The sequence below is a fragment of the Platichthys flesus genome, chromosome 10, assembly GCF_949316205.1.
Source record: "Platichthys flesus chromosome 10, fPlaFle2.1, whole genome shotgun sequence".
Lineage (NCBI taxonomy): Eukaryota > Metazoa > Chordata > Actinopteri > Pleuronectiformes > Pleuronectidae > Platichthys > Platichthys flesus.
The window spans coordinates 14,722,940-14,842,450 of record NC_084954.1 but is presented as its reverse complement, the minus strand read 5'-3'; the positions used below and the strand labels follow the sequence as shown (position 1 = coordinate 14,842,450).

Below are 119,511 nucleotides of genomic sequence, written 5' to 3'. Positions count from 1 at the left end.
AACATCCTGCCTCCTCCATGTCACTCTCCGGGCCCAATGAATCAGCCTCTTGGGGCAACACTCCAAGACTCTCTTCCATTCTCAATACACCGTTTACAGTCTGACTAGTTTATTTTAGCATTTAAATCGAACAACGATACTTTTTGTTGTGTTAAAAGCAGAGAGCCGATGTATATTAGTCGATTTGGGCACATTTTTGCTGAAAGTTTGTTTTTTATTTGGTGATTTTAAGAAAGGGGTACGAAAGTTCATGGTTAACAGCTGAAACAGAATTGACTCCATCCCCCAGATCGTTATTGCATAGAGTCTTGCTCTAAATGTGCAAGGAGACCAACAGAATGAATCACCAAGTGTGGCTGCAGATGGCGCAGTCGCTAAGTAAAAGCTACTTAGTGTTGCTTAAGTACATTTCACAATCATCTGCATTAAGGTTTTCTAATCTAAATCAAATCATATTGTCTGAAAAATGTATTAAGTTTACACATGGTCACTTGGACATTTTACTGAGGCTAAATGGAAAATGTCTGAGATCTGTTTCCTCTTGTAGATGTCTAAAACATTTTGGTTTGTTCAGTCTGCAGAACAGGAAAGGGTGGACCTTCCTCCAGAGATAGCAGAGGATGCGCTTATGGGCTCCACTCAATGAGGGGTATTAGATTATTGTACTGTAGTGGTCCAGAGAAGATGTTGATGTCCTTACGACGTCTGCTGCTTCTTATCACACTGGTGCGGATGGAGGACCGAGCTCTGTGATAAGGATACAGTCTTATCTGGAATACATGGGAGCAACAAACAATTTAATATGTTAAACACATAGCGGACATTAAAAAATAACGAATTGAGTGATTCATAATTTTTTTCAATGCCCAGGGCTTGGAAGTTGACTCTGGTGTGAGTGAAATTCTATTATTTGGATGTTTTTTCTCCCTTTTCTGCCTAAATATATATATCATATTTATATGTATATCATATTTATATAATTTAAAATAATGTAATATTTTTCTATCCTTAATGTGCAAGAAGTTCTTCTCAATTCTCAACTGCAGATGGATAATATGAACTTCCCCATCCCAAACAATTATATAAAATATCCAATTATAAAAACAGTAGAGGAAGAAATTAAGAGAATTGATTTTGTGAATGAAAATGAATAAATTAGCTCTGCTTACTATTGTGTTTAACCATTTCAAATAGAATTTAACTGAGAAAATCTCAGTAGGAGAAATTCACAGAGTAGACAAAGCTAATAAGGTGCATTCAGACAGTGATAAGATCTGAGACATCTCAGCGCCTCCTGCAGCTGAGAGCATCCTCTCTTTGATTAGGAGCCTCCCTGTGAGCAGATGTTTGGATTTGTGCGTTTCCACTGGGCCGAGCAAAAGCATAAGAATGTGTGTTAGCAGCTGTATGGCTACTCCTGATAAGATAACATGGAAGTTCCCTTTTCTGCTGCTATCAGACCAGACAGCTCTGCCGTAAGCCTGCCCCCATGTGGCTCAACACACATTTGAAAAGAGATTTTGTCACGATATTGAGCCCAACGCTATCAGAAATGAACTGCTCAAATAATAAACATTATGTAAAGGCCACCTTGTGAATTTTTATTTTCAAGGAGTGCGTGTAGTAGCAGACGTTACTGTGTGGACTTTGTGTTATGGTGGGTGTGACCATTGCCTCTTTAGTGAGTCACAACCAACAAACAAAATCCTGATAAGCGAGAACTGAAATATGACCTCATCTCACACAAAAGGGATGTAATTCTACTTAAGGAGAAGCTTCAAATCTAAGCTTGGCCAGGGCCTTTCTCTCTGGAGTTTGTAATATTGCCTGACCCTGACCCCCAAAGGATATGTGGTATACATAATGGGTGGATGGATGCATGGATGGATGGATTTCTTCATCTTCATAGGCTTTTGATCTTTAAATGACCCTTGGAAAGTTTCAGAAAATAAAACATGATCCAGAATGACGCAGCAACAAACACACTGAGAGAAGTTATAGGTCTAATTAATGTATTGTCAGAGAATCAGCCTCCTCCCTGTGAGCTTTTAATATATAGGAAGAGAATTAAAAGGTTTGAATCGCAGGAAGCGTTTCGTTTTCAAGTACTATAAATGCTGACTACAATTATGCAGGTATATAAAAAAATTAAAAATTCCTTTGCATCTGACACAAATATTCACAATCCCCAGTTTAAATTAAAAGTATGACTAGTGTTTTCTCTGAAATATACATGGAAATGTTCACACTTTCTAAAGCGGATTTAAATTAAGAGACTTATTTCCTTCAAATGTGACAGACATGGGACCAAGGGACAAACACATTTAGTGCAGATAACCCCCTGCTGGATATTCTGAGCTATTGCCTGACCACCTGGGAAACACATAGTGGCCTTATTTAGTTATTGTGAATTATCAAATGAATTGATATGTAGATTGTGTATTTAGTGTAAAAGATCTTGTTGCTGCTCCACCACCACTCCACTGAGCAGTATTAGAAAAAAGCAGGTGTTGAAGAAAGAAATCTGAGAACAGTGCCTATTGTTAAAAAAAAAGGTTTGACACACTTAAAATACTATTTTTAATCTGACAATAATTTGACTTTTAGCTTGATTACCTCACTGTCATAATAAAACTTACTTACTTACTATAAGTCTTAATAACTATCTTACTTATAGTAAGTGTATTGAAAACAATAACCTATATGACCTCCTGCTCCCATCAGCATGGATTCATGAAAATATCACATATGTTACTCTCCTGCTGGTGACCAAAGTCAGACATTTACAAATGATTTTCTAAATACTTTTGCAAGTAAACATTACTTACTTATATTTGTAAGTAATTTTTATGTAGCAGAAGATGCATTTATGATATTTAATCGGTCAGGTCAGCGGGGTACTATAGGCCAAGTCTGAAATTAACGGAGAGTTTGTGAACGCATCATTACACCGGTGGTTTAGCTTGATGACAGGTGGCTAAGGTGGCTAAGCTAACTTGCTAAGTGCTAAGTTGTACACCCAGTTCGTCGTCACTGTAGCTGACAGTGAAAAGGCGCTGAAAGGCTTTGTGTCGGGTTCGTTGTGTTTTTAAAAGCCCGAGTTAACTTGAGATTGACATCGTTTATCAAAAATGGTTGTGGACGACATCCAGTTCATGAGCATCCTCCAGGGGAAACGCGTCAAGCTGACCCTGAAGACCTCGTCCTACCTCGGCGTCGTCCAGAGGATAAATCCCAACAAAACGCTGGTTCTGGCTGACGGTCAGATACATTGATTAATTTTGTTTAGTTAGCCTTTTTGTGTGCTAAACATGAGCTAACGTCTTTAAATGATTGTATTGCCTGTAGGCCGATAACATTTCTCAGTTTTTTCTAAAGTTAGCCAAATGCTAATATACTTCTATTTGTTTCAGTGGTTAGTGTCAGTAATGGCTGCAGATATCCTGGCTCCAAAATATTCTTTGGGCGTGAGATTCTCAATGGTGAGTGAACTCCTGACACGTGAGGGTTCAGACACGTGTGGCTGGATAGTAATAACCAGGCACGTGCACAGACATGTTGGGGGGCAGTTGCTCAAACCAAAAAAAAGGGCACCCATCGCCAAAATTATTCATGAAATTAAAAAAAATAATACTGAATAAATAATGAATGGCTCCCCTGGACCAGGTAGGGTTACTGTTTCTCCCTCATCTGTTTTACTAGTTGATGGCCTGATCCAAGATACAAGAGAGCTGCTACCCTGAGCTGCTTGCTGCAGTTCCCTGTCCTTCTGCTTTGAAATCTCTCTTGTCTTGGCATTATGCTGCAAATTTTGTAAATGAGATGAATCAATGTTGTGCATAATAATCAAGAGTGACTAACATAATCTCTATAAAGCAGACAACACAGTACACACACATTTTTACTGTTTTCTGACAGAGTTGAAGCATAAGCAGCATTACACTAGTAATATAGCACAATTTACCTCACCAGACTGTCATGTAGCTCAACTTAAGACCTACCTTTCATTTCAATAATTACGATTTTAAATGAAACAAAACTAGTGAACTTGTCTAATTTGTAGAACAGTAAAACTGCCTTTAAAATCTCTGTCTGTCTGTCTGTCTGTCTGTCTGCATCTCTCCCTCTTTCTCTTCATTAAACATGACAAACGTCAGTAAACAGCTGGATAAGGCTTTGAAATCACGGATTTCGTGAGTTTTTTGTTTGTTTATCTTTTAGGAAACGTCGTACCAGTTGCGACGTAATGTTTTCAGCGGAGCCAATGTTGTGGTTCATTTATCACCAAACAATGTCGAGGATTGCACAAACACCGTCATGGCCTGTTTGTCTGATGCTGCGGGTCAGAGGAGAAGTGGCTGCAGCCGTTTGGCGCTCGGCTGGTTGAGGAGGAGGAGGAGGGGGAGGGAGGGAGTGGCGCAGCGGGGGCTGGTGAGCGCCGCGGAGCATATCGGGGCGACATACTCACAAGAACTCAAATAAATGCCCTGTCAGATATCAAAACACATTTGGGTGGAATGTATGACCGAGAGAGTAATTTGTATTCTTAAATATTGATGAATGAGGAAAAAATTGGGCTCCAGCAGAAGGGCACTTTTCATCCAGGGCAAAAGGGCAGGTGCTTGAGCACCACTAGGGGTCTATCTGTGCACGTGCCTGGTTATAAAGGTTGCAAAGATTTGATATCTGAAATGTATTATCATCATCATATCAACAGTGGAGTTTCACAACGAAACCAACGGGGACAGTGGGTAAGTAAACAACACACAACGTGTCACTGCTGGCGACAACATACAGGCCCCACAAGCTGTAACATGCGATGTGTTGCTCAGAAGTACCACTGAGAGCAGACTGGAGGACCAGTTGAATGTGGAGGAGTTCCAGCCGTACAGGAAGACAATGATCATGGGTGAGTTTCATGTACGTTTGTACATTTAAACATCTATTCCCTAAATCTACATTCAAACACAGACAACTAGTGTTTTTTGAGGGAGAAATCCTTCATCCCGTTAAAGAGGACTTTCCTTTTCTTGCAGATCGCGATGAGGAAGAGGAGGAGCACATCAACTTCGTAGTCATCGACGAGCTCCATGAGAAGTTTGGGCCTGCTGTAAGCTGATTTAAGTGCTTTTAACATGTATTCTTCAGGATGCTAATTTGCACGGATGTTTAATAATAATGGTGGCATGTGTATTTTGCTACCTGTCATGACTTATCATCCTTTAGGTGATGCACATCAAGAAGCAGAATGTGATCAGTGTGGGGTCTGATGGACTCGAGGTGCTTCAGAATGGGAGACTGTCTTGGCTGCAGGTGAGACATCCTGTGAAACCTTTAACCTCTGCTGTCTAGATTTCCTCCGTCCTTCTTTGGAAAATATAACTTGTCTCATTTTCATTTCTGCAGATTGCCACTAAAAACAAGGTATACTTGTTTGACATTCTGTTACTTGGAGCCCGAGCCTTTAAGAACGGCCTGTCTATGATCCTGGAAAATAAACAAATATTAAAGGTAAGCACTGTAGATGTTCTTGTTCAATCACAGTTTATTGATTATTATCATAACATTTACAGTTTGTTGATTCTGGTGCAGGTGATTCACGACTGCCGAGCCATCGCTGGATGTCTGATTGCACAGTTTGGAGTGAAGCTGACCAACGTCTTTGACACACAAGTAAATACAAATTGCAGTAGCATCCACTTTTCAGAAGTCAACATGACGATAATGATGATCATGGCTTGCCTTCACTTTATTTTTTATTTTTTTATCTACATGTGTCAAGGTGGCCGATGTCATGTGCTTCTACTCAGAGACAGGCGGGTTTCTTCCTGAGAGAGTCAGTAAGCTGCAGGAGGTGGTGAGTCTTCATCTGAAGGTACCGTCCTCCCAGCTCTTGTCCCTTCAGATGAAGTCACAGCTCACCAAGGTACCACACACACACACACACACACACACACACACACACATACATATTTAGACAACCTCCTAGCAAAGCAGCAAAAGAGATGTGTGTGTTTTTAACAGGTAGAAAGAGAGATGTGGTTCAAGCGCCCGTGTCCTGTGACCCTGCTGAAGGTGATGGCTCTGTCAGTGATCCACCTGCAGCCTCTCAGACTGGTGTTGCTGGATACTCTGATGATTGACTACATGACGCTGGTGGATTCATACCTTCACAGTTGCCACTATGAACCTGATGGTTTGGAGATGGTCAGAATGGTGGGTAATTCACAAACTGGCAGTTTCTTTTTTGCCCCCAAGATGAGTTAGATTTATTTTAAATTCTTCATTAATTTCATTAAACACAGATATTTATGTAAGTATAGAATTTTTTGGTTAGCACCTCATTATTGAATTTAAATGTTTCACGATATCAGAACCATTTGTTTTCTAATGCACAGTGACACACATGCATCAAGGTGAGTGAGTAATATATAACTATTTACCTGTTTACCTCCACAGGAGAGTGTGTTGGAGTTGCCCACAGAACTCAGGCAGCTGCAGCAAATGCATCAGGAGCGACACAAGTGGGCTGCGGACCACTACCCCATCACAGAGCAGGGTCTGCTGGCTCGCTTCAAACGCCAAACCAAGATCCCATCCCAGACCCCACCTGCACCAGAAGAGGTGAGTCAGACACAGACAGGCTCCTGTGAACCTGCAACTGTGGAGTCACCATCAGCAGCACAACTGGACCTTCTCTCTAACCAAAAACCCACACCTCCCCCAAGTGTTTCCTCTCTTGATGTCCATGCCTCTCCTGACCTGCCAGCACAAGTGTCCCCTGTCAGTCCCCTGACTGTGGCTATAGGCAGAGGCTGCACAGACCTACTGATGAACACAATAGGTAGAGGAAGGCCTGTTGGAAAAGAGCAGTCGGCCCAATATGTCTTACCTGCCATAGGGAGAGGTCTTTCCTTCCAGATGCCATCAGCCCAGATCCCCGGAGCGAGCGCTGGGGACATCAAAAGTCCAGGCAGGGTGGAGACGACTCCTTCATGGCCAGGCTTCACACCCTCCCAGTGGGTGACGCCGGCTGGCACCGGTGCTACTGAAATCCCTAAGGATACTTCTGGAATGAGAGGCGACATTTCCCCGGCGATTCCCAAGTCCCTCTCACCCCCCGTGGCTCAGCTGTTCAGATCCTTCACAGGCTAAAGGAGGTGTCACGAAACACGTATGACCACCTGCCTTAAAGATGTTTGACGTTCCAGTTGCTGTGTTTTCTTAGAGTGAACAGTAGATGGCAGTAAATATCCTGTGTTCCTCAGAGGTTGGTTTGAAATCAGGTGTTCATGAGAATAATTTCAGTTAGAAGAAAGAAGAGGCGATTGTAGTGTACATTGCATAACAATTCACTTCAAATATATTTCTATCATTTGTGACAAAATGCTTCCTTGTCTATAATTTGACTTGTATTATTCTTTCAAAGCCTGTGAACCTATCTCACTTTAACAATTCATATTGATTCAAGGTAATTGATTGCACTCTTAACAGTAACATCTAGATTATTGATATCGATAGGACTTGAAGTTATTAGAACAGATTATTTTTCACATTTACTGTGTTTTGATAGTGGATCACAGTGTCACGAAATAATAGCTTTGGCTGGTGGAACACAAACTAAAACCAACAGCAGCAACACATGCCCATTAGAGCATAATGTGCTAAGCTCAGCGTGATTGATTACCCGTGCAGCTTGGCTTCTGTGTTGCAGTTAATTGATAGTGAAAAGCTGAGGCGGCCATTGATGGATCTGCTGTTAATTGAGCAAAAACCTTGCTAGCAGACACTTCTTTTGATTACGGGCAACAAAAAAAAACATTAGACTTGGCACCAGCTGAGCAGTGGTGCAGACTCTCCGTGGTTTCAGTCGTCGCCGCAGTTCAGATGCACGTGACCACAGGTGGCCAGCACCTGTCATGTCCTACAAAAGCCGATCTCATCCATGTAATTTGCTGCTTTGCGCGGACTTTGCAGGGAGGCACTGCTCAGCCATTTCAGTCTGATCAGAGGTTGGTGCCTGCGTTTAAACCAACAGCAGGGCATTGCTGCAACCTGCAGTGCAACTGCACCCCCCCTTTTATTAATCACATCTTATTGCTATGGTTATCTACATGCAGAGGCTTGGGCCCTTTCCAGAGCTTTCTGATTGAAAGCATGAAACAGATAAAGTAGGATTTTAATTAACTGGGAGGGAGCACGGCACAAAGCCTTGCATCTCTCTTAGCAACCGGCTCCCCCTCAGCTTCTGCTAAACACAAGCAGGGTGGATCCTTCCCATATGCCTGTGTTAACCCTTAGAAACGCTTTTGTTGCTCAATCTCTGTGTGGGTGGGTTTAAGCATGGAACAAAAGGTTTAACGCATCATCTTAAATCTGATTCACTTGTCTTTATCTTTGAGCTGCTGAGTTCACATCCTCCAGAAGTTAGTGGTGTAGGTGAGAGCACAAAGCTTGCACGTATTTTGACAAGGTGGTCATCACACATGGAAGTGGAAGCTTGTTTTATATATCTTCTTAACTCAACAATGAAGCACTGAGAGGGACGGGGGGGGGGGTAGATGTGTCAGGGGCCTTCGGGTCTCTGTGGGGCCGTGGAGGACTGGCTCCTGTCATTGACAACCAGATCTGGGCTCTTATTATAGAGGACCTTGCATTTCCTCTCCGTCACAATAATGCCTTATGTGCAGCACTTCCTGTTTCTCAGGCCTGGGAGGAAGGAACAGGGCGCTTGTCACACGGTAGTCACCGCTTCCTCCCTCCCTCCCATCCACCCCCCTCCTCCAGCTCCCTCCCCCCCTCCCGCTCCCAAACTTCAGACAGTGTTGTGTCCTTCGGAGAGGAAAGATGACTGCACCTTCAGCATCACAGCAGGATGCTGCCGACCTATTTTTAGACCCAAGTCGGAAAGGTAGCGCACAGACATAAACACAAACTTTAGGATGTCCAGCTGTGTTGATTTAGCATCCGAAAATGGAGGCTCAACCGCGTAAAGCAAGTTATTGTTTTGACTAAGCAGTGGGAACCAGGAGGCCTGGTCTTTGCTAAAGGTGTAATGGAAATGGGTCGCACAAAAATACAATTGGCACTTGTTTACTTTTTCTTTTTTTTCAGAATTATTGCATTATATTCCTAGACCACTATTTAACCATATTAGCTGCTTTCAGATATGCACTGAAGCCTTATCGTTTTCCAGAGGGTCTCAACCTGAGAACGCAATTGTCTGAGTTAATTGCTCCTGACATTTCAAAACCTTTTTCTGCCAGCCCATGTGAGAATTCAGCAGGGATGTGTCAGGGAAGAGTGAGCGAGTGGCAGCATTGATGAAAGATGCACAACTGAAAAAAAGAAAATATACCAAATGTCTCAGGAAGAAATAGAGGTTCCATACATGAAGTACACAAAGATGAAAAATATCGACTTGCAAAAGATTCTAGAGCTTTAGGTGATATGGGCCTGCGTCACTGTTGATGTGCTGTAAACAAAAACATGATTCCCACAATGTCCTGCCTCCTGTGTGCTCTTCCAAGACGCCACCCCTCACCTGAATCTTCCGGACATCCTCCTGTTATTGTATATGCGTCAGACCGGGACAATCTCCTTCTGATTTTCCAGAGTCCATGTCTGAAAACAGCTACAGTGTCCTAAGTGCACTAAGCCACACAGACTTATGCCAGACTTCAATATTGATCACCCAGGACTCCGGCCCCCAGGTATTTTCCCCGACCCTCTGCACCACCATCTTATTTACTCCCCACTATGTTACCGTCATACTGCAGAAACTCCAGGTCCCAACAACAGAAAAACAACAAGGTGTTCAGAGGAGGCCAGTGCTCCTAGGCAACCCTTCCTACTCTAGTTGAGTGTTAGGCTACTGATTTGTTCATAATTTATAGGCTGTCGTTAATTATTAAGGAGGGAAGGATAATTTTACAAAATAAACCCCCCACTCCCCCTAAATGGCCTCTTGTTAGCATTGTCATGTTGGTTTGCACTTCTAAGCACATCATTAAAATTCATTGCTGAGTTTGCTGACTAAGTGCACGATCAGATCACGGTGCATTTCTCCGGTAACGCTGAAGGAAGGGGAAAAGTTGATCACCGAGCTGCTTGGACCACTGGGCCGTCAGTAATCAGATTGTTTGTGACCTTTTTTTTATTTGTGCTTGTGGTCACGTAGACATTTTTAATTAACAGCCAGTTATTTCAAGCGAGAGCTGCGTTTAGCCATAGGCGGCAGAAAGTGTCTTTGATTGGCTTGTTGGAAGAACTCGATCTGTTGCTTGCGCCTGAGCAGTGCAGCGGTACAAAGGGTCGGATTGACGGCAGTGTTTCCCCCAGTAAATCTGTCAGTCAAGGTGGTAAGCAGGTGGCGGTGCTGTTGGCGCGGCGCGTAGCGGCGCGGCGAAAATTTTTGGGGGTATTTTGCTCAAAGATGCCAGTACGCATGAATGAAATAAACAACTGTTTATTTCAATATAAATAAACAACAGTAGGTACAAATGTTGTGGAAAACATGCAGACACTACAAAATAGGGTTTAAGCCGGTTTTTAAGAAAAATCAAGCTGCCTCTGAAGATGACAGTTTGTGATGTCGGATTCCGTTCAAATTAACCGCCTATTCATTGTGGACGGCAAGAAAAAAAAAGTTTTCGCGCATGCGCACCTGATTCTGTATGATTTAACATGTACGCAAATAAGCATCATTCTTTGTGCCTTTTTTACGTAAATGGTATGCCACATAAGCCTTTACGTTACATATCATTCATGGACCAATTAAAATCGAGATATTACTAGACATTTACGCAGCTTAAGGCCAATGTATGCTACTCCGAGTCCGTTGCGGACTGACGGACGGACGGAGCGGACGGACCCTTTTTGATTTATAGTTCTACGAGCCTTTTTGTTGTGAAAACAATTCACCGCCATAACAGTAGATGGCGCAACTGAAGTCGAGCTTAGAGAAGCCTACCTCATGAGGTATATAGAAGAAGTCCACGCTGGTTTATTTACGTCCTCCCGGCTCCTCACACACAGTGAACGATGGCAGCTAACAGAAAAAGGATGTTGATGACGCGACAGTTTTTGCTGAATAAAGTGACACCCAGCGGGTCATAATGCTTATGTTATCGTGTCTTAACGCAGCGGTTCCCCGGTCTTGTTTCCAAACTGCGTTGCTAATTCAACAGCTGCAACAGCTTGAAGCTACACGGAGGCAGCTAGCTTCCCCCCAGCTTCCACACACAGTCAGCAGGGACACCCGATACTAACTACTACCGTTAGTTAGTATCGATCTAAAGTGTTTGCTTCTAACCTGACGGTGTTTGAGAAAGAGTGTCATGAGCCGTGGGATTAAAGTCAGCGGGTTTTTGCGCTGTTCCCACCGCAGTTAGCATGGTGGTTAGCCCGCTAGCCACGTTATGAAAGTTCGTTATAACAGTATGTGACCGTACACACGTGCCGTAAGTGCTCTAACCAGCCACCGTCAGCCGGACAACGCTGCTGGCTTAACACACTTGTCACACGAATTATAGAGTCGTAGTTGAGATTTTGGTTTATTGTGATGTAGGGAATGGAACAGGAAGTTTCCATTCCGAAATGCTGGCGTTAGCGGACCAATCACCAATACTTTTTTTCAGTACATTGGTAGTCAAGGCGGGGCCCTAGTCTTGTTAAGGCGGCCGCCTTAACAAGATAGTGCTGGGGGAAACCCTGGACGGGGCATGTCAGCAGTTCGCTACTGTGGCGCTACAAATTAGACGCATGTCACTGAAACGATCACATTTTCATTATTCATGTAACCGCATGTAATCCGTTTGTGTTTTTGGAGGGAGAGAGGAGTATAACCAGATATCCGGTTCCACTGTGACACTGAACTATATCCCTGCAACCAGCCTTCCATCTGTTGAGAGAAAACCCTATTGTTGAATTCAGATCCCCCCTCAAAACCACAACCACCAGCAGCACCTCTACCTTTCTTCCTCTCATAATGGCCCTCTTTCTCTGTCCCCTGGTCATATTCAGTGGGAGGATGAATATTTCACGTGAGAAAGGCTGACCTGTCCAGATGTTCCTCTAAAGTACAGCAACAATTTTTTTACAAAACACAGCATCTATATTTTAGCCGGTCTTACCAATGGTATGTACGGAACCCTGCGGTGAGGAAACCCAGCACAGGAAGACCCCCTGAATATACACACGTTCATTCAAACGCACACACAAGCAGATGCAGGCACACAATATGCATCTTTATGAACTGCTGTGCCGTGTTTACTCAAGCAGCTTGGAGCCTCGGGACCTTCGGGGCCTCTCCAAAGGAATCAGCCATATTGTGACCTTCAGCTGGGACAGACGAGCTCCGATAGGGGCTGAGTGACAGGTGAGGGAGCAGATGACACTGGGTTTGAGTGGTGTTGGTAATGTCGGCCTTCAGCTGTACTAAATAAGACCATTTTAATTCCAGGAATCTCTGTCTGTGGCTCACATATCTCGAAAACACTTGGCGTGTGTTTTGTTCCGGGCCCCAGGGAGTGCAGTATTGAATTTGGTGACCAGCGTGGCGTGTTCAAGACAATGGCAACAACAGATTTTTCTGTGTTCTGCGTACTGAGTCAAGCTTCACTCAATTTCTGCAGGTCACTTTTACAGTTTCAAAAAGAAAGCTGCAACCACTACACCACAGGTCAAACAAACAGCAGAGGGGCTGAGAACGGGCACTGCACTAGTGTTCAACTAAACTAGACGATCACTGGGAGCAGGATGTAAGGATATTGGTTGGCGTGTAACAAAGATCCAATCAAAATGTTGAGCAATTCTTCAGCCCCCAGAAAACTCATCAATTGGCTCTTTGCAAACACAGCGGTCACTCTGCAGGATTTAACCACAGAAACTCCCATCAGAGGAGCTAATTCTACTTTTTGTGCTGGTTTTAGTAAACAATTTTGGGGATTAAAATCATTGTCGATGTGATACCTTGGCCACATTCATGACGGAGCTGTGATCAGTGGGAATCAAAAGGAAATAGTGTGCTCCAGATTTCCCTGCATCGCTGGCTTTTGAAAGATTTTCAGGCTTTGCTCGATGGTGAGAGGCCCCCGACGGTCAAAGGAAACCAGTATTTCTGGTAATTCGTCATTCGAATATTAGCAACCCCCTTAGCTACTCTTGTCTTTGATAGAAAAAGATGGAAGATTAGCTGTTGGCAGGTTTGTCATAATTAAACTCTGCGTGCGTGTGTGGGTAGTTGTAGCCACAGGGACGGCCTGGAAGAAGAAGGGGTGCAGGGGAGGGGGATCCTGTGGTTGTCTGAATTAGCGCCTGCTGGTTTGGCCTGGCAGCTGCGCCCTGAGCCTGGCACGTTGACAGCCTGGCACTGTGGCGTTGTGTTGTCAGGGCCAACACGTGAACTGGCGGGGGGGGGGGGGGGGGCAGTGCCAGGCCCACCGAACACCAAAACTCTCACCATCATACACCGTCGTACTTGCGTTTAGTTGTTATAGCAATATAATTGGATTCGTGTGAGATTAAGACGGGTAATTAAAAAGGGCAAATTGAAATCATATCATCTGGGAAAAGGCAGCACTAACCCGGTTGTTTCCATTATTTTTATTGAGGAAATATTGATTCAGGTTTAAACTTTACTGTGAGTGGTTAAGTAAAGTGAATTCTATCATGTTTCAAATGCTTTTTCACTCGTGCTCAGCTAAAACACAAATATTAAGTTAAGTGCTGTGTTGCCATCTGTTTCAACACCTGGTATTGACTGCACTAATATGACATAACATATGCACTCAGTCAAATAGTAAAACTCTATTAGACTTACACAGTAAATCTGATTTCTCCTGGAATCTAACACAGCATGAACACAGGGCAGCCTGTCATATCTGCTGCTGTACATCCCAGATATTTCTATCACCATAACAGAGACATACTTAACGCGTCATCACGAATCTGCTACATGCTGCTAACACAGTTTATTGAGTGTTTGACCACCCTTGGGTAGCAGAGGGTGGTTTTGGGACCCTGGGTCTGGGTGGTTCCTGCCACTGCTGGCCGGGCCACGACTTGGCCCAGATGCATTAGCTTCAGTCCAGGCATGGCACCGGGATATCTGTGGGGCCCGAGCTCACCAGCTGCTATCTCTGTGTCACAGACAGCTGTATCTGAATATTCATACAAAGTGCAGATTAATGCGTTTTTGTTTGGCCCCACATGGTGTGACACTGCCCAAAGGAGTCGGTTGTAAAAGAACTATTGACACATCCCCACTTATACATTTTCATTTTAAAATGCCATTTCAAAACTAAAATGATCTCAGTCCACGTGAGTTTTAGGGGTCCAGACCCAGCAACAGTTTTAAAACTAAAATGAAACTTTTCCATTTTGGGCAAATAGAATTTCCAGAGTAGTTATGTCAACTGTAAAGTCCAACAATTTGTAAATCAAACATCTGCCTGAAGAGGGCGGGACCTCACAGAGGCCTTCGGTGCTTGAAGCATCCAGCGAAAAAGACAATGACTTGTTTACTACTGAAAAATAAATTACTGAAAAAAGCTTTTGATTTGGAACTGAATTTATTCAATTTGTATATTTATATTTGTAAATATTTCATAGTTTGTTTATGCTTACACAATGACGTTGTTTTTTTCTTTTTTTGGTTTCATTTTCTTTACTTTACCAGAGGCTGTAATGCCTGGCCTCGTTCTCTGTCCAAACTTTTCGTTTGGTTTCCATTCATCTTTGTAAAGTCTCACGCGTTCACATTGAAAGCAGTGGCCTCCGTCCACAGTCTTCTTTGAGATGTGTTCTGGTGGGTGTTTGGTCAAATAATCTGCCGGCCGGTGCCAACACGGCCAGTGAATATGCATCAGTGAGTGTTTTGGAGTTCTTTTAAAAAAAATGAGCAGATGGTCTTTACTTCTTTGCTTGAATGAGAGGAGAGAACCAGTGGGCACACAGAGGGAAATTTGTGGGTAAACTGTTTTTACCGCCCAACTCTTTGTGTTGTAATGGGGAGGGCAAAATGGTTGCTAACTGCTGACGGACAATGGCGCGGCCCTAATGAGAGCAAAGTGTTTTGGTGCTGCCTGTATAATGAGGATGAAGTGGGGAAGCTAATTATTGCAACCATCTGAAGGTATCAGAGCCAGATGCGTCACTATTTGGTTTCTACTATAATGTTATACAATTGTAATATTGTTCAGTGTTTTAGATGTTACAAGATGTTGTTGTTAAGCTTAGTGAAACAGAAAACAGTTGCCATCACATTCAGCATCCAGCATAGTGCATCACAGTGTATTTGTTCAGGCAGGTGTGCTGTAGCTCTTATCTCTTGTCGGGTCCCTCTTTAACCCTGAGAACGTGTCCGGCTGACACAATGCCACTAACACCAGTCGTAAACCACCCACAGATCGGGACAGCCTTCACGCTTCCTGGTGAACATCTCCGGCAGCCATATTTGTCTGGTGGGCGTCCGGGTGATTTATGGAGGAAACGGTGTGTGGGTGTTCCTCCTTTGTTCTAACCAGTGTCCCTTACTCATCCACAGCTGGATCCCCATCTGCCAGGTTTCATCAGAAATCTGTTTTTGTTATTTGTTATTTCATTATGTTTTCGGGTTGTCTGCCCAACTGTACCATTCTCGTGAACATGATTTTTCAAGAATGCCTTAAGGAAGTTTCTTCAAATTCAGTACAAATACAGCTCAGGAATAAACTGATTATATTTTGGTGGTCAAGGATCGTTGCTATTACCTTAAAAGACATAATTTTTCCTTGTGTCCTTGTGAACATGATATCAAAGGAACACCTTGAGGGAGTTTCTTCAGCTTTGGTACAACTGTTCACTTGGATGTACTGATTAAAACTATCTGGTCAAAGGTCACTGTGACCTTAGAAAACATGTACTTTGTCCCAATGAAACAGTCAGGAACTCGGGAGTGATCTTTGATCCTGATTTGTCCTTTAATGACGAGAACCAAGAGAAGAGAGCACATTTCTCCAGTATTAGCATCGCTACACTGGCTTCCGGTTAAATCTAGAATAGAATTAAAAATTCTCCTCCTCACCTTCAAGCCACTAATAATATAGCGCCTTTTTACCTTAAAGAGCTGTTAGTACCTTATCAACCAACTACAGCACTACGCTCCCAGAATTCAGGCCTATTTGTTATCCCTAAAGTCTCTAAACGTAGAGTAGGAGCCAGAGCTTTTAGCCATCAAGCTCCTCTCCTGTGGAATAATCTACCACTTTCAGTTCTGTTCGTTTAAGAGTAGGCTCAAAACCTTCCTTTTTGACAAAGCCTTTAGTTAGAGCTAATAAGTGCGGCAGGCATAAAAAGGCATAGAGGTATTGATGGCTGATCTACTGAGTGGGCCACATGGTTGTCATCGTACTACCATACAAACCAGTAGCCAGTCAGATTTACCTTGAGCCTCAATGTACCCTCAAGTTCAGCCTTTGTCATTTATTACAAGGCCAAAACCCCTGATGACATTAAAGGCCGGCGCATGCTTCTGCGTTTTCACGGGCCCGCAAGCGCAAGAGCCCTTCCAGGCCCCTTACGTGCTTAGATATCTCTTCTTACGGGCTTACGTGCGTCACCCAATTTTTCTAATTACACGACAAAACGACGCGAGCCTCACGCAGCCCGCAAGGCTTGTGATTGGTCTGCTTACCACATCCCGTCCGGAGTCTAGTTTCCGGTTTCATGCCCCATAATACTGGCAGAAATCATGGAAGATTTAGAAGAACGAATATGGACCAAATAGAAGAGCAATTGGCAGAAGAGACCCGATAGTATGATCACTTTTATAACCCGTAACTGACAGGCGGATTTGTCCGCCAGAAAGAGGCTACGAGGAGCCGCAGTGGCTATGTACATAAACAATCGACGAAGAAGAAAGAAGGCGTCTCTAAGGTAGTCTTTGACAAAAAACATTACTCCGCCTAGTGTTCTAGCGGGGAATTGCTTTGTAAGAGGCGCAAAGCTTGGGGAAGCATGAATGACAAAGAGTCCTGCGACACAGCTGCGTGAAAAGCCGCCGACGCAGTTGCAGAAGCATGCTCCGGCCTTTAGATGCGAAGGGAATTTATGACACGACACACGAAGCTTCTCTTTCCAGCTTCTCCTTCCTCTTCTTCATCCCTATCACGTCTCATCATTACATGTTCCTGAGTTGACCCCTTCCCCGGAGTCCCTTTGCTTTATCGCCTGCAGATCCGGGCCTGCTGTGGCCGCACCATGGATTAAGATTGTGGATCGCGCATCAGAGGTCGCAATGGTTGATCCAGTACGGTGGATTCTATATCGTGCGGGCTGATCGTAGTGGTAATGGCGGATCCTGTGTCGCGTTGGTATCATATAATGGTGGTGGACCACGACCGAAGTCGGCAGCTGAATATGGATCCTAATAAGCAGCAGTGGACAATGACTGTGGACTATAGTGGATCCGATCTGGATGGAGGATCATGATCTTGCTGGCTGCTGACCATAGACTATGATTGCAGCAGGACTGCTTGACGTATAGTATTGAAGTTATCCTTCAAAATGTTTACCCTCATCAATGCTGCTAAAAACTTTAATCTTGATGATGTTTTCCTACACTAGGCATCTTTTGCACTTCTCTCTGTCCTGGGAGAGGGATACCTCACGTGGCTCTCTATGAGGTGTCATAGTAATTTTTCCTTAGTCTTGCTCAGGGTTAAGGACAGAGGATGTCTCACCATGTTAAAGCCCTATGAGATGAATTGTGAATATGGGCTATCCAAACAAAATTTGATTGAACATTTTATTGATTGATTGATTATAACACGTTGGGGGATTTTTTTTCTGCACATTTGATACATTTACTTGGACACAGGGAGGAAGTGTTTTGATTTTGGTGGTCCAATGACAAAAGACAATATTGTGACCTCGCATAATACTTTTTTGCCTCATGAATGTGGTGTTTAAAGAGCACCTTGAGATAATCCTTTAAAATTTGGCTCAAATATTCACTGAGACCCATGGATAAACTATTTAAATTTGTATGGTCAACGGCCAAAGGGTACAGCAGCCTCACAAGATATGGCTTCAGAGAATTTCCTTTAATTTTGATCAGTTGTCACTTGGATTTCAAGATTCGCTGTTTGAATTTCAAACAGAGGCATACAACCCCAGGCTGGTAATTCTAGGTTTATCATGTTGTCCCTGGCAATTGTGGATCATATTAGTTTGAAATGAGTGTCATCCAATAAAACTTTATTTTCTTTTCCATCTGTAATATTTTACATAATTCCACTGTAATCACGGCATAATGATCTCTGATAATGAGTTGGATTTGGCGTCCAGGAAATAATTGGCTATTGGTTGATTACAGAGTGGGTTGTATCCTTGGATAAGCAGTGCATACTCTCCTGATCAGTAACAAGCTTGCAATGATTGCTGTGCCTGTGCCCTTGCACATTTAAACTGGATGGTGATTGCCCTCGTAGAGTGGTACATGTTAACAGCTCATTTGTTGACAAAATAAACTAATTTGAATAGTCGATTCACAGACACAGAGCAAAATAACATTTTATCCATCAAATTTACATCAATATACAATTTTACAATAACGGCTTAATATTTTTTTAAATAAACTTACAGTTTATTTCCTCCATGAGAAGTACAGGCCCTCCAGTCTCTAGATGTCTTATTTTGTACTCCCCCTTTACGTAGAAAAAAATATTTATATTGTGTAAATAAAGATAAGAGCCAGATGCTATTTCATCATTTGACATTTTTGATTGCTGCCTGTGTATGGAACAGAGCTCGTAGAGCCCTAAAAGGAGCCATTTTTGCGAAGGCTCACAGTTTCCCATCAAGCCAGTGCCTCTACTCTCTGTGGCAGCAGGGCCAGAGCACTTTCCTGTCATTATGAGGGATTCAGAGGAAAAAGAGACTCAAAATGGTTTCCAGGTTTCACTTTAATCTGGTGAGGGAGGGGGCTTAGAGGAGTGGGTGGTTGTGTGTGTTGGGGGGGGGGGGGGGGGGTTCTCGGTCACAGGTAGTTGTGTCAAAAGTAAAGAGAATAAGGGGTGTGGGAACCAGTTCACAGTGGTAGTGGGTCATCACATGATGAAAATACATCTTTCCTGCATCGTCTAATAAACACACACGCATGCAAAAACTATGTGCAGACCCAAATGCACACTTTACTGAGTCGTTTATCAGTCTTTCATGCATAATTCTCAGGCTGTCAACCCCAGGCAGCCATTAGAACAATGAGCATTGTGATGTCTGACAGCGACAAACCCATGCAATTCTCTGACTTACACCGGGGGATGACACCCATATGTGGGGGGGAAATGGGTGTAGATTAGGAAGGGAAATGACACAATTTCCAAATGTCTTTGTGCTGCAGACTAAACGACAGCAGGGGTCCTGAGTTTCAGTCAAGTTCATGTCAGCAGGATTTCACTGCAACATGACACGATTCAATTTCTTAGTTCAAAGTGCGGTTTTCTGTTCTTATGTGCTTTACTCTTTGGGGTTTTTCACACTGAACAATAGAGATTAGATTGGATAATGGTCATATCAAATGTTAAACACTTGTAAAAGGCTTTGTATTTAACACTGAATGAGTGAAACTCATTTCAGCATACTCAGCAGACAAGGTGGGCCCTTTCGTGGGATTCCCACGTTGTCCCCTGTCCTGAGGAGAGCCTCATTGTCTGAGGAGGAGCCATATTGTCTACAGAGGGTCCCATTCTCCTTTGTGCCCTGATAGGTTTACCAGCAGCGGCATGGAATAAGGAGCCACTCTCTCCCTTAGGACAAACAGGAACCGACATGAGTGCTAATCTTTTTCTCCCATGATGATTTGAGGCCACTTACTCAGACCATGTATAGCAAGAAAAGATTTCATGAATAGTTTGATGTTATATTTAATATATATTTGTATGCATTTTCTCCTGAGTTAGCTTATGCCTGTTTATGACATATTATAGATATAAAGATCGACAATGCGTCTCCACTTCTTCCCACTTTCCAGAAATGAAGCCAAAATATCCCATTTCATTTTCATCTTTCACCCTCTTTCTATAGCGTCAGATAACTAATGAAGACCAAACTTACCTGGGAATGGGCACTTGAACATCAGTCTGATAGGAACTTCCTTAAACTGACAATTTGACAGGAACTTTGACTCTTTAGTTGGTACATGTCCCATCTACTAACATGGAGGAGACAGGTATTTTTTGTACCTATACTGCAGCCAGCCACCAGGGGCCGATCAAAACACTTGGCAAGCGGTCATGTCGGACTGCTTTAGTTAGGGGTAAATATTAAGCTGTTGCCAGGAGACAATAGCTTTCTAACACAAACGCCATAGAAACCACATTCCCTGTTGGCTCTGTACTCTTTATTTTTTTTATTTAACACATTGTTTATGGTTACTTAGCTTTAGCTGTTAAGTTCTATGACCTAATTTCCTGAGCTAGGCCAGCTGTTTCCATCATTTCCAGTCTGCAAAGTTAAGATGATATAAGCGTTAGTGTCATGTTTACCATACAGACATGACGTATCAATCTCATCGTGTCTGACATCTGTCCAAATCCGTCCACTTCACACATCTGGGAGGTCCAAAAAGTTCTCAGCCAAACTATTAATCGCCTTTCAAGTGAATGTGTTTAGGCTATCTCCAATAGACACACTTAGAGCGAAGATGAGTCAACAAATACACTGTGGTAAAAAAATAACGTATCACCAGGTTGCATTTTTTCTTTTACTTAAGATCAAAACAAAGACAAATAAAACACTACAATATGTTGAAAAGATTAATTAATAGAGCCAAAACCAACTGGATACACAAAAACTAAATGTCAGTTGTTGTGGTGATGAGCTTAAAATTGTAGTGTTATCCATGTTCCCTAGGGTTACTCTTTGCCGATAATGAAATCAAGAGATGAAGAGCTAAACAAATGCACACTCATTCCAAATGTGATGCTATTTTTGTTCCTGTACAAAACAAGATGCACTCCAGTGATACATTGTGACATAATTTAAAGAAAATATGCTTAGCTTTGCATAAACAAGCAAAGCCGGAGAACAATCCTCTCTCCTATAAGGAAGGAACTTCCTTCTGATTTCCCCTACACTTGCAGGAATACTGTTATTTTACAGAGCTGGAAGTTGTTTTCATACTGAATCACAGTCATTTTTCATGCCCCTGATGACTGCCAGGGTCCCTTTTCCCTCGCCTTGCAACATTTCCTTATCAAAGCAATTTCGCAAAACGGTTACTTATTTGGCTTGATATCAGAAGCTGTGTGAGGTTCTGCGTGGCTAATCTCAAGGTTGTGCGCTCAGTCGGTTCCCAGCATAACTCAGCCTGGCATGAGGTAGCAGGGAGTGACCCAGCGGCCTCCATGTGTGACCTGCCCTCACTGTCCAGGGGGGGAATGACTACAGGCATAGTTTAGGGTGGGGGGTTCCCATGTCACAGCTGAGGCCGGGCTGATGTTAAGGGCTTTACTTTACAGCACGTTTTTATTTTTTTGCTCCTCTCACAAGCCTCTTGACTCTTCTGAGACTTCTAATTCCAGGTCCCTCTCTGCTCACTGTCAATCTCCGCATCCCCGGGGGTCATTTTCCTCCATGGGAACATTGGTTGTGACAGCATGGATCCCCCGAGGAGATGGTATAGGGAAGAACTATGAAACACATAGTTTCACAAATCCTCTGCGGCAGCCGAACTAAGGCGATTTGAGTTGCCAGCCTGCGGCTTTCTGCACGGACAGAACATGTGCCCCTTCCGGAGAGACTTAGGGAGTAGAAGGATGTGTCACCTCTCCCTAGAATAGGGCACTGCAGCGCAACCTCGATGATCTAGGTGAGAGCATGGCGGCTGATTAAGGGCCAGGATGTGCGTGAGACATCCTCTGATGTTCAGGAATTGCCTCATTAAAGAGGGTCATTTTGATGTTCGGTAGGAATCAGCGTGCGGAATAAACAGGGGTGGTTCTTCCAACAATTTAAAAATAAACACACTTCATTAACTCAACATGGAAATGGTCCTTACAAATGAATTGTGCCATTCCCTTCGGATAAGGCCACAAAACGTATGTTCCCTTTGACTCATTGGTTGAAATACCAGTTTCTGCCTTTGCATGAAATAATGCTTTTATTTATTTATATTTGTACCGCACTGTAAGACAACCTCCCATGTTCTATTAACTTGTCACAAAAAGTGATGAATATGGAAAAGTCATGAAACTGAAATAGCCTCAAGCATTCCGAGTGAAGCGTATAAATTAGAAAATGTCTTCCAGTTAGCCGATAGCCGAGCGATCTGGATAATATTTGTCTTAATGGCCTGAATTGCAGCAGTTAGAGAGACCATTAACTTATCTGTTCAGTGTATGGTTCAGTGCCTGGGGCCACATCAGGGCCCTGATTTTGTTGTTGTTTTTTCCCCTTTCCTGCCCCCTCCCCCTTCTCATGTCTGACAAATCGTTTCCAGCCAATTTACGATGGTAAAACTGTGGGAGAACAATACCCCATGGATGCAACATAGCGCAAGCTCTACCACATGTCCCAGAGAGGAGCGAAGTGCTTGCAGGAAACACTTGCTGAGATAACAAGATAGTACGGAAAGCAGGGCCACTGAAAGGCCATTCAGAGGGCTGCAAAGGTGGGGGGGCCTGGCTTTATGCTGACCACTATAAGGCTGAGAATCACGAGCGCATGTATGCACAACGTCAATCTGGATGCATACGTCTCGACTTTCTTCATAAGAATGTTCAAGAGCGAAACAGTAACCAGCCACTTTTAGAGCGACTCTGGTTTCTTAAGTAAATTTCTCAATATCCACTGTCCATTGATGTTTCAGAAAATATTGATTTAAAAAGTTTTAAGGATGAAACCAAGTCGACAAGCAACAAAATGAAAAACTAAGAACATTTGATTCAAAGCAACAACAACAATTTGTATACCCCAAACAATTTACAAGAATGTGTACAGAATTTTTGGGTATATTCAGAAATACTGGTAACACACTGCTGAGCCCTAATAACTGTAGTACTTAGTACAGGACCGTTTTACATATCACAGCTGGTTGACATGAAATTATGAATATTGTTCTAATGTCTGATTCACTCAGCTGACCATCCATCTGTGATGTGGGAATCTAAAGCCTTGCCAGGACAAACCGATCTTGACTGACATGATGGGGCGTCTTGGGTACGACCCCTGCAACCAAGGAGGGAGCAACTGGTGTTCGTACGGTTGTTTTCATACTAACGCTCACTTCACTGCTCCCTCCCCTGCAGACCCCAAAACACACAATGCTCAGCTCTGCCTCCTGGTGAGAAAAACCATTTTATAAAACCATGTGCATTGGGTAAAGGCTGATTTTAAGTATTTAGCCGTAGATAATCATTTCTCAATCTCGTGCACGCCATTGAGTAATTACAGACAGCACCTGTGCCTGGCCCACCTGCAGGTATCACCCTTAGTGCTGAGCAGCTAATTTAACTATATTTAAATCAACTGGGGGAAAAAGGAAACATTCACTATCCAAAAATGCAGCTGCATTTTAATCATGAGAGGAAAATGCTGTTCCAGTTGGATTAATGGAATAACAAACTACAAGACACCAGTGCTTGAAAACATTTCAATACCCCGATAACCCCCCAGGGTAGATCAGTAGTTAAATCTTGCCAGCTGGGTTGTAGGGTTGAGCAATACAGGTGACACGCAGGACAACGGGATCAAGGCTATCAGTCAGGCTAATTGATGAGCCCACTTGTTTTCCAAGTATAGGCACGAGGAGGAAAAGGAAGGTAGTCGTCAAGGCTGCAGTGTTTTTGTTGTAAGGACTGAGGTGAGGGGTCAGGTGGCGCATGGTGGTTTCAGCTTATTGACTTCGCGGAGGGCGAGTTTACTTCTTTCCGCACTCATTCTGGTGGGAAAGGAGAAACGGGGAAGTGACAAGCCTTCTTAAGATCAATGGATGCGGTGAAAAAGGAGTGGCCAGGGGCAGCCAATAGGGGCTGGGCCACAGGGAGCTAAGCGGGGTGATAACGTAAACAAGGAAACCACCTGATGTGAGCGGGGTTCAGATAAAAGCTGGGCCCTCCACGCAGGCAGGTGCTTCCTGAGTCCTGCTCGCTCAATCAGTCGAGCCTTGCTGCCCTCTCCTCCTTTGCTCTCCTCCTCCTTTCTCTGTTTTCTCATTCAGTCTCAAAGAGCTTTCCTAAAAGTATAATTCACAGCATGATGGCAAAGGTTTTAGGATCAACCCACAATCACTGCCCGTGGGGCCTGTGCTCGCAGGCAAACACTGAGGGACAGTAAAACGCTGAGAGGACTGAGACTCACTAAAGACTGTCCTACAGGCAGTAAAGATGAGACCAGCTGGCTGTTTGTTGCTAAGATAACAGTGCACAATAATAATGAATTGTCTGCAGGGGCCTGTGTGTGCAGATTAAGCACCTTTGTACCTTTTTCAGGGACAGACAGGTGAATGCTGAAGATTCCAGCCTCAGACACACAACCCGCACAGAGTGAGAATACCCAACCGCACGTCTCCTACTCTTTCGCCTTCTCGCTCTTTCCTTTTCGCTTTGCTGGTTGGTCTGGGATTGTTTTGTGCTGTCCAATGAGGAAGGAAGTCGGTGTGAGAAAGTGCCTGTTTTTTTGGGACCAACAGGAATTGGCCTCATCACAAGCGGTTCCTTTTTTTGCCGCTGGAACAATGCACTGGCGTCACACCCCTCGACTGGACCTCTGCATTTCACATGGAAAAATGTTCCCAGAATTCCGCTCCCAGGCTTCGGGGTAAGGCCGAGGATGGGGTGAGGGTGAGAGGGCGGGAGGTGGAGGGCGGAGGGTGACGGCTGTTAGCGGAGCGGGTGACTCAAAGTGACCGATGGACACTCGTCACCACCGCAACCAGGGAAAGTAGAGTTCCAATTCATGGCACGTCAACAAAAACAAAACAACAAAATGGATACTAAAGTATAGCAGAGTTGCTGATGAAGACTTCACAAGACAAATTCTCTATTGTCCTTCACACAAACTGGTGCACATAGTTCCAGCAGCAGCTTTTCAAATGAAACCTTTAAAAATTAAAAGCCAATCCCTTCCACTGGCAGAACTTCTTTCACTCCACTTTCCTCCCTGAGTGACACTGCACCACATCAGACCTCACCACGTAGCGTCGAGCCATGTCCGACTTCACGGATGAAAAGGCTCAGTGAGTTGTATTGTGTGACAGGTCAGCTGAATGCTCCTCAGGGGTTACATAAGCTTCTCATAGCACCGTGTTTGTAATTACCGTGAGAGGGTACATGCTGCTGCTCTCTCAGAGCCTTATCAGCCCCAACGCATTATACAGCATTTGTGAGAATTGCACTGCATACAAAAAAATACTGTTGAAAATAGGATCTAATTCATAAAAGTTGGAAACTGATGAATAAACACTTATAATTTAGTAGCTGTTTTCTTGGTCAATCTGTTAGACGTTCGTCTTTCATGCTTGCAGTGATCACAGAGTAGCACTGACTTGCAAACCAGACTAGTACGACTCATTATGCTCCATTTTTCCCAGGAAATCAGGATTATGAGCCATTTTCTCCCCTGAAAACATTATTTTGAAATGACGCTAGACGTTTATGTTGCGACTTGCAGACAGAAGAAACCTATGTAATTTGGCTGGCATCAGTCTTTAGTTCATCTCCTATACAGCACATGGCTGCTATATAAACAAATTACTGCTGCTTAAATGTGCTAGGTCTGCACTTATATTATCAGTGTCATTCATCATCCCAACTAATAAATCAAAGTCGAGTGTGTGAGAACACAAACTCTGAACAGAAAGATTAATTTTTGTCATCTAAATCCATAAGAAATGTTCCAGCAAGAGAAAAAAATCTAAAATGTTTGCGTCTGAAAGCAGCATAGCAGGCATCGTCATGTCGCTCCGCCACTGAATGGCGATGAGGAATCGCTTCTCTCACTCACTCGTTGTGCACAGTTATGCCACATAAGGAAGAAATGTGCTGTTTAAAATGCGATGTTTGCACATTTTTACAATGATGGAATATTAAAAGTATGACTATGGTCTGGAGAGTTCTAGAGAGATGTCAAATATTGGACAGAGACATGAAAATTGCCCATGAGAGCCAAGTCAAAGGATAAAGAACTGAGGCAACTGGGGACTGGTGGGGTCAAGCTGGAACAACACGCCACAGCCATTAGGCCTGGCAGCGAGGGATCTCCCTCTGCGCTACAGACCCGACTTCAGAAATTAGGCCGAACGCCTCCCTGCTGCGGACTGCTAGTTAGGCCCTGTGAGAACACATTCATCACTATAAACATAAAGCCCCTCTACATGAAGATCCAGCCTCAATGAGCCTTCACTAGACAAACAGGCTGCACCCAGACTCCTCACCACTGGGAGAATCAATCAAACGGCACCCAGGCAGCCCCTGTTGTCTCAGCGCGAGGCTTGGTAAGCATGGACAGAGGCTTGAATGATGTCAAACATGGCGTGAAGCCCACCAACTCATTAGCCACAGGAACACAAACTGGCAGTGGAAACGTATACATCTTCCATCTGTGCAGCACACTCCTGTTAACATCATGTCCAGGCCCTAAGTCGACTTGCATAACAATCACTCTGCACAAAAGGGTTTATATCTGTTTGTCCTGTAGAGTGGAGTTGGGCCTGTGTGTGTTTGTACACAATCAGCAGTTGTTAGGTCGGCGACAGTTCAGCTAAGTACATGGAATTCCAACAAATGGTCACATTTCACTCCGATTGCTGCTGAAAGCTTCTGGTGACTCCTTGGTGGGACGATGAAGAGAAAAGTGGATTTTGGACAGTCTTTGCACTTCCAGATCCACGTGCATAGTCCTAAAACCTTACTCTCCTACACCACAAGAAAAATTCACAACAATCTCATGAAATTGGATTCTTAGTTAGGAAACTGCATGTGAATAAATTAAATCATTCGATTTTCAAAAGGTTTTAGGAAGAAATCATAGGCCTTCTTAAAATTGGTTTATCCATTTATATAAGTAAGACTAGAAAAGCGTTTTTTTTTTGGCCTATGTCCCATCCTTTCAAGTTTCATGAAATTCAAGTCAGTAGTTTTTGTGCAATCATGCTGACAAGCCAACCAATCAGCCAAAGAACCGACCAACCTGTACAACCAACCAACAAATCCGCTGACCAATAACCAACCAACAAACTACCAAACTGACAGGGGTGAAAACAAAGCCTCTTTGGTGCTGGTAATAATATAGTATTATGTGCTCTGGGTCATGTGCCTCTGGTCAGGAAGTGGAGGAGGAACAGCGGATAAGAGAACATGAAGTCTCTGGATAATTTAAGCAGAATCACAGGCTCTTATCAAACCAAATCACAGCATCTAACAGTGGGGCATACCGAGGTGAAATTACTAGATGCTAATCAGGCTGATGGTGTTCAGTGATATGTTGAATTTCCCCTGTGGTGACACTGAGGCCAAAACCCTTTGCAACTTTGAAGATTAATATTGGCGATTACTTTGAAAGAGTCCCTGTGATTCACAAAGCCGGGTAACTTCAATAAAAGACAAAGAGGAGCTATTTAGAAAAACTCCGGCTGCGGCCCATCTGTGCTGCCTGATCCACTTGAAGACAGCAAGACACTCAGGGTGCAGCACTTAAAGGGCATGCACCTGTTCACACCTCATATTAGCAGGTAGATTAGTGTGTGAATTACTGTGCCAGTGAGGCCTGAGGATCTCAGGATGTTCCTCCTGATTGGCTGGCTGGAGGGCTCTTCACACCAGCACGCCCCTCCCCGTCCACCATTTATCTCTTTTCCTTTTTCCTGCTGTGAGGTTTTGTCTTGCGTAAACCAATGATGCTTTGACTCTGCTGAGGGAGGATTTCCTCAAGGCTACAGTCGGACACTCACGCACACACACACACACACAATTAGCCTTGCACTGGTAATCACTCAAGAACTGCTCAGACACAAAAACATGTTTGGCTTTTGTGCTGGGAGTGCCCGTTATGTGTTTATTCTCTGTCCAAGTGCAAAACAAACGGCAATATCAGAAGGACAACGACATTGAGTAACTCTGGATACAGTGACAGATGTGGTGAGGCCTTTGGTCCCTGCTGTTAGTACATGTGTCAAAGGTGGAGCTGCCCCGTTAGGATCAATACCGAGTATTGAACAAGCAGTTGTTTCTTGCTGTCCACCACAGTCCCTGAATGGTGGGAGGGAGCAATGTACTGCTGAATCCTGGCACACTGGCACACAGACAGCCATTGCACACATGGCCTCAGATCACCCTCAACATGATTTACGCACTACACATGTGTTGTGGAGCTGTAAATTACCCCCCCCCCCCCTCCAGAAGCAGATGAAGTCATGATGCAACCCTCCATCACACATCTTTATTCTGCTGTAGTGACACCTTGCAGGCATCACAGCATGATGCCGGTAACCAAAGTGTGTTGTTGGTTCTTTCGTAAGGGTAGAGGCGCGCTGACATGGCTGTGTTGTGCCAACAGTGCGGCACGAGGGCAGCTGGAAAGTTCCACAACAGACCACAGGCTCTTATTACCCTGACAACCGTAACGGCAGGAGCCCGAAATCCAAACTAATGTCAGCTGAAGTTAGGGAGGTCGAAACTGAGTGAAGACAGACGTCCAGGGCAATTTTCTACACTAGATAATATGTGACATATGTTTGAGAGCTTGAGCACAAGTCAGTTTTAATTTTAGGAAGAAAAGTGACACATGAACTTATATTAACTGAACTTTCTGTTTCATACAGATGTGCTCACACTTTTAACTGCACCCAACTATGAACATACAGGCAACATTTAATCCTCGAGTGCATTAATTCTCTCAGGACGTATTGGTAGAAAATGTCCCAAAAATAAAAGCTCCCATTTACATATGTTCTAGAAACAGTATTTCTGGATGACATGCTTAGATGCCTCCGATCTACTGCAAGCCCACATCAAAAGACCCATTGATTGGCCGGGACAGATTGAGGCATAGAGATCAACTGCGCTGTAAAGAAGAGTTAAACTGCCACGCATTTAACGGGGCAGCTTTCTGGACCAAAAGGTGCCATCTGTTTGCATTGTGGCTGAGTTCCTATTGCACTTGCCCATATTCAGGCCACACAACCCACTGACACTGGAGGCCAGAGACAGAGGAGCATGTGGTCTGATCAATCTCAGTGCCTCTAAACAGACTCATACAGCTTCTCCACCAGGGCAGTTCAAGGGCCGGCTGGGAGCCAGTGCTTTCTATCTCGAACCAGATTTTTTTCTGTCTTTCGGACAGTAATGGTGGCTCCGGAGTGGCACTTACTCGTTGGTGGTCTAGAAGAAGGCCTTACATAATGGCTGGGGAGCGGGATATTGTGAACAACTAGACCAACCAAAACTTTGTTGTACCCGTCATTTATTTAAAGAACCTTGAGCTTTTGCTACATACAGATTTTCTGCAGAGAACTACGTATAAAATTATGGATGCCAAAGCTGAGCAGCAGTTCTCCTTGTAGGAGATGCCCCCGACTCCTTATTGTGTGGTCATCCACTGAGGTCCAGCGTTCGAGCTTGTAAAGAGCCAGATGGCGACAGCAGGAGATGAATTGACTTAAGGGCAATTCATCGGATGTCACGTTACCTTTCCCAAATTTTTACTCCAAATCATCCTAAGTAAGCGAGGGAGCGAGTAAAACTCTCTCTTACGATGACAAGCGAATCTGGAATGCGACTTCACGTGGAATTAAACTTTGGTCAACTTTGACCCACAACATTCACCTGCATTCGAGTATATGTGGCTGTGCCCTTTGACCGATATCGAGCCAACAGTGTATGAGAAAAGGCAAAATAGTACAGGGAAGAAAAATAGAATAAAGGATCTATCTAGATGTGACAGTATAAAGCTCTTTGATATTTCTGTTTCAGGTTAATCATGTGATCTGGGTCACTGTTTAATCAAGTTAGTGTCCACCATATAAATGAACAGTAAATACATATTGACATTTAACAGGGAACAGTTTAATTACATGGTCTTTGATGCCCGGTACATTGATGAGGGACACAGATAATTCGCATGTGTTTTGGAAATGATTAGTATCAACAACGTGTGGACTGTATTTTGAGTAAATATGTAGTGAGTCAGTAGCTTACAAGTCCAGGATCAAACATAGACAAAACAGCAACAGCATTTTTAATGGATTAAATCAATAGTATGGAATTAATCGTATTTATCTAGCATTTTTGAAAAAAGTGTGATACATTTTATCTAGAGAACAAGCAAACAATTCCAAGTAGCCTCATATGAATAGCAACTTGCTTTATATTTCAGAGTCACTTTCATAGGCACTTTCGTACCTATGATGTCCTACGCAAGACTGCAGATGAAACTGTGGTGGGTCTGTTTCCAAGGCCGTGTTTATCCAAGAGCAAAAGAGCGCGTTATATTATTGTTTGCACGAGCCAAGAGCAGCTAACTCATACAGCTAAAATTAATTCAGGCTGTGGTTTCTGTGTATTTATATACACAAACATAACAGGAGCAATAAAATCAGGAGATAAACATTAAAGCTGCAGTTGCTTCTCCACGTTCCAGTCCAAGCATCGCTGCTGGTTTAGCTCAGTCCAGGGCTTTACAAGGACTTGCAACCTGAGCTGCAGTCGGAAACCTAAACCACGGCCCATCAAATATTAAAGTGTATGGATGTTTTGATGTGTATCAAGGAAAGGTTCAATACACTTCTCTCCACAAAGCAGATTGATGAGACTCTGAATATCAGATAAACCAGTAAGATGCCTTATATAAGTGAATTAATGTAATTTCTAATATGTGATCAGAGCAGGAATAATAGGGTTGAGTCACTGTACGAGGCTTCACTGATCCGCCACCATATCGGTGCGATTTCAATGGTGGGAACTCCGAATTGGATACAGCAGAGCCGTGAGATGTCTGGGCCTCTTACTCACACTGCTCCAGACTCAATGGTCTATTGTCTCTGCCCTAATGTGGAACCTCAAACCTATAAGTCAAAGGTAGGGGGTTAGAGATGAAGTCATCTCTGCAGGAGAGCCCTTCAGCCAGACACCTTCGCGGCCAGGGAACGGCTCCTGAATCCTGTTCCCTCACTGTAAATCCTCCCAGACATGTTGGCCTGCTGCAGCGGCGATAAAGGTAACAATGCCTGTGCCCAGCATATGGCTTTTGAATTTATTTGCACAGCAGCCTTTATATACTGCTTTGAGTTCATTTTTCTTTTCCCTCTTTGGAACAATTATACATGCACTTGAAAGGAGGAGAGAGTTTTCTCAACTGGCCCGGGTGGAAGTTAGTTCAACAAACACTGTTCCGCTACATGTGGGATACAATCTGCACTTTAATTTATACAAATGCGCTTTCAATTGAGGGTATTATGAGTTGTGATTTTAAATGAAGGGCCTGAACAGCTGGGTGCTTGCACTTGTTATGGTATTTCACTCAAGAATAATAAACAGTAATGTAAAGTGAAATAATGGTCCCTTTTCCTCCCTGTGTGTAACGTGAATGAATCTCTACATGTGTGTGTATGTTTATGTGTCAAAACTCACAAGCATTCCTAATGATAACATCCAATAAGTGTTTGTGAATATGAAAGAGATATGTAAAAATGATCTTTGGAAACACAATAACTTAAATATTTATTTCAAATCTTCACACTAAAAGACTTGGATGATCTTTTTAGGAAAAGGCGGGCTCCTCAGCTGATTTATGAGTAACACCATGTGTTTGCAACAATGTGACTCCATTATCATACAGCTGTGGAGTTATCTTTCCATCCTTTCTTTATCTAAAATAAACACAAGTAACAAGAGAGAAGGATGTAAAACCAGAAGCGTAAAAGGAGCACGGTGCGTCCTGGCGCGTAGAGACCCGCCGAGAAACTGTGATCCCTGATTTTCTTATTGTCCTAATTGATTTTATATTATTTTGATATTTAATGTCTATGGTAGCCAACAGCGAATTTACCAGCACGCGCCTCCTGTACGTATCAATTTATAATATTACAATAAATTGCTCTGCAGTTATAAATTAGTCAAGGAGTCATCTCTCCATTTATGTCTTTATCAAAATTAACACAAGAAACCAGAAAGAAGGTTGTAAAACCGGAAGAGTAAAAGGCGCACGATGCATCCAGGCGCGTAAAGACGCACTTGACTTTCCTACTCGTAGAATGTTTCCCTTACTGTTATAATCGATAATATTACAACGAATGAATGAATATCGTTTTACAGTATACTTTAGTTTTAGGGATTAACAAGCGCAGCAAATTGCGTTTTTTCTTCCGGACCAGTTGAATTAAAAACACGTTCTCCCCCAAACGTTATAATGACTGTTTATGCATGCTTCAAGCAAAAGGAAGGTGGAGAGGAGGGTGGGCGGTGTTTGCTGACCGACAGTGTCCGTACAATGACACCACACCGCGGTATATAAACTGGGAGGGACGTCAGACACCCTTCACTGCAGTCGCTATGCGCTGATGCTCCGCCACGCTCTCGCATCACCGTCGGCAGCACGAGCCTCGCATCGGCACATCAGCAAACTCAGAGCACGTCTGAGCGCCACGATGGATGGGCAACGTAAAGACCGCAGAATGACTCACTTGTGGATATTGACGTTACTGATACTTGTCTAACCTCTGAGCACTGGATAACTCAACTTTTTTTTTTTGCTGGATACGGATCGTGGAGCTGGCTCTTGTCCCGCAGGCTTTTGGAGGATTATATTTATTTTGCCATCACTCCGTTTTACGCCGTCACATTTGGAATAGGAGCGTTTTGTTTTTGTGGGAGGACTCACTGATTTTTTAGGATACGCACATCATACTCTAAAGGATGGCCGTTTGGTTCACCTCTATCCTCACAATAGTTTTATCATTATTTACTCAGGTATTATTTTATATTTATAACTTAATATGAATTATTTCGGAATATGATAAATGCTGCATTGCTTTAGTTTTGCTCACAATCCATATCTTTGTATAGGTTCTGGGATCAGGTGTGTTCGAGCTGGATCTCCATCACTTTCAGAATACTAAAGGTTTGCTGGCAAACGGACTCAGCTGCAGCATGAGCGGCTGCAGGACTTATTTCAGGGTTTGCTTGAAGAACTTTCAGAAGCCGGTGTCAACCGGACGCTACATATTCGGCCAAGCTGCCACACCTGTCCTGGGCACCGACTCCTTCAGCATCCGGCCGGACGCCAGGCTGCGTCTACCGCTCAACTTCACCTGGCCGGTAAGAGAGCACCAGCCCAGGCGCAGGGACGCATGGCTTCACACACAGAGACAAACATATGGAGATTAATCATAGCATAATATAAATGATAATGATAATATAAAAATTAATGATTAAGCAATAAGCTGAAGGAAATAACAATACGTCCTCGCAAGGTGAAGAAGTTCCACTGAAAACTCCTTATTCGACTAAAATACTGGATAGTCTATTTTTTCAAATTAACAAAAAACAACATGAGCCACAATTAATCTCAACGTCTATGTGTTACATCTCATAGAAATACATACTTATCAAAGCCAAATGTTGTATAGCAGACGAAACGTGGTTTATTGTGCTCCGGTGTTGTGCGTAAAAATCAGATGGCAGATTTAATTCTCATATATTCAAGTATTCAGTAATCAACTAACTTATTAATAACTTTTTAACTACGAATACAACTTATCTATATTTGTAAATATATATTAATTTAGGTTGATGTTTATTTCTTGACTTTTTCCCCGCAGGGTGCGTTCTCCCTAGTTATTGAAGCCTGGTATTCTCCTGCAGCGGACCAACCTGGAGGTGAGGACTAGTTGCACAACTCTCAGTCCACCAGTAGAGGGAGATATGCAGGATAAAGCCTATAGATTGCCTATCACACATTTTAATCTGTAGCCCTCAGTCAACGCATTTAAGTGCTGGCAAGTGCATCTGGCGTGTTCAGCGTCATGGATCCGTGTTTGTTAGGATGCTTTATGAGTCACACGACAATTCCTCCCAGTCACATCTGTCCAACACAATCACACTTCCCTTGTTTTATTTTTGGCCTGCATGGGAAAGTGTGCAGGCCCTAGTGAGAATGTGAAGCCCTGCCAAAAAATCCCATTGATAGCCCTTTCCTGGATCTTACACCTTTTTTTGTTTGGATGCTTCAGTGGGGGGGAAGTAATGGTCACAAGTGAAGAGAAGAGGACATTTCATGAGTTCCCACGCTGTTAGATTAATGAACTACAGCACTGATTTGAATTTATAACAGCATCTTCTTCCTATAATCATAACCTTTCTGTTGTTTTTCTTCTGAAGACCCCACCAACCCTGATTTCTTGATTGGCTCTTATGCCATCCAAAGACAGTTGGGAATAGGGCATGAGTGGTCCCAGGATGTGACCACTCACGGGTTGCAGACGGAGCTAAGGTACTCATACCGGTTCATCTGCAATGAACATTACTACGGGGACACTTGTTCCAAAATATGCACACCGAGAGACGACCATTTTGGCCACTACACCTGCAACCCTGACGGGCAAAAAGCCTGTCTGCCGGGATGGAAGGGAGCATACTGCCAAGAACGTAAGCAAGAGTCAAGACACACTTTGACCACTTTCTTTTCTTTTTTTGTGATAAAGAAGTTCAAGAGTCATGTTTTAGTCAAAGAGTCCACACTGCTGCTTCATGAAGTGAATTAGGCCTAAAATGAAACTGAAACACAATGACATCAATATAAATTACATTTTTTGTGCCTCTGATTCACATCAAAGCGACATATTTTGTAAATAAATTGTAAGCATCACATGTTAAGCTTCCTTTACAGTTTTATTGTCGTGACCTCAGGTGTTTGTCTTTAGAGCGGGCGTTCAATTGAAACACGCACGCGGAAGTGCACAGCTTTTGGCGCACTTTCTCTGCGGGCGCGCGCAGATTTAATCCGGGGCGGTGGTCGCGCAGCAGCACGCGCCGAGGTTAATCGCGGCATTATCGGTCGCCACGCGCCACTAAATTGCGGCCCTCCATTGTTGAGGCGGTGCAGAGTGGCAGCTGCACGCGGGGCTCGGACAGCCCATCGATAACAATGGGGCAGCTGTCCTGCTTTTTTGTATTTATCTGAAAACAAGCATCTGCTCCACAACCGAGCTGCCGTTTTAACACTAGATATGAACCCATGCAAAATCACTGGCACCTAAACACAGCGCAGAGCAGTAAATTATATTTGTCCAGTGATAAGGTCAGGTAACAGCAGGGTTTTATTTTATTGTGCAAAGACAAACATCACCAGGTGATAAAATCCTTATCGACTGCCTGTTGTAAAAGCAAAGTTCAAAATCTCCAGGTTTAAATAGCCATGTTGTTTTTTCCAGCAATCTGTCTTGATGGCTGCAATGAGAGGAGTGGAAACTGTACATTACCCGGAGAGTGCAAGTGAGTATTCTACTTTTTTTAATTAAGATTATTGAATATTCTGTCATGGAGGGATCCTCAACCATAACAACCAAAGATCAACATTTAAAATTACTAGGTCTTGAGAATATACTAAGAACATATAAACAAATATATAATATATTAATATTATTAATATTAGTTTATTGTTATTGGAGTTTACCTGTTTATCTGGTATGATTGCTGACAAAAAAACTTTAGTTTTACAGAATAAATTATGCATAAAAGATACATATTTATTTTATTATATTATAAGTTATATAAAATGTTTTTTTTCTTACTTTAAATTCCATATGCTTATTTTTCTTTCTTTTTATTTACAGTTATCGAAATAAAGCTTAGAATTAAACAAGCCTCACTTATACTTTTCTAATGAGTATTGCATATCATTTCCTTATTTTGTATTGAGTATTTATCGGTATTAACCAGTAAGAGCCTATGTTATCATGGATAAAATATACAACATGACCATGGGTGTGAGTCAGTGTATGTGTGTGTGTGTGAGCCTTCAGTCATGTTGAACTGTTTAATGTGTGAACAGGTGCAGAGAGGGCTGGCAGGGACTCTTTTGTGATGTGTGTAAACTCCATCCATCCTGTAAACATGGTACCTGTAAAGAACCGTGGCAGTGCACCTGCAAAGAAGGCTGGGGAGGCATCTTTTGTGACCAAGGTGGGTAACTATACTTTCTCTGAGCTGAAAAAAATGAAAGAAAGCTAACTAAGGAAACGGCGTGAAATGTTTGCACTCTAAATAAAAGCCTCATTATAGCCCCTCTGGTTCCTTCAGTGATGTTTCCACACATTTGTTTTCAGATCTGAACTACTGCACCCATCACAAACCCTGTGCCAACGGGGCCACGTGCATGAACACGGGCCATGGCAGCTACACCTGCACCTGCTTGCCAGGCTTCAACGGGGTCAACTGTGATTTCGAGGTCAGGGAGTGTCACGGCCAGCCCTGTCACAACGGAGGCCACTGCCTGGTGAGTGCGGATATCTCTCTCTCCTTTCCCACAACACAGGCTTTCCTGTTTTTGTTTTCGCTCCAGTATATCTGCTTGTCCAGGAGGATGCTATCGATTGTCAAGTCACTGGTTGACCCAGTTCACAGAGCGTGTTCTGAAAATAGATTACAGACTGAGGATAATGGGGTTTGTTTGGGGCAGTCTGGAACAGGATGCGATTAATAAAACATCTGAAAGGGAGCATTTTGATAAACTTTATATCCTTCTCCCTGCAGGACTCTGAGGACGGCTATAGGTGTGAATGCCAGCCGGGATTTGAAGGGACTCGTTGTGAGAACAAGATGCTGACCTGTGCCGACGCACCCTGCTTCCATAGTGGCAGGTGCAAAGAGAGGGATCATGGGAATAGCTACATTTGTGAGTGTCAAGCAGGATACACTGGACTCAACTGTGAGATGAAGGTGGATAAATGTACCGCACTGCAATGCGCCAACGGTAATACATCATTCCCTCTTCATGACAATTTTTTCTTGTCTCTATGATTATTTGTGTTAGAAATAATATATACGAGTATGGCGTCTACAATAACGTTTTGTTTTCAATAGGTGGACATTGTGTGACCCAAGGTAACCTCCGACTGTGCAGCTGCCGCTCAGGCTTCACAGGACCCCGCTGTGAGATCAACATCAACGATTGCGCCCGAAACCCCTGTGCAAACGGGTCCACCTGCATCGACCGCATTAACGACTACACCTGCAACTGCCCCCCGGGGTACACGGGCCGCCACTGCGACAAGCCCACAGACCGCTGTGCCTCTTGGCCCTGCTTGAATGGAGGGACCTGCACCACGGGAGCCACAGGCCCGCCAGCCTGCATCTGCCCTGTCCATTACAGCGGACCCCAGTGCCAGTCCAGCGATGTGCCTTTAGCCAACACCCCCAGCCCAAACATAGGCTGGAAGTCCAATGACAAGCTGAGCCTGGCAGCCATCAGTTTAGGAGCAGGCCTGGTGGCTGTTCTGGTGCTCGTCTGCATGGTCGTGGTGCTCATACGTCACATCAAGAAGCAGAGAACCAACGAGCGGAACTCAGAGACTATGAACAACCTCTCCAAGGTGGACTTTCAGAAAGACAACGTCATCTCTTCTCTAGACCTCAAGAATACTAATAAAATGATAGATCAGGAGGTGGACTGTCCCAGGGAAAAGTCGAATCACAAACACATCAACCACTACCACCTGGACTATAAAACCTCTATGGGGTACAAGGAAGAAATGTCCCTTCTGGACAAAGATGAAAACTGTGAAAAGACGAGAGAAGACAAAAAGCATCGGAGTAGAATGTACATGTGAGTGGAGACTCATTTTCATTTCAGTTGTGTTTTCTGGAATATGTATTTGTCATTGAATAGTAACGAAGTAACCGACACAAAGATTTGAAAATGTTGATGAAAGGAAAATCAATGTTCAGTGTAAGACACATACTCAATAACTGCTCTGATGTATCTTTACTTTACAGTGAAAGACCAGAGTGTAGAGTATCGACAATATCTTCTTCCAGAGACTCGATGTACCAGTCCGTCTTTGTAATAGCAGAGGAGAAAAACGAATGCATCATTGCAACTGAGGTAAGTTTTTTTTTCATAATTCATGTCATTCAGCTTGTGACCTGCATTGTTTTTGCTTGAGTGATTTTCACCTTTCATCTCATTTGTCTATCATCTCCTCTCTCAGGTATAATACATGGAAGACATTATATTATCATCCACGTTTGGAGTTCCTTTGGACTGTTTACACGTGTGGAGAGACTGGGATTTATTTAAATGAAAGTTGCTGCTCTTGAAAAAACTTGATAACTGGATGGAGCCGGTGTGCTCGTCGAATGCAATAGTACTAAAAGCCTCTAAGCTTTGTGAGAATGTAAAGACTGAAAAAAAAAAGACGACTGCAGGAAATAATCAGCAAATCTGACTTTTGGATGCGCCTTTGATGCGCCTTTGATGTTTTTCCACTCAAACCCTTGTCGGCTCCGTCCAAGTTTGTCCGAGGGCAACACACCGAGACGTTCATGCCTGCGTGTTGATTGAGAAGAAAAGGACTATATCTTCACGTGCTCCTCCCCACCTTGTTGCAGTAATCAGCAATCAATAAATCAACTTACTGCCAACGAGCCTGAGGAGGTAGCCAGCCTTTTCCATGTTTCTGTGGCCTGCAATGCGCTATGCAAACAAACTGGGGGGGGGGAGGGGGGGGGGGAATCAGCATTGTGCTAAATGAAAAAAGGGAAAAACAACTACTGAAAACGGTTCATTTTTGAAGAATAAGGTTATCAGTTTTCATTTTTTGTAAATCAAATCTCTTTTTTAAAAATAAAGATTGTATGAAGCCTAGATCAGAACGCCTTATACACATGTTGAAACAAAACATTGTGCCCCGCCTTATCTTGATTCCTTTGCACAGCAACGTGGAGATAAATGGAAGATCAAAAGATGCAATACGCTAAAGCGCCATGCAGAGAAAGTCATGATAGGGCCTTGTTTAACCTTATGCAAGATCACCCTTAGATAAAGACAAAGAAATACATGAAGTGACTATCGTACCAAGGACGCCTTCAGAGGAAATTACTGAACTAATAATGTTGTTTTGTAAGATTAGTATTCCATGAGTAATTTAAGATTATGAAGCACTGATCTCTCTCTATGTTTTATAAGATTGTTTTGTATATACTGTATATTTATATGTGGAGATTAGAAGTATGATTTGTACATCTGTTTTTAAGTGGATGTCCCCAAAAAGGTGAATTTATTTTTAAAGCGTCTGTTGGTGTTTTATTTTATTGTTATTATTTTTTGGTTTTGTTATATAAAAGAAGAAAACAATGAATACATATCTGGTACACTGCTTGTTTGTTGGTCTTCGGTGGTTGAGTGTACATGTGGTCAGATAGCTATCCTAATTTCAATGTTGGAATCATCTAGAAACCGTACATGTGTGTCAGCTGGTGTGGAAGTGGCTTCCACAGCGTCTATAGATGCAGTCGTATATACTGTATTCGGCCCGGTGGCAGTTCTAATGACTCCGTGCCTACTGCATGTCCTGTGTCAGTGTGATGTGAAATCAAATGTGCTAACAATCATTCAGTGGACAGTGTTGTAATTGGCCTGGAAATGTAAGGAAATACACACAAAAAAAAAAAGATATATATTTAAAAACAATCTGTATGTGAAAATGAAGAGTCTGTGTGATCTTTCTATTTTAAACTGCTTCTCGGAACATCTTTGAGTAACCGTAGTTTTTTCATACGCCAGAGAGGATGAGATATAATGTCTGGCGATAAGTGATCTGCCTTTTGGGGAATGGAGGGGGGGGGAGGGCATCTAGAGTTTTAACCAGTGAGAAAATCTGTGTATGCCCTTAAGATAAAGCATGAATGAGAGAGTCATAACAAACCAGCCAATCCCTGTCACTTTGAACACTGTGTTCTTTATTCACTTGACCCCTTCCAACTAATGTCCCGGGAAGAACGGAGCTATGTCTCTACCCTCCACATGGGGGCGGTGAGCTTTGGGTGGAAGTACTCCACTGTAAAATCTTAGCTCATCAAATATCAATGCACAGTGACTGTTCGACCGTCGCGGTCACACAGGTGGACTGGACACATCCATGCAGAACACAGACACCTAATGAGCTTACGGGAGAACAGATATAACAGTCCCTGCTATTAATAGGTAATGTGATTATACCTGCTGGACTATCACCGACTGTTTGACCCGAGGGATATAATATGTGCTCCCGCATTAATAAAAAGGAATAAGATGGTAATGAACTGGAAAATGAATGTTTGTTATGAGCTGGGCAGTAACTACTGTGCAATCTGCTGACTAAGGCATTTGATATTCATTTGTTTGGATCTACAGTGGGTTGCTTTCACTGCATGAAATAAGATAAGACAGGACTTTACCTGATTTCAAGATTATTGATTTTGCTCCAAAGTTTGAGTAACATAGGACAATTTATTTTAATTTTAAACATCAAAATACCTTTTTTAATGCTGAGTAAGAGGAAACCAGTGCCTGGATAAATAACAACACAGGTAAGTTCTTAAAAAATATACAAGAATAAAGTAAAACTACACTAAAATAGTAATGGAAAAAGTACTGCACAAGATAGTAAGTAATTATGGCAAATGGAAATTAATGTAAAGTTACGCATGCTATAAGATAATCCTTTAAATATCCCACAACCAGGAAATTTACTAGAATACTATACATAATTGTAGAAGTGATATTGCACATGAAATAAAACTGTAATATTGCACATGACAATTTATGAATTTCTTCGTTAAAACTTCTGTGAAACTTTTATGCACTAGAAGAAAGAAAGAAAGAAAGAAAGAAAGAAAGAAAGAAAGAAAGAAAGAAAGAAAGAAAGAAATAGAGCTGGTAAAAAGGGAGTTCAACATGAAATCTCTCCTCTACTTTCCCCCCCAAAAATTCCCAGCTTCATATGCTAATAATACCTCCCACTACTAAAACAACACTGATTGGTTCATCCGTTGTCTGAGCCCGCCTTTTGCGCAATTTCATTGGTCGAGACCGCCTCGCTCTGACGTCGTCTGAACAACAAATACACGTGTTATTGTAGCAGAAGGTACAGTCAGGAGAGAAACTCCTCTTATCCCTGCAGCTTTTGAACGGATCTGTGTCCGGTAACCGACTCTACCCTCTCTAAGAAACACTAAGAAAGGTGATTACAGACTGTGTGATGTGCTGGAATGTGTAGGGCAGTAGAAAGAAGAGTGGAAACACCAGAGAGCTGCTGTCTGTAATACACAGCCCACAATGAAGCCTCGGGACATCATGAAGGAGAAGAGCAGCCTGTGGATATTTGGATACGGATCCTTAGTGTGGAAACCTGGGTTTGCTTATAAAAGGAGCAGCATTGGTCACATTAAAGGATACAAGAGACGATTCTGGCATGGAGATGATTTCTACAGAGGGGACAAGACAAAGGTGAGATACATACTTCATTACCATTAAGTAATTATTTTCTGATTCAATGTGATTTTCCTTATTAGTTTTCTACTTGTCGTGTGTTGTTATGAAGTGAATCACTTGTTGCTGTTGTGTGATTTTCACTGTGTGTTTCCTTGTTGTCCACAGCCAGGCAGAGTGGTCACACTGGTGGAGGATGAGGAGGTAAGCATGAAGCTCTCAGTCTATTTTAATACCATGCACACGACATCAGGGCGTAGAAGTGAATTCTATCCATGTATATCCCGTCTGTAGCCTACTACATACTATTCTATTTATATTACCTTCTATACCATTATTCTTCTATGAAAAACCCCAGAGAAAGGGGATATTTCTTTAACCCCAGTCACTGGAGCTGATGAAGTTTTTGTTTTGAAAACTTCCTCGGTTCAAGAATGTCTATTTACTATAATAGCAAAGAGTTCCTTCATGAAAGCCAGTTTTTACTTTGGTGTGCCACATTAAGATTCTAGATCTAGATAGATAGATTAGATAGATCAGATGGATTAGACTGACACATCAGTGGAAAATTGGTTTCTGAAGAAACATACAAAATGTTTGATATACAATAGAGCTGGTCACCACGATTTACAAAAAGAGGGAATCGGTACCATTGAAATGATCACTTAGGTCATGAAACATTTTAGTCAAACCATAGCTATAAAAATTAATAATCAGTTTCGTTGAGTCTCAGTGATTCATCCATGCCTCTTTTATTTGTCGTTTTTTCTACAAGTGGTTGTTTGCTAAATATCTGCCTGAGGTGTTTGCAGAATACTCCGATGAGTTGTCCTACATTTTACTGTACACGCCTCCACTATTACCATTTCATCATTGTGTGCTCTCTATTGATCTCCTCTCTGTCTGTTCTCCCTGCAGGCTTGCACATGGGGCGTGGCCTACGAAGTCACTGACTCCCAGATTGAAGAATCCCTTCAGTACCTGAAAATGAGAGAGGTGGTGTTTGGCGGCTATGTAACACAGATGGTGGAGTTCATCCCCAAGGACAAAGGCCAGGCTCCACTGCTGGCCCTCGTCTACATCGCCACCTCCAACAACCCCATCTACCTGGGGCCGGCCTCGGACAAGGAGATCGCTGCCCAGATCACCGTCTGCAGGGGCAACACGGGCCACAACATCGAGTACCTGGTCCGGCTGGCCGAGTTCATGAGGCTGTCCTGCCCCGAGGTGGAGGATGAGCACCTCTTCTCCATCGAGGCAGCGGCTCTGAACATTTTCAGTGACTGTGGGGGGATCAAGCCCCCAGAACAGAAACCAATATTGTTGGGAGCCACATAGAAGAACTCCACAAGGCACTCCACAGTGTAAGAAATGGTTTCATACTGGGTTAAAGGGAAATTAGGTCCCACCAAACATGTTGAAGGGTGATCGGCGCTTGAAAACGGGAAACACCTGATTTGACATTTATATTCTCACTTTCAAATTTTTCTGCAGATAATTAAAAAATTTAAGTTACAAAGGTTAAATACACTACTGCATACTGTACACAGACTCCCATGTGATGCTTTTAAAAGTAAAAGATTACGTTCTAGGATTTACACCTTTGTTGTAAAAGGGCCTCTAATGCAATTTTGTGCATTATGTATGTGTATTTAAAATAAACGTTTTAATAAAAACTACCAAGAAATCTACTTGACGAATACGTGGTCTTGAATTTCCTTGGCTTGCACGTGAGCCTGAAGGAGTCTCTCGTACATCAGTGTTTGCAGCTGAACGCTCGATCGCATACGGACACACACTCGTCACATGTGAGTGATGTTCAGCTGGTTAATGGAAAACGCTCACTTTACCTATTAGATCTGTAAACTGAGCAGGCTGAGCAGCGTTGAGACGTCTTCTTTTGCACTTTCACTTTTCTAACACATATTTATTCTGGAGTCGCTGTTATTGAGTTCATGTCAGAACAGGGGAGAAATCCTTGCTTTGTGTGCTGACTGTCAACTGTAGAGTACAACCAGAGGCCTTGGAGGACTGCCCGCTCTACAGAGTCTATAGGGGCTTATAGCTGGGAGGTGGGGGTGCAGATAGCATTTCTTTTCGCCGTCTGAACTCCGATCACGTGGCAATAACATGCCCACATGCGTTTCCTCAGTGGATAAACAAGCCCACTTTTTTTATTAGCTGTACAGCTCTGTGCTCTAATTTCCTAGAAATCCGCTGAAAACTGGGTCAAAGGTATGTGGGAGCTGTAGAGCAGCAGAGAGGTGGAGGAACAAACAGTTCACATGTGCAGAGCATGTAATGCGGAGGGACGCACACAGAACTGTAACCTGTCATGATACAACTTAACAGAACAGTTTCCAGAGGTTCTTTGCTCACAGGCAGAAGACAAGCTGCCAACAGTGAGTCAACAACAAGGTTGGAAGTCTATGGCCTCTTGCAACACAGAAAGGTAACATGTGGTAAAGTGGCGTCACAAACACTCAGGTATTTTGATGACTCAGAACTCAGTGTGCTTTCTGCTTCCCAGTCCACAACCTGTCATCTGTTCTCTCCTTTCCTTTTGAACTGCTGACGTTGAATTCGCAATAAAGTACAATAGCACTCAGGAGAGCACATATCAACAGTCTTTCCTTAATTCAATCAAGCTGCGACTAATTTCTTGTGCACAAAAGGGAAAAAAAAAGTCATATCTCGCAATCTCAAAGACAGTGAAAAACTATTTCTGGATCCAACCTCTGATCTGGATATGCACCAAAGTTTAATGATTTCTTTCCTGATCCAATCCACGTCCTTCCTTCACGTTTCGTTGAAATCTTTCCAGTAGCTTTTGTGTAAATCAACAACAAACTAACAGACAGAGGTGACGACTTCTCCTGATGGCTATTTTTGATATATGACAGAGAAAGTGCTGCACATAGACCCCGTGCACACTTGGTATTAACGTGTGTTTTTTGTGATCTAATCTCAACGGCCCTGAGATCGAACAGGGAACCGATCATGCCATACCACATTCGGAGGTGGTGTGGGCCACATGTATCCACATTCTTTTAAATGTCCTGGCAATGTCCTGGAAGAACCTCCTCCTCAGCTGACGTCCTTTGCAATCTGAAATATGTGAACATGCCGTCATTCAAACTGTAGCACCAAGCAACAGCAACAGAAGCGATTTGCTCTGCCCTGAGTGCGTCGTCTGTGGTTTATTTATTTCTTCTTCTTCAACTTGCTCCTTCCCATCATGCATTGCATCTTTGTGAGCGGAAAAGATTAACTTGTATATTTGTATATAGTTCGGGGGAAGTGAGATCCTATAAAAATACGGAGCATTTATATTTTTAGGTAGTTTAATTGATCTTCTGTTCATTTAATCAGCCTTTATTCTGCCCCCATACTTCACCGTCACATACCAACCACACCAAAGCTCAAATTATTGGTATAAGTCAACGTGATATAAAGACACAAATTCAGGGCCTTACTAAATGTTGTCAAACAAAGTCAAAAGTCCCACGGTCTGGAGGAAACCCCATCTGCTGCTCTATAAAAAGCCTCTTCTCATGTGTTAATGGGGTTGCTATTAGCATTTATCTCTTCATCTATTTTGAGGGAACTCTTTATGATCTACATCTCACTCTGGCACCTCTCATTAGGGCTCTAACAATAAAGGCAAGTCAATCAATACATGCCCCTTACCTCACTGTTGGGATCCTTGTGGGGGATGCAGAGAGGGTATGAGACCCCTGGGTCTACCAAGAAAGATACTTTCTCACAACGCATGTGTCTGATTTTGTGTCTGAATTTATGTGCATCCTCACCAAATATGCTATAAAACCCGTCCAAAATCATATGTAGAACCATGTGAAATCTAATATAAAATCTCATTATGTTTGCTAACAACACATAGACATGGATAGACTGTGATCCCTGTGCACTTTGAACCCCTAATCAATATCTATACCGCTCCTGAGGCCCCTTGCACTCCAGGAAAAGATGTCAGTCATTACCTTCTCAACAGGAACACAGATTATGAGGAACACACACTACATGCCGCAAAGTGGGGGCGGAGGTCATGTCCTCAGGATGTGGGATTGCCCTATCAGCACCCAGAGCAGTGGCCACACACTCCAGAAACAATAACGCTGATAATGCATTTCGAAGCCCCCACGCACCTACATGCTAATGCGTACCCGGCCCGAACCCTGACCCTTGACCGTGGCTAGGCCAGTGCGGGGCTGAAGGTCACCCTGGAAGTGTGTTAAAGAGAAAGTGATTGGGCCGCTGATGGAGGCCGTCCACTTTAAAGCCCTAAAGCCCCCTCAGAGAGAGGGAACAGCTCCGTCCGCAGAGGGTCACCTCACCCCTCTCTGTGGACATGAGTGCTGTGCGGTCATGGAGGCCACTTACACTGCTCATTAATGAGGCACAAACAATGGCTAAAGATTTGGCAGTAAAGCACATGCTTTCTTTCTTTCAAGCCTCTATCAATCCACGAAGCAGAAACTGAAAGTAAAGCTCCAGATGTTTTATATTTTATTAAAGGAACAGGTTTCAGAGGAGTCAGATCAAAAGACTGAATCTGGTTTCTTGCTGAGACATGAGATGCTCGTCTTGTTTCAGTGATGCAGAAGGGAAATCACACAGCTCTGACTCCATCATCTTAAATGACAAACACTATTCTTTAATCAATTCATCATCAACTGTGGCTAATGTGAAAACTGTTTCTTCTCGTCCAAACAGAAACATGACTCACGTCCACTGGATCTTTTAATTCAATCTGTTCGGAGCTGAAACCAGGCCTGACAAAATTACAGCTCCAGCCAGAGAGCTGCCTCCTGCTTCATTTACATCTTCTATCCCTGAGGAATGACACTTTGGCTGCTCTTAATTTCATTTCCCTAATCTCATTTACACTCCAACCCACCGCAGCTGCCCCAGCCTGGTGGAGGGGTGTCAGGCTCTTGTGAGATCATCTGTGGCTGAACTATTTTCACCTCCACCAACTTGAAACGCTACAAGCTCGAGTGTCATTTAATGTAAAGCCTGAAGGTGCAGTAGTGATCAAGTAGTGGCATCAGAGAGACATTTGTAACTGTCATTAACAAGCCAGGTGCAGGTTCAGTTTAACTTCTCTGTGTAAACCACCCGACAGATGTAAGTAAGGATATAAATTGATTATCATCACAGCAGAACAGGCAAAAAAAAAAATCCCACCCCTGTTCGCTGGCATCAGTTCATCATGCTGAGACTACTGCAGCTCAGGGATTCTTTCATTCCACTTCAGTCAGGACAGAGTTCGCCAAAAAGTATTTGATTTCACGGCATCTATTGCACTTCGGTCCATCCTGGGGAGAGAGGTCCCTCACATGTGCCTCTCTCTGAGGTTCCCAAGAAGTGTTTCCCCTGTTAAAAGTTTTTTTTGGGGTAGTTTATCTTTACTCTTGAAGGTTAAGAGAGGATGTCGCACCTTTCTAAGCTCTATGAGACAAATAATGTGAATATGGGCTTTACAAATAACTGCTCTGGAACCTACCTGCCCTTCCACGAGCCTTCATGGAAAGTGAGGCAGGGGGAGCAGCAGCTGAAAAACCGGGCACAGAACAGATCAGGGACCAGTGTCAACACATGACAATGGTAAGGTTGGTTTCCGGATGAAAAGGAGGTGCAGGGTGGAGGTGGGTTGTGAAGTGACTTGCAGCGGAGGCAAGAAGAGTTGACAGGGTTCTAACACTGTGCTCAATTAAAACCTTTGCTGTAATGCATGGATGAAAATTATAATGACATTCACAAAGTAACAGCATTTTTTTAATTAAGGCTATAATGCAAGATTAATGGTTATGTCTGGAATAAATTATCAATACCTACTTGTAAGCATAAACCTATTACTTTGAGTCTTGCAGGTAATAGGAATTCATGATATAAACAAAGTTTACCTTAAAAAACTGTTATGATACATGCAAAAGCAAAAAAAACAGAGCAAACACTGATGGTATATTGATAAATGTATTCTGTGTTGTTTGGACATGACCTGATTGTTGTCATCATGGAAATTGTTAGTAGCCATGTATCGTACGGTGTGACATACACTAATAAGACGGGAATTCCCGGTTGCATGCTTTCTGCTTTGTTTGCTGAAGAGTCGTCTCACTCTGGAGGATCTTCCTGTTGTGACAGATTTAACCTGGGTGTTGAAATCTTCCCAGGCGGCTGTTGTGTTGTTTGAAATTAATATGTGACACAATATGAACCAAACCTGTAATTAAAATCATATACGTTTTTGACAGTGGAGACGGTGGAAGGAGTGGTGACATGGTGTGGAGATGGCGAGCGCCTTTTTTCGTGTTGGCTACATGATTATCACATGTTGTTGAGCCAAATCAACCTGATGTGGTGTTAACTTTGTGACAGTCGGGGGAAGCAGGTGTCAGTGCCAGTGGCAACACCTGAGGATTTTAACCATTTTTCAACATCCCTAAACACGTTTAGGTCCATTTTGTTAATCTACTGTGTGTCCTTCACCTCTTTCAGTTTAGCCAACAACCCACAAGAAAAGCTTGTTGATTTTAGTCCATTTGGATTTCCTCCTGTGTCACATGTATAAATCAAAGGTAAACAGTCAAACACAGTAGCTCAGCCGCACTGCTACACTGGGGGCAGGGTGTGTGTGTATTTGTGGTGTTAAGGGTATCGGTGGCAGTGTGTTGTAATCACACTGTGCTGAGTGGAGCGTGCGCTTGTTTTGGTCAAAAACAACACACTGAGTTTGTGTAGCACAATGAACCGCACCATGATTCGACGGCTCACTGAGTACATCTTTAACATATGTACTGCTCACTGTTTTTTTGAAAACATGCAAAAAAAATAAAATCATTGCACAATATCCCCCCGCCCCCCACTCAGGCCCACACCAGAACTGGCGTGAGACATAGACAGCTGCTGAACATATGAGAGTGAACGCTGGCGAGCAACTGGGACGTCATGAAACCAAACTGGAACAAGAAGAGGTGGGTGTTATTAAGGTGTTTTCTCATTATTTGGGTTCACACTGACCGATATGAAGTACATCTAGAAATAATGATTCCAACGTCAGTTTTTTACTTTAAATATCTTAATGTCTGACCACATTAAAAGTGTGGAAAAATATATAAGTGGAAATATTTTCCTCAGCCACTAGTTCTGCTTGCAATTTTAAGGATGTGAAAATCCTTTTGTTTAAAAAGCAAGTACCATTATGGATGGATATATGTGAGCTAATAATCAACAAATGTATCTAGTACTACATAAATGTATATAATATACGATCCAAGTACATTAATGTACATTGTGTACATGTACATCTCTGAGCTCCAGAGGTCCTTTGAAAATCTGTCGTATTTGATCACAACTGAGTCTGGAGCGTCTCAGAAGAAAAGTATTGAAGCGTGGTTTTCTGTGGCAGACAAAAAAAAACCCATCTGTTTCAAATCATGGTTTTGAGCAAAATCAAGAAAAGTCACCAGGTGTGAAGGTGATCAAAACAAGCATGTTTACTGGGCTACTAGAGGGAACTCGGTGTTCCAGTTTTTAACCCATTAGAGCATTGAGGTTAATGGTTCAGTGTGTAGGATTTAGTGGCATCTAGTGGTTAGGTTACTTGCTGTAAATATGTGAATACCTACAACCTCCCCCTCCCACTCTAAGTGTATAGGAGAGTGTTCATTGGTCTTCAGGTAATATAAAAAGTCAAAAGGTCCTCTCTAGACCCAGTGTTTGGTTTGTCTGCTATGGGCTACTGTAGAAACATGGTGTTCTGATGTGGAGGGCTATGTAGACACTGGTCTAAATATAAAGGGCTCATTCTAAGGTAACAAAAACACAACGTCCCTTTGTTCCAAGTGATTAAACACTGATTAAAAATATCATTACGAATATTATAGTCCATTTCTGATAATAGATCCCAGTAAATCCTGCACACTGGACCTTTAAGATGATTAATTTCACTCACCGATTATTTTATTTTCTGTGATAATATGGACCTTTGGCCTCTTACATCTGCTCTCAGTGAAATCTGGGCCTGTGGGGAGGTAGCGCTGATGATGGATATGGCTCCAGCCCCCCCTGTTGGCAGACACGAGCTACATTAGAGCAGCACACACAACTTAGATGTTAAAATTGGGTATACTTGAACAATCACGTCCACTGGATCTTAACAAGACCTTCTGCTCCGTGAGTCCTTTTCTTACTTGACACCATGGGAACTCCAGGCTCTCAGGTACTCTGATTGACTTTCTTAGCCTGAATCAAAAGACCCTGGAGGTTTCCTGCCATTTTTCTCTGGAGTGTTTTCTCTCAAGGAACAGGAAAGCCAGCTCTGTTTCCCACACACTCACAGAGGTTCAATATCAATGACGTTTTATTGCGGCCCACAATCGAGCAGCTGCACAGGCATTGTGACGGCGACACACTAACAAAGCTGCGGTCTTCAGAGGAGCCTTCTCATCACTGATGCAATTTACCAGAAACAGTTTTTTATCTACCCACTCCCGTTCTCTGGGACTTCTCTGTTTCAATCAGGCTCCATAATCCATTAATCAACAATCGCATCGACATGACTGTGTAGGCGTTCCTCTAAAATGTTGGTCAACAAACAAACTCCACACAACATCTTTAACAGCCAGCATGAGTCAAATGTTGTGGAATGATGTTTTGTGCTTGTTTGGATAGTTTTATCCCTTTGAAAAGATCAGGTTCTCATGTTAATCAGCCAATTGCGAGAGAGTTTCCTGTTTGAAGAGATTCTAATCGTGCTCTGCGAGTACATAAGCTGCTGTGTGGATTGATGTGGAGCCAATTGAAACTAAAACGAGAAGAAAACACAGATGCTTCAAAGGCCCAAGGGTGAGATGCCTGTTGATATTGTTATCAGCTCCCTGTAATGCAACGGATCAAACATTCAGATGTTGAGTTTCTGATGTCTCCACGGGAATATTATTTTGTCTTCAACAGCTTCTACAGTTGTTGTTATTTGTTGTAAATTTTTCACGCAAATCTAATTTAACCTATTATCTGTGCGATCACACCTGATCCACTTAGAAACAACGGACATCAGATTTTTGGGTCATAAACTCTAGTGTGTAACAAACCTGTGAAATTCGAGACTTCATCAGCCACAGGTGACAGTCCTGATGATAAAAGGTGTTTGAGTTCACTTTGCCCTGCTCTTGAGCTCAACAGAAAACTTAAACACAGATTCAGTGATGTTATTACTGCAAACATAGTCATGCAGGTTACACTGGGTTAGATATGGAAATATATACAAATTCACCCATAACATCTTAAACAATAGATTCCCTAACATTTGACCTACTGTGGGAATTGAGCTTTGCAAGATGACTTTCACACTTTGCTGATTATTATTCAGTTGTTTAATTTAACTGTGATCATTGTAAGGTTATTGATAAAAGATTCTTTTTTTCTCCTTTTGTTGAGAGCTATAGGAGAAGATAGATAACCATGTCGTTCTTGTACAGTAACGAAGCTGAAGAAGTTTAGATTAAACCAGAGGATTTAACAAGTCTGTTATGCTTTAGTCTTGCAAATAGGTGGTTTCTTTTTAGATCCTCAGACAAAGACACGCTAGTTATTTCCCCATTTCCATTCCTTATCGTATGCTAACCTCATTTGCCCCTGGCTGTCACATCGTATTTACAGTAAAAAACACCTGTATATAAAGATGGACGATATGATGGCTCCAAAAGAAAGTGAAGCCTAAACATCTCAATCGCCCCCTGGTGGCTGGCTGCAAAATGAAGGCAAACGTTTTCTCAAAGAGGGTTTTTGTCATTTTAGGTAGTTTTTATCACACTGATGTAGGTTCAGTTGTTAATTCATCTGGTAAATTTGGTTTCCTGCATAGACTCCAAAAGACCAGTTCAAGATGGGAGCAGCAATATCCCAGGATATTTGTGCTTAATTTTGTATAAAGAGAGGAGGAGGAGATGCGTTCTTCATCCTTATTTACAATCTACGTGAGAGTAGTATTAATTCTCCTCTAATTCAAATTGTCTCAAATTATTCCCTGAAATACAAATGAAGTTTGATGCAATTGCCTGAATATCATTTTGTTCATGTCAATGCTATATATAACCATCTTTTGTATCACTATTACGCAAAAAACATACAATACAATTTCATTGTCATACAGCTACATTCTGTAACTACGTGTGCAAAATAACAAAAAGAGCCAATGACAACAAGGTGCTTTTTAATCATAGTAATAATTATCAAATAATACAAATTATTAATTTGTATTATAATGTTCAATGTGTCGTAAGTCTATGGTTAAATCAAACAATTATATATTCAAATGTGAATTCCTGTTCTCAGCACCAAGCAGAAGTGTTCCTGTCCGGCAGTTTTGGAGCGAGGGTGACGTGGATCCCATTAGAAGGACTGACCTCCTGCGACGCGCATCGGAGGGTATGGGGAGATAAGCGCGTCGCTCCTGGACCCCTGCCAGGGTTTAATGGAGCAGTAGTAAATGAATTGACGGAGATGCTTGATGACCAACAACGACCCAAAACACTCAGGCTTTACTTAAAAACTGGGACAGGCTGATTTACCCTAAGCTGTTTCAGATCCAAACGATTCTATACCGGTTATGAAATTAATTCAGATTAACTGCAAATGCACTGATCAAAACAAAATAAAAAGGCAAGGAAGCATATCCTGATTCACACATCGCAATGTATTCACAGTCTCAGTTTATGCTTTCCTGCAATAAGCGCTGGCTACAAGTCAAGAATGTGAACAACAGGGGTCCGATAAGAGGTAGGGCAGAGGGGTGGGGGGTGAGCCACAGATCTGAATTCCCATGAATCACTTGGTGCAGTGACCATTAGGTGCTAGAATTCGAGTTGACCCGGGAAGAGGCTGTATCCTGGCACTAATGAATCGGAGAGCGACATGGATGACCCTCACATCGCCAAATCCAACAACACAAGCTAGTTCTCTCTGTAAAGTGAGTATCATGAGGGTGAATAGGAATCGAGTCCCGGACTGAAAAAGCTAAACAGATATTGGAGGGATTACAGACATTCATGTTCCTCGGAGGATGATCCCCTGACTCGACCTACACAACTATTGGTAGTTGTGGGTGTTTTACTAATGCTACAGCCTCAGATCCGCTATCTTTGCTGTACACATTGTTAAACATGAAATTGTTAAAGAATAAATATGTTACATTTCCTAAATGATGTGTCTAAAATTCACTAGACCTATGTTTTATATTATGTGGACTTGTGTACTAACATTATCCAAATTCTCGTTATCGCCCCAGTTTTATTTAGGGTCATTATTTACTTTCGTCATATCTGCTTCTGCTAAAGAAATTAAAGGACTTAAAACACAAATTTCAAACAACATAAGACAAAGGAAAAATCCACTGCTAGCCAGTTAGCCGCTACTAGCCAGTTAGCCAGTCAGCTTATTTCTCCTTCTGCTGTTTGTATTAGTCGTGTGTAAGGATCACGATTGTTCAGTGCAACAAGCTCTGTCACTGAAGCTCTCGTAATAAATAAACCCAAGAAGATTATGTGACAAGAAATGTTGGGGAAGACAACAACTCCCATGATTTCACTCCACTTCACAACATCATCAAACTAGGTGACCACTAGAGGCTTGAGTCACATATTGTACATTCAATTTTGTGGCACATGTGCCCCATAAATAAAGAGGTTAAAAATGTTATTCTGTGCCTCAAAGGCAACAGCAGAACGGCATCGATGAACACAAGGCTTCGAGTTAATCCATCGTTGTCTATGATTTGTGTCAAAATCAGGCAAGCAGGTCAGAACCTCTGACCCCGGGTTCCAAACAGTGTCGGAAAGATTATGTTCAGTATACTGTATGAACAGCAAGTGACCCAGCGTGACCCTGCCATGACACTCAAGTAACATCTAGGAACTAAAGGAGAGGGAGAGCTTTTCCATTATGTGGGGTCTCAGTTCATCACACTGCAGCCGAACCCAGTCTAATCCGCACCACTTAAGAGCCTCTGCAGTATCTACTTAAAGGGACATTATGCAGGAAATGTTATGCAAATGGATGTTGATCGCCTCATCCCTGCGTCAGCCACTTGTTTTGTGGCCTGTCTGCAGTGTGCCTTGCTGATCGCTGGCTTAGGGAGGAGCATAATCTTTTAACACCTATCTGACAGATTTGTCTATTGTTGTCAGATTAGACATGAGCCTGAAACTTCAGTCGGCTGCTGCATATTTTCTTTCTAACAAGCAGAGCAATGCTTCAGGGAGACACGGGGGGGCTGCGATGTTTGAGTTTACCATAGTGCATCTTTGCATAAATTAGTAGGAGTCAGTCCAGATGAGTGGGGTGATTTCTTTGTTGGTACATTGGGGGGTCTCCTAATCTGTACACATTGAGAGACCCTTACTAAGCAGATTACCTCTATAAATCTATGTCAGGATGCATTTCTGCATGTCTAGTCATGCCAAGAGGGACAGCGTGAGAATGCAGGCCCAAAACATGTTTACAGCACGAGATACACATCCTGATCTACTGTAAGCACCGTGCCACAATTAAAGTCGTCGTCGCGGCGCTGACATCTGCTGCACAGGTTGAGGTACATGCAGATAAGTTAAAAGCATTGGCTTTCAATGCCTGTATCTTCATTTGTGTCACAGAAGAGAAGTTTGCTGCTTGATCTTTGCTGATAAAAGAAGCCATTTCAGGAAAAGAATCGCTGCGTGTTGAGATATTTAGAGACCGTTTCCTGTGTTTGACATTTACCTTGGATTAAGGAACAGCATTGTGACTCACAGCTGTCAGAGGTGCAGCATGGGAGCAGAGCTGGCAACACGACGTGTGTTTGTGGGTAGGGTAGGGTGGTGGGGACCAGATGTTGCCCCCCCCCCCCCCCCCCCCCCCACGATTGGGAATAAATTCTATCACTCACACTGCAGGTGGTGGGAAAAAAGGAGGGAGGAGAAAGAGGAGAAAGAGGAGAAGAGAAGGAGTGAGTGAGAAATAACGGCAAACAGGAAGCAGGGACCTTACAACACAATGCTCGCAGAGTTTCCTGCAGGCTCAGACAGATAAGGACCAACACTTTGTTTAAAGCTGCGTTTTCACCAGCAAATGTTTCCCACTCTCTAAAAGCACTTCTTAAGATGCTTGAACAATTCTTCTGTACCACAGCTGGGACATTGTGAGTTATTGAATTTGGACAAATAATAACAAAATCCTTCACGATGCCTCAACATTTTATAAGCAGACCAGTTTGATAAAAGGAAAATACACTAAGAAAGACCACGGCCGTTATCACAATGTGGGGCCCTCTTCATAGGAGACGTGGCCTGGGAGAAACACACTGTGATGAAGGTGTGAAGGCTCGATCACAAACAATTATCACCTCCAGTATCGTCACTTGCACATTTCTTAACACTAAACATGAATCCTGGAGATGTGCATCTGAAACTATTTCATTAAAAGAGACAGTACAACATGAGGTGTTGGAACTTGGATCAAAACTTTTGATGCTGCTATTATTTCTATAACTATATTGCTTTAGTTCTTAGTGCTCGTATTAATAATGGCATTGCAGTGCAATCTGTCTGAAAAGATAGGATGAGACTAAATAAATAAGATAAATAACTCTTACAGTCCTACAATAGGGAATAGGAAAGCAAAACATCAGTAAATGTAAAAAACAAGTAAATATGGGATGTAAACATTAAAAATAATTAAAAAACAGCAATAATGTAAACTATAAATACAATGTAAATGGGATATATATACAGTGTAACCATGACTGCATAGAGAAGAAACTGAAATTGCACAGATAAATGGGTGTTAGTTGTGTATTTATGAACCCGGTCACCCTGTGAGAGACAGGATGAAACATGGCACATGAAGTTTCTGCTGGTGACAGCCTAACAATGCCCCCCTCAGCTGTGCCCTTTGCCCTTTCACCCAGGAGAGTAGAGCTGCACTTTATGTGCGCAACACGTGGCAACCATGTACGGAAAAATCGAATATTTCTGTGACAATAAGTTAATTAAATGTGAAGCTTATGGAGCATGAACCAGAAAACTGGAAACTAACTTTGTGTCTGAACGACAGTGACGTCTCGACCACTTCCTGCCTGTTTCACTCCTCAAACGTGCACAAGAAGAAACTTGGAGCAGGGACCGGATGAAGCACAAGGTGGAAACAACCTGCAAATGTAGATGCTGGAGCAATACTCACATCTACTGGTCAACTGCGGCACTGCATACAAATGTGACAATTCCGTGCAGGTCTGAATAGTGCTGGGCAATAAAACAATATCAACGATGGTCACAATTAAATAAATATAATAATATAAATACAACAAAAATACAATTTATAGTGAAATAAATGATGTTTTTATGTTTTGTTTTATGGTTTTCACTGAAATGAACGAAATAAAAATAATTCAAACTGATATGATTCTTTCAAATTGTGTAAGCCCAGTGAGGAGGTACAACACATACTTGATCTACCTTAGGTTTGTCATTCTCTGCTCTTAAAGTTTAAATAGTTTAAAACAACTTCACTCAGTAGCAAAAAACAGTCTTGGCCATATTGCCTATAACAATATCTTAAAGATTGGAAATTCACAAAGATTGTTAAACTGGGCTGTACTTCGTGAGATTATATTATTTGGGCTCCAGACGGAATCATCGCTTCATACAATATCCTAATGTGGGATATATATTTTTAAGAAAACCACACTTTCAGCTCTCATTTGTGGTTTATTCATGTAAAGTTACAGTTATACACTTACACACTGTCAATGTAGGCTGTGAATGTTGGGCCTATAAAGAAAATCCACAGTATCCTTCATGATACTGAACTGTTTTGTGAGGTCAGAGGAGCTGACTTCCACCAGTGGTCAGCTCCTCTCGGTGGGAGTGACCATGTAAATCTGCATCAAAGGGAAACAGTCACAGAGCTGGGTGGGGGGGGACCCCTCATCTGATTGGACGCCATTGTTCTTTCAAATCGAGGTGTCCTCCAGCCTTTATTGTCACCAACAGATCCTTGGGGGGTAGAAGACATCTTTTACAGTAACAGTGCACTGCCGCATGGAGCTGCTGGGGTAATGGAGGAATAACACGGGGGAAACATGGCAGAGGCCTGTCAGAGACGTGATAAACCCACCAAGCTGAGGGAAGAGCTGAGCTGCATGCTGGTCGGTGATGGAGCTGTGGGGAAGACCAGCATGATCATCAGCTACATCTTCAATGGATACCGCAGCGAGTACAGGCAAACCGCCTTTGATGTTTTTACTGGTAAGTCAATGTTATTTTTTTCTATTAAGGACATCACCAAATACTTGTCATACTTCTTATACTTATTTCTGTTTGACCTCCAGGTTTGGTTCATGTGAACGGCCTCCCAACTCGGATCAAACTGATAGATACAGCAGGACAGGTACATGCTCCACTCCACATCATGATTTATTTGCCACTTAGGTTTTACCACACTTATCCTCCTCTCCCATCATTTGAATTGCCAGGAGGAGTTTGGACATCTACGTTCTCTGTGCTACGCCCATGTGGACGTCTTCATCCTCTGCTTCAGCCTGGTCAACCCCGTCTCCTTCGAAAACATCACATCCAAATGGATCCCGCAGATCCGGGCCGGCAACCCAACCTCTCCTATAGTCCTGGTTGGAACTCAGTCCGACCTCAGCCACAATGTGGACGTACTTATTCATCTGCACCAGCGGAGCACCAAACCAGTGCACTGCAGCCGGGCCAGAAGGCTGGCACGCAGGATCAGAGCTCACGACTACGTGGAGTGTTCAGCTCTGACACAAAACAACCTCAAACATGTGTTTGACTGTGCTGTATCTGCTGCCATTCAGCACAAGCACACTGGCACTATACCTAAAAAGATCAGCCTAATTAAACGTTCAAAGCTTTTTTCTGTTTGGAGGAAGATCTTTGGATACTTCTGAATCAAAGAGTGATTTGAATTTTCTCAGTGTCTTTTCAGTCATGACAAACTATGCTTTTTTTCTGATGATAATTATATTTCTTTGCAAAAAGAGGATTCTGCACTAAAAGAAAAGGACTTAAACTGTGCACTGACACCCATGCTTCGGGTCCTGCAAGAAATGTGATTATCAGTGGGCTCTTTCCCCCTTGACTCTTTGTGTTTTGTCTATGTTGTTCATATTTTTGTGTGAGTATGTGAGTTTTGTATTAAATGCACTACAGTGTTACAACAATTTCCTCTTCAGTTTCTGTTTTTTTCAATCAGAGTTTTAAAAGTGTCTGTAGATTTAAAACACTTTGTCTGGAGATCCTTCTGTAGCGGATACTGTCAGTGAGGAAATGGAGGGAAAACACAACGTGAGATTTGGGACAAATGGTCACCTGCTGCTGCTTTGAAGTGCTACTTTGCAAAACAAAAGCCGCTTAAATCTGGCCTCTGATTGAAAGCTCATGCTGAGGCATGCTTCCAACAATTACTTTCAAAACACCCACCCACGTGGAAAGTCCTATTTAGGCACAACTGTGATAAAATACTTTTAATAATTACAGTAATTAAGGTTTGCTCAAGATGATTGTGATTCCAGAGAAACTGTATCACACAACTCACACCACAAGAGGTAGCTAGAATAGGTTTCTCGTTTTTATATTTTCTGTGGATTCATGTTTACAGCTTTTCAATAAAGAAATATGAAATCCTGACAAAAATCATAAAGACAATAAGGAAGTAATGACAAAGGGTAAAGTAATCTTGACTTAATATGGCACTGACTATGTGCAGCACACAATATGCATTATATCATATAAAATGTTAACTTTTGAAGTTAATTTAAATATGCAATACAATTTCTAAAATGATATCCTGTCACACTGTATTTTTTACATTTCCTTGTGTTTATAGAAATTGATAGATGGATGTAGTTTATTGCTCCCTGGAAAAGGGTTAGGGTTATTCATTTAATCTATGTTTCTTTACTGTCCTCTTTTCTGCTGTAACACTGCAAATTTCACAAAAGTGATTAATGACATTGTAATTGTCAAGGTTTTATTGTGGATCAGTCAAGCACCTTTTTTTTTTCAGCATCACTTTAACATTGAGGTGTTCTTTGACCATCTTGGTTTTCATTTACAAATAAGCATGAGAGTGAGATTCCTCTTAAGTTTTATTAATTTTATTTTAAATAGATATTTATACTATTTTTAAAATCATTTGTAGATAGAAGCTTGTTGAGTACATTTGTATTTTTCTTTTATAAATCTTGATTTGTCTGTGTTGAAAATTAAGTATTTCCATTTTGTGCTTCAGATATTTATTCATTATACTATATTACTTTTATTGATTCAATAGGGGCAATGTACTTAACAAACAAGGGAAGTGTGATGTTCGTTTCTGCGCAGGAAGTTAATAAAAAAAAAATATGAAAAGTAAATATTCACCACTTTCAAATTTTCTCCAAATTTTGGTTAGAATTTAAGCACGTTAAAGCCCTCAAAAAGCCAATTAATTTGCCTGAAAGATATTAATAATTATCCCTACAATTTCAATAGGGCCTCACTGTCTGTCAGTGCTTGGGCCCTAAATATTATAAAGATAGAAAGACTACAGTTTTCAGAATACATGTCTGCAGATGCACGGGAAAACAAACAGGTCTTCGAAGGACTACGCTTCCCATCATGCAGCAGCCCGTTACCCTCCTCTGACCCTGTGACTGAAAATAATCTGATCAGCTGATCTGACCTGGCAACAAAATAACGTAGCTAGAGAGAAGCTCTGCCAGGGAGGGGGCTGAAGAACAAAACAATGACACTGCTCGGACGGATCCAAACCCAGTGACACTTTTTAAAAAGAATAAAGACATTGAAACGGATCCCCGCGGGTTCAGCTCCCGGTTTGAAGAGTCCTCAGCTGTTCGCAGCTCTTTGCCGTCGTGTGCTGTGTTTGTTGATGTGTTGTTCCAGCTCAGTTGACAGACAAGGAGGCTAACTGCTGCTGCTGCTGCTGCTGTGGACGGCTGCGCTCTGCCAGGACTCGCTGCCCTTGTAATAACAGACTTTATCTGGGTAATAACACTTGAATCTGTGCGTCAGGACCAGCCAGCTGTGAGCCCAGTCTTCCTGTGCGGATGCCACTTTATTTATCGAGTTTTCTAGCTAGCTACTGAGGGCGAGTTTGCTAGCCAACTAGCTAGCTAGCCTGTTGTTGTTAGCGTCAACGTTTGCACATTCATCTCTTCAGGGAGAGATTATCGCCTCGCTCGGTCTGCACAGGTGTCTGTTTTACTCTAATACTTTTATATCTGATAGACCGGGATATGTTTTAGCTAACGAGGCAGCTAAATGCTAACTTCAACAAGCTAGGTGATAGTTGTAATACTGATCTGTTGTTACCTAGGGAGACGCCTTTCCCCCACTTTATTCTAGTTGCACTACATTATATTATCAAAGCTGTTTTTGTAATTCATGATGCTAAGAGGGATTTTATAAATTGCACCCATTGTAGTTACTGTCAGCAGCTCTTTTAAGTAGGTTTTTGTATTTTGGAAACTTCAGTTGCCAGTATTAGTTATATGTGGTGCTTTTTGCAATAATAGCAATTGGAAATAGCTGGTACTGCTGTCAAAGCTGTTCCAACAAGCACTGCTCTGTGTTCAAGTTTACCTTGTAGGAAACGATGAGCGGGCATGGCTCATCTTTAGAGAAAGGAGTAAACACCAGTCTAATATGTCAAGAAAGTTATGTCTGTGGTGGCTCCGAGGAGGCCGCCTTCGAGTGTAATGAGTGCAAAAGCCTGCAGTGTGTTCGCTGTGAGCTGGAGCTCCACAGTCAGGAGCGTTTGAAGAACCATGAGAGGGTTCAGATCGTCCCCGGGCATGTCCCGTACTGTGACAACTGTAAAGGAGGTAATGGAGACAATGGCAAGCGCCACAGGTCTGTGGTCCGCTGCCAGAATTGCAAAGTTAACCTGTGCCAGGACTGTCAGAAACGCACCCACAGTGGAGGCAACAAGAAGAAACACCAGCTCACATCTTATCCTCCACCCCCCAAACCTGCAGAGGTCATTACTGTCCAAACACCTGTTCCGCCCGCTGTTCAAATAGCAGACGAGATCAACTCCCAGAGGTCCAGACTCCTGGAGAAGGTTTCCAGCTTTCTATTGGTTGATGAGAATGAGGAAATGCAGGTGAGTTGTAGAACTGTTGTTATCACAACACCAAATATTTGTATCTTTGTGTACATTCAAGTGATTTTTTTTCACTTGTAAATTTCTATCTTGTTCATCCAAAGATAAAAGATGAAGCTTCCTTCATGAAGAGCCTGAGCTGCTTCCCTGACCAGCTCCTGAAGGTGGTGGCAATCTTCGGTAACACTGGAGAGGGCAAGTCTCACACCCTGAACCACACATTCTTCATGGGAAGAGAAGTGTTCAAGACCTCTCCCACACAGGAGTCGTGCACGGTGGGCGTGTGGGCAGCGTTTGACCCCATCCACAAAGTCGTGGTCATCGATACAGAGGGTCTGCTTGGAAACAGTTCAAAACAGGGCCAGAGAACCCGTCTCTTGCTCAAGGTGCTCGCTATCTCCGACCTTATCATTTACCGTACCCACACCGACCGTCTCCACGATGACCTCTTCAAGTTCCTCGGGGATGCCTCGGATGCCTACTTGAAGCATTTCACCAAGGAGCTGAAGGCCACGACAGCCCGCTGTGGCCTGGATGTCCCGCTGTCCACCCTGGGCCCGGCGGTGGTTATCTTCCATGAAACCGTTCACACTAAGTTGCTTGGCTCAGGTAAAATATCTCAACAACACAAAACTTTAAAAGAATTCAAAAGTTTCAATAAGAGCAATGCATTGAGAAGATTGTAGGTCTTCATCACCATAAGGGAAGAGAGGTGGTGTCTTTAAAGTAAAATACAGGTTAACACTGTGGTTAATTACAGAGATCTCAAATATAAGCCTGTAGTGTCTCTCTCTCTATCTTTTTCGGCACCGGAGGCTGCATATGGAATTCCAACTTCTTTTGAAATGTGTAAACACCGAAAAATGACACATTCTAAAAACCTTTGTAACACACTTGAAAGATTTCAGCTTTTCATGTTTTAGTCCAGTTTCTGCAGCCTTAACATCTCTGTGACCCCGTGTCTGTAGTTAACCACAAATTAAAAGGAATTTTTAAAACTTTAATGCAAGCACTGGTTTCTAGTTATGTCGCGATGATGTGAAAACCTGCAGAGGCGTGCACTTTGCCTCAATTAGGTAAATCCCCCTGAAAAGCATTGTTTCTGCTTGTTGTCAGATATGTAGTATGATTGAATGCTGCAATAAAACAACTGACAGAAGTAAAAAAAAAAAAAAGGCCGGATATTCAATGTGGAGCATTTTGTCACTCAAATAGAGTGCAGCTCTGTAGACATTTATGAAAATTTATTTAAGATATGGTCTGCTTTGCTATATAAAGTATAATTTGTAGAAAACGTGCTAATCCCTGAAGGAACACTGGTGTAAACCTTAAAGAACTGGCACAACAAATAACAAGTAACTAGCTCCATCTGTTTGCTGACTGCACAAACATGTGGTGATAGAATGTCTGCTATGTAATTGTAATATACTTTCCACCTTTGTTTCATGTTTAGATAAGTCATCTGAGTCTGTAGACCGGCTGCTGTCGGAGCGCTTCAGGAAGCTTTCCCGTTTCCCGGAGGCCTTCAGCTCTGTTCAGTACTGGGGCACGCAGACCCTCAACCCCCCCACCGACTTCCGTGGCCTGCAGAATAAACTGGAGCAGCTCCTGGATAACAACGCCACCCGCTCCCCACGCACCCCTTTGGTCATCTTCAAAGCCCTGCAGGTAGGGCTGTGTAAAGTGGACCTCCATCTTGCGTCAGAATGGCTTGTAGTTGCAAATTAAAAGCAGAACTTGAATTTAGCAAGTTATATGGTATTACATTCTGGTTCTCTCCTGCAGGCACTGAGCGAGCGCTTCAGTGGGGAAATTGTAGGTGAGCTGACGGCCCTCAGCTGCTTCTTTCCTGATGAATACTTCACCTGCTCCTGCCTGTGCCTCAGTTGTGGGTTAGTACTTGTCTTTTTAAAACTTGTATCTGTATTTTTTCTTCATTTATTCACACGCCTATCATTTTTTACCATAGTTCTGGCTGCAAAAACAGCATGAACCACTTAGGAGAGGGAGTGGGCCACGAGGCGAAGCATCGATGTCGTTACTCTGCTCAATATGATAATCGCATTTACACCTGTAAGGTAAGAACAGTGGGTCACCTGCATCAGTTAGATGGACCTCAGTCAAAGACTATGTAATTTACAATGCCTACATAGAGCCTAATATTAAAGTCATTTTATGCCACATTGCCACAGGCTTGCTATGAAGGAGGAAAGGAGGTCATCGTTGTCCCGAAGACCTCGGCCTCCTCAGACTCTCCATGGTTGGGCCTCGCCAAATACGCTTGGTCTGGGTGAGTTGGCGGAGAGAATGACCTGCAGGGTCAAATGTTATGAGAGATGGGATAGGCTCTCGTAACACTCTGGCATAAAATCTAACTTTTCTCTTCACGCCCGACCTATATGTCCCAGAGCAAATAATACCTCAAATTGCATGTGCATTAATATATATTTTCACAGAGACTGAGTTGTACATATGTGTGTGTGTTCAGGTATGTTATTGAATGTCCCAACTGTGATGTGATCTATCGGAGTCGTCAGTTCTGGTATGGGAACCAGGACCCTGTGGATACAGTTGTGCGAACGGAGATCCAGCACGTATGGCCAGGGGTATGAATAACAGAGCTATTTTATTTATTTAACCAACCGAACTGGACTTATACAAATGGATAACCATTTATTCACTAATTTAAATAAATCCTTTCTTCATTTCGCAGTCGGATGGCTTTTTAAAGGACAATAGCAATGCAGCACAGCGTCTTCTGGATGGAGTCAACCTAGTGGCCCAGTCTATGTCAGAGCTCAGTGTCAAGCCTGCTAAGGCCGTCACCTCTTGGCTGACGGATCAGATCGCCCCGGCCTACTGGAAACCCAACTCCCTCATCCTGGTGAGTGACACTCAGCCCCTCCCACTTCCAACAGCCAAGTCAACACTTCAGTGTCCACAGGGATGTTTACTGTCTGTGGTTCCAGATAGAACTTGGATAGACTCAGTTTGGTTTCTCTTCCCTACAACAACAGCTTTTGTTCTTATTTTTGCTCCCGTACAAGGTGTGCCATAAGTGTCAGGCAGTCTTCCAGGACAACGACAACAAGCATCACTGCCGTGCCTGTGGGGAGGGCTTCTGCGATGGCTGCTCTTCCAAAGCCGCGCCCGTCCCTGAGAGAGGCTGGGGTCTCGCCCCTGTCAGAGTCTGCGATGTCTGCTTCGAGCAGAGAGCCTCGTACGAAGGTACGCACTCTCTCAATAATGTCAAATGTCTCCCTGTTTTTAATCATCTGTGTGTTGTAAAGCTATTAATGTCAGGGGAGTTGTGACCTCAGCAAGGATATTTTCTTTACGCAGAGCGGCTTGAGGCAGAACTTGATGAGGAGGAAAGTGGAACCTTGGCCAGGAAAGTTGGAGAGGCGGTTACCAACACCATAGGGGTTGTGGTGACGGCTATTGACATCCCACTTGGTGAGTGTTACCCTCAACAAAACCTTAAGAGCGTTGTTAGGCAACAGGAATTAATTGGGTGCCCTCTGGTGGCAGAGGTGAATTGTACAGCAAGAATGAAAAGCAGTAAATTCTTGTATCTTATTAAACCTCACAAAGGTGGGGGCGGCATATAGCTCACCTAGTAGAGCTGCCGCCTCAAACCACAGTGGCCCGGGTACGATTCGACCCGCGGCCATTTATGCATATCCTCCCCCACTCTCTCCCTCTGTCATCCCTTCAGAGCTCACTCTCTGTCCTATCCATTATAAAAATCAAAATATCATTTGGAATATATATATATAATTTTTTATTTGTTATATATATATATATTTATATATATATGTATGTATATAACAGATTAAAAATAATTTCACAAAGCTGTAATGGGGGAGTCAAGCCAACCGAGCCTACTAATAAGGAATATAGGATGGCCTAGTGGCGAACTCATGGTAGACCCTGTACCATTAACAGAAAGGTCACAGGTCTCTTTTTACTCACTATAAATACTGCAAATCTCAGACATCAAGGAATCGATATATCAGATGATCTGTAACCATAAAGGATGCGTTTTGAATAATCATTCACAAATGAGTTGGTCTCATAGGGCATCATGAGAACAGCTGCTATGATAAGGTTTATCTCAAATTATTCACTATACATACTCAAATACACCAGGAATCTTTGGCAATATTTTACCTTCAGGTTGTTGCTTAATGCGTGTCTTACAAATGAAACTTCAAACAGTTTGTTTTTCCGAAATTCTATTCATTTTCATTATTAAAATACATCATAAAGTTACATAAGCGTACTGTAGATCTATATTTAGTGCTAAAGGGCATAGACGAACATGTTTTTGATAACTTGATATCCTGCTAAAAACATCTCCATATCCCACACATCCCAAAAATACCCCACAGCATGGTACGTTTGATTCAAAACAAATTAGGCCTTCTTATTTCCAAATCCTTGTCTTGTTTCTGAGTTTCATGTGTAACTGGAGCCTAGACAGCTTTCATGCAATGTCACAGTAGTACGGATTGCGTGGCATATACATGGAGGTACTGCAGATACCAAGTGTAAAAGAAGTGGCTAATGGAGTATTTGTACTTTTATATGAGAGTTCATGTGTGGTATCGAGTTTTCCAGGAAACCAGTAGAGAGAGGAACTATAGTGACCAGGTTGATTTATTAAACAATTTTAAACTAGGCAAGGGCACTATGAGAGTTCGTACCTCTGCCAAATCTAATGCCCATTTAAAAGGCAAACCATTTCCTTATATTGAAACCATCTATGGATGTTATGTTACGTGTTCCCTGTAGGCCTGGTGAAAGATGCTGCCCGTCCTGCGTACTGGGTGCCTGACCAGGACATCCTGTCCTGCCACAACTGCCAACGTGAGTTCACTGCCAAACTGTCCAAGCATCACTGCCGCGCCTGTGGCCAAGGAGTGTGCGACGACTGCTCCCCGGAGCGTCGGCCAGTTCCGTCGCGTGGCTGGGACCACCCCGTGCGCGTGTGCACCAGCTGCAACCAGAAGCCCGGAGAACTTTAACGGGAACGGCCTTCCTTTCCTCAGAGCACCGGAGAGAACCACTCACCCACCCAGCTAGCAGTCTGCCACTGCTTTACCTCTGTTACTCCAATGGTTCTGTCTTGTGTCTGCGGCAAGGAAGTTTCTAGGCATATATGTTTAGATATATAGGACATTTAGATGATATGGGATTTCAGAGTTCCTGTGGCCTTTTGTAGAACAGCCAGAACACGTGAGGTACTTGACTTGAGTGTGAAACCTGCCTTTCCACTCAGACTGAATACTTTGATTCTTTATTGACACAAATCCCTAATTTTATGTTAAATAAGGCTGTTCAGCTATTTTTCTACTATCAGAAAGTATTTAAAAAAAATGCATAACTTAAAGAATATTAGGTAGTCAAGAACCCCATGGGGTTGTGTGATTAGTTTCCAGTAATTCTTATAATCGAGTGTTGTTTCTCTGATGTAGTACGTGTAATGGCAAGGAGATATTTTATATCCGTGCAGGTATACCTGCTCCATTGCATGCTGTATTGCAACATTTTTTTTGTTTTGTTATTGCACTAAGCCTTTTTCAGCTGTTATAGGCTGTTGCTTACCATGGCCAAAAAGCCAGATATCCAGATGATCAAGTCGTCTGTCCCAAACTCGTCTGATATCCAAGGTCTGGAGCGTGGATATCTGGTGTGCCAAAAGTCATTCAGGTCAATATGTCTGTGCTGGAATGATGTTTTAATTTTTCTCATGTCATTTTTGGTTGTATGAAGACATATAACTATGTTAGAGGAGTGTATATTTGAAATCTTGAAAATTATTTATATATTGAAGAAAAACAAAAAAATAACCTATTATCACTCTGGCATGCATGACAGTCCGAGAGTTCCATGGCCTTTTAACTTGCTCAGAGGACAGGCTCTGAAGAAACCTCACTACTTCTTTTACCAAGCCGTATTTTATTATATACATGTTATAAAATGTAGTTATTTTGTGTGTTCAGATTGTTTTTTTGACAATTCTTTTTTATTTGCTTGTGTGTAGCAAACATCATTGTTTTTCTGAACTGAATAATATCTCAATGTATCATTTTTTGTTATGTTATTTTCATGCCTCCGGGTCTCTGTAGACACAATGACTGTCCTCCTGACGAAGCTCAACAGATTTTTGTTCAGCTCATCAAAGCTTAGTTTTTCCATTATTTTACATTTGATATGGAAAAGTATTATATATTTTTGGTAGACATCAGTTACTGTATGACTACTTATACTTTGTAGTGACCACACGTGAACCACCCTTTTTCCACATAATTTTGGTTTTGTCAATGTTACACTGAAAAACAAAGTCTCCAATGTGGCAATGACGAAATATTCAATCATATTAAGTGACTAAGAGCTTTAACTTGTCTTGCATCATTTTTGTGTTATTGAGACACAATGTGGCATACAAAGCACAAGGTGATGCCTTTAACACATGCTTGTATTTTATTGTTAAAAATTAGAGGGACAAAAAAAAAAGGGGTTTGTGTCGATTGTAAGCTTTGTAGATAAAGTTGCTTCTCCCTTTTCTGCTCCTTACGTGGAACTTTTTGGTTCTGATGTCTGATGGGAACATGTTGTGTCTGCTTCGTCTCAAAATAGATTTATCTTGTCTGAATGTTGCATCACACACACACACACATGCCTCTGAGACGCTAATATTGCACAGGGGTAGAATAGGAAATACATCATGTCAGATCACTTGTGCAGGACTTTGTTCTCCTGCAAATATGTGCAGTGTGTCGCTTCAGATATCCTTTGTGGTGTCCAGTATTTGTATTTTTTTCCCATAGATTGGGTGCAACTAGGAACACTCACTTGCACACTACATATCGAGTGGGAATGACTGTGCGTTTTAAAAATGTGGGGAACTAACTTGAAACGGTGGATGTGTGCTGAATTGGTGGAAGATTTGCATATGATTAAAGTTGTATCAGCTCCCTTCTGTCATAACAGAACATGGCATTGCCTCCCTGTCTTTAGTGTGTGTCTTTTTGTGCGCGTGTGTGTTTTAAATCTCCCTGTGTAACACCACTTACTGTATGTGGGAGGAATAGATCGTGTGCACGCCTCGCTTCCATTCCTCTTCCAGCACTCCAGCTCCAACATAAAGTCAGGGAAGTTTATTAGCCCGGTGCTTATTAATGATGATACATGATTTATAATTATTTTAATAAATAATTACAACAGCTAACATGTTGATAATTCTGTGCCACTCATCCAAAGGGGGGGGGGGCAGTTCCACTGACATGTCACCCAGCTCCAGTGAGGGTCTCTTTAAAAGTGTTGTTATTCACTTGTGCACAATTCAAATAGAAGGGAAAACCCTTTAAAATAATTTTTGACAGTTTACCCTCGTCCGGCCACGCCCCGTCCGCCTGTGCTGCACACCCATTGGTCCGCGAATTCACCCCGAGCGGTGATTGGCCAATTCCCGTAGGTTTCCCTCAGAACTGCAAGACGCCGATATTGCGTTACATGGTAGCAAAATGGCGGCTGTCATTCAGAACCCACTAAAAGCGTAAGTAATTTAGAAATTGAGGAAATTGTGAATTATTACTTTGTTGCCAACTCGTGTGTTGCGGCCGGCCGCTCGTGCATGTCGTTTTGCTGTCGTGTGCACGCGTCGCATTGAGCTGTCCATGTTGTATTTAGTGCACTTCTTGCACAGCAAAGTAGCCCCGGCAGCTCACTTCTTTTATTCCGCGAGGATGTTCTGATCGTTTTAGTCTCAAACATGTGCGCGGGGCTGCCTGACATTTCCCCCGCACCGGAGGAGCCTCTCCCCGGCACGGGTTTGCACGCAACCCGGGAGACTGTCGTCCTCCCCCGGGTTGTAAATTTATTTTGGGGGAAAAGCTGTCGACAGCGTGGCTGATAGTCTGCGGAGCCGCCGCCGGACCGGATCGGTAAAAGTCGACCCCCCCCTCCTCCTCCGTGCTCGGCGGCGGAACCTCGGCTGACATTCCGAAAGTGGTTTACAGTCGGTGTGAAATGTCGACATGTCAACTTTGGCTTCCTCCGAGCGCAGACGTGGTCGGGACGCGGCGGAGCGAAGGGAGGAGGCATTTTGTGTTCGCACGCTTCGCTGCTGGCGAAAACGACTAAAAAGTGTCAGCGGCGGTGTGAGTCCGCCGGTGGAAATAGGCTCAAGCAGCCCGAGCTATGGTCACCTCTGTCCCCTCAACTTCACTGAAATGCTCCACCTCATTTCCCTTTCATTTCTCCTTTGTTCCCCTTATTGTTCTACCAATCTCTCTGGCGGACGTGTTACTGTAAGTTGCACACCGCTCGCTCCCTCCTCTGGTGGTTGCATATGGTGACCAGGTCATTTGTCTCTTAAAATGCACAGAACATGGAGCTGGACGTGTCAGGTAGTGATGGGCTGTAATTTGGCTCGCCGTGGCTCTGTGGGACTGTGTGTGTGTGTGTGTGTGTGTGTGTGTGTGTGTGTGAGAGGATCTCTCTGCTGTGCCTTTAAGTGGAGGAGTGCTGGAGATTAGCCTGGTCCAGGATCCTGGGCCCATCTGTCAGAGAGATGCTCCGACAGGGAGGAAGTGTCGGGCACAGGCAGGAGAACCATCTGCTCCTCCACAGAGGTACCCTGGCACCTCCGTGGACCGTAGCACGAGGAGTGGAACACACAACACCTCGCATCACCCACTAGTGTTGTTACTGCACCTATAGGAGAATTCGGAGGGATGTTTTTGAGTGTCTGATTTTGCACGACCGTTTTCTTTTCATTGAGCATTGCTATTTTCTGCTAAGGGTTAGTTTGCACTTTTCTAGTTTCCTAGTGGACGTTATTTTTAGATTGCATTTCCTGTCTTTTTTTGCCACTCAAAGAGCTTTACAGTACAAGATTCATTCACCCCTTCATGCACACATTCATACGCTATCAGTACAACTGTCAAGGGCAATTTGGTTCACTTGGAATCTAAAAATATTCTGCATGTGGATATGTAGACTTTGGGGCCAGAAACCTCCTGGTTTCTGTTTGTAGTTCGACCAATCGTTTTTTGAGCAAGCTTAGGTTGTTTGCAGGTAAACAGTCTTTGTGTAGAGGTAAAGAGGCGGAACACACTGACCGAGATGCATCACATATTTGCCTTTTTGATTTATCTGTATGCAGATGCAGATCGCTGTTAATAGAGATTAACCAAAATGTTGTCTGGACATGAAAGACCTGCAAAAAGTGTCATTGTTTGTGTTTTGTTTGGCTAATTAGTCGTCAGACGGTAGCCGATTGCCCAACTACTAGCCAAAGATGAAATTTAATTATTGAACGACTAAGTGGCCCCTACAACCTCCTTTTATGTCTGTGATGACTGAATAGTCAAGGAGGCTACATGTCAGGTTGAAGTCTCCTTTACCAAAACAACTTGCTCCTTCCTTCATCCACCTGCGCAGTCTTTATATGATGTTCTGGAAGAGACTGGTTGCTAATTGCTGAATTTCCCCAGAACCTTTATTTCCATGAGTTGACTGAAGCTTCTTGCACTTCTCATGCACTGTCCCTGCCTTCACAATTGTTTACCCATCATTGAAGGACAGGATATGATCAAGCGCCCCTCTGCAGGCACATGCACAGCAAAGCCTATGTTAAAGTGTTCAATGTAATTTTGATCTACCGTCATGTCCTGCATCAAGTACTTTCCCTTATTATTGAAAAGCGCATTTCATTATTACCTCATTGGACCCTTCCCCCTGTCTTGGGTCCCAACCAGCTCTGTTGCACGTCTGCTGTCAAGCTGCTGTTTCATCTCAGAGACGTTTTAGCATTCTGATGTGAAATGTCTCCTCACTATAAGCCGTGCTTAATGAAGTGTTTCAATCTGCTATAATTAGTCTCTGTCTCGGGTTTCTGACTTCATTTCACAAGTTTGTCAGATTATAATTATACATACTTGACACTAATTGGATGTCGCTCCTGTGGACCAGTTTGACCTTTTTTTCTATTTAGTTGATTCACTTAGGAGATATGAAAACCCCGGGTTTGACTTTGTTGTGGAGATGTGGTGGCAGATGAGGCTGCAGCGCGCAAGCCTGTGCACGTCTGTGTGAGGTCCGTCCCTCTCATCTGAGCGTTGTGATGGGAGGACAGTAATCTCCACAATCTGCTGATTATAATGGAGTCTGGAATATTTAATTAATAAGGAAGCTCATAAAGCTGCTCATAACATTTGTAGCCACAGCTGGAGGTTTCTACATGTCGGACTCATCTTCCTGGTCCTTCCCCCAATTATATTCTAACCTGTCGCCGGTGTTGAGAAACCTACACTTTGAGTGAGTCAGGCTCTTGATTGGCTCTTGAGTGTGTAGGTGTATGGTCTGGTTCTACTCCTGCCCTCAGCCAGACTGAGGTTCTGATTGGTGCAATCAGAGGTGGTTGTAAGGATGCAGTCACTCTATACGACCTCCTCCTTCCCGGCTCTTGTTATGTGGTAGCTGTAGCTTCCTGTAAAACAGACGTGCACCTGCAGATTTGAAAACCGTCCTGAACAGAGCAGACGTGACTGAAGTAATGTTTTTCTAGATCGTAATGAGTCACATCTCCTCAATGCTGGCCTGTGTTAAAAGTATATATAGAAGTTTTACTGTGGCCACAGATCACACACTGAGCATCGCTACTGCAAACCGTTTTTTTGTCATTAGATATGCAAAACAAGCGTTGACGCATGCTCGCATTACGGACGCAGCCATGTGACATGGCCAAGTGTTGACAGGAACACGTTGATAGCGGAGGCCCCCGCTGGCCACAAGACTTGCTTTTTGTTTTCCAACCTCGTGCACACACACCTTCTCTACTCAACTGGAAGATATAGAGGATGTGTGCCTCATACTGTACCTCTGAGGCACCTTTTTGTTAAGCCCTGAAACACGTGAAATCTGAATGTTTCTGGTTTACTCTGAGTCCTTGAATCAGCAGGATTTTGTCACCATCTGATATATAAAATTTAGTTATTGTTGTATATATTTTGTGGAGTTATGTACTTGCATGTAATTTCATTCTGTGTAACTGTGCAGTACATTTTAACTGTTAAAAGCATTGTATCCCATTTGTTTATGCCCCAGTGCTGTCAGAAATGTACTATTTATCATTTGGAGTAACTTTTTTACACCGTTTTATATGTTGGTATTTTTTTAACTATATTAATTATGATATTGACTGAAGGATTTTATTAATTTGCTTCTAAAGATATTAGGGAAACAAGCGGAGCAAATATTAGCAGCAGATTGGCTCGCAGCCCCTGAATATATTATTCTTTTTTACTGGTTATAATCATCAGGTCCATTTGATTTGCAGAGGGGTTAGACCGTTGCAGATTATTTGACTCCGGCTATAAACTTCCTCAATGATAAACACTGAAGGAATCATAAACAGGAGAAGCTGACTGCAATGGTGGTCAATTCCCATGATCCCATGCTACTTTGTACTACTTCAAACTTTGTCTTTTTTTTTTTTAGAGAGATTTGATTGAGAGAAAACTACATATTGTGTACTGAAAATAATTGTCCTCGTTTATCATAAAGAGCATTTCTGGTGTCTTGAATTGATTAAGAGAAGAAGGAGCCAAAATATCCTGGATACGAATGACGCTATGTTGTGCATTTGGAGCCAGAGTCTATGCAGTAGCATTGTAGGAGTAGGATCAGGGAATGGGGTGGTGGACAGAGGTGTAAAAAGTACTGAAATATTGTACTCAAGTAAAAGTACCTTTTTACTTTGATGAAATTGTACTTAAGTACAAGTAAAAGTACCCATCTAAAAATCTACTCAAGTAAAAGTAAAAAGTAGCTCATTTAAAATGTACTTTAAGTAAAAGTTACTTAGTTACTTCCAACAACTTGATGGGGGCCGCTCCTATACAGTGCAAAAAAGGACAAGGGGTCATAAATCCAATTAATTAAAGGATAATCTTTACAAATATAAGTGCAATCACATTAAACATGTCAAACATAAAAAAATTAACATGTCAACACAACATTTAATAACTGCCCCTTGGCACCATTGTAAATGAGGGTCTTATTCCTCAATGTGTTTTCCGAGGCTTAAATAAATAATCAATCAACTTTTGGGACATGTCAAGACATGAACCACATGACAGTTAAAATAAAAATTTAAAATACCGCTGTCCCACTGTATATTTAAACTTTTGGTTAAACTTTGGTCCACCTTTAGAGAACTAGTCTACAAACTTCTTGTTGAGTTTGAGCAGCAGCTGAATTCAAGGAGAGTAGAGCTCATCCAGGCTTGCTGTGCAGTGAACAGCAGCACAGCTGAAGAGTTGCTTGCAGGCGGCCGAGGCAGGTAGGCCAGTGTTGAGTTTCAGGCAGTGTTGTGTATGAACGAGTTCAAAAGAACGCTAGCGGTTCCACTCAGCCTCGTTGGAGGACCATTTAGCTACTTGTGGATGCTAGCAGACCTAGTGAGTAGCCATTATTGGGCGAAAAATAATCCAGTTAACAGGCCTGCAACAGGGGGGTTGAACTGATCGTTTTATTTGTTGTTTTCCAGTGCCGGCTTTTGTATTTTCTTTTATACCAGTATGATGTTCCTGTTTGTAACAGATGATTGTTATTCCATGTGAACACAAAGTTTTTCTTATACTAGGGAGATTTTTGTGACAGTTATTATTCTGTGTGGTTTATTATTAGTTACCTAATGATAAGTCAGTTTTAAATGTGAGATGCTGTTTGTTATTCAGGGCCTAAATATAGTATAAAAAGCCTAAATATAACTAAATCTTATTTCTGGTAGCGAATCATCACTATATCAACTACATGCCTGCCTTGGTTAAATACATTTTATATAAATAATTGAAAGTGTGTTATGGACTCCACTCACTTCCATAAGTAGGTATTATTCAGGTGGTATAAAGTGAACTCAGGTAAAAGCCGAGTCTTAACCGGGAATTGATTATAGGGCTACAGACAAATAATGAATTTGAACGGTGAACAAGTTCATATTATCTGAGGTCTAGCTAAAACGTTACAGAATGTTTTCCTTCTCCTGAGAGACGCTGTCTTGAGATCATTGTTGTGTTTATTTCAAAAGAAATGCAGTCTTACAGGGCAAAATACCATCTGAAAGTTGGAATTCCGTTTTCTTGGAAAATTGTTTGAAAATTGTAGGGGACAGGGTGGGGGGCGCTAGGAGTCAAGCTTGCATAGAGCCCCAAATGTGTTAGGGCCGGCCCTGTGTAGCGCAGTGATTCTCAAACTGTGTGGTGCGCACATAACAGGTGGTGCGCGCGACCGGAGGGGAAAATGCGAGGCGGAACTAATATTATAGCCGAACTAATGTTTTGACGTCCGCATCTCTTTAGAGGCGGAGCAGTAAACGAATCGCTCTTTCGCCGTAGTCAGGCGTCGGAACTCGCAGCTCTGCAGTCGCGGGTTGCTCTTCAGCCGCTCTGCAGTGGCTCCCAGTGCAGTGTTGTGCATGTCGCGCATATTTTTCACGAACAGTGAACTTTACGATCAGTTTCATACGTTGAAAGTGCAGGTGAGGGAACCTCATCCAGTTCTATGCCGCATCTACCACTGCAGTGAGAATTGCCTTGCGCCATGAACTATGTTTTTTTTTTTACTCAGTAACGGATGTAATTCCAATGTAGCGAAGTAAAATACTTCAGTCAAAATCTACTTAAGTAAAAGTAAAATTACCCATTTTAAAAAACTACTCAAAAAATTACAAAGTACATATAAAAACTACTCAATTACAGTAACGTGAGTAAATGTAATTCGTTACTTTACACCTCTGGTGGTGGATACATACGTTTGACCAATCACGAGTCGGACTCTGCTGTCAATCATACCTTTTCACCCTGTTTATATAGCATCAAGTAAGCTATTAAAACCAGACTTACTGGAAAACTGAACTCTTGCACAAACACCCCCGTCGGGGGACAACCACCCCATAGCCCAAATCACCCCATATCCCCCAAGTACAGTAGTTCAAAGCGTACCAGAAAGCTGGGCTGTAATTCATGTGATGACAGTTAGAACACCGATTAATTTAAACATTTCCTTCGCGGGCGGACGGGGGGGTCGGGCAGTTGGGTGGATGCGTGTGTGCGTGAGGAAGATATGACTCCCTCTCCCTTCCTGTGTTGTCACACGTTCGGATCTCATCACTCATTACAAGTGTCGGAGAAATCTCTCACCTAAGCCAGCACACCTGCTGCTCGGGGCGGCAGATTCTCAGATGGAGAGCGTGCCATGTCGCCACACAGACAGGCTTCACCCACAAGAAGACTTTCGGCACCTATACTTGCTCTCTTTCACCCTCTCCCCGCTCATCCCCCACACCCTACCCCTGCACACTTCATTTGAGACGGGAGAGCATCCCACCACACTCTGTTGGACTTGAGTACGTTTCTTGGCACTTGCCAGTGAGCGTGCCGTCCTAGTGGGCTTCAGGGAGCATTTACAGTGGGTCAGCTGGTCTGTTGTTAGTAAGCTGATATGTCACAAAGCGTTTCATCAGGAATGTGTGTTGATATCAGGAAATGGCACTGAGGCAAGTGGGTTAGTTGACACGAATGTGGAAGATGTCCTACCTAATCTGTTTTTACGGGATGATCTTTATTCAGTTACTGTGTGGCAGGGGTTCTCAAACTTTTGCAAGCCGGGCCCCCCCAAAGCGAGTTAACAGTAGTTTTGGCTTCTTCGCAAGTGGCGCATCGGTTGCCTGACTTTTACGAATCAGTTGCAACAAATAAAACACCAGCACTAGTAGACAAGGGCTGGTGTTTTATATGTTGCAACGCAGTGGATGATTGAAGATTTAAAGGTAGGTGTTAAGGAGAAAAGGGCTAGCTGCAGTTAGAAGAAGTTAGCTAGCGAGAAGGCTAGTTCTTGGGGCTATGAGCTTTCTAAAAAAGACTGTGGAGCAAATTACTCCTTAGATTAGGCTACGAATAGGCCTACTGCAGGAAGGTATTAGTTAAGAAGGAGTGAGTCTTTGCTCTCTGCAACTCGTGTTCAAATGATAACACTCCTCTTTTGATTGTTGGATGTTGGAACAGTATTTGATTTGCTTGTGTCAGTCCAGCCCCTTGCATCTCGCCACTGAGGGATCTTTCACTAACCAGTGACAGGTCGATTGTCTTTAAAAAAAACAAAAAAACATTGCGCCCCCCCCTTTGAGAACCACTGCTGTATGGTAACGAATATTCCTTTTAAACATTATCAAATAAAGGACATTTTGCCTGGGTTTAATGTGAGCAGTTTGCAGAAGACGTCTGTGTACATGTCATGTGTCTGATCACGATATAAAGTGGCAAATCAGCCTTTGTGGAGGAATGCGCTCTCCAAGTGCCCTTTTAGTTGCGCTTGTAAACATCCTTGCCTCTTAAAAACTGAGAAAGCTGTATGACATCTTTACAAGGTAGAACTGTAATAGTGTGATTATTGTCTACAATAAAGGTGCAACCTTGGTGCAAGTGTAACACGCTGAAGGAAAAGCAATGACCCATATTTATTAGTCATAACCTCTCTTCTCTCCATCTTGTCTTTTGAACTGTTCTGTCTTGTTGAATTAATTTTTCTCTCTCGCTCAAACACCTTTCCACCCCTCCCTGCGCTCACTCTGTACCTGTGACTGTTTACTCTTCTCACTCACACTGAAATGACACCTCGTTTTCCCAGGAAGCCTCACACACTGTGGCTTTGTCTGGGCTTTTGTGCGGGACAGCATTCCTAACACGGCTGTTCATCTGCTGGATGTCTTCTCATGGAGTGCTAGGGGTAAAGGCGAACCTAAAGAGAAAGTGGTAGAGAGAAAGAGGAGGCGCAGGATCTGGAAGACGCTGACAAATCAGCCTCCCACCTCCTCCACCTCTAGTTTAAGATTCCGAGCTTGACTCGCAGCCCGCAGCTCATTAGTTTCACTTCAAAATGGCCGTCTTCCTAATGTTGTAATTGAGAACATGTGGGGGAACTTCATTATGCGGATGTGGAGATGTTCGAGCTAGAAGAACCGGTCTGTCCTATGATAAAACAGCACACATACAAAGTAGCTTACCATGATTTTGGAGTTGAAGCCTTTACCCTCATCTTTGATGTCGTCAAATTAGAACCTGCCCTTGTACTAGACACTCTGCTGAGATTAATTAAGTAGGCTAATTACCATACCAGGCGTGTGGCACCGATCGAGGGCTTGAATGTGAAATATCCTCCCCCATTTCACTCTGAATATTAACTCTGACACCTTAAGGGACTGCCAAAATCTCAGTGGCACCAAGAAAAGTGGAACTAAAGTGTGGAGTCTTTGCTGCTCGTTCCTCTGACCATCGAGCAGCAATGTTAGGCCGTGGATTCAGTGTCGTCATGATAATCTAACCGGCCAGCGCAGCTCAGAGCCAATCGGATCAGACAAATAGCCCACAGAGGTAATAAAATGTTTAACCTCAGGAGTGGGAGCCGCAGAGTCACTGCACTGTTGGAACTGGGTTTCCTCTTTTCTTTCTACATATTTTTCCCTGATTGAAAGCCAGAAAGAGGACAGAGAGACTTAGCAGATTTTTCAGTTTGATACTTACCTTCAACAGAATTGATTAGACGGCTCATTAGATACTAACAGCATTATTTTGTTGTTGGAGGATTTCCAATCTGACAGTCTAACTCTTTGTTCAAAGAATCATCTGCTATTTATTTCCTTATACTATTGTTTTGATCTGCTTTAAGGCATCTTGTAGCAAATAAAACCGTTTTCAGACATACACAGACACTAGAACATTAGACATTTTCTTGAGAGGCTATATCAAAGAACACAAATGTGTAAGTCGGTGGCTCTCGACATTTCCTGCTAGCGCCATAGCAAAATCTCAAACTATACTCATGTGAGAATACAGCAGGAACGTGAGCGAGCAAGTGGGAGTGTTGATGACGTCCCCAACGCACAACAGATGCAAAAGAGGTGCAATACATGTAGACATAGACTGCAAACGATCACATTTATCCATAGCCTCACTTCTGCTGTGTCGACCACATCCTTCAGGGTCACTGACCTCTGCTGCTCATGTTGCCCCCCCGGCAGGTTGGGCGACCAGTTCTATAAGGAGGCCATCGAGCAGTGCCGCAGCTACAATGCCCGCCTCTGTGCTGAACGCAGCGTCCGCCTGCCATTTCTCGACTCACAAACTGGTGTGGCTCAGAACAACTGCTACATCTGGATGGAGCAGCACCACCGTAGTCCTGGTGGGCGCGCGAGCACACACACACACACACACACACACACACACACACACACACACACACACACACACACACACACACACACACACACACACACACACACACACACACACACACACACACACACACACACACACACACACACACACACACACACACACACACACACAGTATTTACTGAGAGTTGTATTTGGTCCATTATGCTTGTAAAAGTGTATAAAAGCAACTCTACATTATGTAGGGCTATTGACGAGGGTTTCAAATAATTATTTTCATTATTGATTAATCTTCTGATTGCTTTTTCACTCCGTTGTTAAGTCAATAAAATTCCATTTGCAATTAAACCAAAATCCAAGGTGACCTTTTTAAACTTGGTTGTCAGTTGTCTAGTTCATAAAGAGGGGGGCGGTACCACTGGAGAGTAAAACATTCCAGATATATTGGATGAGGTATACATTTTGCCCTTATGACCAAGAAATGTAATGAACAGTTTAACCATAAAATATATTATCAATAACTGAATAATATAAAACACAATTGCAATATATAGAACTTGATTTAAGAAAATTCTTTCTTTTAAAATGTAAAAATAAATGTATAAGTTTATTCTGTAAAAGGCTAACATCAGTGGCCAATCGACAAATCTATATTGCCCAACCCTATATGATTTTTTTTTATTGAATATAAATGTGTTTTGTATTGTTGGTGAGACCAAACAAATTGTTAACATGTCCATTTAGCAAAATAACTAGTAAAGCTATACAAAAAAAAGAGATGTGTTTCAAGAGATGAAATAGTTTTTGTGTTGATGTGTATTGTGGTTATCATGCAGGGGTTTCAGCCGGGCAGATGTACACGTACCCCGCCCGCTGCTGGAGAAAGAAAAGACGACTGCACAATGCCACGGATCCCCGCCTGGGCATCTATGGCCTGCAGCTCGGTAAGACCCTGCAGTCCGTTGTCCTTAAACTACCTGCCCATCGCTTCCAGCTCACTTTCTCTTCCCGCTCATCCGTCTCTGTCTCCCTCTCTCTCCCTCCCTCGTCTCCCACCCACCTCCTTCAGCTCATGTGATTACTGGTGATGATCTGGAATAATCTCGCTAAAAGCATATCACTCTGTCTCCGCACACTGAGCAGAACAGGCTGCCAGTCATTTTTCAGAGGATGAAATGTGGCTGTGTTCACCCCGGCTGGTAAACTTGTTTTGTGAGAAGTAGAACATGTAATTAGATTTGCCACTGCTGGGAGCAGCGAGACGGAGTTCGGCCACTGCAGACAGTATTTAATAAATGTTATTGAATGTAGTTTGGCTTTTTCTCGGGCTGCCACTTGAAACCGCTCACTCAAAACGTTTACACTCTCGTCGACAGTACATTCTCCCTGTATCTTATTTTGTACTTACCACCTCCCTTGCTGATTGGTTTTGTCTCTTTCCCTCTGGCAGCTCCTCCATCCGTCTCTATAAATTGCGGTGCAGCCTGTCTGTGTTTTGTGGCCAGAGATCCTGAGCTTGTATACCCACTGGGATGTTGCACTATCCTAATGAACATGGCCACAGAGAGAAATATAATGTCACATGTTTAAGTTTTTATTAGTTTCTGTTCATTCTTGAGTCATGTGGTGAAAGGACTGTTTGGGAAGTCGAGAAAGTAAGACAGAGGAAAAGAGCCTGGAAAGAGTAAACAAGATGGAGAGATAGTGTAGAAAAAGAGGAATAGAACCGAGCCTTTGTTTCCAAACACATCCCATTGTAGTCTATTGTTTTCCACTGAGCTGGCGCTCGCAAAGACACCACCACCACCACCCTGCTGTCCCTTCCCTTCTCCAACAACAGTGGGTTGTATGTGCTGTCTGCCAGCGCCCATCAGAGGGGAAATGTACCCTGATTCAACCTGGCATCTCTTGGAGCGTGTCCTGCAGCTGGCCAGAGGTGCCCAACACAGGGCAGCAGCCAGACTCTGTCTCGCTGCCTCGGCAAGCTCGTCTAACTCATGGTGTGCTAGAGACTGGGGCTGCATGCAGAATCAGCTCCCTGCTGCAGGCTGCTGCTGGCTCTATTTTTAGCCCCCCAGCTCCCATGGGTTGGGAGGGAGGGAAGCGGTGGTGTGAGGGGGGGCTGTCTCGTCGCGGAGAGTTGAAAGTCAACGTGTGCAGACACAATGGTTTGGGGCTGCCGCCACATGGTGGAGGGGCCCATTTTAGAGGAGCGCGTTGGATGTGGTTGTCACGCCTACCTCTTGTGTCTGCCTCCTATACCTATGCGGGGCTCTGTTGCTTCTGCACTTCATGTTCGATATTCTGCAGAAGTCTTTCTAGTGGGCGCAGTGGTGAGATGAAGGGCTGATGGAAAGCTGCAGTCGGAGGGGCTTTGAAGTGTGTCCTCTTTCCAAACATCCATAGAGCAGCAGATCGCGCAGCTCTCAGTGGAGAGGAGATTTTGTAAATAAGACGTGCGGATCCAACCGACTGTCGAAGCTTTTATTTGCTCTGCTTTGTCAACTCGCGTCCCTCCTACACTGTTTGTTTAGGTCTTCAGCTCCCTGTAGAAGGAGATATCTGCATGATGCGTTCAGGTTAAAGAGATAAGCCACTTAACTTCACTGGCCCTCAGAGATTACTGTGGACAGAGTCAGCCTACATGGTGCAGCTCACCAATGACAACGCTTTCCCTTTCAGAATGAAACCATATGCCTTGTCAGTTATATAGTGCTGTGAAGATACTTGTCATGACACATTCTGTTCCAGGCAACACAAGTGGTGACAGCTGATATAACAAACAGTTGCTCCAGCAATTTGCCACATGCTTTTATTATGTCTAGTGTGAGAGGAAGAGGATAATAGATGTGTGCTTATAGAACGCTGCTCATTTACAACCCCCCAGCCGACTGAATCTTGATCTGATTTTTCAATGTGTTTGACTACGTGTCTCATACACTCTGGAGAGAATCAAACAAGAACAAAGTAATCTTCAGTACTGTACCGGTCCTAACAACTTCTGACTAGTGGTGGTGTTTAGTGTTAAAGTGTAAAGTGAGTGCACGTCAGCAGGGGAGTGAGGAGGCATGCTATAGCACTGTACAAGGATAATGGACACGTAAGCTCTGTCCTGATCCTGAAGCAGCATGTCGAGGTACAGCTGCAAAATGAGCGTAGCGTAAAAATAGTTTGTGAATGTACGTATTGAGTATAAAGTATGAACAGAATTAACCAACATGAGCAGATTAAGTCGAGAGACGTTATGAATGCTGGTTTCCAACAAGGTGTGACATCATCTGCCCCTAACCCTCAACAAGAGAAAGGAGAAACTACAACCAAAAGAAAACGTTTTAACAGGGGAAAAGAACATAGAAAGCCTCATGTGTAGGATCCCTCTCCAAGGAGGGAAAGTCCAAACATGCCATGTGTTACAGAGAACAGCAGAACAATTTGAGTATTTACAGCATTGGTTAATACACCTGTGGGACTTTTTTTTACCTAAAGTGACCATTAGACCGAAGATGTGTTGGCATGGCGTGATAGTATAAACACTTAGCTCATTGTTCGTTGAGTCATTATGTGTTGCTTGTTGTTGTGCAGACGGCAGCCTCATGTCCAAGGACGCCTTGCCCACCCAGAGCACCACACTGGAGGCGCTGCTGCGGGGAGAGGGTCTAGACAAGAGGAACGCGAAGAACGACGAGGATAGTCTGCTGGAGATCCAGGTCGGTTCACTCCCTGTGTTTTTCTGGTTAAGCTCGTCAGCCAAATGTTTAAAATGTAAATGTTCAGTGGTATCACTCCAGCGACTGAGGGCCCCGGCTCGGACTGGGAAGTGTTGCGCCCCGACTGGTTGCCAAGGCAACTTGCCAAGTTTTTTCCAGCTGACCTGCGGGGCTCGTTAGCTGACCGCTGTCTCGCTGAGAGGCAGTTTGGACAAGTGAACTGCTTCAACTTTGATTTCCCAATTACTCACTGTTATATATGAAACTAATGAGTAACGTCCACACAATCATGTAAAAGATCAAAAATGAAACTTCAGTCAAAGTCCGAGTTATTCATCTCGATCTCTGTCACAAGTAGACATTGCCAGATTAATACATTCCATATAATGTACTTTTGGAATCAACATGGAAGAAAACAAAGGCTGGAGAACCATGATTTAAATAACTTACAAATTCACCTTGCTGGTACTAAACAAATTCAATCAATAAAGAATATGATGACATCAGATATTTATCTGTGTCTGTGGCTCTGTCTCACTGTGTCTCAGAGGGTTCTGGAAGCAGACGCAGCAGAAGACGCTTTCAACGATGATGATGACTACGAGGTGAACACTCCGAAAAGGAGACATCGGGGCAAAGGCAGAGTAAGTGGACAAATGGATTCCAGTTGCACATGAGCAGGGACTCCCAAGACGTTCAGGGAGACCTATCATGTCAGTTTCTGTTAAAAAACAAGGTTTTATGTTTCTTCTCCAATCACATTAAATCACATTTAAGTTGTTTAGATGAGGTAGTGGCTTAGGCATGCCTTTCTCATATTCATACAATATTTATATATATGATGCAGCAGCTTATTTGTTGGAAGGTTCATATTTCTTTGATACAGGTTAATGGGGTATTTTTTCCTCAGGGTCGGGGTTCAGGCCGCAGGAGGACAGACCTGGATGATGACAAGCCATACGTCTGTGACAGTAAGGCCCCGTTCCATTTCACCCCTTCTCCCTTTCCCTCTGTTTTGCGTGTTCGCATGTGGGGGCTGTCCCGATACTTGTCCCGATACTTGTTAGGACAAGTGTTCTGGCTGTGCAGCCCTCAAAACTGAGATTTTTCCAACCCACACTTCAAACCGAGGGCTATGAGAATTTCCCAGAATGCCTTTGCCTTTCACCGGCAAGTAGGGCTGCTCGATTAATCGAAATTTAATCGTTATTACGATTATGGGGTCCAACGAACTCTAAACTACTATAATCGAGTTGAAACAATTATTTTTCTCGAAAGAGACACGCATCCGCAATTCAGTCCTTCCCGCAAAGCATTCAGCGGCCCAGCTGACTGGCTCTCACTCTCAGGCAGCAGTAAAGTGAAGGAGGCGAGTTGTGTGTGTGTGGTGACCGGCGTTGAAAAACAGAGCGAGTGGAAAAGCAGGGAGGGCAGCAGCACACCATGTAGTGGCCACGCCGCGCACCGCTATTCTCAAGCGCGTTCCCGCCTGGCTGTTCAGACCGGTCAGACCGGTCCCACAGTTCTCCGCGCCGGTCAGTCGGTCAGAGAGTGTTAGGGTTGCCATCATTAAGGGTTTGAATAACCGGGCACCGATAACCTGGTTTCACGGAGGAATAAGACACGCAGCCGTCATCTGTGTTTACCGGAACCAGAAGTGATTGAAATAATAAAGCATAGACTTCAGAATAAGGCCACATATTAATAATCGTTTAAATAATCGTGATTATGATTTTTTTCCATAATCGACCAGCCCTACCGGCAAGAGACCCTCAAATGTAGTATTTTCTCAATTTTTAAGGATTTAAAAATTCCAATAATACTGTTACTCTAATAACAAAGCATCTTTGCAGGGCTTCTACAGACCCCTGCTAGTAGCCTGTGTGCTTTTGATTCATACGTGAAATATTGCAGAGCCACCAAGCTTTTAATTTTCCATTGGATGAATGGCAAATGTCATTGATTCACCTGCATAAGCATTGATGTTATAAGGATATAATAGGTTTGTCACTTTAGCGCAAGAAAAGGCATTGGTTTATTCAAAAGTTGTTGTGTATGTTTACATCGACGACTAATGATGATGTGTCGGGTTTTCACGATGACTATTGATGATGTAGCGGCTTCTTGAAGTAGATTCCCAATTCATAGGGGAAGATTTCAACATCTAACCTTTGTGACTCTGTTTCAAGGGCCAAGATAACTCTTGAAAACAAGGGGTGAGGAGAATGGGTGAAATGGGATTGGGCCTGAGTAGAGATAATTTTTTACTGATATATCCTAGCAGTTGGGGATTTTCAAAAAGATGAAAATTCACTCATTATACAATACAGTTGAAGTAAATGGGGGCGCTGGTGGGAGTGTTCTCACCTGTGTGTGCGCCCACGTGTCTGTGTGTGCTTGTGTGCGCATCGGGATGGAACTCCGCCATGCACGATACAGAGAGTAGAGGAGAAATCTAAACGCGTGACCATGTAGAGACAGAAATGACATGACGTTGTGTAAATCAGTGTTCATTTTGGCAGCTATTTTTGATTTAGTCTTAGTCTTTTGACGAAAATGCAAATTAGTTTTAGTCACATTTAGTCATTTTTATCCTTCTTAGTTTTAGTCAAGTTTTAGTCGACTAAAACAAATTACATTTTAGTCTAGTTTTAGTCGACGAAAACGAATTACATTTTAGTCTAGTTTTAGTCACATTTAATAGCCACATTAAACTCCTTTTCTATAAAAAGATATAGCAGCCTAATAGCTTAAAAATATATATTTAGTTTTAAATGTGAAAAAAAAAAATGGAGAGCAGGTCAGACGGGAGGCGAACACAGAAACGGCAGCTCGGTAAAAACCAACTGCAGCTTCTGCTCTGATTAAGAAGCTGAGGCGCTGATCTCTGAGCAGCTGAGACCAGAGAAACTGTGTTTTCACTGTTTCCATAGTTAAGAAGCAGTGAGTGACTGAGAGGCTGCTCCACGAGAACGCGCTAATAAGTGAAGATTATTAGCACTTTCACTGCTTTCACTGTGTCTCTCTGAGCGAGTTCCTGGGGCGGGGGGCGGAGCTGCGGACCGGTACGCTATCTGGGAGCGCACAGGCACACACACACACACACACACAGACTCCCTCGCCCGCTCCTGATACTTTATGACGGCCTGATACGATGATGTTTTAAAAATTATTGTGACTTAGATTTAGTCATAGTTTTTATTTTCAAAGATCCGTTTTCGTTACGTCTTCGTCTCGTCTCTGCATGGGACGAATATTTTTCGTTATAGTCTTCGTCAACGAAATTAACAATGGTGTAAATAAGACAAATAACATAAGTCCATTTAGTTTGTTTAATAAAAGAGCAAGCTATATACCTGTTTTATAGGAAAGATAACTTTAAATTACTTATGTTGAGATCTGGTGCTATATTAAAAAAAAAAAAAAATTACCTGACCTTCAAGGTGGGGCAGGGGCTGCCGTTGGGGGGGGCGGGGTGCCCCACTAATATAATGGTAGGGGAAACACTATCGGATTTAGCAGCAAAGCCGTTTACCCCTGAAAGTCCAGAAGTGACTGTACCCCCCGCCTCCATCGACATAGTGATGAGTAGATAATAAGGGAATTTCCATTTTTGTGTGAACTATCCTTGTAAGAGTCACTGTGATTTTTGCACTTAATCTTGACAAAAGAACATTCCATATATTTTACACATAATTCACAACACAAATACATATACAGTATAACTGTACCCAAATTTAATATATCTTGTTAGTGGGATTGAAGACAGAAACTACTTTTCAAGGGCGTGGTAAAATATAGATGAGACGCATAATGTGACTTTTTCGTCAAACCTTTTTTATCTGGAATATCCACATGTCAGAAAGTTACTCTTAAATGACCGTCAGGGTGATCTTTGTGATAAATGACCAACCAGTGTAACTCGAACACAGTTTTTACAGTTAAAAGCAGAACTAGAGTTACCATTGTCTCACTCATGAACCCTTCCCTGTTCATGCAAATTGCATGTGGAAAATCCAGTTAGGGGGTATTGGATTTTACATCAGCTGATAAAACTGATCTTGAAACGCACAATCTCATTGTGTCTTTTCTGTTTCAGACAAAAACAAACTAAAGCAGAACTCAAAATCTTCGACCTCAGGTACCTTCATCTGTTCACACTTTTGGTCTCTCGTCTTTAAAGGATATTTATTTTGACAGATTGTTGAGCGGTTGTGTTGGCAGTCCTGGATATTGATTCAGGCTATAATATTAGCTTACTTTTCTCTGACTGAAGTTCCCTGGTGCTGATAATCTGAGATATGGTTACTGTGCTGTCTGGGGTTTTGTTTTATTTGACTGACTGTTGCAATGAAATCCTGAAATACTCCTCTTTTTTTTTACCTTTTGGACCCAGACGCTGAATATTCACCTCCATCAAATGCCATGATGCCTTTTTTATTTTACCCGTTTATAATTTACATTTATTCATATCCTGTGTGACTGAACATGTGCCTATTGTTTTGTTGCAGTCTGTGCAAAGCGCTACAGGAACCGTACAGGACTCAGTTACCACTACACCCATTCCCACCTGGCGGAGGAGAACAGAGCTGGAGAGAGGAACAAGGTGGCGTCCAGATCGCCCTCTGTACCACAGACTGACAGACACAAACGTAAGAAGCCTGCCTGCTGATCCCATTTCATTTCAGTGATTGGTTTCTGTAACCAAACCAAAAATGTAATATACAAAAAGCTGCTTCATACTGCAGGGCCTGAAAATCAGGAAACAGCGATATGTCAGATCAGCCACATTCTGCTGTCAGAGTGCTCAAACACAAGTCAAGTGTTCACGCTTATGAGGCAGTACATATTTTAACCCCAACTTGATGCACTAAGATGACACAGGGATCTCTACCATCTCTACCATCCATCCTGTTAACTTGAGAAGCCAATCCAAAGAACGTGTTCCCATAATCAGGAAGTAAACTAGACAAAAAGATACAAATGTAGATACACGTATCTACACAATTTAACACCTCAGTTTCAATACTTAAGGTTTAACAAAGGCAGTGAAATATCTGTATATTCAATGTGTCTTAATAATGAGACCCTTGGATCTTGCATGGCTAAAGGAACACACCTACAGTTTCTTTTTTTCCCTTTTTTTTAATGAAATAATTAAACATTGTTTGTGGAAGGGGCACAGTTTAACCTACATGAAGTAAGGAAAATATTATTTATTTTGCACCAACCCCTCAAATGTTTGGCCAAACCAGCTAGAGTCCAGCTCTACACCCCGACATGCTCCTGAGTGACTGACAATCTAGTTTATGATGAGTTACACCAGAGGTTTGGTTGTTTCTCCATCGGCTGCTGCAAGTAGTTTCTATTATCAGACCACTTTAGTGACTTCTTTTGTATATGACAGTCGCAAGTGGTGTCCTGTCACAAACTCAATTCACTGAGTGTAGAGTTGTTACCCTGATGGAGACACAAACTGCCATGGCACTGAACGCTTCTCGACATCATCCTTCTAGACACCTACAGCTGTTTGTGTGAATATCAATCTGTTGAACTGGACATTAAATGGACTTTATCCTCTCAACCCCCAGTACAAAGTCTGTTTCATGTCCGATTGATTCGATGTGCAAACAGATAAAAAGGCTGAAACCGACTGACACAAGACGGAATGTAAATATGACACAATGTTTTCATGTTCAGGGTAATTGAACAATTGTGGTTGCAAAAAAACAACAACTTTCAACTAAGTCATCAGTTTTGCACATTGCCCCTGTACGGTCCCACCTTATACAAGGTTTTGACCAAGTTTGCCTGCCAACTTGTTTACCTGTAAATGCCCCACAGGTCCAAAGGGTCCAGGTGGGACGAGCATTCCCAGCAACTACTGTAATAAATGCCAGGGAAAGAAAACGGGTAAATCTGGGTCTCCCTTCTCAGCCTGCCAATGCTCAAGTGAGTTGATAGTTCAATGTTTTTGTGTGTGTGTTCTAACTGATTCCAAAGTGCGTCTCCACAATGGATCATTGGGAAGAAATTAGGAAATGAAGAGATGTTGTAGCCTTTGTTTGGTGCTGTCTGCCGTTTCTTTATCCGTCACCTGCTCACTGACTCTGTCCTGTGTCCCAGCTGCCCGCAGAGAAGAGAAGGAAGACCGGACCTTCACCGGAGCCGAGGAGCTTTTCGGCACCACCTCAGAGAGCGACACTTCCACCTTTCACGGCTTTGAAGACGACGAGCTGGAGGAGCCGGCCACAAATAGCAACGGAATAACCAATCGACACAGATAGAGCGAACCTTTAAGATTTCAAGAGACAATATTTTGTTTTATATATGGATTAACCTCTGGCAAAAATTTGCTGCTTCTTTTTCAATGTTTTTTGTTTGCAGAAAGCACAAAGTGATAATTTCAGGACAGAAATGCAAGTGGTATTTTATCTACTGAACATTGTTGAATAATTTATGAACTCCCTTTTTTTATATAAAAATATATATATTAACTTTTAAGGCAATGGACGACACTGTTTGTTGACGAGTGACTCGGCCTTCAATGCAAAACAGAAGATGATTTTTGGAGTTTTTTCCCCCTCACTGGAGCAGAAGAAGCATAAATATGACAAACAAAAAACACTGGAGTAATCGGAGAATTGAACAAGTGAAATTTTTCAAGACGTGGATAATTCGCGTGGGGGTTGATGAATGTCACTGCAGACCCCTACTTGAGCTACAAGATGTTTTTGAATCAGCAGTGGCTGTTGCTATGAAGGCCTCCTCTTCTGCTCTAACTTTGGATGAAACTTGTATGAAAATGAAGGAACCAATGAAAGGACTGCCACAGGCCACTGGAAGTGTTTGGATGAAGAAATCTATTAACTTAAGTTTTTACAGAAACCGTGTAGTTATAAAATGAAAGGTAAGCTACAGTTTCTTCTCTGATTTAGTAACAAAAGACATTTTCCAGATTGTGGATAAACAAAGAATTCATGTTTACTAAATGTTGACAAAAATGGAGGACATCAGACTTCAAATATTTATTATCTGAAACTTTTTGTGTAATTTGTGTTTGCAAATAAAGTAATTTAATAGTCATATTTTTAAACTTCACAAACCCATCTGTCAAATTTGCATCTAAAAAGATACCTGCGCTGAAACTGAGTGGCCAATGAGGTTGTGTTTCCACCCCTTTCCATTTGTTTGTTGGATTGTTTCTTTAGTAAAAGGGGTCACACAAAAATTACTGACCAATTTCAGCGTGCGTTTTTCCACATTTTCTACAGAGAGTAATTCAGAGGCTCTTTTCAGGAGCTGGTGTCTGAGTGTGTGAAATTTGCTGCCGCTTGATTGAATTCTAGGCGACGGCTGGGCCTTGACGGAGGTGTGCACTCCACCGAATGTCATTACAGCTTCTTCAGAATTTACTCAAATGTCACCATGTTAAAGACATTGGGGACAAATCTGCCTGTTTATATTGGGATCTGGTCCAAAGTGTAATGGTTTCTCCTTTAGTTCATACTTGCCCCGTTGAATTTGAATGGAAATTGGTTGACTGGTTATTGAGTTATCGGACTGACTGACTGACGACTATGAAAACATAACCTCCTTGGTGGAGGTAGAAATGGGAATGAAATGCAATTTTACTTTTCAGCTTAGTGAGCAGCTCTAGAGACTCATCTCCACTGATATACAACTATTGGATGGATTTATAGTGACATTTTGTGCTAACATTCACAGATGAACCCTAAGGACTATGTTGATCCTCTGTCTTTTCCTCTTGTACCGTCAACACATCAAAATGATTTTATCAAGCTGCAAAAATAATAACAGTCCCATTAGCCTCAGCTGCACTTTGTGTTTAGTGCTCGTTTGCATATGTTAGCATGCAAGCTAGCTAACTATGGTTCATATTAGGAATACAATACCTGCTCCTAACTCCTATGTGCATTTTAACATGCTAACATGCTTGATACTTTGGAGAGTATTTTTTTTTTATTATTCTTGATTTTTATTCTATTCTTAATCTTGATTATCTTTTTTGATTCAATCCATGATGTGTGAGTCTAACCCGTCTCCTTTGTGTTGTACAGGAGCACTCAGCACATGGGCCCAGCGGGGGGGGGTCGACCAGTGAAGAAGAGGATTTAACCCTCAAACTAATGAGCCTTCAGCTCCCTCCTGGTTTGGGCCTGAAACAACTGACTGATAAGGACAAACACGCTTCCACCTGTTCTATAGGCTGTGTGGCTTAGTTGAACTGCTCCCTCGACGATATGTATCGACCCCTTCTCAACATTTGATCTGTGACTACATCCAGCTTCATTTTATCCTCTCTGCACTGTGTTGGAGCTCCACTGAACTATGGGAACACTAAAGGCCAGGCCTTTGGACTGTTTAGTGCCCACCGGGTACGTTTGGGGCCCCCGCGGTCCAGCCTGCCCTCTCCTGCTCTGTGACTGTGTGTCTGCTGTGTGATCCGATGTGACACTAAGACGTCATTATCCTCATCACTGTGCCAGCCCGCCGCTCTGCACTGGAAACCAGCCCTGACAGCCATGACCCTCCAACCTGATTGGACCAGTGACCCTCTGACCCCCAGCCATAGAGATGGTGCTCGAATCCACCACTATTACATTCAGACCTCTGGACTACTGTATTAATACTCTGACATGGATGCAAAGGTTTTCTGCTTCTGTCCCTCTGTCTGGTTTTGCTATATCTCTTCTGCCGCTCTCATCTCTTATGGGTCGCAGTAATTTAGCTTTTTTTTTTTTTTTTTTTTTCATCTTTTCTCTGTTGTATAATATTTCTATGTTTTTAACTCTTTCAAGTTTGATAAGTATGACTTCTTGGGTTTGTTCAGACTGTATTGATACCTCTGTCCTGATCAGGTGCACAATAGCCACAACTACTCAGGCATCTTTCATTTCCTCTGCTGTTGATTGTTCAGCCATTCAGCCCTGATTCATGTGATTGTATTCAGTTGGCGAGGAGGGACGGTAACTCCACACAAGGATCCCATTATAATCAACTTCCAGGAGGGATCCGGGACGCCACAGTCTCGTGCTATAGGAAAAAAAAACAACAAGCTTCAACTCTCTGTCCCATCTGTGCTGAATTTACCCGGTGTCACGCTTGCCATCCACTTTTTGCCTAAATCTACAGCCTCAGTAGATTTTGCCAAGAGTGAAATTCATCTCAGATTCATTTCAAAACAATATTGTTGCTACAGCTACATAAACTCCTCAGATCTACGTACTTACTGAGAAGTGAAAAGTATAAACCCATTTATGTGACATTTCCGTTGAGTGCTTTTCGAGGGCCCATTTGCTTTATGACATTTAGAAGGTGCTTGAAGTACTGTAAAAAAAGAAAAGGCTTTTAGTTCTATAGGTTGCACATGCTGCATAAGAGGTCCACTTCCTTCCATGTAATTATTCAGTATCACTGCAATGTAATGATAGCTGCTCCGTTTTTGAAGCTAACCATTAATCCTATGTGTTTGTTTATGAATTTCTTGTGCATTCAAACCAACGTTCTTCATTTCCCTCAGGGACCCTCCGCATCGCAGTTTTATCTCCTCTGGACAAACAGAGGATCTGAAACCCGTCAGTTATCTCGTCTTCGTCTCTTGTGTCGGTAGCTTGGCGTTTCCAAAGTTACAACTGTGTCTTCTATCCGCTAACGTCCCGCCAGTCAGTGACAAGCGTGATGTGTCATCAGTCATTACCTGCTCAATGTTACCGATCGTGTACAAACAGGCCTCGCATGGTGCAGTTCTGAACAAAAAGGAGAAGCTCCAAGATGCAAACGTCAGTGATGTCCGCTTCGAATAACGTGTCACCAATCATTGAATAGCCTGTATACCTCGTCAAAAGACAGCAATAGGCCCCGATGCTCCCGTGTCAAAGCTGCCACGGGAGGAGAGGGAGGTCCGGGGTGGGAACGGAGCCAGGAGGAGATGAAATGGACATGATCTGCTATTTGTCTCATCTTCAGCTATAAATACAAGGCGAACTGGAGAGAATGAAGAAGTCTTCGTTTGTTAAACTATTTTTATTGTTCTGAGAAAAATAAAGAAAAAAATAGAGAATGAATGTTGATGCTCAGCTGTGTTTTTCTGACAAAAGGTCATGGGGTCGTCTTGAGAAGGCAGCTGATGAGCAGAAGAATCCCAGACAGGATCAATAGGTTGGAGTGACCCTCAGACTCGGAGCAGTCTGAGAGGAAAAAACACCACTTGAGGCTTTTTCTGAGTAGAGGTTGCTCTGGACTCTAATATAGGAATGAGACGACAAATAAGAAACTCCACTACAGGGAGTTATTATTGATCGGTCGGTACAGAGAAGTAAGTCTGCAGGGAGGGATTTTTTTTATTATTGGCAACTGCAGGAAGAGTCTTAGAAAATGACTGAAGACAACTTCAATAAGTTTTCTTTCAATACTTCCCACATCCTCTCGTCCATTTATTGACTGGGCAGCATTTGGTTTTTAATAACTTTAAAGTGCTACTCCGGGTTTTCAGCATTGCTCTTCCATAAATTGGCAGTTGTGACCTATACTGCAGTCAAAACACTTTGGCTTCACTTTTGGGGAGCTGTCATGGCGTCTCTCTTTATATATCTTTTTATATATGGGTCAAATCAGACTTTATTCAGTAATCTACATTTCCTATATTGTAACTTTATATCACCTTTTCATCAGAAACTCCATCCTTGCCTCCAAGTCTTCCTAACTGCTCTACTAATTTAAAATAACCACAAAAACCCTGATGACATCAGCAGGGTTTATTTTTCAGACATAATGAAAGTTCCTCCAGCACCAAAGAAGATATAACACAGCATCCATTTTGTTTTGCTTCAAGATGAGCATATCATTCTGTCAGACGGTCCAACTCTCTCATTCCGATTAAACAATTTCAACTATTGATGCCTTGACATTTGCTATATAACTATTAGGTCTATGTCACAGGAGAGTCTCCCTGGAATATAATCCAAATCACTATGGTAACCCCTTGTCTTTATCTTGAGTGCCATCATCAGGCCACAATTAATATGTCTCTGTGTTCTTACCACCAGCCTGAGCTGTATTTGCTGAGTGCTCATTAGTGAAAGAGAGGAGACACATTTACATTTCATCGTTCACATTGGAGCAGATGGAAACACCAGTGAGATCCATGGCCACACACACAGACAGGTCCAGAGCTTTTATTATTTGGTACCCATGAACAGATTACAGGTGCTTGAGTGTTTTAGAGTGCCAGTGGTCGTTTGGCTGATTGAGAAACTAAAAGCACAGAATGCCCTGATAATGTTACATGCATAGTTATGTGCCCATATAATAATAAAGTGTGCTTTTGGATAATGAAACGTTGCCAATTTACATCTACAATGCACTTTGTACACAGTGTCATTGTGTTTGTGCTGAGTAACATTTGGTACATCGACTCGAGTTAAGGGTCTCTTCTCTACCGTATAATCAAGAGGTTACTGATTCATGATAATAATGCTGATTATTAATATGACCTGTACAGTGTGTCGCATCACAAAGAATTGAAAAAAGACAGATGATTCACTCATTCTGCAGTGTAGTCCGTCACTGTAGCAGTTGCTTGCCTCAGGGGGAGCTGTGAGATTAAAATCTCTTCAGTCTGAGCTCTTTCCTGCCCGGAGAAGAAGGTTGAAGCCACAGTGGAGCAGAGAGGCCCTAATGTTCAGAGTGCCGCGGCCATGACGGCTCAAAAATTGTTCCCAGTTGCACTTTAGGGCTTGATGTCCTGTCATTGAGGAGTTTTGCTTCAGTTCAGGTTTCTTTTTGTCTCCATCTGTGTGCGTCTTTGGAGAATCAAGCCATCTTCCCCTAAGTTAACGCTCCGTTATGATCCAATACCATGCACCATTTTACCCACAGTCATTACAACACCAGACACTAGTAGATGGAGAGTTGTGGTTTACATTTGGCCGAGCAAGAGCGGGCAGCTTTCATCGTTTTTAGAAATAAAAAGATGGGACAATCATGCAGTACAAAAACGAAACAACCTAAATGATCCCTTATTGGGCAGCAGGCATTGTAACAGCTCCATGATTGGAGAACAGATATTTTTGACATCATGACGTCCGTCAGTAAAATGTGAATACATTGTTGAAATACTCTAATGCGGTTTCTCTGGTTTCATGTCCACCAGATGAACCCATGGCACTGGAAACTTTAAAAATAACATGACAGTTGGAGCATGTGGAGGCTATAACCCATGTGACTGTGCACACTAGACCTACAGTAAACCTCAAATCACTGTTTCATGGCCACGTGGGGCCATTTCTTTAAGTATCTCTGTTATTCTCCCAGGCACACAGATGCTTGAATACGATTAGTTTGTAGCAGCCTGAAAACGTTTATGAACGTGAAGTCAGGAGTCAGAGATAGGGGTGCTGAGATAATTAATGCTGTCATGTTAAATTCACTATTAATCTGAATGGCCAACACCATTTTATACCAGTTTCAGAATATTTTACAAAATCAGGGGTTGTCAATTCACGTCAGTCTGCATTTACAATCCACATTACATGTGTGATCAGATGGGCTACAGAGAAAATACACTTGATGCTCAACAATGAAATAAAAAAAAGAATTGAATTGCAGTTACAGCCATTTACCAGTAGAGGCTGCTTCAGCCCCATCAGCACCCCTTACTCCAGTGTCCTTAAAGCCCGGTGCTTAAAAACACAAATTTGCCAACTAGATATATATTAATCTTTGCCACATGTCTCAGTATTGTAGAGACAAAACATTGCTTCTCCAACAAAGACTTGGGTGAAACTCCGACAGTGTGTCTGGATGCTACATTAAGCCCTTTATGCCAGATTCTGGAATGTAATGAAGCATGAAAGGCTATAACTTTTAAATATCAGTTTTGTAGATGTCATTAAATATAATCTATGGGAGATAAAAGACAACTTTTTTTATGTTGAAAACGGCCCAACCTTTAACTGACATGTCATGTGCTTTATAAGAAACAGATACAATAGAAATTTCAAGATTATAAAAAGAGGTTGGGTATATATATATATATATATATATATATATATATCTTTAAAAAAAGATATAAGTGTTGTCATGCTTTGTTTATTGCTGGCTGTCTTGTGAGCATATAGACAAACGTTAAACAGATTTATGTCTCTGTAAATGTCTCTGCCTCTTTGACTTTTTATTTTAGGGTATGTCCCCCATATGTTTTAAAGCAATAGTCAATTCATTGCAAATAACATTTAAATGTAGCTTTTTTAATCAAAGAATATTGTTGCTTTTAATATCCAATTAACATAAATATAAAATAAAAACAACATAAACAAATCAGCTTAGTCGACTAACGGCCTCACAAACAAATTTGCCGACTATGTGATGAAACAAGGGCAGCGCTGGTCTGGATGTGCTTATACTGGATGCTGCATGCCATGTGTAGTGATGGCTGAGGTTCCCCTTGTCAGCATTGTCCTTTTCCTCAGTGGTTTGCGTTGGGTCGTTCACCCCAGCAGGCCCGGTGCTCCTCTATCAGTACAGTCCTCGGAGCAGCGTGTGCAAGGCAACGCACAGCAGCCCTGTCCAGCCTGGCTCCGCTGTCCATGCCCCGGCCACTGTGCGGGGGTCATCCCCCCAACAGGGTCTGGCTGGGCCCCTCCAGAACAGGCTGTGTCAGGATGACTGCATCAGGCCTGTCAGGCGCTTCCCTGTCAAAGACTTGCCCTGAAAGATCAATTCAGACGACCCGGATCAAAAGACTTAGATGCTGAGAGCAGGAGGTACTTTGTAAATCACACAGAATCTCTGCCCACAAGGTGATTTGATTTAAAATGCTAAGCTGCAACCATTCATGTGACTTATCTTACGCACACGTTCACATCCTGGCACAGGTTTTAAAGCCACAACAGAGTGTAATATGGTTTTAATTGCAAAAGCCACTGATAGTGAGGCAGCCAGTGTGGTTTGTGATATGAACAGCCCCAGCTCCAAATGACTTACCACACTGCGGGTGAACTTCTCCAGGGAGGTGCGGCGGCCCTGTTCAGTGTCTGCTGGCTGCTGCTTTGGGAGGGGGGGAAGCAGGGTGAGTGTTTGGGTCAGGTACGGGTGTCGACGGGGGAGAGTCGGGGATGATGTCGTTAGTGAGGAGAAAGGAAGAAAAATAAGGGGAAGGGGGGCCAAGCATGTCAGAGATGAGGGCCAAGGACAATGCAAGGGGGGGTTGCATATTAAGGGGGAGTGGTGTGAGTGGAAAGCCCGCAAGAAGGAGCAGTGTCCAAACGGGGGAAAGGGCAGAAAGGCGAGCATGAAGAGAAGCAGCTGTGATTGGCTGAAAAGCTCCATATTACACAGTAACAGCTACATGAGCGTTTGTTGAGCTGTGCACGTCTTCACATGACACTGACAAGCTTCATGATGTGGATACAATCACATAAAACACAATCACCTCCTAATACAACACTGGTGCATATGAGGCTGCATCTGTCAACCTATATAATTACTGGTCGTCCCTTGACATCTTTATAAATTTAGCTGCAGATTGGTATTTACTCTTTAAAGCTGTGTCATGATCCCTTGAAAGCTCAAACTAAGTTTCAACCTGCTGACTGTCATTGCATATGACAGATAAAAACTATTTTTTTTAAACATATGCTGGAGGATGTTAAATTAAATTAAAAAATTTAGTTAAATTAAATAAAAAATAAATAAAAAATAAATAAATAAATAAAATACATTTAGGAAAAAAAAATACAAACATCCAGGGGCTTTTTTAAATTCTGTACGCTTGTGTAAAGGGTCACAAGTTTAATTGTCAAAATATCCAGTATTGAAGTTTAAATGGGACTGATTAATTTTAGGTGCATATTAGCTAAATTATCATAAATGTATTTAATTAGTTATTAATAGGAAATATTTTTAAGATTTTTGAATCTTAATGGCAATACTACATTAGAATGCAGGAACAGATTGATGAACACCTGCTGATATATGAGGATTCCCAATATCTTATCAATGGAACACACCACGTTACAGTAACACATAGTTATAACTTTATTCAAAACAAAATTTAGTTTTGCAACATAATAAATCACGTCTCCACAGCACCATAATGTTATCTCAGTGAAAAACCTCATGTGAATATTGACACATAGAGCTGTTCAGGCTTGGACTCTGATCATGAGATAGAAGTTTGGTGGTGATAGGACAATGCACAGTAGAGTTATGACAACATCGTCTCCTTTTGCGAAAGATGAACCTTCGCCGTACCTCAATGTTTACACGGTTTGAGGGAATATCTAACTCTTTGAGTTAGTTTGTATCTTGTGATGAAACTCATTTCAATTTGAGGTTGATCTGATGTAAGCCCTGGTACAAGTATCTCAAAATAAAAAGGTGGAATATGGCCAAAATGGCCACTAAATGCAAATTAGCAGTCTTCCTATTGCATTTTTCAAATTGCATCTATAGACCTTTTTGTTTGCCTGGTCATAATACACACGTGTATCGATTTTTGTGAAGATCGGTTAATGTGAACACGTTCTGGGGGGTCACTGGGTTTTCCGTTGAGCCATTTTGCCACATTTTTTCCCTCCAGAATACGCACATTTCACCACTTTCGAATTTTGTGCAAAATTTGGTAAGAATTTGAGCATGTTAAGGCCTTCAAAAAGCCAGTTCATTTCCCTTAAATTTTTTTTAATAATAATCCTTACAATGTCACTGTGTGTCAGTGCCTGTCAGTGCTCGGGCCCTAATGATGAAATGATGTAAATGTACATTCAACAACCCTCCAGCAGTAGTGTAATATGGATACTACCCTAAGCTACATTCGTTTCTAAATCTCTGAACAAACATCAGGGAGGTTTATATGGTTTTGTTAATTATGCTGCTACTCTGGTTTATTTCTTTCTTCATTTTTTTTGGTCTTTGTCTTTATGTGTTTTAGGCTATATGAGAAATGCAATAAAAGTTACTTTTATAAAAGGAGAGGTGGTGTCGTGGTCAGTGAGTGCAGCTTACCTTCTTTCTGGCTAACAGGAGGTCTTGGTAGATGTTGGATCGCAAAAAGCGTGCATAGCTGTCACTTTTCATTAGCTTGAAAATGTGCTCCTGCAAGACAAAGAAGAAAAGTGATGAGATGAGAGAGAGAAAGAAAGAGATGTCTGATTGTAGCTATGCACTTCATGCATTGTGTGATTTTAGAGAGGAAGAGGATGGGGTGTGCGCAAACCGATCGTGCTGAGTAATGTGCTGCCAGTGAGAGGCGTCGCACGTGACACACCGGCGGCCCACGTTGAAACCAGAGGAATCCACGGCGAACAACCTATTCACGCCATTACTCGCCTCATTAGGCCCTGGCACAAACACACTCTGTCATTCTTCTTTCCCTCCTCCCTCCTTTCTATTCCTCCATGCCCTCGCGTTCATTCACTTGTGTAACGTGAGCGGGGTGGAAGGGTTCAGTGCTTTTGTGGGGCAAGTGTCGGAGACAGGAAGTGTGTGTGTGGGGGAATGAACTGTTGGATAAACCCATCTGAACTTCTGAAGGAGCTTTTTTACTTGCAAAAGATCTTGTACGGCTGAAATCTTCTTTTTAGATGAAACAACAGACAACACAAAGTACTGTCATTTTAATGGGATAGTTCACCCAAAAATGAAAATTCACTGATTATCTACTCACCATTGTGACAATGGAGGGAGGGGTGAAGTATCAACTCAAACCGGCATCAATTACACCAAGTTTTTAGCCTAGATGTCCTCTGATATTCTGCTCACCTGACTTTCTACTTACATTCTCAAATCTGGCTCGTTACTTTTTTCAATCTCCACGGATGACAACACAACGTAAAAGACGTAACAACACATTAGGTTGTCAACAAAAGAGGAAAACGATCCTATTATGTGTACGTATAACTTATTTCCTTACTTTTTACTTTTGTACATAAGTACATTTCAGAGCCTCTACTTTCTTACTTTTACGTGAGTAAAGGAACCTCTACTTTACCAGTCTTTTTTGCACAAGTATCTGTACTTCTACTCAAGTAAAGAATAAGTGTACTTTTGCCACCTCTGGCAACTGTACCCCTGAATCTCTAAAACTTTGTGTGGACTCAAACACTTCACGCATCCCTCCATCGGCATAGTGGTGAGTAGATAATGAGTGAATTTTCATTTTTGGGTGAACTATCCCTTTAATAACCTAAACTCCTCTATATGACTCCCTATTACTAGAGGTTGTATCTCTGTGTACAGTGGCAGGTGTTTTTACACTGTATCTGTTTGGGTTGTGAGAGCTGTGAAGAAAACGCCACAGTCCACCTGAGCGTCCTCGTAGCTGTATCGTCCGGGGTCTTTCAGGTTCTGGCTCGTGCGCTCGTAGCTGTGAGAGTCCAGGTTGATGGAGCTCGGCGCCCCCTCAGCCAGGAACTCCTGCCAGATCTCCTGCGCCCTGGCGGGGACGTCCTGGAGCGGCCGTCGCTTCAGATCCTGCACTGCTAACCAGAACCTACACAGTGTCACATTGTCACATCCAGTCAGTGTCAACGTCCCAGGAAAACAGATACAGTAAATACAAAAGCTGATTTTGTTTTTACTGTGTATCATATTTACGGATGACGCCATTTTCAATAGATAATTGCAACGTTGATTTGAAATATTTCAATATAATGTGCAATATCCCACATGACTTACTCTTTTTTCATTTAATTTCTACTTACTGCTGCTGTGTTTAGTATCTTAGTCTCATTTTTATGTATATCTACTAACAGGCACTGCTTTGGCATTACTCGGTATACACTTAATTTTGATTTAATTTCAAATACACTTATTGTACTTATACTTTTATTCATATACACTTGTATTTTAGACTTATGTCGTTCTTTTTCGTGTTTTTTTTACAGTAATCTATTCTACCTAATATTGTTCTATACTGTAAAATATCTAATATCCATCAAGATAAATAAAGTCTTGTTAATAAAATCTCATATTGTTTTACAGTAGAGTATGTTACACTAGCAGCATTAAATAAACTAAGGTTCTAATTGTAAGTACTCAGTGTTATTTATACTATAATACTTGAATATAACCCTGCAGGTAAGTAAAGTTCACGAATTTGTTCAGCAAAATCTCTCCAAGGAGTTTAGGTTTGCATCTGCTTTTGTTTATTTATTTTCAATATATCCGTTGACTCAGATGAAAAGATCAAACTCATTTAGGAGAATGATATTTATGAGTGTTTGTAATTTGGTGCAGATCCAAATAAAAAGTGGATCTAGTGAACTCGACTAAGTGCCACTCTGTTTTGGGGATTTGTGCAGCAAGATGTGACAAAATTAAACTCTGTTTAAACTTCAAGAGCTCTTGTGTTACTGTATCAAAAGTGGATTTCACTATTGTGACACTAAGAAATGAGGAGCTGCCAACAGAGATCTTCACGCTCTCACTTCTAACTGCTCAACCTCAGATTTCAAACTGACACTGACTCAAGTGAAAGCTTAATCACTTGAGACAACTTCTCAGTAGTTCTATCTCACTGCCTGTAAATTGACTTTGATGTTTAGAATGGGTGGAGTTTCCCTCATGCTACAATAACCCACACAGGGAACCGGTGGGACGAATATGAAATGTTGAAATGAGATGTGGATGGCGGCCTCACCGCAGGTTCTCTGAGCTGAACTCTGACTCCAGGAACTTCAGGAACTGGTCTCGTCCCACCGGGTCCTTCAGGGCCTCCTCCAGAGAGAAGCCCCATCTCTTCACACGCTGCTGGCTGGGGTCACGACTGTTCCCAATACAAGATTATAAGACAAAAAGAGATCAAATTAGTGTGATATTTTCTCTACAAATTTCAGAACTAAGTGAACCTCGTCTCTTGTTTGAGATCAGATGCAAACAGACAGATCCCAACAGTTCACCAGCACTGAGACCTCTACTTTCTACATGATCCAAGCATTATCAACCCCCAATAAACTGTCTGCTAACATCCCAAAATCGCCACATCCTCACCTCGCCTCCAAGTCCCAGAAGGACGTGTCGTCACTGACCCAGGGGTTGGAGGGCTCCGAGGCCGACACAAAGGGGTCGTAGTCCATGAACTGCTCCGTGTAGCTCATCAGACTGTCGGCCACTTTGGAAACCTTCATACAGTGTCGGTCCAGCTGCATGTTCAGGAAGGTCATCTGATGGGGAGCAGACGAGAGACTAATGAGGAGGATGAATAATCCAGCAGCTCATCGGTCTGCATCTCTGACTGCCATCATGATGGATTGTGTCAGGCGGTGTCGCTGGTGGGGACATAAGGAGAAGAGTCACCTCCTTCTGGATGTCCTCTTTGGTGGACTTCCTGGTCGGCTGCGAGCTGCTGTGGATGGGACTGGGCTGACTCTGGCCGTCGTCTGGGACCCCGTACACCGACTGCAGAGAGCGATGGCAGAGACGTGCTTATTTTGTTTTGATGGGATTTGTATTTGCTATAACTCTGTGCAGAGCTGTGACTCGCTGTCATGATATCAGTTGCTGTATTTGTACGGTGATTTTCTGCTCTTGATGACAACTCAAAGCACTCTGCAGTTCAGTTCATTCACACATTAACACGGCATCTATGTGCATCAATAGCACACTGGCACGGGCAATTTGGAGTTCAGTATCTATACAGAACAAGAAGGTCAGTAGTTTGTCCTCGAGTCTGCAAGTGAAAGTATCCTTGAGCAAGACTGATCCTCGAAAAGCCCCTGACGGCTCTGCAGTCACAAATGGAATTTGGGACTGAGAGAAAACGTTCTGAGTAAAGAAAAAGCGGCCTGAATGTAAGTGAATAGGTCAACGTGAGCTGTAAATGATGTAAAGTGTTTTTAGTGATCGTAACAAAGTGACTAGAGAATTGCTGTATAAATGCAGACTGTATGCCATTTGCACTCACACTCATTGACGTACTACATTCCCCTTTCTAGTTGGTGTATACTCCCCCTGAAGGCGTATTGCTCCTGATATTAACCCCCCCACTCACATAAAACAGCAGCCACTTGTCAATGTCATTTCTCTGAAGGTTTTCTATAGACCAGAGAGGAACCTTCTAACATTACACAGTGACAGAGCTGTGCTTACAAATGGCAGCCACCAGGTGCAGACTGTATGCCATTTGCACTCACACTCATTGACGTACTACATTCCCCAGTGCCTTACTCTAACCGTAACCATGACAACTACATTCCTGACCACATCACCTACTCTAACCCAGACCTCCACCTCATTATAGCCTGAATCCAACCTATATGTCGTCACTTTGTCAGGTCTATAACTCAAACGGGTCCTCACAAATATACAGAGCACAGTAACGCTAATGCAAAATTTAATCAAAATAAACCCACAGATTTAATTCTAATAAAACTATATGGTAATTACGTTTGTGAATACATCGAATAGATTATACTAAAGTGAAGTATTATTATTATTTTACATTGAGTGCAATGTATTTTTGTCCAAAATATAATAAAGAATTAATAGTGACACTACTACTACTATACTATATAATAAATATATTCTATAGAAAATACATTTTAATTTTAAATATAGTTTTGTCAATGTAAACGAAAACATTTAGAAGACATATAGCAAAGAAATTTAATATAATTTTTTTTTTTGTCTTCAGTTTCGTTTGTTGAAGCTCCAACGCCACTAAACCTGATATTGTTTTTTTGTCCAGAAGTCTCAACTTTTTGAAAATATGACCCCAGCTGTTCTATAATCCTGTGTGGGAAGATGGTGGAACGATAACGCAGATAAAAGACATTAATATCGATGTAGGAAAGCCACCCTCCCAGTTTCCTCTGCTCACCTTTTTCACCCTGTGTGGGTTCTTCTCTCTTCGGCACTTGCGGATGTCCATCTCCGTGGTGTTGACGCAGCCGGGCTGTGGGAGGCAGCAGGAGACAGATGAGTGTTGCTGGGTCAGATAACAGGGTTTCTCCAGCAGTGCATTGTCTGCGCCTGTCCTCTTCAAACAATATGCCACTGTTCCTCCATTCAGCCAATGCCACGCTCTCTGAAGGCTTGTATGCAAAGTGACTGGCACCAAATCTGATTCTGCCACCAGCGACAACAACAGGCCTCCCTGCTGAACAGTGCGAGGAGCTGAATCTGCAATTTTTCAGGCTTTAAATGCCAAAATTGTCAACCCACATAACAAACCCTTCGTTTATTTCCTTTTTTTTGTTGCAGCCTCTGACCTTATTTTCCTCTTCTCTTTTTTTGTGACCCAACAAACTCACCACAGGCCGATGGACGTCCCAGAATGCCCTCTCCTGGCTGTCCAGGATCTTCCTCTCGGCCTTGTCCTTCTTCCTGTCGATCCTGCAAAAACAGAGGACACAGGCCGCTTCCTCACACCTCTGAAATATCAGGTCAAACAGCACCAACTCAACAAACCAGGCCTCTGAATGAACGAACAAGCACTCTCTGGCACACACACATACACTGAAACCACTGACAGTGCAGACTTGGGAGAAAATAACTGATGAGTGTGGGTCTTAACCTGTCTGGTCACTTCACCCGCCGTGCCTGGTGCTTCCTCTGATCAGGCCAAGCTCTTACATAACTGGCATTTACCAACCGGGCCTTTCTAGGTGGTTTATACTCCCCCTGAAGGCGTATTGCTCCTCATATTAACCCCCCCACTCACATAAAACAGCAGCCACTTGTCAATGTCATTTCTCTGAAGGTTTTCTATAGACCAGAGAGGAACCTTCTAACATTACACAGTGACAGAGCTGTGCTTACAAATGGCAGCCACCAGGTGGAGGTATTACATCACACAGGAGTTGGGGAGAAACGTTTGTGTGTTTATGTGTGTGTGTGTGTGTGTGTGTGTGTGTGTGTGTGTGTGTGTTTCTAATTCCATAGGGTAATACTTGTATTTAATGCTTGTATACCCCTCCAGTCAAAGCAGAGCATAAAATAAGAACATTCCGAATTAAAGAATGGGTCTGATGCCCAGCATCAGACCCAGGCTGAAGGTTATTTCCTCTTCCTTGGGGAAATAACACGAGCATCATGCATATGGTCAAAGGTTGTTGTTTCATATATTTGAATGTATAAACCTCATTAGTATCAACCAACATCTCTCCCCACAGCCCTCCTCCTGTAACTTTGACCCATCAGTGTGACACTGACGTCAACAGGCGGCGTGTTGTGATTCACTCGTGAAGTACACAACGTGACTCACTTCACTTGAGCCTCAGCTTGCATGAAGATGAATTCCCACTTCCTGGCAAAGGCCCTCTGCAGCCGGGCAAGGTTTTCCTGGAGGAACCAATCAGGACAGAGAGACAGGTTGTTTTTAATTCAAGACCTTTAGATGATTTTCATAATCCGTTCCCTGTGAGGCTGGGTAGTGTCTTTATGTTACTGTTGCTGAGATGGGACGACCTCTGACTCACTGGGAAACAAGTCATTTTTGGATCCACACCAATTGTACCCACTCATAAATATCAATGTTTTTTTGTTTTTTTTATCAATCTCCTTGAATTAATCTTTGAGAAATGAAAGCAAATGTTGAATAAAACCCTTTATATCTTGCAATTTTAAAGAAAATTAAAAAAAACATTCCTGACTCAGCTCTTTGATCTGGATCCACAACAAAATGAAATGAGCTCTACTCTGACCCACACAACAACCTTCTACCAAGATTCATCCTAATCCATTTTTAGACGCTAAACTGCATTTCGTTGTATAATTACTTGTACTGTGCAATGACAATAAAGTTGAATATAATCTAATCTAATCTAATCTTTTGCATAATCTTGCGGAAATGATAACTAATAAATGCATTCTTATAGAAATAGTTTAACATTGTGGGAAATATGCTGTAGGTGTTTTCCGAGTTCCTGGAGAATACCCACACAAACACAAGGAGAACATGAAAAATCTTCACAGAAAGACCCGTGGCTGAATCAAATAGGATTTGAACCAAGAACCTTCTTGCTGTAAATCTCACCAAAAAAGTTACATAAGTAATAAGTAATACAATTTCTTTTATTTCCAGAGTTGTATTTTTATATCATCTCTGATCTGAGACCACAAGGGATGATTCCTATCAAAGCTTCATCACAAACTCGTGAGTTCACAGAGTGTGATCCAGCACTGCATGAGGCATTGTGCTTTGCATATAAACTCACACATCAAAGCTGCGTATTAAAATGTGTGTCCACTCAATAACAAACCTAAATGAGCATCTGTTGAAGACACAACACATGACCTCATTACAAACAGAGGAAAAAATACTGAGGACCAACTAACAGGCGTGTAACAGTGAGAGCAATGAGGCCCGGAGGCATAAAGTGACCTGAATATGGAGAAAGGAAATGTACTGGACAATAGTTGCAGAGTAACTCAGAATATGAAAATGCAGTGGGTTGCTGTAGTGTAACCAGCAATCAGCTCTGCTGACACCTCCCCTGAGACTGTATCGATCTGCTGATGCAAAGTACGCTCACAGATACCTTTGTTTACATTTTGGAGACAGTTAATGACTGTGTGTCATTCTGCCAAATGGTGCTTCTGAGAGAAAGAAGAGCGACCTTCATCGAGTCTGTGTCAAAATCTGTAATGTGATAAAGGCTTTTTTGCTCGGAGGAATGGATTTTGGCATTTCAAGGCCCCAGAGGACTGGATATCAGCGCTTTTGTTCCTCAGGAAAGAGGACATTCATTGGGTCATCGTATTATGGTACATTCACAATGGGAGCTTAGAAATGATTAACTTGCTGGCAATAGGCACAAACCAAATTGACAGTAACTGTACTTACAGCCTCGTAGTCGGCCAGCTCGAGCCTGGCCTTATTCTGCATGGTGCGCTTACACAGGTAAATGGCTGGAGGGGGGAGAGAGAGGAAGAGAGGGTGAGACATGAAGGGGACAATGGAGGTGGAGAGATGGATCATCTGCTTTGCACAAAACAATACAAACGGGTCTCTGACGGCTGGTAGTCTTTATTTACTGAGGTCTCAGCTGTGTGAACCAACACTAATGAATGTTACACCGGAGCAGGCAGGCGTTGTGTCATCTTCCGAAATAACAAGCCTCAAGTAAATGTCATGGAAATGAGGCTGTATCTGTGACTGTCTGGCTAATCTCATCCCATAGGACCCTTCTCAGGGGGCAGCAGATACATTATAGGGAACGGCCCCCATGGATCAATACTCAACGGGTGTCAACAGCGGGCCGACAGTGTGAGGCTGTGTATCAGCTCCGGAGGAAGACTGACAGCTGAAGGGTTGAGAGGGATCTCGCTGGTCGGGAAATGCAGACATAAAAAAAAAAAACCCTGACAGACAAGAGTGTGACTCACCATAGTCTGTGTTCTCAGGCTCCCAACAGTTTGACGGCCAGAAGTACGGAGACTGATGAAAGCAGAAGGGGAGGAAACAGAAACAGATTCGGTTGATTTGCTTGTATATCTGAAATACTTCCGATTCCTTACATACAAGTAGAGAAGAACAACAATATTCTCCTGTAGGGTTCTTCTCCCCCCACCCTCACTCCCCCTGCACTTGTCTTCCACACTCTAAAGACGACTCTTTGTTTGATAATGATCCTTGATGTCAACGTGCTGCACGCAACTATCTGGGGAGCCATGGTAGCAATATTCTCTCTATCCATATTTAATTGTCTATTGCAACTGATATTACACATTCAAAGTTCATTCCCGAGCCCATTAATAATGGATCACTCACATCTACCATGCATTCTTAATAGCAGGGCCAGATTTAGAACTCTACGGAACCTGACCACATATTTCATTCCCACTATAACTCATAATGATAATTAGCCAACGAGAATGAAAAAAGGCTGATGGTGAGGGATGTGCTTGTTGAATGAACAGACAGGTTAACATGCTCCTGTTCAGCACCGTGCGTCTCAAGGAGGATGAGGTTCATCTGTTCGGCACAAACCGGAGACATTTGTGACAAACAGCAGAAGACGGTTGTCATTAAATCTAGGTCCTCTACCAGTTTCCTGTCTATTTTAAGAGGAGCAAACAAAAACTCGGCTGTCACTCTGCCTCACAGCACAACTAATGGAGAATAGCCAAATACGTTTCAAATGCTCCGTGGACTCATTTTTTACAGCCTCTGATGACGTGGGCTTGTTGCATCACGACAACATCAGAGGGAATATTTTTAGCCGCCGCTGAATGAGCAAGTGTGACACACGCTGGCCTCCCTGCGCGGGCACAACAATGGCTTTTAATCTCGAGCAGTGGAGGTGAAGATAAATGCGTTCGGAGGTAGATTGAGGAGGAAGAGGAGGAGGAGCGGGGGAAAGGCTGGTGACAGGGAAAAGCAGCCAGCTCAGCGGTTCCCATAGGGGAGCTCTGGCTACTGTAGCTGGATTAAGACGCTAATGGCTCAGTCACAGCATGAGTCATCACAGAGCCCATAGCCATCAGTAGGAACCTGTCAGAGTTCATGCTGAACCAGAAGGAGGGAAGACGAAATAAACAAAACACCCCTCTGGCGAGCTGCCGGTCCACAGGCCTTTCAGTGCGACCCACCTCCTGCTGCGACGCTGCGTCCAGCAGAGATGGACGATATCGACCTTGGTGGGATGAGTAATAGGCTTAGCGGGGATTGTTCTCATTACCATCGTGCAACAAACCTATCCCTCTGATAAACTGCCATCATCTCCCTAGTCTGTATTCAAAGACCTCAATTTCAAGTTGACTTACTCATCCAAAGTATACGTCTGAGCCAAATGTGCCGAAATAGTGCAACAAAACCTGCAACATACTGTATAACCACACAACATAAAGACACAACAAGGCTACGATGGTGGGTGTTGCACATGGTGGGAGAGGTTCTGTGGGTACACCCAACACAGTCAAACTTAGTCAGGACTGGCAGAATAATGAATAAATACTAGACAAATTATAGAAAGTGCAGAAAGACCTAAAAACAGTTGTTGGCAAAGTATTTCCCCATATGATTACTCTACGTATAATTTTAATATATTTTACAACGATAGTACAATTGTCACTTTACAACTCAAACTGTATAACAAAGAGTACATCGAGTTAAGGATATAAATATAAGGAATAAACTATTTAAAATTTAAAAACATTACTCCACTTTACTGGATTACTTTACTCACTGTTTATATTATTAATATGATTGTAGTTATTCTGGGATTATATTTTAAGCTTGAAGCTTGCTGAGTTGAATAAAACTTTTCTTCAAGTTGAGTTAACTCACGTTTTAAGGCAGCAGGTTAACTTTTGTTTTTAAGTTTGACCAACTTGAAATTGAATAGAAAGAGTATTAACAATATCAATATATTAAGTATAGAATTTTTTGTGAGAAGACTAAAATGGTTGAGCTGTTTTGTAATACTATAATAATACTACTAATAATAATGATACTAATAATAAAAGATACTTCTATATTATTTTACACAATAAGAAGTCCTAACAATATGTAGTCAAATATACAGAGTATAAACAAAGATCAGTAATAGCTGGCTGATTGACACATATTATGAAAGTAATAATAAATAACAGGAGGCACAGTGGTGATAAGAGGTCGTAAGTGACACTGCAGGTTTGTCCACTGAAACACATGCAGGACTCTACGTGGCGAAGGGTTCTGTACCTGAAAGCGATAAAGGGTTCCATCGTCCTTAAGTGTCAGGACATGGTCAGAGATGGGGAAGATGTAACCGTGTGCAGCGACCAGACTCCCGAGGTGGATGGCTTCAGCTGTTGACACGACAGGTGGCACACAGACTTAAAATTGCCTGTCACTTCATCTGAGATGCTACTCTACCCACATGCAATGACAGATCTCTCAGCAGCCGTACCTGGATCCTCAACGGAGAGGTTTTTCATCAGCCACTGAACGATGTCCGTCCCTGTGGATCGGAGAAGGACATTGGTTAGAAGTGACGTCACTCAGCTGCAACAGATTCAAACCAAAGCCATTATCTACAGACAAAAGATGAGCTTTGGGCAGGAGGTGTTTGTGCTTGGTCTCTGCTCAGAAGCTGAGGGTCAGAGCTGTCAGAGCTGAGTAGGAGTCAACATAATGTTCACAGGTCTGCAGTCCCCACTCTGTCTGACACCCTCGCTGCTCCTGGACAGCACAATGTTTGGCCGCGGCCTCTCCGTGGCGCTGGGCAGAGGCTGCCGAGAGAGAGCGAGCGAGAGGCAGTCAGGCCTGGAGGAGCCGTGTAAAGAAGTGACTCAAAAAACAGCCTCTGGGAGAGCGGGAGCAACTCCCTCGTCCACCACTGGTGACTCATTTCATGCACAAGCACAGACACACACACACACACACACACACACATGGAGGAGTACAGTGTTTGCATGCAGATGGGTAAAGACGGATTCAAAAAAAAGGAAGAGAAAAATAGCATATCTGCGGCATGACAAGGGCAGCGTCATACCACAGGCAGTTTCCCCCCAGTGGCCGAGGTCTTCACTGCAAAGGCATCATCTGCTTCCAACTGTGGCAGCAGCGAACTAAGCGAGCACCAAAGGTCATGTTTGCTTTGCAGTTTCTGACTCGACGGGTCTCGCCAGAGCACTCTCGCTGGGAAAGACTACAGCGCTCTCACATGTGCACACACAATTATCAGCTCATCAGGGGAGATTCAGGATTATTAAGGAGGAAAAAGATTACAATCACACACAGACATGGACAGTAAACACATACACACACATGCACACACAGATACTAACCTGATACCACACTGGGGATCTTGGAGAGGAAGCTTTTGACGGTCCGGATGGCTACACCTCCTGCTTTCTCATCTTGTATTCGTGTCACAATGTCTTCAATCTACAGTGAGGACAGAGGGAGGTCATCTTTAAATTTCAATCACAAGTGTTACGTGTTTCATTTAAAGTTATTTACTCATTCAAACAATTCATTACTGTTGTTTGTAGAAAAATGAGAAATAAAAAATAAAATAAAAAAATACTTTGCTTTTAGCCCATTGCTCTCATCTGAATTGGCTCATACAACATGTATTATGATGGTACAGACATTTTTTATTTTTTCAATATGTAAATCTTTACGATGTGATAAACATACTTTCAGTAAATTAAATGAGCCATTTTCTGCAAATTTTGAGGTTCTTAATTAAAGTTTGGGTCAGTACCCAAATTTGTTTTACATGCTCTCATCAAACACATCACTTTCATCAGACTGATTTCTGCAGTTCCTCTTTTCAGCCTCTGTGTAAAACACTTGGTCTTAGCTCCTGTCTCTTTAAGGCCCCGCTCCCGGCTGCATCTCTAATTGGCCAGCTTGTCCACTCTCTCGTGATTGGTCAAAGGCTTCCACTTTGACCAATCAGTTTGGGAGAATTACTGGAAACTTTTGCAGATTTTCTTTTAGATCCTCAAAAAACCTTTATAAAACTGTGGAGGAAGAAAACCCCCTGAAAAAGTATTGTATAGATCATCATATAAAGTGAATACTGGATGTTTCAGTCCACTGCAAAGATCAGGCCTTGAAGACAGAGTGAGTTGTGATTAAAAATACAAGAGAATTGACTAGTTTACTGAAACACCTCCACATTGTGTATGTTCATGGTAACACTGCTGCATTGTGGGTGAATTGGATGTATCGAGTGCTTTGGTCAGAGGCTCCAGGCCAAGTGTAAGAGGCTTTCACTGCTCTTCCCGAGGGGCCGAGATAAATAAAATCACACCTCAGAAGCTGCCGGAGCCCCAAACACATCACACATCAGCCGCCGGAAATCAGGCCCGGCACGGCTCGCCACTCAACCTCCACACGGGGGAGAACACAGACAGTAAATAACGGACACCCTGTCACTCAAATACATGGACAGTGGACACACGTGTTTAAACACACACATGAACATACAGAAAAAAAACTATATAGACCTGTAAAGGGTTTGGAACAGAAAAATGTACTCAGGTCAAATATTGATGTGAGCAACCAGTGCTCCGATGCCTGGAAGAGTCTTGCTAGAAATCAATCTACATCAGAAAGACCCTGCTTCTGCACACCTAGCTGTATTATCAGCAGACAACCGTCTGCACTACTGTGGCTGCTAAGGTCGGGCTATTAAATTCTTTATGGCTCCCTAAGCATCTGTCTAGAAGTACACTCCGACGCTTGCACACACACACACACACACACACACTCACACGCATATGCCCCCACACACACACAGTATAGCAAAGCTGATTAAGTGAACGTTTCGAGGGTTCATCTCCCGGGCTCAGCAGAACACAGTGATTTTAAAGGAGCTTCTTCTGATTCCTCTCAGCTGAATCATGTTCCCTCAGTCTCCCTCCACAGTTACAGTCTACTTCACGTCACGATCGCAGGCTCACACAGCATCACGCTGCGCTCCAGTTCGTGCCGTTGCGGCACACTTCTGGACCCTCTCTCTCACTCCTCTCTTGCCTCTTTCCTCCACTGATCATTCATCATTTAACACAGCAGATTTGTGAGTGAATTTCTTCCACTGTGGAGAGAATACAGACTCTAAAGCCCTGAATTAAGATGTGGGATATTATGTTAATGCGTTTATAGTTTTTGGGATGAATAATACAAATCTGTTATTCATCTGTCATCCAACAGAATGGGCATCAAATTACATTTGGCTATTACTTGACTTTTACATGTTCTTTGATGATGAGGGCTTAATTATTTCAAGTTTTTCTTACTGTCAACAAAGCCAAAATTAGAATGACACTCCTTTTCTGCCAACAGTTATCGTAAATTCAATCAAGCTGCAACCAATTGCACACACTCACAGCTATCAGCTTTCTAATGGTTCCTATTTATTCATCTAGATCCATGAATTATTCCCTTGGAAATTAGTCAGAAAAAGAATAAGAGAAAGCCTCTATGTTAAAGCTGCCTGCAGGTTCCACCACAAACTGTAATTTTTTCTCTTTCTTTAAATACTGTAGGTCCCATTCTACCATCCTACTGACAAACTAGTCGATAAACAAAAATGTATATCTTTAAACACAGATTACGATACTTGAATGTAAAAGTATTTATTTTCCTAAAATAACTGACACTGTAGTTTGTAGGGGTGAACATGCTGAATGGCTTGAGACTATTTTGAGCAGAGGATAAGACATATTGGGTGAGTAGTGAGTATTTATGGAAGCTGGATGGTGTTTGTGGTGTCAACTTGAAAAATGTGTATGTGGCAACTTGTGGCAACTTAAAAACATGTTAATGGTTATCACTCTGTGAAGGGTTTTCAATGCTTTTACACCACAATGTAGTATGTTAGGAATTTCTTTATTGTTATTGTTTACATGGGACTTTAAGTAATATCACCAGTCATAGTGTTCAACTAATCGTGTAACTTTTGATTCGATGAGCTAAGGAATACTGACTATAGACTCAATATTAAGATAGATGAAATAAGGTGAAGCCAAAGTGTTTTAATTTGCCCCTGGTGGTTGGCTATAAGGTAAAATAAAATATTGCCTCCTCCATGTAAGCAGATGGGACATGGAGAAGGATCTGTCCAGTATGTGTATCGGCAGGTTCTCGATACCATGGCTCAATCCAACGATTGCTAGAACTCAGACTCCAATCGATATCATTGTTGATCGATAATGGCAATCTTATCCATGCTGTTTCAGCTTTAACCGTTTATCACACTGACCAACATACTGACGAGTGACGACATCATCAGTCAAATCAGGTGTCAAGTTTTTAAAGGCCAATCTGAAAACAATGTCTTGAAGTGTGTGTGTGTGTGTGTGTGTGTGTGTGTGTGTGTGTGTGTGTGTGTGTGTGTGAGAGTGAGTGTGTGTGTGTTTCTTTCTCAGCAGTTCTCTCTGTACCTCTCTTTGTGTGTTTTTACTTTTAAACTAATGTAATATTCATCCTCAGTCGTCCTTTGTTCCTGCAGGATTGTGCAGCTTTAAAGTCACAGTCAACGACAAAGCTATACACACTCTTTTGGAGAAGTGGATAAAGAGAGAACAACAAGCGGAGCGTGCATCCAGCTACAGCACATTTACTCAGCCAGCCACCATTACAATCAACCCCACTACCTGGGAAAAGCATTAAGTGGATGACAGGCACAAGGGCCCCATAAATCCAGAACAAAGCAGCCAGATGTATATGGATTTAATAACGCATATAATGCAGAGGAGGGAGGAGCCGGAGAGCAGTGCGTGGCAAGACAATTACCAATCTCACACCATAAGCTTGAGAGAACGTCTTGGCATAAATTATTGACGAGCACCAGCTTTGGAGAATTACTGCTTCAAGTCTGTTGATAAGACTCTCACAGGGGGCATGAGAGAGAGAGAGAGAGAGAGAGAGAGAGAGAGAGAGAGAGAGAGAGAGAGAGAGAGAGAGAGAGAGAGAGAGAGAGAGAAAGAGGGAGGGAGAGGGAGAGAGGGAGGGAGAGGGAGAGGGGGAGGGAGGGAGGGAGGGAGGGAGGGAGAGAGAGAGAGAGAGAGAGAGAGAGAGAGAGAGAGAGCCTTTGTATTTCAGGCCTGAGTTCGCCTACATGTGAGCACGAGCAGTTTTGCACGAGAACAATCAGGTGCACAACAGATTAGCACTGAAACATCACAATCGCTCGTGGGAAGATAAACCCCTCCACGCACAACAATGGAGACAAGGCTTTGAAATCAGTTGAGTTCGATGCCACTGTGACGGACTCCTCGAATCCCCTGACACACAACAACATGGAGAGGATAACGTCCTTTTGTCTCTGCTCCCATGTAAAAACGGACCTTGGTCGGGTTATATAGCGGCACAGAGGGAACGGTGGGCCTCCTTCTCTGCCTATAGGATGAAGGCAGACGAGAAGTACTTGGGAACAACCATAGAAAGTGACCACTGTATCTCCTGCGTGCCCAAGCTAATGGCGTGTGCGGCTCGGTGTGAAGGGCCCTCGAGAGGAGAACGTCGCTGCTCGCCCGTAATAACAGCACTTTGCCCCTCGCTGCACCCGGCTCTATAAATGATTATCAGGAGAACACTTGTGTGTCTTGCAACCGTGTGTTTGCATTCGCAGCACACGTGTGTTCAAAATGTCTGGCACAGCACGTCTGTGTGTTTGTCTGTGTGTCATCCGTCTGTCTTATCTTTTATAGCTCAGAGGGCTGCAGCAGCCACTCTGTATACAACACATGTATGAGGGGAAGGGAGGATGCCGCCTGGGGGGGTGTGGATGTACAAGCAACAAGAGGCCACTACCACTGAACATTTACTCCACATTAATGTCAGGACGGTTCACTCTTCATGTCTCAAGATGTCCCCACTTCCTGCTACATGGCTTTGTAATTGGACTTAATGGAATGAAATAACACCATCTAAATGGGAGCATCAGTGACAAAAATAACCATAAAGTAAATGCGACATGTTGGTAGGCGGCTCCTGATGGAAACATCCACTCCTAATTGAAACTCTGTGACGGTGTTCTCTTTTCTTTTTTTTTTCTTTTCCAAAAATGGCGAGAGATGAGGCTATTAAAAACTGTCCCAGTCTTCAGAAATGAGACCGCTGCTTCTAAAAGACGGATCAGGCGGTAATAGTGTCATTAATGATTCAGCAGTCATCGCAGAGTAGACCTGCCATTGTAGAAAGACGTTGGGGGGGGTGGGGGGGGTGTGTGAGGGAGAAGACAGATGTCCAGTGGATCATTTTTTATCCACTGGGACCTGCGAAGATTAAATCGTGGTCAGACTTTGAAAAGTTTTCAAGTTTGGGAAGTGATTTCCTGATGTTAAGGTGAATGAGAATGACCTTTAACATTACCTCAGTCCTATGTCAATATGATGAGCTGTGGTCTGAATTTGATAGGAAAAATAACTTTTATGGTTGATAAATTGATTCTGACACTCTTTATCTTTATTTGTTGAAATCCTCTTCACGTCCCGATTTTAAAAGTAAATAAAGTTGTCTGAAAACACAGCCTACTCTTGCTTTTCCAGGATTACCAATCCCTGATACTTTGTGTAACTCAAACTTAATATGCTACTAAATTCATTTCTAAAGTAGGAGGTATTGTGAATTATAGGTTTCAGTCTCACTACAGGGGTTTGGAACATTTCAGCATCCAGTTTCAAACAGGTCAGAAAGAAAACAAAAATCATCAGATTCATGTTGTGTCGTACGCCAGAGACGATGGACGCCGCGGTGCTGAAGTGGCAAGTCAGGAATTCATCGGACAAACAGAATCTCTCACTGTGCTTCTCTTTGTTGCAGCTCCATCGCTTCATCTTCTGAAGTCACGGCCACATCCGTCTCCACACTGACCAAGGATGCCTCCTCGGAATTCTCACAAACATACTTCATCAAAACGTCTGGCAAACAGTATGGAGCCAGAATGTGGAAACAGCATGACCCAGTTCAACCTCTGAGCTGATGATCTGTTGCTGACTGGTCTGATTGGACTGGTCCAAATCCTGGACTTGATATATTAGTACACTTTCTGCTTGGAGTATTAACAGACTTGTTTTTCTGTAGCTGCAGTGTTGCCATACCCTACAGTCCCATACTTGTTTTGCATTGCCTTCTAATTGGCCGTAAATCAGTTGCTATGTCAGCTTAGACCAAAATTGACTTTGTTGGTTTGCCCTACAGCTTCAAACTGCTTTATATACTTTAAATTAATTCATTGCCTAAAACATGCAGCTAGACTTTCTTACTGCCTGTATTTTGTTTGCGAAGCTAAGTGATGCCTTAAATGCAATTTCATTTAAACTTCCAGATGCATGACACTTTTGATTGTTACTTTAAAAGTGTGTTTATTGTGTTTCAACAGATATATTTATGTTATGAACATTTTATGATGTCAAATGTCTAAAAACAGCTAGACCTATGCTTTATATCTTATTAAATTAATATGCGGGGAGAGCGTGGCCTAGGGGATAGAGCGGGTGCTCTGCAACAAGAAGGTTGCCGGTTCGAATCCCACTCTATCCCATCTGCATGCCTAAGTGTCCTTGGCAAGATACTGAACCCCTAGATGGCCCCTCATAAAATGATGAGTGTTCTAAAAAAAAAATGTAAGTCGCTTTGGATAAAAGCGTCAGCTAAATGACATGTAATGTAATGTAATGTAAATTGGGAACGTGTATTATCCCAATTTTCTTCCTACAGAAATCAATGATGTTATGTCCAATTTGAATGCATCAGCACCGTAGTAGGAACTAAATTTATCTATTTATCCAAATGTGTGTTTTTAAAATACACGTTTTACATAATTTTTTGAGAGGAATGTTCAAGCGTAGCATGGAGAGCAAGAGTGGGGAAGAGAAAGCAAACGCTCCGGTCGGAGCCGAACCCACACCTGAGGTTTTTGACAAATCTGCATCTGAAGTCAGCAGAGAAATAAGCTGAGCAAATATTCCACACAGATTCATTATTATAATGAAACTGCTTTAACTCTGTGTGTTCTTTTACCAGACTTAATCACCATGGGGTCAGTTACTTTTGGACAGACGGACACTTCTTAGGATTATTTAGCTTCTAAAAATATTTAATTTCTGCTCATTTGCATACAACCACACTAACTGAAGGGCACAACCTAGAATTTCTCTAACTTACTGTACTTTTGCCTAAACGTCCACTTGTTTTGTAAATGATACTGCAAAATGTGACACATGTGGATCGACGCCTGCGAGCAAGTTCAGGCAGCCAACTCGAGCTGCGCTGCTCCAATCATCTGACATACATCATGTGACATACATCATGTGACATACATCATGTTACATACATCATGTGAACTACCTCACTCTCCACAATCATCTACAACACATTGATATTAAGCAGAGAAAATGTCCCATCACCCCCTTTGTTTGCCCTACTGCTGCGTCAGTATTGTTGCCAGTTGCTTCAGCCCCTCCACCACCCCAGCATCCACCTGTGAGCTCCGACGGGGGCTATAAATATTTGCTCATCACTCCAAGCATATCTATGTAATCATATCTGGGGGAGTGATTAGGTCGGAGCCTAGACTCTAAACAATAACCTGTTCTACTGTTTCAATAACTGTTTCAACGCGACTCGTCTGTCTGAACTGTTCATTCTGTGTATGCATGTAGTCTGTCCTGGCTGGTGACGCATCGTAAACTAAACTCTCCCAAGTATACAACCTGTCTCACAGTGCTTTTCTCTCAGTGTCACTTTGACCTCTGTGCCATACTGGGTGCATAATTAAGAGAGTTCCAGCTGGTGTGTGGTGCCCTGGGGAACGAGGTGAGAATAAAGCCTGCTGGCAAGAGAGAGAGAGAGAGAGAGAGAGAGAGAGAGAGAGAGAGAGAGAGAGAGAGAGAGAGAGAGAGAGAGAGAGAGAGCTACATAGAGAAGACCCCCCCTCTTCCTCCCTTCCCTCTCCTCCCTTCTGCCACCTCTCTTAAAATGCCAACTCACGGCGAGGGAGCAGTGAGATCTCACACACCGGGGAGAGAGACACCGACGGCCGAGCAAGGAGCAACACGGCGGACTGGAGAAGCTCCCCCCCGAGCTGTGGTCGGAAACTTTCCACTGTGGAGACGTGTGAATGATATTTGCTCCTCAATCACACGCTGACACGAACACGTGAAAAGAAAAGCTCTTGGCCATTCTCACCAAATCACCTGCCGGGTCTAATATCGCGTCTCAGTGAGGCTGAAAGCTAACGGCTCTGAAAGAGACACATTCGCTGATCCATCTCTTCCCCTAATTGCCATCTCCACGGGAATGCCCTGAAGGAGAAGCTGTTTCTTTTCTGACATGAACAACTGGTTCTCCCATCAGGCCCTGCAGCTGAAAAAAAGACTTTTTACACTCCACCAAAGCCATTTTCCTCTTCTGCCAATACCTCTCAAATGTGACAACTGTGATCGTTAGTATGAATGGATTTGAAACATACTGAAATTGATTGTTTGAATCTGGAGAAGAGGAAATCCCATCGAGTCAAATGGCATAATCTCGACCTGCTGAAGGTTAAGTGTGTGCTCGATAACGTCTTTGTGTTGTTCCGCTGGATGGAGATTTCAGGGTTTTTCTCAAGGATGTGGCAGCACATAACGAGCGTCAGGTGGCGCTCTGGGTTTCACCCGGGTCAACATGTAAATAATGCATCACAGACATCCACTGTATATTCATCCAGTTCTGCCAATCAGCTCCTGTAATTAATTGAAAGGGTTCGGTGACATTCTTTCCTCATGTCGGGTGTTGCCCTGTGGATTCATGTGTAATTTAATCCAACACCAGCAATTAACAGCCTCTTTAGCTGAAGTGGTCACAGCGCAATACGGACCCTGTCCTGACAAAGAGGCTCGGAGGTACACAACTGTTCAGAGAGTCCAATTAGCCTCAGCTTGATGAGGGGCTAGATGCTCCTCGGGGGGGGGGGGGCATCACAGCCGAGATCCAGAGGTGCATTTACTTTGAAGAAGGCGCACCCAGATGAACGGAGAGAGATGATGAGTGTTGCCTGTTTGAGCCAGGTCCGTATGGTAACTGTGAAGGGACCCTGACTGTGTGTGTGTGTGTGTGTGTGTGTGTGTGTGTGTGTCCGGTGTTTCTGTTCCCTCTTCAGGACCATTTACAGCTTAAACAGCTTGTCAGGTCCGTAAAATATAATTTCTAAGATCCTGGTTAAGGTTGAGTTAGGCATACATGGTCATGGATGGGATTATGGAAAAGGTGGCCACAATTAACAAAATTAACAAATATATGTCTGACATCCATGCACAATTTCTGATTCTGCAAGGTTCACTTTTAAGTCATTCCTTGTCGACGCCTAGTTCTTTAGCTTTGAGCAAAACCCCACATCATTTCATTTATCAGAAAAACTGCACATTGTGAACTTATAAGTCTTAGAAATAAAAAAGAAGTTTGTCTAATTTATCTTTAAAAAAATTCTACTGACAAGACAGGGACACTTCAGGGGCCGATCAGAATACAGCTGGAGCCATTACCCCACTTGCCTGCATGTGGATCCACCCCTGGAATATAGTTTTGGTTCGGCTGTCCACAATGAATGGAAGTCAATCCAAAATCCTAATTAGGAGTTTCTAAGTTTATGTGTGTGTGTGTCAGAGATTCTCTCTATCTCCATGGCAACACAGTGGCAAGAGGTGCTGAGCAATTAAAAGTTATTGAAGTTCCGCTCCGGCCTGGGCAGCGTGCCAGCTTGACTAAATTACAATAACAGCTTGAGCTCTTTGGATGGAGGGGATAATCTTGTTGTCAGACGTTTTGACTCGCTTTGAAAATAAATACAGAAAAGAGGCGTTAACTTTAATTAAACAGCGTCCTGGTTGCTTAAAAATCAAAGCTTTGGCATTGATTCTTGTGAGCGAAACCGCAAATGGAAAGACTGAGTCTACGACGGGCTACACTCCGGAGAGTATAAGCCACGAGCCACAGTGACTCATCAGGTCACCTTTCTGTTGATGAGACTCAAGGAGGACAGAAAAAGATCATCTGCCCTCTTGTAAATGTCTGTTGTTAGATAGTCCACGTGTTGCTAAGGGCCTGAGTGCAGGGAAAACAGGAGTCTGTCTGCACAGATGGGCCACTCTAAAACAAAGTGGCCAATGCAGATACAGGGGGAGAGACACTGTCTGAAAAGAGGGTTGCTTATATAGGCTGGTTTTTCTCTGCAATGTGTGTGTTTGTTACTGTGCTGCTTTCATTACATGTCAAAAATGAACCACGGCTGCAGCTATGAGCAACAAAAGGTCATTTTGTTCCGGAGGGGGAGAATCGCATTACCTGCATTTCACTCCTCTGCAAAATTCACGCAAAAAAAAAAAACATCCACCAACAGCAATTCACATGCAGGGAGGCTACGTTCACTGCAAACACGTCTCACAGCACCTGCATGTTGAGTGCCTGTGGGACTCTGGAAAGGTTCAGACTCTAATATGGTTCAATGTCCTCACAGCCACGGGTCTGTGAT

At 42.7% G+C, this 119,511-nt stretch overlaps 7 protein-coding genes and 1 long non-coding RNA gene across 12 annotated transcripts; 7 read left to right on the top strand and 1 right to left on the bottom strand.

Annotated features, from left to right (window-relative positions):
* Positions 1–2,973: 2,973 nt before the first annotated feature.
* Positions 2,974–13,279, top strand: exd1 (exonuclease 3'-5' domain containing 1). Of its 2 annotated transcripts, XM_062397586.1 has the most exons (13): positions 2,974–3,261; positions 3,414–3,482; positions 4,718–4,751; positions 4,833–4,909; positions 5,037–5,110; positions 5,227–5,313; positions 5,407–5,511; positions 5,593–5,673; positions 5,783–5,926; positions 6,025–6,216; positions 6,460–6,624; positions 12,283–12,379; positions 12,464–13,279. In XM_062397586.1, the coding sequence occupies exons 1-12, from the start codon at positions 3,132–3,134 to the stop codon at positions 12,370–12,372; spliced, it is 1,248 nt and encodes a 415-aa protein (XP_062253570.1). In that variant the 5' UTR covers positions 2,974–3,131; the 3' UTR covers positions 12,373–12,379; positions 12,464–13,279. The 2 variants fall into 2 exon arrangements, with proteins under 2 accessions (XP_062253570.1, XP_062253569.1); XM_062397585.1 differs by lacking the exons at positions 12,283–12,379; positions 12,464–13,279 and having other exon boundaries at positions 6,460–7,364.
* A 19,226-nt stretch (positions 13,280–32,505) lies between these two features.
* LOC133962236 (delta-like protein 4) lies at positions 32,506–38,693 on the top strand. The gene is made up of 11 exons (XM_062397762.1): positions 32,506–32,945; positions 33,042–33,293; positions 33,797–33,854; positions 34,356–34,622; positions 35,408–35,468; positions 36,028–36,158; positions 36,302–36,471; positions 36,729–36,948; positions 37,059–37,800; positions 37,971–38,079; positions 38,186–38,693. Exons 1-11 carry the CDS (start codon positions 32,892–32,894, stop codon positions 38,189–38,191), a joined length of 2,070 nt encoding a protein of 689 aa, XP_062253746.1. The 5' UTR covers positions 32,506–32,891; the 3' UTR covers positions 38,192–38,693.
* A 2,398-nt stretch (positions 38,694–41,091) lies between these two features.
* Positions 41,092–43,136, top strand: LOC133962263 (glutathione-specific gamma-glutamylcyclotransferase 1-like). Its single transcript, XM_062397792.1, has 3 exons — positions 41,092–41,463; positions 41,614–41,649; positions 42,364–43,136. The coding sequence occupies exons 1-3, from the start codon at positions 41,293–41,295 to the stop codon at positions 42,781–42,783; spliced, it is 627 nt and encodes a 208-aa protein (XP_062253776.1). The 5' UTR covers positions 41,092–41,292; the 3' UTR covers positions 42,784–43,136.
* A 5,193-nt stretch (positions 43,137–48,329) lies between these two features.
* Positions 48,330–52,670, top strand: LOC133962486 (uncharacterized). The gene is made up of 2 exons (XR_009922128.1): positions 48,330–48,443; positions 51,805–52,670. It is a non-coding gene; the product is annotated as an uncharacterized LOC133962486 (long non-coding RNA).
* A 3,264-nt stretch (positions 52,671–55,934) lies between these two features.
* On the top strand, positions 55,935–57,666 carry LOC133962140 (rho-related GTP-binding protein RhoU-like). Its single transcript, XM_062397606.1, has 3 exons — positions 55,935–56,750; positions 56,834–56,892; positions 56,978–57,666. Exons 1-3 carry the CDS (start codon positions 56,585–56,587, stop codon positions 57,419–57,421), a joined length of 669 nt encoding a protein of 222 aa, XP_062253590.1. The 5' UTR covers positions 55,935–56,584; the 3' UTR covers positions 57,422–57,666.
* Positions 57,667–59,232: 1,566 nt separating this feature from the next.
* On the top strand, positions 59,233–67,644 carry LOC133962024 (zinc finger FYVE domain-containing protein 1-like). The gene is made up of 11 exons (XM_062397457.1): positions 59,233–60,639; positions 60,744–61,248; positions 62,093–62,307; positions 62,425–62,531; positions 62,609–62,717; positions 62,832–62,929; positions 63,128–63,245; positions 63,353–63,523; positions 63,687–63,867; positions 63,982–64,095; positions 65,437–67,644. The coding sequence occupies exons 1-11, from the start codon at positions 60,130–60,132 to the stop codon at positions 65,667–65,669; spliced, it is 2,361 nt and encodes a 786-aa protein (XP_062253441.1). The 5' UTR covers positions 59,233–60,129; the 3' UTR covers positions 65,670–67,644.
* Positions 67,645–68,150: 506 nt separating this feature from the next.
* Positions 68,151–92,629, top strand: LOC133961882 (zinc finger protein DPF3-like). 4 transcript variants are annotated; one of them, XR_009922044.1, is made up of 11 exons: positions 68,151–68,203; positions 77,729–77,889; positions 78,719–78,826; positions 81,465–81,589; positions 82,138–82,233; positions 82,500–82,560; positions 85,689–85,730; positions 86,101–86,241; positions 87,434–87,541; positions 87,716–88,499; positions 89,671–92,629. XR_009922044.1 is itself a non-coding variant. In XM_062397252.1 (10 exons), exons 1-10 carry the CDS (start codon positions 68,172–68,174, stop codon positions 87,874–87,876), a joined length of 1,035 nt encoding a protein of 344 aa, XP_062253236.1. In that variant the 5' UTR covers positions 68,151–68,171; the 3' UTR covers positions 87,877–89,644. The 4 variants fall into 4 exon arrangements, 1 of the variants encoding a protein (XP_062253236.1); XR_009922045.1 differs by lacking the exon at positions 68,151–68,203 and adding an exon at positions 76,140–77,608; XR_009922046.1 differs by lacking the exon at positions 85,689–85,730.
* A 142-nt stretch (positions 92,630–92,771) lies between these two features.
* LOC133962060 (regulator of G-protein signaling 6-like) lies at positions 92,772–114,835 on the bottom strand. The gene is made up of 16 exons (XM_062397497.1): positions 114,731–114,835; positions 109,328–109,427; positions 108,448–108,498; positions 108,240–108,346; positions 105,941–105,992; positions 105,399–105,463; positions 103,818–103,894; positions 102,865–102,946; positions 102,432–102,506; positions 100,910–101,011; positions 100,604–100,776; positions 100,254–100,379; positions 98,918–99,104; positions 97,619–97,708; positions 95,597–95,659; positions 92,772–95,320 (listed from the first exon to the last, which is right to left on the bottom strand). The coding sequence occupies exons 1-16, from the start codon at positions 114,833–114,835 to the stop codon at positions 95,270–95,272; spliced, it is 1,506 nt and encodes a 501-aa protein (XP_062253481.1). The 3' UTR covers positions 92,772–95,269.
* Positions 114,836–119,511: the final 4,676 nt, after the last annotated feature.

What these genes read in the sequence shown, in the direction of transcription:
- exd1 (XM_062397585.1), top strand. Translation starts at nt 3,132, where the DNA reads ATGGTTGTGGACGACATCCAGTTCATGAGCATCCTCCAGGGGAAACGC. An exon ending in GAAACCAACGGGGACAGTGG is followed by an intron (nt 4,752 to 4,832) that starts GTAAGTAAACAA and finishes TGTGTTGCTCAG; the next exon opens with AAGTACCACTGAGAGCAGAC. An exon ending in CCAACGTCTTTGACACACAA is followed by an intron (nt 5,674 to 5,782) that starts GTAAATACAAAT and finishes ACATGTGTCAAG; the next exon opens with GTGGCCGATGTCATGTGCTT.
- LOC133962236 (XM_062397762.1), top strand. Translation starts at nt 32,892, where the DNA reads ATGGCCGTTTGGTTCACCTCTATCCTCACAATAGTTTTATCATTATTT. An exon ending in ACAACGGAGGCCACTGCCTG is followed by an intron (nt 36,472 to 36,728) that starts GTGAGTGCGGAT and finishes TTCTCCCTGCAG; the next exon opens with GACTCTGAGGACGGCTATAG. An exon ending in CGCACTGCAATGCGCCAACG is followed by an intron (nt 36,949 to 37,058) that starts GTAATACATCAT and finishes TGTTTTCAATAG; the next exon opens with GTGGACATTGTGTGACCCAA.
- LOC133962263 (XM_062397792.1), top strand. Translation starts at nt 41,293, where the DNA reads ATGAAGCCTCGGGACATCATGAAGGAGAAGAGCAGCCTGTGGATATTT. An exon ending in ACAGAGGGGACAAGACAAAG is followed by an intron (nt 41,464 to 41,613) that starts GTGAGATACATA and finishes TGTTGTCCACAG; the next exon opens with CCAGGCAGAGTGGTCACACT. An exon ending in CACTGGTGGAGGATGAGGAG is followed by an intron (nt 41,650 to 42,363) that starts GTAAGCATGAAG and finishes TTCTCCCTGCAG; the next exon opens with GCTTGCACATGGGGCGTGGC.
- LOC133962140 (XM_062397606.1), top strand. Translation starts at nt 56,585, where the DNA reads ATGGCAGAGGCCTGTCAGAGACGTGATAAACCCACCAAGCTGAGGGAA. An exon ending in CGCCTTTGATGTTTTTACTG is followed by an intron (nt 56,751 to 56,833) that starts GTAAGTCAATGT and finishes TTTGACCTCCAG; the next exon opens with GTTTGGTTCATGTGAACGGC. An exon ending in TGATAGATACAGCAGGACAG is followed by an intron (nt 56,893 to 56,977) that starts GTACATGCTCCA and finishes TTGAATTGCCAG; the next exon opens with GAGGAGTTTGGACATCTACG.
- LOC133962024 (XM_062397457.1), top strand. Translation starts at nt 60,130, where the DNA reads ATGAGCGGGCATGGCTCATCTTTAGAGAAAGGAGTAAACACCAGTCTA. An exon ending in ATGAGAATGAGGAAATGCAG is followed by an intron (nt 60,640 to 60,743) that starts GTGAGTTGTAGA and finishes GTTCATCCAAAG; the next exon opens with ATAAAAGATGAAGCTTCCTT. An exon ending in AACCCAACTCCCTCATCCTG is followed by an intron (nt 63,524 to 63,686) that starts GTGAGTGACACT and finishes CTCCCGTACAAG; the next exon opens with GTGTGCCATAAGTGTCAGGC.
- LOC133961882 (XM_062397252.1), top strand. Translation starts at nt 68,172, where the DNA reads ATGGCGGCTGTCATTCAGAACCCACTAAAAGC. An exon ending in CAAGCCATACGTCTGTGACA is followed by an intron (nt 82,561 to 85,688) that starts GTAAGGCCCCGT and finishes TTTCTGTTTCAG; the next exon opens with ACAAAAACAAACTAAAGCAG. An exon ending in CTCAAAATCTTCGACCTCAG is followed by an intron (nt 85,731 to 86,100) that starts GTACCTTCATCT and finishes GTTTTGTTGCAG; the next exon opens with TCTGTGCAAAGCGCTACAGG.
- LOC133962060 (XM_062397497.1), bottom strand. Translation starts at nt 114,835, where the DNA reads ATGAAGCGATGGAGCTGCAACAAAGAGAAGCACAGTGAGAGATTCTGT. An exon ending in ACCCACACAGGGTGAAAAAG is followed by an intron (nt 101,012 to 102,431) that starts GTGAGCAGAGGA and finishes CGCTCTCTGCAG; the next exon opens with TCGGTGTACGGGGTCCCAGA. An exon ending in AAGAGGACATCCAGAAGGAG is followed by an intron (nt 100,777 to 100,909) that starts GTGACTCTTCTC and finishes GCTCCCCATCAG; the next exon opens with ATGACCTTCCTGAACATGCA.